The 138466-nt window shown below is 41.3% G+C and overlaps 4 protein-coding genes across 5 annotated transcripts; 1 reads left to right on the forward strand and 3 right to left on the reverse strand.

Annotated features, from left to right (window-relative positions):
* Window positions 1-11777: 11777 nt before the first annotated feature.
* stim2b (stromal interaction molecule 2b) lies at window positions 11778-46821 on the reverse strand. 2 transcript variants are annotated; one of them, XM_020095681.2, is made up of 12 exons: window positions 46693-46821; window positions 29579-29709; window positions 21186-21297; window positions 20081-20192; window positions 18195-18310; window positions 17917-18094; window positions 17647-17824; window positions 17159-17320; window positions 16092-16192; window positions 15250-15488; window positions 14971-15160; window positions 11778-14457 (listed from the first exon to the last, which is right to left on the reverse strand). In XM_020095681.2, the coding sequence occupies exons 1-12, from the start codon at window positions 46802-46804 to the stop codon at window positions 13833-13835; spliced, it is 2256 nt and encodes a 751-aa protein (XP_019951240.2). In that variant the 5' UTR covers window positions 46805-46821; the 3' UTR covers window positions 11778-13832. The 2 variants fall into 2 exon arrangements, with proteins under 2 accessions (XP_019951240.2, XP_069374733.1); XM_069518632.1 differs by having other exon boundaries at window positions 14917-15160.
* A 3595-nt stretch (window positions 46822-50416) lies between these two features.
* Window positions 50417-66083, reverse strand: tbc1d19 (TBC1 domain family, member 19). Its single transcript, XM_020095682.2, has 21 exons — window positions 65846-66083; window positions 65657-65729; window positions 65488-65533; window positions 63537-63612; window positions 63288-63362; window positions 62294-62357; window positions 60708-60754; window positions 60480-60590; window positions 60252-60324; window positions 59851-59889; window positions 58225-58337; window positions 57144-57218; window positions 56850-56912; window positions 54861-54945; window positions 54382-54426; window positions 53986-54018; window positions 53748-53857; window positions 53550-53641; window positions 52714-52829; window positions 52375-52445; window positions 50417-51382 (listed from the first exon to the last, which is right to left on the reverse strand). The coding sequence occupies exons 1-21, from the start codon at window positions 65939-65941 to the stop codon at window positions 51308-51310; spliced, it is 1578 nt and encodes a 525-aa protein (XP_019951241.1). The 5' UTR covers window positions 65942-66083; the 3' UTR covers window positions 50417-51307.
* A 1815-nt stretch (window positions 66084-67898) lies between these two features.
* On the forward strand, window positions 67899-73808 carry cckar (cholecystokinin A receptor). The gene is made up of 5 exons (XM_020095405.2): window positions 67899-68210; window positions 69156-69407; window positions 71999-72260; window positions 72467-72594; window positions 72809-73808. The coding sequence occupies exons 1-5, from the start codon at window positions 68084-68086 to the stop codon at window positions 73402-73404; spliced, it is 1365 nt and encodes a 454-aa protein (XP_019950964.1). The 5' UTR covers window positions 67899-68083; the 3' UTR covers window positions 73405-73808.
* Window positions 73809-77199: 3391 nt separating this feature from the next.
* rbpjb (recombination signal binding protein for immunoglobulin kappa J region b) lies at window positions 77200-118067 on the reverse strand. Its single transcript, XM_020095795.2, has 11 exons — window positions 117826-118067; window positions 94449-94487; window positions 87396-87491; window positions 83333-83498; window positions 82732-82906; window positions 82053-82190; window positions 81670-81782; window positions 81374-81514; window positions 80833-80988; window positions 80634-80737; window positions 77200-79803 (listed from the first exon to the last, which is right to left on the reverse strand). Exons 1-11 carry the CDS (start codon window positions 117843-117845, stop codon window positions 79479-79481), a joined length of 1473 nt encoding a protein of 490 aa, XP_019951354.1. The 5' UTR covers window positions 117846-118067; the 3' UTR covers window positions 77200-79478.
* Between the last annotated feature and the right edge of the window lie 20399 nt (window positions 118068-138466).

The following is a 138466-nucleotide window of genomic DNA, read 5'->3' on the forward strand; positions in this document are numbered from 1 at the left end:
GTATGTCGTTTAAAATCTGATAAAAAAGTCATAGGTTAGTATGTCGTTTAAAATCTGATCAAAAAGTCATAGGTTAGTATGTCGTTTTTAATTCAATAAAAAAGTCATAGGTTAGCATGTCGTTTAAAATCTGATAAAAAAGTCATAGGTTAGCATGTCGTTCAAAATCTGATAAAAAAGTCATAGGTTAGTATATCGTTTAAAATCTGATAAAAAAGTCATAGGTTAGTATGTCGTTTAAAATCTGATAAAAAAGTCATAGGTTAGTATGTCGTTTAAAATCTGATAAAAAAGTCATAGGTTAGTATGTCGTTTAGAATCTGATAAAAAAGTCATAGGTTAGCATGTCGTTCAAAATCTGATAAAAAAGTCATAGGTTAGTATGTCGTTTAAAATCTGATAAAAAAGTCATAGGTTAGTATGTCGTTTAAAATCTGATAAAAAAGTCATAGGTTAGTATGTCGTTCAAAATCTGATAAAAAAGTCATAGGTTAGTATGTCGTTTAAAATCTGATAAAAAAGTCATAGGTTAGTATGTCGTTTTTAATTCAATAAAAAAGTCATAGGTTAGCATGTCGTTTAAAATCTGATAAAAAAGTCATAGGTTAGTATGTCGTTTAAAATCTGATAAAAAAGTCATAGGTTAGTATGTCGTTTAAAATCTGATAAAAAAGTCATAGGTTAGTATGTCGTTTTTAATTCAATAAAAAAGTCATAGGTTAGTATGTCGTTTTTAATTCAATAAAAAAGTCATAGGTTAGCATGTCGTTTAAAATCTGATAAAAAAGTCATAGGTTAGTATGTCGTTTAAAATCTGATAAAAAAGTCATAGGTTAGTATGTCGTTTAAAATCTGATAAAAAAGTCATAGGTTAGTATGTCGTTTAAAATCTGATAAAAAAGTCATAGGTTAGTATGTCGTTTTTAATTCAATAAAAAAGTCATAGGTTAGTATGTCGTTTTTAATTCAATAAAAAAGTCATAGGTTAGCATGTCGTTTAAAATCTGATAAAAAAGTCATAGGTTAGCATGTCGTTCAAAATCTGATAAAAAAGTCATAGGTTAGTATGTCTTTTAAAATCTGATAAAAAAGTCATAGGTTAGCATGTCGTTCAAAATCTGATAAAAAAGTCATAGGTTAGTATGTCGTTTAAAATCTGATAAAAAAGTCATAGGTTAGTATGTCGTTTAAAATCTGATAAAAAAGTCATAGGTTAGTATGTCGTTTTTAATTCAATAAAAAAGTCATAGGTTAGTATGTCGTTTAAAATCTGATAAAAAAGTCATAGGTTAGTATGTCGTTTAGAATCTGATAAAAAAGTCATAGGTTAGCATGTCGCTCAAAATCTGATAAAAAAGTCATAGGTTAGTATGTCGTTTAAAATCTGATAAAAAAGTCATAGGTTAGTATGTCGTTTAAAATCTGATCAAAAAGTCATAGGTTAGTATGTCGTTTTTAATTCAATAAAAAAGTCATAGGTTAGCATGTCGTTTAAAATCTGATAAAAAAGTCATAGGTTAGCATGTCGTTCAAAATCTGATAAAAAAGTCATAGGTTAGTATATCGTTTAAAATCTGATAAAAAAGTCATAGGTTAGTATGTCGTTTAAAATCTGATAAAAAAGTCATAGGTTAGTATGTCGTTTAAAATCTGATAAAAAAGTCATAGGTTAGTATGTCGTTTAGAATCTGATAAAAAAGTCATAGGTTAGCATGTCGTTCAAAATCTGATAAAAAAGTCATAGGTTAGTATGTCGTTTAAAATCTGATAAAAAAGTCATAGGTTAGTATGTCGTTTAAAATCTGATAAAAAAGTCATAGGTTAGTATGTCGTTTTTAATTCAATAAAAAAGTCATAGGTTAGCATGTCGTTTAAAATCTGATAAAAAAGTCATAGGTTAGCATGTCGTTTAAAATCTGATAAAAAAGTCATAGGTTAGTATGTCGTTTAAAATCTGATAAAAAAGTCATAGGTTAGTATGTCGTTCAAAATCTGATAAAAAAGTCATAGGTTAGCATGTCGTTTAAAATCTGATAAAAAAGTCATAGGTTAGTATGTCGTTTAAAATCTGATAAAAAAGTCATAGGTTAGTATGTCGTTTAAAATCTGATAAAAAAGTCATAGGTTAGTATGTCGTTTAAAATCTGATAAAAAAGTCATAGGTTAGTATGTCGTTTAGAATCTGATAAAAAAGTCATAGGTTAGCATGTCGTTTAAAATCTGATAAAAAAGTCATAGGTTAGTATGTCGTTTAGAATCTGATAAAAAAGTCATAGGTTAGCATGTCGTTTAAAATCTGATAAAAAAGTCATAGGTTAGCATGTCGTTCAAAATCTGATAAAAAAGTCATAGGTTAGCATGTCGTTTAAAATCTGATAAAAAAGTCATAGGTTAGTATGTCGTTTAGAATCTGATAAAAAAGTCATAGGTTAGCATGTCGTTTAAAATCTGATAAAAAAGTCATAGGTTAGCATGTCGTTTAAAATCTGATAAAAAAGTCATAGGTTAGCATGTCGTTCAAAATCTGATAAAAAAGTCATAGGTTAGTATGTCGTTTAAAATCTGATAAAAAAGTCATAGGTTAGCATGTCGTTTTTAATTCAATAAAAAAGTCATAGGTTAGTATGTCGTTTAGAATCTGATAAAAAAGTCATAGGTTAGCATGTCGTTTAAAATCTGATAAAAAAGTCATAGGTTAGTATGTCGTTTAGAATCTGATAAAAAAGTCATAGGTTAGCATGTCGTTTAAAATCTGATAAAAAAGTCATAGGTTAGCATGTCGTTCAAAATCTGATAAAAAAGTAATAGGTTAGTATGTCGTTTAAAATCTGATAAAAAAGTCATAGGTTAGTATGTCGTTTTTAATTCAATAAAAAAGTCATAGGGTAGTATGTCGTTTAGAATCTGATAAAAAAGTCATAGGTTAGCATGTCGTTTAAAATCTGATAAAAAAGTCATAGGTTAGTATGTCGTTCAAAATCTGATGAAAAAGTCATAGGTTAGTATGTCGTTTTTAATTCAATAAAAAAGTCATAGGTTAGTATGTCGTTCAAAATCTGATAAAAAAGTCATAGGTTAGCATGTCGTTTAAAATCTGATAAAAAAGTCATAGGTTAGCATGTCGTTCAAAATCTGATAAAAAAGTCATAGGTTAGTATGTCGTTTAAAATCTGATAAAAAAGTCATAGGTTAGTATGTCGTTTAGAATCTGATAAAAAAGTCATAGGTTAGCATGTCGTTTAAAATCTGATAAAAAAGTCATAGGTTAGTATGTCGTTCAAAATCTGATAAAAAAGTCATAGGTTAGTATGTCGTTTAAAATCTGATAAAAAAGTCATAGGTTAGTATGTCGTTTTTAATTCAATAAAAAAGTCATAGGTTAGCATGTCGTTTAAAATCTGATAAAAAAGTCATAGGTTAGCATGTCGTTCAAAATCTGATAAAAAAGTCATAGGTTAGTATGTCGTTTAAAATCTGATAAAAAAGTCATAGGTTAGCATGTCGTTCAAAATCTGATAAAAAAGTCATAGGTTAGTATGTCGTTTAAAATCTGATAAAAAAGTCATAGGTTAGTATGTCGTTCAAAATCTGATAAAAAAGTCATAGGTTAGTATGTCGTTTAAAATCTGATAAAAAAGTCATAGGTTAGTATGTCGTTTTTAATTCAATAAAAAAGTCATAGGTTAGTATGTCGTTTTTAATTCAATAAAAAAGTCATAGGTTAGCATGTCGTTTAAAATCTGATAAAAAAGTCATAGGTTAGTATGTCGTTTTTAATTCAATAAAAAAGTCATAGGTTAGTATGTCGTTCAAAGTCATAGGTTAGTATGTCGTTTTTAATTCAATAAAAAAGTCATAGGTTAGCATGTCGTTTAAAATCTGATAAAAAAGTCATAGGTTAGTATGTCGTTTTTAATTCAATAAAAAAGTCATAGGTTAGCATGTCGTTTAAAATCTGATAAAAAAGTCATAGGTTAGCATGTCGTTTTTAATTCAATAAAAAAGTCATAGGTTAGCATGTCGTTTAAAATCTGATAAAAAAGTCATAGGTTAGCATGTCGTTCAAAATCTGATAAAAAAGTCATAGGTTAGTATGTCGTTTAGAATCTGATAAAAAAGTCATAGGTTAGCATGTCGTTCAAAATCTGATAAAAAAGTCATAGGTTAGTATGTCGTTCAAAATCTGATAAAAAAGTCATAGGTTAGCATGTCGTTCAAAATCTGATAAAAAAGTCATAGGTTAGTATGTCGTTTTTAATTCAATAAAAAAGTCATAGGTTAGTATGTCGTTTAAAATCTGATAAAAAAGTCATAGGTTAGCATGTCGTTCAAAATCTGATAAAAAAGTCATAGGTTAGTATGTCGTTTTTAATTCAATAAAAAAGTCATAGGTTAGCATGTCGTTTAAAATCTGATAAAAAAGTCATAGGTTAGTATGTCGTTTTTAATTCAATAAAAAAGTCATAGGTTAGTATGTCGTTCAAAATCTGATAAAAAAGTCATAGGTTAGTATGTCGTTTAGAATCTGATAAAAAAGTCATAGGTTAGTATGTCGTTTAAAATCTGATAAAAAAGTCATAGGTTAGTATGTCGTTTAAAATCTGATAAAAAAGTCATAGGTTAGCATGTCGTTTAAAATCTGATAAAAAAGTCATAGGTTAGTATGTCGTTTAGAATCTGATAAAAAAGTCATAGGTTAGCATGTCGTTTAAAATCTGATAAAAAAGTCATAGGTTAGTATGTCGTTCAAAATCTGATAAAAAAGTCATAGGTTAGTATGTCGTTCAAAATCTGATGAAAAAGTCATAGGTTAGTATGTCGTTTTTAATTCAATAAAAAAGTCATAGGTTAGTATGTCGTTCAAAATCTGATAAAAAAGTCATAGGTTAGTATGTCGTTTTTAATTCAATAAAAAAGTCATAGGTTAGTATGTCGTTTAAAATCTGATAAAAAAGTCATAGGTTAGCATGTCGTTTAAAATCTGATAAAAAAGTCATAGGTTAGCATGTCGTTCAAAATCTGATAAAAAAGTCATAGGTTAGTATGTCGTTCAAAATCTGATAAAAAAGTCATAGGTTAGTATGTCGTTTTTAATTCAATAAAAAAGTCATAGGTTAGTATGTCGTTTAAAATCTGATAAAAAAGTCATAGGTTAGCATGTCGTTCAAAATCTGATAAAAAAGTCATAGGTTAGTATGTCGTTTTTAATTCAATAAAAAAGTCATAGGTTAGCATGTCGTTTAAAATCTGATAAAAAAGTCATAGGTTAGTATGTCGTTTAGAATCTGATAAAAAAGTCATAGGTTAGCATGTCGTTCAAAATCTGATAAAAAAGTCATAGGTTAGTATGTCGTTCAAAATCTGATAAAAAAGTCATAGGTTAGTATGTCGTTTAAAATCTGATAAAAAAGTCATAGGTTAGTATGTCGTTTTTAATTCAATAAAAAAGTCATAGGTTAGCATGTCGTTTAAAATCTGATAAAAAAGTCATAGGTTAGCATGTCGTTCAAAATCTGATAAAAAAGTCATAGGTTAGTATGTCGTTTAAAATCTGATAAAAAAGTCATAGGTTAGCATGTCGTTCAAAATCTGATAAAAAAGTCATAGGTTAGTATGTCGTTTAAAATCTGATAAAAAAGTCATAGGTTAGTATGTCGTTCAAAATCTGATAAAAAAGTCATAGGTTAGTATGTCGTTTAAAATCTGATAAAAAAGTCATAGGTTAGTATGTCGTTTTTAATTCAATAAAAAAGTCATAGGTTAGTATGTCGTTTTTAATTCAATAAAAAAGTCATAGGTTAGCATGTCGTTTAAAATCTGATAAAAAAGTCATAGGTTAGTATGTCGTTTAAAATCTGATAAAAAAGTCATAGGTTAGTATGTCGTTTAGAATCTGATAAAAAAGTCATAGGTTAGTATGTCGTTTAGAATCTGATAAAAAAGTCATAGGTTAGCATGTCGTTTAAAATCTGATAAAAAAGTCATAGGTTAGCATGTCGTTTAGAATCTGATAAAAAAGTCATAGGTTAGCATGTCGTTTAAAATCTGATAAAAAAGTCATAGGTTAGTATGTCGTTCAAAATCTGATAAAAAAGTCATAGGTTAGTATGTCGTTTAGAATCTGATAAAAAAGTCATAGGTTAGTATGTCGTTTTTAATTCAATAAAAAAGTCATAGGTTAGTATGTCGTTTTTAATTCAATAAAAAAGTCATAGGTTAGCATGTCGTTTAAAATCTGATAAAAAAGTCATAGGTTAGCATGTCGTTCAAAATCTGATAAAAAAGTCATAGGTTAGTATGTCGTTTAAAATCTGATAAAAAAGTCATAGGTTAGCATGTCGTTCAAAATCTGATAAAAAAGTCATAGGTTAGTATGTCGTTTAAAATCTGATAAAAAAGTCATAGGTTAGCATGTCGTTTAAAATCTGATAAAAAAGTCATAGGTTAGCGTGTCGTTCAAAATCTGATAAAAAAGTCATAGGTTAGTATGTCGTTTTTAATTCAATAAAAAAGTCATAGGTTAGTATGTCGTTTAAAATCTGATAAAAAAGTCATAGGTTAGCATGTCGTTCAAAATCTGATAAAAAAGTCATAGGTTAGTATGTCGTTTTTAATTCAATAAAAAAGTCATAGGTTAGCATGTCGTTTAAAATCTGATAAAAAAGTCATAGGTTAGTATGTCGTTTTTAATTCAATAAAAAAGTCATAGGTTAGTATGTCGTTTTTAATTCAATAAAAAAGTCATAGGTTAGCATGTCGTTCAAAATCTGATAAAAAAGTCATAGGTTAGTATGTCGTTCAAAATCTGATAAAAAAGTCATAGGTTAGTATGTCGTTTAAAATCTGATAAAAAAGTCATAGGTTAGTATGTCGTTTAAAATCTGATAAAAAAGTCATAGGTTAGTATGTCGTTTTTAATTCAATAAAAAAGTCATAGGTTAGTATGTCGTTTTTAATTCAATAAAAAAGTCATAGGTTAGCATGTCGTTTAAAATCTGATAAAAAAGTCATAGGTTAGCATGTCGTTCAAAATCTGATAAAAAAGTCATAGGTTAGTATGTCGTTTTTAATTCAATAAAAAAGTCATAGGTTAGTATGTCGTTTTTAATTCAATAAAAAAGTCATAGGTTAGTATGTCGTTTTTAATTCAATAAAAAAGTCATAGGTTAGTATGTCGTTTAAAGTCTGATAAAAAGATATAGGTTAGTATGTCGTTTTTAATTCAATAAAAAAGTCATAGGTTAGCATGTCGTTTAAAATCTGATAAAAAAGTCATAGGTTAGTATGTCGTTTAAAATCTGATAAAAAAGTCATAGGTTAGCATGTCGTTCAAAATCTGATAAAAAAGTCATAGGTTAGTATGTCGTTCAAAATCTGATAAAAAAGTCATAGGTTAGTATGTCGTTTAAAATCTGATAAAAATGTCATAGGTTAGTATGTCGTTTAAAATCTGATAAAAAAGTCATAGGTTAGTATGTCGTTTTTAATTCAATAAAAAAGTCATAGGTTAGTATGTCGTTAAAAATCTGATAAAAAAGTCATAGGTTAGTATGTCGTTTAAAATCTGATGAAAAAGTCATAGGTTAGTATGTCGTTTAAAATCTGATGAAAAAGTCATAGGTTAGTATGTCGTTTTTAATTCAATAAAAAAGTCATAGGTTAGTATGTCGTTTTTAATTCAATAAAAAAGTCATAGGTTAGCATGTCGTTTAAAATCTGATAAAAAAGTCATAGGTTAGCATGTCGTTCAAAATCTGATAAAAAAGTCATAGGTTAGTATGTCGTTTAAAATCTGATAAAAAAGTCATAGGTTAGTATGTCGTTTAAAATCTGATAAAAAAGTCATAGGTTAGCATGTCGTTTAGAATCTGATAAAAAAGTCATAGGTTAGCATGTCGTTTAAAATCTGATAAAAAAGTCATAGGTTAGCATGTCGTTTAGAATCTGATAAAAAAGTCATAGGTTAGCATGTCGTTTAAAATCTGATAAAAAAGTCATAGGTTAGTATGTCGTTCAAAATCTGATAAAAAAGTCATAGGTTAGTATGTCGTTTAAAATCTGATAAAAAAGTCATAGGTTAGTATGTCGTTTTTAATTCAATAAAAAAGTCAAAGGTTAGCATGTCGTTTAAAATCTGATAAAAAAGTCATAGGTTAGTATGTCGTTTAAAATCTGATAAAAAAGTCATAGGTTAGCATGTCGTTCAAAATCTGATAAAAAAGTCATAGGTTAGTATGTCGTTTAAAATCTGATAAAAAAGTCATAGGTTAGTATGTCGTTTAAAATCTGATAAAAAAGTCATAGGTTAGTATGTCGTTTAGAATCTGATAAAAAAGTCATAGGTTAGTATGTCGTTTAAAATCTGATAAAAAAGTCATAGGTTAGTATGTCGTTTTTAATTCAATAAAAAAGTCATAGGTTAGTATGTCGTTTAAAATCTGATAAAAAAGTCATAGGTTAGTATGTCGTTTAAAATCTGATAAAAAAGTCATAGGTTAGTATGTCGTTTTTAATTCAATAAAAAAGTCATAGGTTAGTATGTCGTTTTTAATTCAATAAAAAAGTCATAGGTTAGCATGTCGTTCAAAATCTGATAAAAAAGTCATAGGTTAGCATGTCGTTCAAAATCTGATAAAAAAGTCATAGGTTAGTATGTCGTTTAGAATCTGATAAAAAAGTCATAGGTTAGCATGTCGTTTAAAATCTGATAAAAAAGTCATAGGTTAGTATGTCGTTTAAAATCTGATAAAAAAGTCATAGGTTAGCATGTCGTTCAAAATCTGATAAAAAAGTCATAGGTTAGTATGTCGTTTTTAATTCAATAAAAAAGTCATAGGTTAGTATGTCGTTTTTAATTCAATAAAAAAGTCATAGGTTAGCATGTCGTTTAAAATCTGATAAAAAAGTCATAGGTTAGCATGTCGTTCAAAATCTGATAAAAAAGTCATAGGTTAGTATGTCGTTTAAAATCTGATAAAAAAGTCATAGGTTAGTATGTCGTTTAAAATCTGATAAAAAAGTCATAGGTTAGTATGTCGTTTTTAATTCAATAAAAAAGTCATAGGTTAGTATGTCGTTCAAAATCTGATAAAAAAGTCATAGGTTAGCATGTCGTTTAAAATCTGATAAAAAAGTCATAGGTTAGTATGTCGTTTTTAATTCAATAAAAAAGTCATAGGTTAGCATGTCGTTCAAAATCTGATAAAAAAGTCATAGGTTAGTATGTCGTTTAAAATCTGATAAAAAAGTCATAGGTTAGCATGTCGTTTAAAATCTGATAAAAAGTCATAGGTTAGTATGTCGTTCAAAATCTGATAAAAAAGTCATAGGTTAGTATGTCGTTTAAAATCTGATAAAAAAGTCATAGGTTAGTATGTCGTTTTTAATTCAATAAAAAAGTCATAGGTTAGTATGTCGTTTTTAATTCAATAAAAAAGTCATAGGTTAGTATGTCGTTCAAAATCTGATAAAAAAGTCATAGGTTAGTATGTCGTTTAAAATCGGATAAAAAAGTCATAGGTTAGTATGTCGTTTAGAATCTGATAAAAAAGTCATAGGTTAGTATGTCGTTCAAAATCTGATAAAAAAGTCATAGGTTAGTATGTCGTTTAAAATCTGATAAAAAAGTCATAGGTTAGCATGTCGTTCAAAATCTGATAAAAAAGTCATAGGTTAGTATGTCGTTTAAAATCTGATAAAAAAGTCATAGGTTAGTATGTCGTTTAAAATCTGATAAAAAAGTCATAGGTTAGCATGTCGTTCAAAATCTGATAAAAAAGTCATAGGTTAGTATGTCGTTCAAAATCTGATAAAAAAGTCATAGGTTAGTATGTCGTTTAAAATCTGATAAAAAAGTCATAGGTTAGTATGTCGTTTAAAATCTGATAAAAAAGTCATAGGTTAGTATGTCGTTTTTAATTCAATAAAAAAGTCATAGGTTAGTATGTCGTTAAAAATCTGATAAAAAAGTCATAGGTAAGTATGTCGTTTAAAATCTGATGAAAAAGTCATAGGTTAGTATGTCGTTTAAAATCTGATGAAAAAGTCATAGGTTAGTATGTCGTTTAAAATCTGATAAAAAAGTCATAGGTTAGTATGTCGTTTTTAATTCAATAAAAAAGTCATAGGTTAGTATGTCGTTTAAAATCTGATAAAAAAGTCATAGGTTAGTATGTCGTTTTTAATTCAATAAAAAAGTCATAGGTTAGTATGTCGTTTAAAATCGGATAAAAAAAGTCATAGGTTAGCATGTCGTTTAAAATCTGATAAAAAAGTCATAGGTTAGTATGTCGTTCAAAATCTGATGAAAAAGTCATAGGTTAGTATGTCGTTTTTAATTCAATAAAAAAGTCATAGGTTAGTATGTCGTTTAAAATCTGATGAAAAAGTCATAGGTTAGTATGTCGTTTAAAATCTGATAAAAAAGTCATAGGTTAGCATGTCGTTTTTAATTCAATAAAAAAGTCATAGGTTAGTATGTCGTTTAAAATCTGATAAAAAAGTCATAGGTTAGTATGTCGTTTAAAATCTGATAAAAAAAAATTCATAAAAGAAGAAAATAAGACATTTGTAAACTAGCTTTGTGTTTTAAGTGTGCTGTTCTGTAACATTGGGGAATAATCCATAGTTACCTCATTGCATTCAATATCTTTAAAGTTTAGTGCAAATCTGACGAAACAAAACAGAAAGAAAAGAAACAAACCAAGGAAACCATAACCTAACCATTATAAATATATCAAAAATAGTCATTAGAGAGCTATCTGCATTACAAAAAAGGTACAAAACTTTTGTCCTGTTAAAATTCAATAAAAAAGTCATTAAAAAAAGTGATACCATAAATTCATAATATATTAAAACATCAACATTTCAGATATTATAATTACAGTAAATTATATCGATCTCTAAATTTGTCACAGTATTTTAAGACAATGAGAGAAACTGTTACTCTGAACCTGAGCCTGGTTTCAGACACAATCATTGATAGAAGTAGAAACTAAAACACGAGTGTGATCAAACTTACAGTGACGCTGAAGGTTTTCCGGTCAGGCAGCTGTTGGTCTCCCATGATGCTCTGCTGAACCCTTGTGGCCGTCACTGCTACTGCATCCATGAAGCATCAGTGAGGATGGTGTGAGGGTGGAATTTGTCTCTGTGCCCAACAGTTCATCCATCACCAGCTCGTCTCCTTGTGAAGCATCTCCACAAGTTTCGTCACGTGCACATTATATTGCCAAAGCAATCATGCATGCTTTTCTTCTGTGTCCTGGTTTCCACACTCTCAGGACAGATGCTGTGTCAGGACGATCTGTTCCCACACACACTGCTCAAAGGACCTGGCTGTTTGCAGGGGGAAAACAAGTAAGACCTGAAATGCAAATATTAATTTGTTAATCACGTTAAACTTTAAGATGTAAGTGAAAAATTCCACCAGTTTCGAGTCCGAAGATATTGAGTTTTCTGGGATTTTTACTTTAAAATATGAATTAAATCAAAATCCAAAAACTGAGTTTTCAAGCAATCGCAGCAGCAGATGTTTTTGGAACGGATCATGTCTAAAAGACACAGGATCCTAGATTTCCCATGATGCAACATGACAAACCAATTTTTGGCCATAAAGTATGATGATCCTGATAATTTAAAGATTTTGGTCGATTGGTTCCATGCAGGGGAAAAAAAGTACGCAAATGTCCATGTTTAAAAACGCTTTGTGTCCACGTCCTCAGTAACAATCACAATTAACAGGATTTAGAAGCAAAATATCAAAAGCGGAAAACTTCTCCAATGCCTCCATTTTTTATTAATTTTTCTACTGTATACAAATATTCACACACAAAATGTTCTCAAAAAAAGCCCCTATTGTCTCGTAAACATTCGTTTGCCCCTCATCTTTCGGCTCTGTCTTTTGTGTCCTTCATTGTGTGCTGCGTTGTCCACGACCTTCTTAATATATGTTTTTTCTTCTTCTTAAAAACAGAGGCCACCGGATCCTCGTCTCCCAGACACGCCTCATGCACGGCATTACCCCCCATTACCGACCTTTCGTCACGGTCTCTGCCGGCGTCCGTCATGTGACCCGGTCCGGGATGAAGGGAGGAAGGCAGAAATCACAGTGTGAAGCTGGACGTGTTGACATCAGTGCGCTCGGTGCGGGCCCAGAGGTGAGGAGCGGGGCCATATTGCGTGGGTCGGCTTCGAGCTTAGTGGGAGGGGGGCGGGGTTTAGGGGCAAGCCTCGATGTTTCGATCAGATGTGGATGAAAAAAAACGTCCTTTTGCTTGAACAGATAATCCTTTAGTGTTTGTCCTTAAAAAGCCTGCGAACACATGGCAGAGGCCACATCATCACAGTCGAGACAGTGTCAATTACACAAACTATTTTTTAAATATTACATCGTCTCACCTCCCTCCCTCAAACACGACACGACTATGGCACTCGAACAGAATGAATCGCACACAAACATCTGGTCGCGACATCAAGCGTTTAGATTTGAAGAGATTTAAGACAAAACATGGAAATGGTCTGTTGTTTGGCTACAGAATGCAGTTTGTCAAGTAATGAGGGAGAGCTAGATTACAGGGAACAGGACTGGTGCGAGTTAAATCTGCATATTCGTTCAACCTTCTTCAGTTCATAGGGACCCCCACCAATCTAAACCTAGTAATGCGAAAACAAAGTATACGTATATATATAGAGAGAGAGAGAGATTTTTTAATATATTTAAGAGGATAATGGACGGTGACATTGAAGTTGCATCAGATAATTGTGGCTCTGGCATTACAAGCTGCATTTTCACTGCCGCCGCCCATGTGTTCCTCTCATCTCTGTAACTTTATTCAATATGTACTCCGCCAGCAGTGGCTCTTTCCCAAAATACCAGGAAAGCTGTAGTGCAATAAACTTTTTAGCAGGATTTTCTTTTTAAAAGGAAAATTCATCAAGTACGGAGTTTAGCACTTGAACACTTTTTAAGATGCAATTCATAATTTGAACAGGGGGGTGGGTTAGTACGACTGAGTATTAGGGCCATGTTAAAGAAAATAAGCATTAGAGATAAAAGCAATATATAAAATGTTATAATTTCTGTTTCTCGGGAAACTACAATTTCCCTTTGAATAGATCAAAGTATTAACCGAGAACTTTGTTCGACCAAGTTTTCCTGGTAAGTTGAGATGAATTCTTTTGTTATTTATGAAACGTACGGCAAAGTTTAATTTAACAAGATGTTCCTCATTTTAACGCAGGTGACAGACTGGTCCTCTGAGGACCATGTTTAAAAAAACACAGTCTAAAATTGACTTTTTTCTCGTTATCCCCTTTAAGTGGCCGTAATACTCCATCGTTAAATTAGGACATTGGAGAAAGGACTAAACATTATTCCAGATTTTACGATCTGACCTTTTTTCTGGGTGTTATTCACGTGTTGCTGTCGCTATTCAAAGTGAGATTTAAACAGCAGATATGTTTCTCTACAAGACATCAACAGTGAAACTACGTTTTATACGATACCGTTACTCAGAGTGGCTTTTTTGGTTCAAAAGCAAAGTAACATTAAGAGAAGACAGCGAACAGGTCGTGCGCGTCGTCTGATTGACCTTTCCGTGACCTTAGCAGGTTTCCCTGTGAGGCTGAGTGAACTAAATAAAAAGGCGTTATTGAAAAATAAGGCGACCAGTCTGGAGTGTTTGAAGGCGTCCAGCCTGAGCTACATTCCATCTTTGATAACAAAATAACTTAGGAGAGAAAATTAAATGTTTTAGCTTATAGTGATGTCCTTTTTATTAGTATTCAGGCTAAAACAACTTATCTTATTTCTCTCTTTCACTCATTCAGTTTTATTTTTTCTTCTTAAATAGGCTTTTGATTTTAGATGAGGAGCGCTTGATTCTCTCTCCATTGTCGCTGGAGTCCTGGGAGGAGGTGCTCTGGAGCTTGTGCTCCCTCCCCATGCTCCGGCCCTCCGAGTCCAGGGAGGTCAGAGATGGGTAGCGCCCCACGTTGGGCAGCATGCTCGCAGGCAGCTGCCCGTAGCTGTAGGACTTCTCCAGGATGCCGTTGTACACGCCCTTTCCCGTGGGCGAGGTGATGCTCCCCTGCGTGAAGGTTACGCTCTGAGACTCGGGCAGGATGTGGGTGAGGTCGGGCGAGCCTCTGTGTGCAAACGGGTGGTGCTCCAAGGCCGGGGAGGGTGAGGTGGACGGCGGCCCTGAGGGGGTGGTGGCCGAGGTCTGGGGAAGAGGGGGTGGCGTGGAGTCCCTGAGACTGCTGCTGCTGCTGCTGCTGCTGGTGTGGGTGGTGCATGCTGGGAGCTCTGGACTTTGGCTGTACAGCAGCAGCTCCTCGCGGGAGATCTTGCGGTATGGGGTCTCCGATCCGGGCGTGCAGGGGTTGTGCGGCTGCTTCCGGCCCATGGACGAGTTGAGGGAGTCTGTGTCGGAGCTGCCCTCCTGAGCCTGTTCCCTGAGAGAGGAGAGCGGACACGACATCGTCACAACTTGTAGAGACTCGCAAAAAGAAAAAATTTTAACAGGAGATTGAAAAAGGAGGAAATGTTTGTGGCAGACGTTAGTGTTGTGAGTATAAGTCTTCTGTTGACATATTTTGTCCTGGCAGTTGTTTAACTCCTCAAACGTGTTTCTACAGGTTGTGTTTTTCTTTGGATTAAGTTACTGAGCCAATACTCATCATTGCTACATGACTGTGGCCACGTTTTGAGTTTTCTCGGGGTCTAGTGTAAAAACCAGGAGTTAAAGATCCTGCTGACTAACAGTGTCAGACATTCACTGGTTGTGTTGTGTAATGTGCAGATTGTGTTGGAGGTGATTCATGCATCCTCCACGGTCTAAGTGACACCCAGAGAGACAAGTTACCATTCAACCCCAAGCTCATAGCATCAGCGTGAATGTCTGGATAAAACACCTGTAAGTCCAAACTTTAAAACCATTCCGCGGCGTTCCGGCCACCGCTACATACCCCCTCCTATCCGAGCTGAACATGATATGTTCGTCGTCGGCCTCGGGGTGATAGGAGAGGGACGAGCTGGCCATGGACAGCAGGTCAGGGTCCGGCGACATCAGCGAGGACTGGGGGGAGCTCATCAGGCTACGGCGGGAGCGACACAGGCTGCTGTTGCGTGTCAGTGAAGGCCGGATCAACGTAGTTGCTGGAGAAAAGATATAAACGGTGAATTTAAAACACCAAGAGAAAAAAAACACACAGTTAAAATTTCTACGTCAAAACTCTCTAACTTACTCGTAAACTGCGGAAGGATGGGGGGCGTATCCTCGTCCAGGTCATCCACTCCTCCCGCGATGGGGTAGGGAGGCACCGAAACTCGCGGCATGACCACCCAGCTGTGGTCTGAGTAGAGGCTGGCCGTCAGGTTCGGCAGCCCCGAGTTACTGACGACAGGGAAGCCGCAGAGCTTCTCGATCTGCTGCCAGCGGTGCAGCCGCTCCCTCAGGCACGCCGTCACCTCCGACAGGGCTTTCCTGAGGAACGCAGATGAATGAGATGGCAGCACGATACAGTGACTGTGTGTGTGATCTCATTGCTGATGGTGATTGAAATCCTTGAGGCCGTCTGTGCTTTGATTCGTCAGTTTTGGGGCCTGAGCTGGTTTGATGCTGTTCTAGCACAGAAGATTTAACTTTCATCTTTTTTGGATTCAAACACAAAGGAGTTGTTCTTGTCAGTGGCAGAACAGGGATTATAGAGGTTTGATTAATTAATTACATTGAATATAAAACTTTAACGATGTTGAGAACTTAATTGAACTTAACGCTTCTATCACATGATCTGGTTTTTAATGACAATTATATGTTCTTATAATATCCCCCACCTCTAGTCACATAAACAGTATGTTATTGCACACACACATATTTACACCTGCTTGTTTATTTGTTTTTCTGCAGGATGACACAAAAAACTACTGAGCTGATTCCTGCTGGAAGGATGTGACGAGGACAGAAGACTGGATTGAATTCAAGACGACTGAACCTCGATGGAGGTATGCACCTAATCTAATTTAACGTGTACTCGTAGCTACTGTTGAGTCACATCAATTGTGTGCGTGTCAGAGTTCGAGTTCTTACTTTGCCTCTAGTATCTTGTGGTCCACCTCATCCAGTGATGAACTGTGGGCTACGTGAAGAGTTCCAAACACAGAACTTCTCTTCTTTTTGATTTTCTCTGCCTGAAATTGATGAAAAAATGTAGATGTTAGTTTGCATCAATCTTAATCGTTTCTACACAGAGAGTACGTTGGTTTGTAAGTTTAAACGAAATCTCTATATGAGCAGGGAAACCCCTTGAAAGAAAACATCAAACAATATCATAAAAAGACAATTGACTATTAAATAACTATTAAGTTAATTGGTTGAGATCTTATTACAGTTCACTACAGAGATAAGTACCAGAATAAAACTTTATTATCCCTGTGCAGAGTTGTAATTAAATCCTGTGGCTTTTATTTTGTAGTAATGGTCACTTTAAATTTGACTTCCTGGAGTGCTGCCACTTCCTGCCATTCACACAAGTCATCAGTTCACCGGCCAAAATATCCCACTAGTGGTAATGTGAGTGATATTTTATAATATTACTCCCACGGCCACAGAGCTGCCAGACAACACACCGATTTTATACGACATGAATTAAAACAAATGGATGTTGACACGAGAGCAAATTGATATTTCATGATGGATTTGAGCCAATCACAGCTTCACATCCTGTATCATGTGGTTAGAGGTGAATGTTGGGGCAGGTTTGTATCCGGTCGTCTCCTGCCAGTCAACACATTCCACCTTTAACACACAGTTTAAAGTGAGATATCCTCTGTTGTATTTACTGTAAAATTACTTACTTACTTAATTAACTTGTTGCACATATTTTAATAAATAAAGTATCTAGTAGAGGAGCTGTGTGTCTGGAAGTTAAATTCAAAGTAAGAAAACGTGACACTGACATTTACTAAAACAGAAACTAATCAGTGCTTCAATATGAGCGAGATACATGTTAAATGTACGCAGTTTAAATACTGTTAGTACTCTCCTCACAACATGTGATGTATTAAATTGACCCTAACACATCATGGGCACGGTGGCTTAGTGCTGCTGCTCCCCACGTCACATGTTTTCAGTCCTAACTCAAAAGATAAAGTTACCTCGTCTTTGGCGACGCACAGCTGGAACTCTGCGTTCTGTTTCTTGATGTTGTAGTATTGAACCTCCACCTCGTGCGTGAGCTGCAGCCACTTCTGAAGAGCTTCTGGCACCGAGCGCTCCGACTGCATCTCCTTCTCCGCTCTCTTCAGGGCCTTCCGCACCTTCAGGGGGGAACACAGAGCACGTCGGGGTGCAGAGGTTTGAGTCAGGTTCTGTGTTGAATATTTAAAAACCTTTTCCCATGAGATTATTAATCATAAACAGCAACAGAGAGGGATTAGTAACTCTGTGAATCTAAAGTCTTGTGAATGTCCAATAATCTATTTTGTGAAAGAAATAAAAATTTACATGAAAAAATCTGAAATCAGTGTCTGAAGATCACTGATGAATATATTAACAGTAATGATGTTAGTACTGGCTACTTCAGTAGAATATAAACGTCTCTGTGCATTTGAATAGTAATTCATCTGTGGGTGAGGGTCAGTACCTGTACGAGCTCCTCCTCAGCGTATTTGAGGCGGCTCAGCTCACACTCGGCTCCCTCTCGCAGCTCTCGGAGCCTGTGAGCCTCCTTTTTGGCCCCGTTAATCTCATCCCTCATTTTCTGCTCGAGGTTCTGCTTCTCCACCGCCACCGTGCGGTTCTCTTCCTGAGCTTTCTCCAGTCTAAGAGGAAACAGAAATACGTTTAAACAATTTCTACTTCCTGTTTTGCCCAAGAGAGTTGAAGGTGAAGATGACTCTGCGTTTCCACGTACCGGCTCTGCAGGTCTAAGAGGCTTTGCTCAGCGTGCTGCAGGCTGTCCAGATCCTTCATCATCTGAGAGATGTGCACTTTGCTGGACTTGTTTTGCACGTAGGCAAACCAGCAGCCCCCAACACCGATCACTATGGAAACCATCAGGATGAAGTCTTTCATCCAGTTGTGTTGTGGACCTGAAGAGAAGGAAGACTTGGTTACAGAATTAACACTTTTCTGAAGCTGGGGTTTGGATTTAATGAGTAGCGATGGTTGTATAATAATGTGTGTACTCACGGAGCGGAGGACCAAACAGCACTGCGTCCAGTGCCTTCAGGTTTAGTTTTTGTTTATGCCGCTGGTCTAATATCTTCAGCTGCATCGACATAAACGACGGTTCATTTGCTGCTATTCTGAAATATGAAGAGAAAACACGAATCAGCACTGAATACTGAGCATTTAGTTTCACTGGATTTACTTCTCTACACTGAGACGTTATCACTGTCTGTGTGCAAAATTACAGTTCTGACTGTCGGACATTTAAAATGTTATATAACCAACAAGAGAACAAATCCTTGTTTTCTACTGCTGCATGTACAAGGTAAAGAAAGAACAGTGAAAAGCAGAGGAGCTTGTTCTTGTTATTTAACTTCTATATAATGACATTATATAGTGTGCATTAGGGCCAGTGTTAAAACATTAATAGTGTATAAAGGGATGTCCTCCAAGTTGTGGGGGGACCGATAGATCACATTTTATTGGACAATAAGTATAATGTGGGATCAAAGTACCTGGACTTTTACAGTTACAGATTTATGAGGCTAAATGCGAATTTCCATTATTGGCACAACATTTTGCACAACTGCAATTCTTTAGTGTGGATATTTTATTTATGTTAACTCCAGATGTGAATAAGCACAGCTGCAATTCGTGTGATTTTCAAAAGACAGTTGTTAACATGATGTAGTATACAAGCGCTTTAGAAACTAGGACTGTAACTTTATTAAATAAAGACCTGTTGTGGAAACTGAATTGACTTTTTTTTTACTGTAAATACAACGTATGAGTAATAACATACATAATAAATATTACCAGCTGCTTCACTGGATCTAATCCCTTAAATAAATATTCAGGCAGTAAATAAGCAGCTGTAACGCTGCAGCTACTAAACACATCTCAGCCTGTTTATGTTGTCTGAGCTGGAACTTAACAATGAACTATATTTTCCTTGTTGTTTGTTTACGACACATTTATCAGTTTAGTGATTAAAGAGGTCCTGAAAATATCCCCCTGAGAACATCGTGACAATTTGAACGCTGCTCCACAAACGTCACAACTGACAGAAATTCAATAATAAGGAAACAGGATGAATGATTGAATTTTTCCAGCTAAAAATATCAGTACTGGTCTTAAGAGCCTCATATCACTCAAGTCCCACTGAGAACTACACACGTGATTGTGTGTCTGCGGGAAAGACGCACACACAGACACACAACGTGCACTCTGCCTGGTTCGACCCTGTGACACCGCTGTCACAAGGCCGGTGTCTGCATGCCACCACCATCTTGTACAGCTGAGACAACATGGCAGCCAGTAGAAACTGTACCCCTCTGCTGTGACATCACTTCATGAGTCAGCGCCCACCGGCCCTGTGGCGGAATACGAAACCCCTCCGCTCTACTCATGCCGTACATGCAGTTTGCGGCGAGTCACATTCCACAAGTGTCCCAGCAGCGTCTGACTTTCTGTAACTTCAACTCTCAGATTACTTAAGTTAACAATTTCATCTTCATGGTGCCGCACGAAGGAATTGTGGGAATATATTGAGTTACGACTTTACAACAAGATTGTAAACTGATCTTGGCTCCACTAAAACATCTCAGACACGGTTTCTAATACAACTCAAAACACCAAAGTGAAGAATCTACCTGCTTCAGAAAAGGCCTTTTTTCCCCTTGTGCTGTCACTTATCACCAGCAGTGGGCAGCATTGAACCAACAACGATCAGAATATTACCACTGATCATAATCACTCTTTCCCAGAGCATCTTCATTTGAGGATAATTATTTGCATGAAGCATTTTTAATATTGGCCTTTAAGGTTTAGAACGTTTTATTTTCAAATGTATTTTTCAAATGTTCTGCGCAGGTTGTGTCGCTGTGTTTCAGACGAGCTGTACTCACCGAGGTAAGGTGTTCCCCGAGACCCGGAAGTCCCGGAAGTTCTTCTCATACTGCGGCAGCTCCACCGACTCCTTCAGCCACTGCACCGTGTCCTCCATCGTCCAGTTGTGGACTGAGAGACAGAGGGGGACATGGTGATGATGTCAGTACTTCATTAAAGCATTTAACATTCACAGAATAATCAAGGATGAGAATAAACAGGTGGAGGTGAGACGTGTTTCTCAGCCTCAGGACAAGACCAAATATAGGATGTTCATTTTCTGTGGTGTGTGTTTATTTCAAATACTGAGCGAACACGAGTTCATGTTTAACACTCAAACTTCCAGAGTGGTGAATAAACACTGGTGCACACGCAGGTTGAGAATGACAGATGGTGTTTGAAGTCAAAACACAGATGTGTTATAATGAGGAGTTGTTTTCAAATTTTGTCCCAATTTGAAATTCAAATAGGAGAAGAGGCGGAAGAGATAAAATTCAATATTATCTTAACAAACACTGAGTCACTTAGAGGGAAAGTCTATTATCAACAGCAGTAAAACAGTCAATACCACTAACTACGAATATACACTGTTAAGAACTGTAAATTAAGAATTGCTCCTACTTTTATTTTATAATAATAATCTGCAGAGAAAATAAAAAGCCACACTTCACTCTGGATAAATGTCCTCAGTCGTTGTTTAGTCTCGTTCTGGCCTTGACGCCTCAAATTAAACTCTAGAATTGAGAGACGTCTGAAGTAATTTGAGGTGCTAGGAATGCTGGAACTGAAACTGTTGAACAAAAGTGCTGTAGAATAGAATAAGATAAAAAAGATCTCCAAACTCTGTTTCTTATATTTTACACCATTTTGTGTTGCTGCTTTGCTGCGGAGCACTTTGTGGGTTTATAAAGGTTGTAAAATGATTTATGTTGGTGAGTATTGCACCAAGTGAATGTCTAAATGTTCATGGTCTAAGAAAAAAACACATTTAGTAGAATAAAGTCATCATTTCAACAAACAGGATGAAATGATTCTCCTCTGTCACCACAGGAGTGCGTCTCCCTCCTCTACACACAGTACAGACGCGTGTGATTGTCTGGACGCAGAGGCACTTCTTTAATTTACCTTCAGACGTCTTCCAGCCCTTCCACAGCTCCTCCACTGTGATGTGCTGGTCTTCATGGTGCAGGTTGCTGTGCTTGTTGGTTTGCTGCTGCTTCATGTCTTCTATTATAAACTGGGGGAATAAATGAGACAGAATTAAGTCCTTATACTTTTACTTTTATTGGTTTGTAACATTTTAGAATTGGAGTCTGGGGCAGACACAGCTTGTCTGTGTATGTCCATGTGTGGTTTTGAGAGAAGGAGGTGTAGAAAGTTGGCTTTGACTAAAAGTCTGGCTTTCGATCTCTCTCTCTCTCTCTCTCTCTCTCTCTCTCTCTCTCTCTCTCTCTCTCTCTCTCTCTCTCTCTCTCTCTCTCTCTCTCTCACACACACACACACACACTTTCTTTTCACTCTCTTTTCTTCCTTTTAGGGACTTTAGAAGAAAGGCACCATTTCCACCTGCATGTGTGTGTGTGTGTTTTCAGTTTCCGGCTCTACTCTGGTAGCTCAGAACTAAATGTCCCTGCAAGAGTCGGCCACAGCAAACTTAACAAATTGCCAGGACACCGGTAGTGTTACCAAGAAGCATGGCTGACTACCCGACGATTCATCCGTTCACAACTCAAACCATCTGTTAACTTATTAGCTCTTGATACCACAGCAGTGAGGTGCTAATCTGCATAAATCAGATGTGTGCAAAGTTAATGTGCAGTGGGTGTTTTTCAGATGCAAATCTCAAATAATTTGAATTTATTGAGATTAAACAGTAGATTTGAGTTGAGTTGTTGAGATTATAGCTTCCAGTGAACAGGACTCAGCAATATTAAAATGTTCTTGTGCTTTCCTCCCACTTTTCAAACTGTTAATGAGCAGTTATGAAAATGTTTGAATGTAGAGCTTATGTTGAGGATTTATCATATTGTGACGTACCATGGAACTAAATTATTATTATGGTGGTGTCTTTTCAAATGACCACCACGGCTTGAACAAAAGCACATATCACAAGTTCATATTCACGCTGGAGAAGAAATGAGCTTGGCCTAAAGACAAAGCGTGGAAGAAGCTGTGACTTCTTGTAAAGTTGCAGGTTATTAACATTCATGGTGCAGCTACAAACTCTCGGAGCCTCTTTACACAGAGCTACCGTTAGAGACGGTGACCCACAACGATGTTTTTGAATCACAGAAGTGAACGTTGCAGCTGCAGCCGGAGGTGTTTTGACTGTTTTGACATGTCACCCTGCGATGAATCATAGACACAGATCACTGAGTTTCACATCTGACTTGACGAGACTAAAACAGCACGCTAAGATTCCAGCACAGCAGGAGCACAGAAGTCGTCATCACTGCTCCACTGCTCCGCACTCCCTTAAAATGCTCCTGAAAGCCTTTAAAGTTACACCTCAAACAACTGCACTTATCAAGACGTGCACACAGACGTGGAACTGGCAGTTTTAAAGTACATCAGTCCTTTCACGCATGTCCACTGTGCACAGTGACGGACACAACGCTGGGATTCTGTCATTGAATACACAATAGCAGTGTGGTGTTGAGCTGCTGCCTGACACAAACGTCTCCAGCACTGAACACTTTTCTCCTGCCACTGAAAAAAAAACTCTCTGATCGAGAAACTGTCTCCAGCGACTTTCACCTCGTGAATATGCATTAATTAAAATGTTCATTTATTCTAAGGACACATTTAAAGCAACACTGCTGAGCGGCAGCGCCCTCTGCAACCACACGTGGTGACTAATTCTGTCTTCTCCATGTCCTGACAATAAAGTGTTTTGAAGCATAACTGAATAAATTACCCATGATCCCCAGCTTCCTGAACCAGAACAGCTGCCGCTGTCACAAAACCACCAAACTGTTTAGAATTCTTGGCATTTTAAAAGTTTCCTGCTGAAAATTAGAGGTACACGCTGGTTTTTATTGACCTGAAAGTCTTTTTAAACTCATCTTCAGTTCTGCTTCACTCTTGAACTCGCTGGTTTCAGTTTATTAAAAGTACAGAATCACAGCTTATCTAATCCAAAACCTTTCAAATCTCAACTGAAATATTTCTTTAAGTGGGAGAAAGTTTCTTATTCAAAATAAAATCCTGTCTGCCAATCCATCCTATTATTCTTGAGATATTTTAGTTTGGATCAAAGTCGTGGACCAATTGATGCCCAAAAAAATATAAAGATAAAAGATTTCCTAAAGGATTTATTACCCTCACATCAATGGATCCAGGATTCCACAGAGAATCTAACCTGATTACAGTATTTGATCTCGTTATAAAAGGGTTGTAGAAACCACAGATTCAGACTGAATCTAGTTGCACCCTCATGGTTTTCTAATAGTCTCCTTTTGAGTCTGAAAAGCTCTTTCACCACATCAGCGATGGACAAAATACTCAAAGTGGCCTTCAAAGTTTGCACAGAGCTTTTTTTTCCTTCTCATTCTTCTTTCGCAATAAAGATGCAAATGAGTTCTCACTGACGTAAAGCCAGGAACAGACTAAAGGAACCCAACTCTCTGCTGAGTCACTGGAGGGACAACATGTCCAAACAAACGTCTCTAACGCTCGCTGAACTTTATCAGGAATGAAATCCTGCAGACGGAGATGCAGCCTATCCATTGGTCAGTTACATTGTTAGGTGGATTTACGCAAAATCTGCAGAATGGGTTTTCAGAAGACTTAAGACAAATTACATTTTGGAGAGGATCTGGACAAACACATGGATCCAGGAATTTTTCATCCCCAAGTTCCCAATAAATAATTCATGGAAAAAATCTTGCATATTATATATTTAGGGGACTGATATCTAGGATTTGATTTGGTTTTCTATCAAAGCATCATTCTTCCACGATAGACATTAAATGATTTCATGATCGGCACTGATCGACATTAAGTGGACAGTGGGGCCTTGGCGGAGGTACGTGTTCTACTGAGTGACATTCTTGGGATCCAGCATCTGATCACTTTAAATTAGGGCTTAATTACAATAAGACAGCTCACATAGGATCAGAGTAAGTTTACAGGATTAGAAGTGTGATCAGGAAACGTCTTGCGGGCCGACTAGTGAAGCAGCTTTATGCGTATGGTCAACGACGGCTTTGTGACGCTTGAGTCATATAAAATATGTGGCGAGCTGCTCACAGAGATCGGTCTTTGTGTGGTTGACTTTACAGCTTCTGTGGTTAAGAGTTTAGATTGTGAGATAGTTCAGACGATTAGAGGCCACGAAACCCCTGCCAGAGAAACGAATGAAATGTTAATGTGAACGTAAACATGGTAAAGGCGACGGGATGGCGAGCGTTAACTCTGCCTGTCAGCTAAACAACAATACGTGCACGCACACACACACACACACACACACACATACACACACACACACACACACACACAGAGAGGCAGACAAAGACATATTTGTTCACATCAGATTCCAGGTTTGGAGGGGGGGTATTTGGCTGAGTCTGAGACCCACACTTCCCATGAGCCTCTGCTCTCTCTAGCTGGGACTCCTTTCTCCCCTGATATCTACTGTATCAGTCTAACTGTCCACATCTACTCGTCTAATTCACTTCACGTTGTTACATCTGTTGCCCATCGACCATCTTTTGCTCCAAATTATTTTTTCACTCGATGATATACCTCCATTAATCAAACCCAGGAGTTATGTGAATCAGAATTAATTAACTGTGATAAATGTGAGTGCTGAGTCTGGGACAAAAAGCACGATAACATGTGCTGTTAATAAAAGGAAATTACTTTAATTACTTCTATCGTGTTATTCTCAGAGCAGCACAGCTCTATTACATTGAAGGCAAAATAATACAAATCTAAAAATGACTATAATGAAAAAAAACAACTATTTGAGTTATGCCACTTTAGGGTATGCATCATCCGTGTATTAAGAACAAGAAATCCCTGAGAAAACAAAGTATAATTTAGTAATTTGGCTGAACCAACACTTTATGGAACAAGTTCTTAAGCAGGATGTTAAAAATAAAATCTCTCTCTTGAACATTCCCAGACAAGACAACAAACACCCTCAAGAAGCTTGTGAGATTCTTCCTTTCTATAGATACATCAAAACACTCCACGAGCCTCCTCAAATTTCCTCTGATCTACCAACTTATACGCACAACATACACTTCATATACACACTGCTTGAACAAATGCAGAGCTCGCATGCAAGCCCAAGATGTTCTGCACCGAGCATCTCCTTGGCAGACGGGCAGCTCAGCGCCCCGAGGACTGGACGTGCACCTGCCGTCCCCAGTGGACTGTGCTCAGCAACAGACCCCCCGAATGTCATTCAAAACCTCCAGCCATGCCCAGACCCACACGGTAATCAGAGACAGGATTATGTCTAACAGGATTACAGATGGATTTGTTTCAGCAGTGGTCAAATTACAGATGTGTTTGGAAGACGTTTAAAATAAGTGATTACTTTTGGTTTTGAGACTATAAATACACATCAAGACGTCCACTATTCCTGTTTGTATTTATTTAGGCTGCTGTAGACGGAGAGACTGTTTGATCTGAGACCAGCTTCAGGGGGAGAAAACTCTTTCATACAATTGCAACTAGCGCATAATCATGATAGTATATGTAAAACTATATTGTGCAACTCACAAACTGTCAAAATCTACCTTTTGCCCTCATCACGCCAATAGATTCTGACTAAAGATCTATCGGGCTGCTTCCCCCAGAGGGATGTTTGTGTTCTGCACCGACTCTCCGCTCCAAATATTGACTTCAAACGCAGCCAACGTCTGTCATGTTCAGAGTGAAAACTTTGTGATGTGACACGTCAGTGAGTATTGTAGTCGTACAGGAACCGAAACTTCTTGGCCTGAACACCCCCATTGCTCTCGCTGCCTCTCCAATCATAGTAAGTTTCAATGTTTAAGTACACATGCAAGAAGGTCTATTTTCGAGCACATCCTTTTTGAAACTAATGAGAACTACTAAACTTAAACTAATTCAAATTAAGGACAGGTTACATGTCACAGAAAGCATCATGTTGTTTGTGTCATATGAACATAATAACATGAGGTGGAGTCATCTTCAGGGCCCTGGATCATTTTACTGTGGCCACTCATCTCATTGACTCAGTAAGCTGTAAAGGATCCGTGTGAGGTGATACGACCGGTCAAACATGGGTTGGTTAATTTCCCTGTAACTAAGCAACACTGTTTGTTGTCAAGTTACAGAGGAACTTTAAGGATAAAACGAATTTTTCATTTCAACAGTGCCAGGTAACTCACAAGTGACCGTGAACGATAAGAAAGTGATCATGGTGGATATAATAAACTTTAACTAAAACATCTTCTAGTTAAGACATTGACTAGGATGCTGCAACACAGCAATGGATCATTTATGCATTTCTTGAAAACTGATATTATAAATTACCTGCAATCAAAATACCATAAAGAAGTCTGAAACTACTTAGTACACAGCTACAGTTCCTGGGTAAGCTGAAGAGCTTTAAAATGTCACTAGAGAAAGGTCACACAACAAAGCAGAAAGACAGCATCACCATCTGAGCCAAGAAAATACCAGAAATACTTCTTCTCCATTCCTCATATTTACACAAATGTACATGAGGTTTCGGTCCTTGAGTTCCTGAACATCTCATGCTGCCTTAATTATTGCTTCAAGCTATCTGAAGGTTCTTATGTTACTTTTACAGTTCTCATGCTTTTTCTATTTTGCATGAAGCAAGTTGAATTACCTTGTTTAAATGTGCGATGCAAATAAACGTGTTCTCAAATAAGAATCACAAACATCACATTATTTATTATTGACACTTAATCTGCGCTTCTTCTTGATGACTGCATAAAATATTAATATCATATATTATTTTCAGGTTTCCAGAGCACTTATACCACATTTCTATGAAAAAGCCGCCACAGTAGTATTTTGCGTTTTTGCTTTTATAGAATTTGTAAATATAGAGTTTATATAGTTTTCTTATTTGTGTCAAGACACACAATGCAAGACCACCATGCCGTCAAACACACAAAAAAAGAGACCATCAAATCAGCCTTTAAACATGGATTTCCATATATTTTCTGCAGAGTATTCACAAACCATTTCCGTTACCACTCAACATACTCTGCTGCCCAAACAGGCAAACATTCACCAAAAGCCTCTGTAGTGAAGACCTCGTTTCATCCTCACCACCGGCTGAAGAATCCCTGACATCCTCACCACAGCGCTATCATTACAAATAGGATCATCCGCTCACGTTAGTCATCCTCTTAAATTTTAGTTATAGCGCGACAAGAACTAGAGAAGGAAATACAGTAAGTGTCATGGGGAATTTTGTTAGCGGAGGGTAAGGTTTCAGCCAAGTGGCAAAAGGGTGAACGTGCGTTGACGATCTTGGCCCCAAAGGCCACATGACGCTTAACGTGTACCCGAAGACACCTTATCCCGTCCTACACATTCTCCACAACTGTGCCTTTGACTCACCACTGCCAGGAAAAAGTGTAATAGGTCAAATTTGATTTAACTTTGTGTTTGATTGTATTCTTTTCAATGGCCAAGCCAATGAAATGAATTCTTCAATCTTAAAACGGCTGCACATTTTGTTTGTTTTCCTTAAACAGGGTTTCTGCCTGTTTCAACAAGTTAGATTCAAGGCTTTTTTAAAGACCCATGACAGATATGAAGGAATATCAGAGCCCCACATTTACTTAAACTTGACCTAAGGTGAAGTAGAAAAGGAGACAACCATCGAAATGTATGTGGGTCAGTTCAACGTTGGCCTTGTAGATTTTCATTACAGTGTGTTATCTGTATTGTTGACAAAGAACTACAACACATAGACACACATTACAAACCACACATGCAAATATATTTTTCTGAAAAAAACCATTAAAGCACCAAGGAAGTAGCATGAAATGAACAATACTTAAACTATGGAGCTACATAAGTGTAATTAAGAGCTTTAAGACTATATAAGGCCAAAACTCATGTCTAACTTTAGGCCGTCTTTTTCCGACCCAGTGAAAATCTAGTTAAACCAACAGACTTAATTGTTTAAACGTGCTCCCCTCCGGATCAGATCACAATGTCCATTGTCTCAGTAAAACTAACCGATAGCCCTCCACTAATTTGGTGAAAGGAGAATCCATCATGTTACGAAACCCTGCTCTGTCTGCCAGCGGAGCCCAAAGAAGAAGCTTGGAAATCCTCAGTAATGAGCGGCGGCCAAAAACAACTCAGGGTTTTCTGCAGGAAAGACAGACGCAAGTAATTTCCCTTATAAAGACAAAGATTAGGAAGGAGGCTCTATGTAAGAGTCCAACACAGTGAGCCTCAGTGCACAGACAGTAACACGTCTCCTCGAAGTGGGCCGGGGGCCAGGTCTAACACTGGAGATCTCTTGGGTCGTTAGGGTCCGGCTCTTTACTGAGGCACAACCACAAGGCCGCAGGGTGTAACTGTTTCTCACACCAGCACTTCTCAGTCAGTTAAAAATGGTTCATGCCAACACACACACACACACACACACACACACACAGAAAATGTGACCGGGGTCCCAAGTGGTTTCTTTTGAACGCAAGAGGTAGTTGATTACCAAGAGACGCACAGGGCACGGCAGGTCAGCGTGCTCTCAGATGTCAGTCCGAGCCCTCTAGTCACTCATAGAAACCTGTCCCTTCTCTCACCAACACCCCCCCCCCCATCCATCCATCCATACACACAGAGAAACACAAACTTCTATGTCTAATTATATTTGTAAGGATCTGTCAGTGACTCAGTGTATTCCCTAAAACTTAAACCTAGCTCTAAAACCTAATTAACCCTCAAACAGCCGGGGGCCAGGACTTACACATACGTGGTCTCTTGGGTTTTGGACACGTAAATATTCTTGTGTCAATACCTCAAGCATTTACAAGTAGCTAACTTTGCTCATTGAGAAACTTTGCGGAGTTGGTAACATGACAAAACCCATAATAGATACAATATGGGAATTAGAGCCTTTGCAAAAATCAAGCATTTTAAATTTGACAGTCATTACGTTCTTGCTCTGTTTGTCTCCTTGTCTAAAAAGATAAAGAACCACATATTAACATATTAAGGTTTGGTCCTTGATGAGAGTGATCACCATTTATTTGCTTGGGACCCCTTGAAAGATCTCATGATGTTGCCCTAGTAAGGACATTAATTGTGAGTAGTTCTTCTAAAGAGTATATTTTCCTACCTCAAGTATTTTAAATCATTTAATCATGATGTGACCACCTCAGATTCACTATGGGAAACATCCAGGACGTCCTGACCCCAGGTTGGAAACTACGACTTAAACCTAAAGGTCACACACTTTTCTTGAGGTGTGGTTGGCAGGAGTCCTGCACCTGAGCATCACTTAACGCACCAAATCATAGATGTACATTTATGAAGCTCACCTCCACACTCTCGTTGACCTCTATTCCCCCGTCGTTGTCGTCGTCCAGCTGTTTGTGGATGTGCCGCAGCGCCTCCAGACTGAAGCGGTCGGCCTCGCCCATGCATGGCGGCATTACAATAAGACAGGGATCTGTAGAGGACAAAACAATTCAGGTCAGTGATGAAAAACACTTGATACCTTCACAACAAGCACAAAGATTAAAATACATGTTTCAGTGCCACATATAAATAATAACAATACATTTCCTGAAACTAATGTTAACACAATGTATTCCCCCACAATCCCCAGATCCATGGAGAAACGTTATGCAATTCATTAAAAAGGAATGATTTTGGATTGGTGTAGATCGCTGTGTGTGATCCATATGTTGTGTTTTGATCCTGAACCCGAGACACAGTCGGTGCATCCAGGATTAATGGATTTTCACACCTCAAAAATATATAAACTACAGCACAATTATCAGACAATAAAAACAGAAAAGCAGCATAAAGGCATAAACCTAGACCAAAGAACAAATGCAATTTGCAAAGTATTCAGGATTTGTAAATATTTGACTCAAATGCACGACTTTAACTCGAAACTCAAAGTTTAGGACTTCTGAGTCACCGATGCATAAGAGCATACAGAAAGTGTTTGATTCCTCACGTTTATGTCACTTTCAGTTACAAAGCTGCACAGCCATTACACACAGTGTGTGGATGTTGTGCTAACAAATATTTGCTTCCTGAGAACTAAAGACTAATTATCCACATAACTGCACCACTTACAGGCAAGTATGTGCTAACAGGGATCCACCTTCAGGGGCCTGACCACACCTGCACTCCAGGTATTTAGTATAATCCACTGCATGTCCTTTTACGAGTGGGAAGAAGGAGACGTTGTCAAATATCTCTGGATCTTGTAGCTTAGTTCATTTGAAAAGACGAGAAAATGAACGATTCTTTAATATAAACCCTTATCCGTGGCTCCACCCTTCCTCAGCAGCACACGGACCACTCAGTGTCGTGTGTTGTTGTTATCCCAGCAGCGTCCCCCAGGCACCCTCCCCCTTGTTTTTAATGCAGCCCCCTCTGTCCCACGGGGGGAAGTGAACCCATTACTTCCAGCCTCCCGAGCGATGGACGGTTTGAGGTGGCCAGTTGCCAAACTGTCTCAGAGGAGCCACAAAACACACACAGACACTGATTATGACAACCACAGAAACAGTAACTCATACACTCACACGAGCTCCAAACCACTCGCATAAACGAGACACACGACAGAACACTTTAAAACCGTCACATAAGGATGCTCCCTGTTTGACTAGTGTCAGATCAGATGACAGACACAACACATGCCAAACAAAGGGTTTTAATGGCTGTTTGCGAGGAGAGTAAATATTTAGACAATAAAAACGCCACCAGAAAACTAAAAGAATGTGAACAAGTGATGTTATCAAACTACTAAAGTTGGACAATAGCGGAAATATTCTTCTTTTGTCAAGTTTAAGTCCGAAAATTGTCCATCCTTTGGGAATTTCACTACACATAAGGCTTTTATGTAGATAAACAACAGAAGAGTTTTTCCCCAGAGCTAATTAACACACTTCTTTGGGCTCCATACATTTTCTGACTGCTTTAAAAAATTAAACAAAGATTGGAAATCAAACAAATAATTTCATTTCGTTAAATCAAAAGTCAAAAAGTTTCAAACATATTTCAGGAAATACAATTTTTTGATAAGATTAGAACAATGATATCTCATTTCAATGATTTGTAGTTTAAAAATATGTTGTGGGTTGTTTTGTTACTTTCAAACAGGACTTATTTCCTGTCTTGTTTCATTTTTTATTTGAAAAGTGTATTTACACTTAACATTCTCAAATAATACAAAAGAAGGCTAAGCTGTAGCTATTTTGGATGGAACTTAAACAAGCTAACCCACGAGCATGTATAGCATAAAGGTGACATTATCTGTGGGGTTTTATTCTGTTTACCTAAACAAGACTTAACGAGTTAGCTATAGAGGAGCCACTTGGCAATCTACAGTAGAAGCAAAAGGAGCTATTTGATTGGACGGGTGCCTGGGCTAAGTTTGGATTGGAGGACACTGGGGAGGATGTCTGGGTCAAATGAAGACACCAGCGTTGGCTAACAGCTCTGACTGGACCGAGCTCCACGATTATCGAGTTGCAAAATTGATTATTTGTTCCTGGGTAAACAGATACCGTGGGTTGGGGAGAGCGTAACTACTGTGGCTGCAAAAACCAAACTGTTAACATGATGCTGTGGCAGCACTGAACAAAACATCTGAGTTGTGCGGAGCGTGACTGAATTATAGGCTGGCTGATAATTATTGGCCAATAAGGGCCAATAAACTTTTATTTTACAGAATAAAAATGGGAACAAACCAACCATATACAAACAAAGACACAATCTTTCAGCCTCCCTGCTGTAAAGAAAAAGAGAGACCCAGAAGAGTATCTATTAATAACAGGAAGTATCGTCAACATAAGCAAGATAAGCCTCACTTCAGCAGTGTCCATCTGCCTCCTGTCAAAAAGTTACATAATGCATTTGCCTAGCTAACCAGGGCAGTTTACATAGCCTGCTGTTTGCATAGCATGCATATCTATTTGTCTGCCTGGTTGTTTAAACAGGCAGAAAACTCTTTCTCTTTACTTGTGTTTTAACTAAACACACAGACAGCAGCACATCCTACTGAATGACCCACTTTAACTTTTTTCTTTTACAGAACTCACAGCTGACTTTCACAAACATCTTGCACTGATGTTGATAAGATCGTATTATCAGATCTTTCTTAGTTAGTGGCCTAATTCTGTTCTACGTGTGTGCAGAACCCTTCATAAACCGACGGATCTTCTGAAGCTCGCAGAGAAAAAGATAATTTCGGAGATAAAACAAAACCAGGAAAAAAAAAAAACTAGCTGTCATTCAGTGACAGGATTTGGGATGGCCCACCTGGTGTGCAATTCAGAAACGTGACAGCAAAAGCCTTTCCTTCCCTGGTGTCCTATTTTTGAGCACATCTGAGTACGTTAAGGGACAGCACTACAATGAGGAACCATGTGACAGGAAGTGGCTGCTGGTGACCCTCAGCATTCCGGGGGGACGCACACAAAATCAAAACAGCCGGGAGAAGCGGTCCCAAAAGATGACAAAATTGGAAAGCACTGGGTTATTTTTAACCCATCAGGCTTCCAGTTGTCAGGATGTAAAAGCTCAACAATGGCAGAGGTCTCCCTCGCTCTAACACACATGCAGATGTTAAGTACACTGTCGCAGCAGGAAGACACGAGCAGGGAAGCAGTCGTACAGTAATTCACTTTGCTATAACTCACGAATGCATGCGAGCTGTCACAGAGTGTGGCAGGTTTGGTTCAAAAGAATCTCATAACAAAAGCAAACAGCTGTCAGCTGCTTCCTTTAAAGTGAAATCCACCACTTCAAAATAGTATTTTTGCACAATATATGCATTTCATTAAGCTGGTTCTGTCTTAAGTTTCACAAAAAGCTGTTAGGGAGGTGACAGGAGGAGTGTGTGGTGTCTGATGTGTCTTTTAGGGGACTTCCTTGAACCAGGTCCCTTGAGATATGGAGATAAGTTTATGCAGTTGAACAGACGCAGCAGACGTCCTAAACTAAAGTCTGTGTGGGGTCTATATAAATGATATAAAAACTAAAAAGTCAAATTAAACTAACTAATGTAAATACTGACAGACAATGTGATTTTCTAACAAAGCTACTGCCCAGTCAATTACAATGGCCGGGATATTCACGAAACACTGGCGGATTTTCAGGCACTGTTTTACCCAATGATCCTCTAAGAAAATCTAAAAGCACGACTTAATTAATACAAATAAAATTTTACTTTTAAACAAAAAAAGAATCAGCAACAAGAAAAATCTAAATTACATAAAATATTCCACAAACAGGATCAACTAAAGCCTTTAAGGACAAAGCCCTGAAGGTGTTTGGTAACACAAAGGAGGACAAAACTTTTGTTAGCAGGGACTTTAGCAGTGGCATTGACGCATCTTGTCAGCGCCTGAAACCCCCCCGGGGGCAAACTTTCTACCTTGGGAGGAGGAGGAGGCCGAGTCTCTCCCCTCCCTCCTCCCCCCGTCTTGGATGAGGAGCCACATTAAGTGTAACAGTATCTGGGCTTTGGGGACGGTGTGGGCAGAGCCGACGTGAAATTAAGATATAGCAGGATATGATGGGTTTGACATGAGACTCGGGGGAGTCAGGGAGACTTAAGAGGCCTCTTCTTACTTCACAAACTGCAAAAAGACATCTTAGTTTTCACAGTTACTGTCACTCTCTCAAGCACGGACATTGAAGATATATATATATATATATATATATATATATCTACAGTCAAACAATGTTAAAATCTTTGGTGGAAACCTAACTGTCTTAAACAAATACAAAGTTCAGATGATCTCAGGAAAATATCTGCATCGTCTATAAACTTCATCTAGTCAACGCTGTATCGTCAAATCCAAACTTAAAACTGGGATTACTATATAATTCTCTATATTTACTCAGTGCTGTTTCAGAATTCTCAATGTAAAATGTACTGTACTACAGTAATGTCCACGACACGTACAAGTCTATTAATCTGGTAATCTACTCACTCACACAATGTTAAGAATCCAAAAATGAGTGTTAAGTAATAAGCAAATAAGTAATTTCAACCTTGTCACCAAATTTGCATGATGCTGAAAAAGATTTGTCATCGACAGTGAAACTCAATTTCAACAAAAAACTGATTAAGTGAAGCCAAGAACCATTTTCAGCCTGAATTTTAAATCAACATATTAACATAGATTCAAAAGGTAAAATAAGCGGCTGAAAAAAATATACTGTCATTAAATAATCGTCTGGATGAAATTGACAGGCCCGTCATCAGGTTTGCTGTGTGACAGTTTTGACAGCTTGAAAACTATGAGTTTGATCCACATCGGGTCCCCGACACACGACACACCACCTTTACAGTAATCCCCAGAAGGATGGCTGGTGTTGTGTTCCAAGAAACGAGGCAATGTGCCAATAAAAGCAAGGAAGATTGATTTCGTTACTTTAAAACAATGTCTTTGCAAGGAAATGTATTCAACATGTTTGGCCTCAGGGAAACACAAAATGCATATTTCTGAGAAACACTGAATGTAAAAATAACTTTTGTTGTTTGTTTGCATGAAAACTCCAGAGGGGGGGGGGGGGATTTCAGGGCAGATGTTCTGTCTGGTGTCAATGTGCTGTCAACAAAAACACATGATTCGCACATTGGATTTTATACATCATGTGCAGGTCATCAGCTCCACTGGCTATTATCAGCAATGTATGCATTTGCCATGTGGATGATAAATTTCATGGTGAGTATACTAGTAGACAATTCTGTTTTTAATTGATTCTCCCGAGCAGCCACGGGTTACAACTGCAGCTCCAGGAGGCCCTTCACATGTTTGACCCTCAGCACTTATATGTCTGTGTGTCTAATGGATACAGCAACAAAATAGTAATTACAGTCACCGATCAGATGTTTGAAATCATGAGGGGAGGAGGAGGAATGTGATGGAAGTGTGTACCAGACTTGTCCCTGTAGCCGGTGTCCATATGGAGGTGTCAAAAGTCAAGCTGACGGGTCAGTATTAAAGGCAAGTAAATAAAGCTTCTGGACAGTCTACCATTTCAGCTCATCAGCAGCCATTAATAAGACACAAATATCATTAGCCGCCTACAAATGCCACCAGCTTGTGCACAGAGGGAGTCAAAGAGAGGGGGGGTTAGTTAGATTGAAGAGGGAGAAACACGATGCAGAAAATGTTTTTATAATACTCTGAGTTTGCAAAAGCTGTTAAAGTGGACAAAGTCACAAGAGCATATTTTCTTAGTTTATGTTAAGGAGGCTTTAAAGGGTACAACTGAGTATCAGGGCCATAGTGAAGAAGAAAAAAAAAAAAAAAACGATTGAGATTTTGATAATAAACAAAAAAATATGTTTTAAGTAAAACGCAGCAAGGACAACCCCTGTTCACCGACGTTCCACTCCTGCGACCGAACCCTCTTTGCATTAGTAAAAGTTTTCTCCAGGTCCTTATTCTTTCTTCGGAATAGAATCTTGCGCCATCTTTTCAAAGCCCTGATACCGAAAACAAGTATTTAGTTATTTTAGAAACTTGTACTTAAAGTATAATTTAACAAGATGCTCCACATTCCTCGTTTTAACCGGTTTTTAACTCAAAAATTACAAAAATGTTCTTGTACAACTAGGACCATATTCGCGATATTTCCAAATTTCTTACCCTTTAAGAGGATCAACATTGTACATGAGGCAAATAATCTCAGAGCCAGGAGGAGTATCTGACCGAGTGTCAATCACTGCTCATGCAAATAAGTTGTTCCTCTAGCTTGATGGCTTTGAAAAATAAAAGCATCATGTCCTTTGCCATGCTTTGACATTTTTCGAACACTTGAGCTGCTGCTATGCTGACAGGTGACATTTCTAACTACACAGGGCACGGAGGAAGAATGAGAATCAAACGCAACAGCGCAGTGCCACACACAGTTATATAATTACCTCATTAGCCTAAGCCTTTTTAAATCTCTATGAACATGATTCAGAGTCAACAATTGAAAGACTAAGTCCTGCAGAGCCACAAACACATTGAGCCACATGGGTCCAGATTCCACACATGTCTCAACTAAACCTGATCTGCCCAGAACTGGATTACCTTTGTTGCAATTTCCTGAATCTAATAAGCCACGAGAACAACAGATTATGCAAACAATACAGGTGGAAGGTGCAGCTGGATCAGATGAAGCAACTCAAGTGAGGGAAGGGAACTGATGTGAATTTTCACTGTGTGAGAAGGATTGTAGAAACTGGAGTTTTCGACCTCTAGAGCAGATTTAACACTGAGAATGTAAACAAAACGTTTAGTTTATTTGCAAGAAACTTCTGGAGGGAACATTTAAGTTTATTCTGCAGGGAAACAGTTCAAACACAGGTCAGATAAAGCTACTATGCTGTCTGGAATTCAATAGAATAGAGGGACGTGCAGCCGTTTGTCTATGACCTGCTGAATCCATTCATTTCAACTGAAACACCTTAATGGGCATCAGAAATCCTCTGCTTAGCCCACAGGCAAAAGGGCTAATACAGGGGGTGGGGGACAAGTAGAGCAAGACCCACTGAGTCTGACATAAAAACTTCCAGAAAAGGAGACGCTCCTTGCGCCCGAGCGTCCATGGAATGTTTCAATAACAGCCCCGAACACGAGCTGTGGTGATGTACGTGGCCCCGACCGGGGTGAAGAGAAAAGAGAGAATGAAGAGACAAGAAAAGGCCGAGCACTCGTTTAATTAGCTGGCTCGGCCTCTGACATGCTCTTCTGGATATAAGGTTAATGGATATTATGTCTATAGACACGGAGACTGAGGTCTGAGGTCGGGATGGCTGGAGTGAGAGCGAGATCACATGCCAGGCTTTAACAGTTAACAGTGAACAATGAAGGATGTGATGAGAAGTCATTAACCACGTCCCATAATGGGATCAGAGATACTTGCAATTTGAACAGCAGTGACACAAAGCAGAATAAATCATTTGAATCCATTGATGCACAATATGTGTACAGGAGATACACATTGAACTGGGATTAAGTGTTCCTGCCTGCGACATGGCCTCGGGGAAGGAAAGCCAAGGGTTAAGAGTTTCCCACCAGACTTCTGAGCTCTTTGTTTGAGAATATTACCCAGTGTTCTCTGAGCTTGTTGCGAATTGGCTAAAGATTAAAAAAGAAATGGTAAACAAAAAAAAAACAGAAACCAGATGTTTATAGAAACAAATATAGTAACTTGAATCTAACAAGACACAATGTTAAACTAACTAAATACTGAAAGTGGACATTTTCATACTACATATTTTAATTGCATTTACACAATTAAAAAAAAAAATTCAATTTAAAGTATGTAATTATTTTCTCAAAACATTATTTCCTCAAAAGACTATATGGATTCTTCTCCTCAATATATGTTAGGCTGTTTGTATTTAAGTCCTCGAACATGTTCCAATATAGAATTTCAGAGGCTGTATTTCTTTTCTGCAAACTCTAGTAGAATGTTAATGTGTGCAGTATTAAAATACATTTTTTTAGATATTGAAATGTTTCACTTTTGCATCAGACTTAGAGAACTGCAAAAAAAACCTACCTATAATTAGTTTTCTATGAGTAACCTGCTTTAAAAGGAATTCAGACTATAAATATTCAACTAAATGGTTTTCAATGACATTTCATAAATGTCAGTGGTATTTAAAGTAAAAGTATTTCAGGTACATTGTTATAAAACAAGCCTGTGCTCATTAGCATGAAAACCTTGAATGGAAAGTATGAAAACCTTTAAAATACGTAGGTGCAGAGCAGTTTAGTACATCCTGTGCATGTTTACATCCTGTTATATTGAAATCTCAAGGCACTACTGAAAATTTGTTTGACTTGTAAATATCCAGACTGTCAAAAATCCACAGCTCAGGACTCTGCATGGCCTTGGAATAGAAAGGTAAAATAAATTAAAAAATACTTTTCTGTGAATGAAAGGAAGTCTGAGTTGTTAGAACTTGTTTTTCTTCCTTTAAACCGACATGGTTTTGTCACAACAAGCTGATTTCTGTCTGCTCAGTGGGCAAAGACACGCATTTTCAGTTTCGTTTTTAAGAGTAGCATTAGAACAAGTAATTAAATGCTCCTGGACACTTCTGTCACTTCCTTTAAATTTATGCATGGGAAAGTCTCGCTGGGATGTTTTGTTGCTGTCAGCGGTTTCGGCTCTCTGCCAGCTTCACATCTCGTTCATTCCTGCTCGACAGGATTCTGCACCTAAATATGGACGTCGGTGTGAAGGCTAAGGTTTAACACTTCAGACAATAACAAAGTATTTGAAGACACATATCAGTCTGAAAAATGGAAACAGCCGAGTTTCCCCACAAGTCAATAAGCATGCTGAAGACAGAGAGCAGGCACGGTCATGGACAGGTCTCTGACTCGGAACACGGCAGAAAAATGTCCGGAGAGAAAACCTTCAAAGTTCACATCTGATGCTTTTCCAGTTCCTCTTTCTTAGTATGTGTTACATATGTTTTGTGTAAGTTCTGCAAAGTTAAAAACCCCAAACAAACACTATGAAAAGCAAAACGAGTCTCCTTGAAAAGAAGAAGAAGAAAGCAAACGAAAGTCATTCTATTATCAGGCCCTTTGAAGTGTGTAATACAAACTGGGTCCATTTTGGACGAGACAAAGTCAAGGCCAAGTGGCTCCTGAGATCCCACCTGTTTACCACCCAGTCAACACACATCCACTTATATTTTCCAATGTGAACCGAAAGATATCAATAACTGCAGCTTTAAGTTAAGTCCAGAGTCGTCACCACGGGCTTCAAGAGTGTCAGAGGAAAAGGACCTCGGCCTGCACCCCCCACGCTACTTTACACATTTTCTCCATTAAATCACATTTGTGTCCGGGTCTCTGTTATTCTTGGTGCCCGCTTGAATTAGTTGTAAATTACTTTTAAACTAGTTTGTTACGAGCACGGGTCAGAGCACGAGAGAGGGTGGAGACAGACTTGAGAGGGGACAGCATACCGGAGAAATCCACACCGCTCCTTGCCCCTCTCGCCCAGGCCACCACATCACGTGACCAACGCCAAGGGAAAGTCCCTGAAATAAGAAGGGTCTGCTGCTGCCTACGTCCAGTATCTAGCTCCAGTATCTAGCTTTGAAAAAATATATATAGACACATTTGCTTAAATTTGAACACAGAATCAGCTGCACACATAACAACACTTGGCTAATTGCTCAGTGCATAAAAATGGGAAATCTGTTTACTTAAACATTAATTGAACTCAAATGTAACAGACTTCCACAGGTGGAATTAACCTCTTTAACCTCACAACAAATCAAACTGAACATTTCACTTGCAGCACAGAGAAAACTAATGCTCCAGTGGGTATGTTTGATTGGGCAGGCAACGACAGGCGATACGAGGAGGCCATGGTGACAGTTTTAGGCTGCTATGAAGGGCATGGCATTGCCTTCTTCCTGTGTTAAGGTGACGAGTATTATCACAGCAGGATGCCACCCTCATAAAAGGACTTAAACTGTGAACCCCATCAACCTTTTATTCTGAAGGGTGTTAAGTAGAAACAGAGGATTTCTTTTTGTGTTTTGGGGACAAACTAAAAGTCATTTTTGCAATTAAATCATTTCATCCAGAGGTTGATAAGATGTCAGAAAACAATGACTAATAACATTTTTCCTGGAAGCACAACTGATCTTTAAACTGCCCGTCTTATCCAGACAACAGGATAATTATATTTACACCAGACAAAAGCAGCAGATTCTCACAATTGGAAATGATTATCGATAGATAAAAAAGGTTGCAGATTAATTTTCTATCAGCCAATTAACAAACTGACAATTTCACAATGTTAATAACCAAGTATGTTTAACTTACAGCTTAAGATGCAGGAAGTGAGATTTAAAGAAGGAACCTAGACTTTTTTCTTTTTTTTTCTCAAACGTGTTTGTTTATGTAAATCTTTGTATATTTTGTGTTCTTTTCTGCCTATAGCAGCCATGTAGTGCGGCTTATGTGTCACGCAGGGCTCGTCAAGCCAACGGCCCCGTGCGCTGCCAGCTGGGGAGGATCAACACCTTAAAGTGTGGAGGAGCGGGACAACAATAGCCCCCCCCCGGGCAGGGTAAGGGCAGACAGTTCTGCTACCGTAGGCCACTCGCAGCAGGAAACACTGTACAGCTGAGTACAGTGACCTACATCTCCTACTCAGGAGATTTCTGCATGAATGATGCAGCTTACACTTGCTAGTGTTGCCCGCCTGTCACTGGTCTGTATCTGTTGCGAATGCAAGAACGTAAAAATGAAGATTTGTTTCAGTACGTTATTGATTTTTGAGGGAAAATAGAGCGATTTTCCTCAGGGGGAAGAGTAAGATATAATAAAGGAGACATATTCACACATGGTGCAATAACTTATTCACTCACACAGTTTAAGTTGTTACCACATTTACAATGAATATAAAACTGCACCTTGAATGTTTAGAGTAAGCTCTTTTACCTCGCTTTATTTTAATTTAATTATTGCAATGCCGAGTAACATCTTTCCTGTGTTAAAATACACAAGAGGAAAAAAAAACCCGCTTGATAACCTGACAAATCCTAAGGACCAGTCTCAACCGCTGTGTCAATGTCAGTGTCGGGTACCACAACAGGGACTATGATGGAAAATGTACATGGAAAATATCACCAGCAGCTTTATAAATACACTGGAGGGGTCGGTGCGTTTGGTGACGGATCTCATTAGTCTGGATCACAGTCCTAAAGCCCCTGACTTGAGATGGGCAGCAGCTGAGCGGCGTCAGCGCGGCGATGAGACAGCAGCTTTTCATTTAAGGTCATTACCTCAGCCATGAAGGTTATGTTTTTACCATGTCAGTTTGTTTGTCAGCAGGATCACACAAACACTACTGAACGGATTTCAAAAGGTTGGAATATGGGCCAAGAAAGCAACCATTACATTTTGGCTTGGATCGGGATGAAGAGGCAGATCCGGTCATTTTATTTATCACATTCTATCACAAATTGCAAGATCCTCCAGGGAATAATTCATGAAAACAGGCACTTATAGGGAACAGATATCTATGAGTGTGCGTAATTGGGTGTAGCTTGATTGAATTTAAGAAGACTGTTGGGACTTGGCGGAGGTACGTGCTCTCCTCAGTGCCAAGAGTAACTTCTTCTTGGATGCTCGAGGGCACACACGCACTGACACATCAACCATTCTGAGTAAAATCATCATTTGTGTTGTGTTTCTAGCCAGGTCTAAGATTCACTCTCTCTATTCGCTCTGTTTTGTTCTCCACCAGCTCCTGAGGGAAATAAGCGGCTCTATAGCTACAAAACGCTGCACCGTGTTCCCCGGCTATGTCGCTAACATCGACTCGTGCCGCTTGGTGCTGGACACATGGCGTTGGTTAGCTGAAAAATAGCCGCCTGCTTCAGATAAAAATGGGTGGAAGGAAGTGAGAGTGAGCGACAACATAAGTCAAAGTCAAACCAAAACAATGAGTTGAAAGATGCACCAGTAACAGAGCATTTCATCACATATCTCTCTGTGGGTTCATCACTACAAGCAGCCTCTTTCAAATAGGACCTTGTTAATATCCAAATATCTATTTGTGCAGCTTTAAGTAATAAAACGGTCCACGCTCGCAGAGTGAAGTGGTTGGTTTGACGTCTGAAGCACAAAGTCGTGACATTATTTCATTATTTATTTGGCTCATGAGGAACCGTTCAGAACAGGCTGTTCTCGTCAGAGAAAGCAAATGACTGCCTGTTGAGCTGTGTCCCACACAACCAGGACACTCTGACTCGCTCCACGTTCACAATGACACTCAGACACTATTCGTGAATCTAACACTGGCTCTGAGGCTCCAGCAACACGGTAAATAAAATAAGTCTGTCTTCCCTCAAAAGTGTGTGTGTGTGTCTGTTAGTTGGACTGAGCAGGGCCAGCATGGAGGTTACACAAAATGCAAATTCCTGTGCTTGAAGCATTACTTAAGCAAGCACTGGAGAGAGAGATAGGGAAATGTTCAACCTCCTTTCCAAACAAATTCCTTTAATAATTCATCACTCTGCCTCAGATATCCATAGCCACCTCTGATTTGACTGTATAAACACAGTGACATTCAGAAAAGACCAACAGAGTTGTAGGTCATGTACGAGAAAAGTAGGATGAGACAAATCTTATCATGTTTTCCTTACGACTATTGAGTCTGTGATTTCGGCTACAGTGGCTGAGTGTGTGCATCTATGAGTTAAATTAAGCGTTCTAAGCTAAATGAGGGGGCCGCTCTGTATCTGAGACAACTATCATCCAGCAGAGAACTGGATGTTCCTTGCAGATAGAGGGAAGGGCTTTGTTTGTTGTAATGCCAAACAATTTAAATACACAACACAATTAAAACAGGGGAAGACCACGTTCACGTTGCCACTCAACCGACGACCCTCACAAACACCTCGTTCCCTCTTTTATTTATTCTTTGCAGGTTGTGCTGATCTGCCCATTGCCACACTGAAAGTGTATAGAGATGATTTATACTTCCTGTTGTTTATACTCTGAATGATTTATGACTTGTCACATTCAAGTGGAGTTGCATTAAACAAGGAACTCAGCTCAGATGAAAAGGCCGACAATGAGGAACCAGTGTTTGTTAATGTGGAGAGAAACCTGAGAGACTTGTTATTTTAATTCACTGCAAAATAAATTTAAATGCCAACACTAAAACAACTCCATACCAAATCCTGTAGTGATGTTTATCTGTAGCACCATCATCAATTAGATCCTGATTCAGGTTTGTCTTTCTCCACAAATGGAGGAAGATAAAAATCTGTAATTATCAGCTGGCTGCGGACGAACTTACATGACAAAATGAACCATATAATCATAGTGCTGTTGAAGTTTAACAGTGTAGATCCAAAGCTAGTAGGAAACTGACACGACTCATCTCTTGTCACCATCCCAGCTCCTCTTTCACTCAGACACGCTCTTTTGAAGCCCCTGAATCACAAAGAACACCATCTGACCCACCAAATGTTAAACCTCACCCCCTCCAGTCTCACCCCCTGACCACACACAGCATGCTCAAGTGCCCACAGCTTTGAACCCTCAACCGTTTCAACAGCAGCAGCCTGGACAGCAGCTTATAATCCTTTCTTGCTGCTCAATGTACGAGGCAATTCCAGTCACGGACTAAGCTATTTGCGAGAGTGCATATGCAAATATACCTGATAATAATAATAAATATAACACAGTTGGAGCAATTGGATCAGAAAACTGATCCCGGCAGGAAAATTGCTTGCACAGCGCAATTAGGAAAGAGGGAGTAAATAAATAAGTCAGGGGGGTTATGATGACGATAAACAGTGATAACAATTCACATTTAAGTGAAAAGAAAATTGCTCTTATGCAAATTTACAAAAAGGTAATGAGCGAGGTAGAATCGGTCTTTTTCTCCTCGGGTGGTTCAGTCCACAAAGTGAAAGTAAGGAGAGTTTTGTCCGGCTCAGGTCCACCGAGATCATGAACAGACGAGTGGATTTAAACAACAACCGAGAAGACTTGTGAGAACCCTGGAAAAGTGTGAACGTAGCCTCAAGGCTAACCGTTCAGTGTCTGGGCAGCAGAAGACTTAATAACTCAGGGAACCTCTGACTCCGCTGCTGGCTCGTCCATCTTATTGTCCAGTGATCTCCTGTTGCCCATGGTGACGGAAGAGAGATAACACTCGCCTCCATCAGTCTCTGTTGTGTGGAACCGGCCCTCTTTCCTCATCACTACATGTGCCGTCACCGCACAGGCCGGCTGGCTTCAGCAAGAACAAAGCTTTCTCTATTGAGAGGGTGCAGCTCAAACAAGTTACTAGTAAAAAAAATTAATTTACAAGAATGAAGAAATAAATGATTGCATATAAATACAAGTTTTGGTCCGAGCTTGAGTCTTGCATTAGGGCCAATGTGAACCACATCGGAACTTTACAATCAAGATTAGAGACATAAAATGCTTCGTAGGAACACAAATAAAATTCATGAGTCACTCAATCAGTGGATAATCTCTAAAGGAAACACTGCATCTACTGGAGCTACATGAACACACGCACACAGACACACAGTGTTTTCCTCGCCTGATACTGTGCCAGGGAAAAGGCAGCTGACCTTTCCAGGGAGCTGGCAGGGAAATGGGTAATGCTGCGGTCATGTTTACTGACACTGTATTAAGTCACCACTATCTCTGTGTGCACTGCCCTTCATTGTTCCTTAGGCGGAGAGGGCCGACATCGTCCCTTGGACCATTTTATACTGATGCTGCTGCCGCTGTTGTGGAAAAGGGCAAGTGTGCTTTTGCCTAATTAATCAATACACCGTTTCAACCGCGGTTTATTTTCAGGAGCTGCTTAACACTTGTTAGCAGACAGTCATGAATGCTTAACTGCTGTCTGGGAAGAGCGTTTATTACTTCCTCCAGCGACAGTGCATGTGTTAGATGAATATAAATATATAGATGAGACTACAGGCGTCCATTTACGAGGCGTTTTTATGTGTCCTCAGCTGCAGCACCGTGTGTTCTGTCACAAAACAGCTTGTTTAGAATTTGTACCCAAACTGCTTAAATTAGCTTTTTAATTTAGCTTCAGGGGATTTTACTTTAAAATTGGTGCAGAGACATGAATGATAATATTTGGAGCTGAATCACCTTGTTTCATTCATCCTTGATAATTTGCCTGTAGGTTGAAGGATAACTGCTACAGGTATGTTTTAGCAACAGGCCTGCAAATGTCAGATGCATTTGGATTCCAGGAAATTTCAGCCACATTTCATGGCTCTTTTTCATCAGCAGGTGGAGTTTGCTCCGTTGTCAGGGAGGTCTGTAGCTAAAAGCTTTTTATAATGTGGTAACAGATGATTATATACATTGGGCAGGGTCAAATCCCCCGTCTCTGTTCAGGTCTACTCAACCTTCTACAGGACGATTGAGCCAATTTCCTCCTCCTCTGATGAAGACCATGAAATGCAGCAGAAAGCTATAGACTGGATTGAGTTTTAATCATATTTTAAGTATTTGCCCAGAGTTAGATGATGACTAAAACAGAGATACGGCCGACAAGACTCTGAAGGTAACAAAACCTGCCTAACAACATGACCCTAACCCTAACAAACACATCACACTTCATTGCTACACAAAACACTAAAAACAACAATTCTCTGTTGTACAAGACAACAAATATAATATAGAATATTCCTTTAAATCCTCGGTTCACAGAGAGAGCAAACGCATAACAACTTGTCAGGTACTTGAAACGGAAAAAAGGGATTAAAGCATGAAAATAAACAACTCTACGCAAGGTTGTCAAGATACTCCAGCCAGAATGTCATTGGGAAAATATTTATACAAAGGTCCTCTCCAGTTACACATCCGCCATTTATTACAAATGCTTTAAGTATTGTTTGACATTATCCAGCCGTGTGTGGGGACTTTGCATAACACAGTCTGTGTCAGTGACGGGGGAGCAAAGTATTCTGGGAGAGGATGAAGGCAACTCAAATGAAAATGAATGAAAACTGGAGGAAACTTTGATATTTCTGAAAATATCTGACTCAGTCTTGGAGGTTAAAGCAGCTGTTTAGCCAAACATATGACATCAGATACATCATCAGAAATAAAAGGTTTTAAATACTATTTTAGAACAAACACTAACTAAGGTTTATTATCGTGTAAATTTAGACGTTAAATATAAAAACATCTTGCAAATTACCTCCGGCTACTGTTACTTCCACTGTCTTTAACTCTAACATCCCTGTTAAAAACAACCAAACAAATTAAATTCAAGAGTGTTTCCCAGTTTCACATCCTTCACACATGGGCCTTTATTGAATCGATCAGTTAAGCTAACTGCAATGTACAGGAGCATGTAAAGCAGATCGAGAGATCGATGCCTGCTGGTTAAAAACCAGATGGATATCCTGGTCTCATTAGGTTATGTCAATAGAGCAATTTCAGAGAGGGTGACCTGTGGCCTTCTGACTTTGATCAGCATGAGTCCTAACACCCAGCCAAGGCAAACACAGATGCATCAAGGGACGTGTAGTGCAGAAATGTGATGTTGCATGTGCAAGGATGCAGGAATCCTGCAAACACCAAGGAGCACGTCCAATCTGTGTTGGCGTCTGAGCACCGTGACAGGAAAATGCCTTCTGCATTCCTGTCATGTCATGCATTCCCCCGGCAATGTACAGAGGTGAGGCGGGAGGGAGGGAGGGAGGGAGAGAATTAAAAAAACAAAAACAAGGGGGGGACTGACGACGTTAAAATGCATCACTTTCTATGACCCCCCCCCCTCCCTGCCTCCAGTGTGCATGGGGGTTTTCCTCGGCTTTCCCCGAGAAAACCTCCGGGGAGGGGAAAGGAGTGCATGCGTAGAAATAAAAAAAAATTAAAAAATGAATGGATTGCAGCCACTTGTATCCGGAGCAGCTTACCTGCTACGGCTGCAGCATCGGGCAGATCGCTGGAGGAAGTGCAGCCGAGTACCGCATAGATGACGAGTCCACGTAGCAACACATCCAGCAGCGCCGAGAGGATGCAACTCATGGTGACAGGTCTGGAGCGGTGTCCTGTATCCGTGAGTGTGGAGGTTCAAAAAAAAATTTTTTTTTAAAGGCTGAATAGTGAATTTAAAAAAAAAAAAAAAAAAAGATGAGTCAGTTTTAAGTGGTGTCACAAGCAAAAAGAGAGACACCGGGTAAATGCACCACAAGTCCCCCCACCACCCCCTGCAGACGCACCGGCTAGCGGCTGAACCCCGGGCAGCCGGCGCGGACACGGAACCTGACGGGAGCGTGGAAGAAGGAATAAATCATGGTGAGAGCTCCATGAACGAGTGAGGACTCTTACTTTAGAGAAAAAAGAAAATAACCCCGTCTCTTTTTTTAAAAAAAAAAAGAAGAAGAAGAAGAGAGCGGGGGGGAACACGACTGTGAAGGCGGCGAGAGAGCGACGCACATGCAGCCCTGCTCGTCTGGAGGAACCCCCCCCCTCCCCCCTCCCCGGTCCAAAACAAACAGACGCGGAACTGAAGGAGAATCGGTGAAGAGCGAGCAGCGGAGGAGGAGGGGGGGGGGACCCAGATGTTGATGGGTTAAATCCGTAACGTGGGCCCGTGGGTCGGAGGCGAAGAGTCCTTGTACTTCCACGTACAGTACACAAACACCGGGGACAGCCTCAGCATAGTGGAGTGACCGAGCCTCCTGGGTCCGCCTCTTCACACGAAACTAGCAAATCCCGTCGCATCAAGTAAAAACGTCCGCGGCTTCTTCTTCTTCCTCCTCCGTCTCCCGGGATCCTCGTTTATCCGCCCTCCGGGGGGTGACGCGTGTGATTGTTGTTTGAATTATTATTATTTTATTTAAATCTTCTTTTTTTTTTCCCCCACTGCGTGTGAAAGCCGAGCCCCTCTCCTGACACATCAGCTGCTCCGCCGGCTGATGCAGAGGGAGCCGGGGGAAGGAAAGCAGAGCGGGGCCGGAAGTCGGTGCCCGGGTTGGTGTTGACATCACACCGGGAGGAAGTGGATGAGGAGGAGGAGGAGGAGAGGGGGGGGGGGGGGGGGGGGGGGGGGGGGGTGCTTCAATCATAACAGCACCCAGTTATTAATATTATTATCATTATTGTTATTTACAGTGTGTACTTCCTGTGGTGCAGATTTCCACACAGCGGCTGTATTTTTTTTATTTTTTTTTTATTTTTTTTTAATCAGGCCCTAAACTCCTCCTGAGCGGATGAATCCTCCAGAGGAGCTTCATCGAGTTTCTTCGTGTGTTTTTTCTGCCTGATGGTTCTGACACCAGCTCCATTGTCTCCACTTCCTCACTCCGGCCCATTTTAAGTTTTTCCCTCCAGGTCGAGCGCCCCCATTGGCTGGACTGTCCCAACATGGCAGAGCCTGATTGGCTGCTTCAGACGGCACCGGTCGCTTTTCAAGAAGCTCAGCGCGGGAAATAAAGTGACTAGAGTACTACTGCCTTCATCATTCTTATTATTGTTATCAATCATTATTATCATTTAAACAACTCTTCTGTTCAACAGAGAAGAAGACACGTCCTGACGAGAACTGTAATACATTATATCATATAAATACTACAGTGAACAATGATCATTTTCATTTCACTTGCAAAAATGTACTGCGGGATTATATGGAAAAACACTTCCTATTACTTCACTGTGCAAGCACATGCAACCTTTCAAAATAACACATCTGTCTTTACTTTGTTTGCTTTCATTTGGGAAAAACGTCAATTTAGGATGAAGGTTTAAATTGGACAAGTTATTAGAAGGAAAGAAAAGAGTGATTTCTAATTGCTGACATTTGAGCCCATGATTTTCATTCTTCTAAAAAAAAAACATGCAATGACAAATTTATTGTATATCTCAATGTCAAAGAGGAACTTATAAAAAAAAAAAAAACTACATGAGCTAGTGAACTGACCAAGAGATCAGAGACTTGGCACCTCACTGCTACCAGAATTAAAAATGACCTTCAAAACCAGGGTTTCCCCTGATGCGTGTACTCGACTGTCAGGGCCATCCTGTGCAAATTGAGTTTGGTTTAATTTTAATATTAGACTATTTGTGTCCTTGTGTCAAAAACAATGGGAGTTTTCATGTCAAGGCTCCAACACAAACAAATGAGCACAGACGGCAGGATTGTTACAATTCTGGTCTCATTATGCATTTGCTGCTGTAATAAATTCATACAGATATTTTGAAGGAAATTAGATTTGATTGCAAATGTTTACTAAGTCTAGAGGTGATTCTAGTCGTTACGGTGCAGACAGCGGGGAGCCTGAAGCATCTGAACACACAATCTGAACCACACCTAAAATGACATTTTCAAAATCAACATTCAGTTTGCTAAGACATCCTTAAATCCTCAAGCTTCATAAATATTAACTCAATTGTTGAAAGTGTCATAAGACAGGTTGGATAAGAACAATATTTCTACAAGAAAACCCGTCTTCACAGAGTGTGTTGACCTCAGCATTGACAAACACAGCTAATGTGTTCCAAGAGAACGCCCAGGTAAAAAAATAGAAAAGTTGATCTTATTCCAGTTTCGATGGACAGCACACGTACGTCTTATTGCACATTAAACTCTCCTGCTTTAACCTTTAAGTCTGTAACATTTTCACTGTTCACACCGTTAGTGAACGTAAGGGGTCGACTGCATGCCACTCGGACATAATACTGCACATTGAAGGAGCTTATTAGGTTATTTATGATTAATATCTAGAATAATGTTTCTGATAAATATTTCTGATGTATTTTTCATTTTGAAGTGTTCTTTGTTAGAACATGACAACAGACATTTCTTAGGCATAAACAAGCAACACCGAAAACTCTTAACTTCAATTGTATGTAATTGTAATCGAGCCAACAAACTTTGGCTTGTCTCAATATACTCAATTTGATAAGGTTTGAAAACCGAAACTCATACACGTAGTGAGTCATTCTGTATAATCAGTAATGAGAGCACACAACCACAACATCAAACATCTTATTCAGGTCAGGCCTTAAGGAGAAATCGTTCAGCGACAGCCAGACTCGAAGTGTTGATGGACACAATGTCCTCTGTCTTGCAATGCAGCACGTCAGCCACCAGGAGGGACTGCTGAGTGAGCGATCTATGCAGCAGGTACTAGTTTGTTTAAGGAAGAACAGACATTTGAAGGGGGCCAAAGGAGGTGCATGCCTGATAAAAGAGTCGGCCGTGGGAGTCCTAGTAAACAGGTGGCAGATGTAGCAGCAACCGGGAGACGGCGAGAGAGACGAAAGAGAAGAACAGCATAATTCGATACGAGCCCTCAAAGGGGGCAGAGGGAAGGAAGGCAGCCAACGAAAGAGGGAGGAATAGAGCAGATGCTACATGTGGGAGGAGGACTGTGGGAAGGGGGACAGACGGCGAGTCCAGAAAAAAAAAATTCTGCTATCTGTCATTTACGGATTCCACTTTTACTGAAAATGTCTGCGCTGAACTTAAGAACAGTACACCTTGTACAAATATTTACCCTGTCACAGAAACACAAAAATACTGAGCGGTGGAGCAGGAAAGATCAGGCAGCGTCTACCAAGGCCAAACTTTGAAAAAGCTGTCACACATTTCAAAGTCTAAGTCACTCAACGTTTTGTAGAATAAAGTGGAGGAAGTGATTCAACAACATTTTATTTGTTTAAATAAAATATGTGTTCATGAGGTTGAACATTAAAATGTGTTGGATGGAAGACATCGGCATTACTTGACTAAAAAAATGAAAAAAATGGAGGTGACGCACACATTATCTTTAAACAGGACATATAGGTGAAGACATTCAAGCATTAAATGCAAAATCTTAAACAGTAAAACAACCATAAAAAAGAATAAATAGTGGCACTGAAGGTAATAAATGCCCCCGGAGAGGGCAGTAATATCAAATGAATTAATAAATATAATACATTATGTGAACAAAGCAGCTGCTTATCATAGTTTTATTAGGTTTGTGTCCGTTTCTCCCAACATGCTGTCACGGACTTGACGCTTCATTAGTGACAGCGTTATCGAATGGTATTATAACAATCGGGAGCAAAGGAGCAGAATAAATTGCAAAGAGCTAATTAACACTTCATTAACCGAGCATGGAGACATTACTGTTGTTCTGTCTCGCACGCTGCAATCGTAACAGTTCGTGCTTCTCCTAATGAGCTGCTCAGCAGATCCCAGCGCGACTGCTTGTATCAACTTTCCTGCAGGGCATATGGCTTATGGAGGTTAGCTGCACCTTAATAGTCTGTAGGCTTTACTTATATATATGCTGTATAAGATCTAATAACACGATACAGAGTATTCATTATATTTGCTGCATACATGCTAAAGAGGACTTGAAAGATTTGACTTGAAGCACTGCAAGATGAGGTGTGTGATGCCAGTGTAGGTTATTACTTCACAGTGGAGTCGGGCGTTTCTTGACAGACGATTATATCCATATTGTGGCTATGGCATAGTAGAGCGGCAATTTTTTTTATTGTCTCTTTAACGTACGTACCACGACTCGTCGGCACTCCTCAGATGGCGGTGGCGAACAGAGAGATCTGGATGAGAGGCATAACCTTCAGGGTTGAAAGGTCAGCGAGGACAGCCTGCAGTGTGTGTGTCAAACAAAACACAAATGAGTCAATTTCAAATTCCCCCACCCCTCCTGACCGCAGCAAATTAGCATATGGAGACGGGGCAATAATGAGCAACCTTTCCAAGACACATGTTTTAGCATTTAAAAAAAGAACCCACACAGATCTACACACATGATGAAGCAGGATCATTGGGAAGCGACAATCCATGCTTAAAGTGTCCACCGCTCCCCACCTTGTCCTTTTCGGATGGGTGGGAGATTAAATTTAGGGACCCTATCGTGTTTAGAGAGAGGGTCTAATATTACAACGCTGGGCCTGAGGGTCTAAATATACGGTAAGGAGCAGTATGTTATGATATCTTCTCTATCTGAGGGCAGGTGGTAAATGAGCAAGCAAATAGTGCCGGCCAGCATCTTAGAACAGCAGATAGGCCGCTGCCACATGTGGCACATTGTAGTTTAACCCCCTCACTCTCGGGGATGAGGGAGGCGAGGGAGGCAAGTCATAATATGGGTTACTCATGGTGTCATATGATAGTGGGAGCACAGTATGGGTGCAGTATACAGTGCACAAGAATTACATTACTGTAAATCTTGCAACATGAGTTCCTGCAGAAAAAATCTGAGATGGAGGTTTTTGGATGTGTGTTCGCCAAAGTTGCATGAAAGAATTCAGCATTTTTTTAACACGACTCTGCACAGAAACATGGCCGTCGCTCCTAATCGTGGCTGGTCTGAGACAGAATGGACATCATGACAAGCCTGTTGCTAAAAGGAGGCAGAAGACTAAGGTTGTGTTGGCTGGCCAGTGAGAAGGTGAGAGTTCTTAACTGTCCAGTTTTTTCAGATGTGCACGCAGGAGACTGGGTTACTGGAACTGGCTTGTCATCAATGGCTATTTACAGCCTTTCAAGAGTATGTGGGAGGTGCAGAGAGAGGGGTGGAATCAGGGGTTTCAACACACACACACACACACGGAAGTCCAATGTGAAACAGCCATACCTCAGCTGAGGCCAGTGACGTCACCTCCATCAGGTTTTCGGCGCGGAAGGCGAACACAGCAGCTGCGAGGACTGGAGGACGTGTGAGTAAGGGGAGTAATTCAGGGAGGAAAGAGAAGAGGAGGACAGGACATTGAGGAGTGATATAAGAGAGGATGGGGGAAGAGAGGGGTAGGGCAAACAAAGGAAGGAGGTTGAGAAACATTAGGATAGGAGAAACAAGATATGTGAAAGAGAAGGGAGTGCATGAGAAAACTGGTCATCAGTCAAATTATTGTACATTAATGACAAATTAAAGAGTTTTGCGAGTATATATATATATATATATATATATGCCTACCTGCAACGACCTCTAGCGAGTCGTATCCCAGGATCCGATCCCAGAGAAGAAGCAGCTGGTCAGTAGACAGATATCCAGAAAAGGCCCTCACCATCCACTTAAAGGCGATACGCAGCCTGGATGACAACACAACAACAACAAAAATTGAAAAATTACACACAACCTTTGAAAGTCTCATGTTTAAATTCAATATACAGATCACCTGTAAGCATGTAAATGTTAAACAAGTGATGATAAGGGCTCTTTTACTATTTTTAAAATTGTAATTTAAGCAAAGCGCCACATGGTGGCAGCAGCTCATAACGGCAGGACTCAAAAGTATCCGTGTGCAAGTTAAATATGACTCATACACCGAACACACAACAGGTGAACATGTAAACATCATGAAGTCTCAATGTACCAGAGAGATTACAATATAAAAAAGAGCGTGCATCTTTTAATCTCATTCACTCGAGGTGCTCAGTAAAAGATACAAGATAAAAAAAAATACACACTTTTCTTTATTACTAACTTTTTAAGACTTGAAGAATTTACTGCTTCAGACATGTGCACGTGGAGGACGTATTACAGATGTCAAGTGTCTACGGCAATAAAAGTTGTTAAGACAAAAAGTCCCGCACATGTAACTGGAAACAAAAACATTTTAATGTTCATGGCAGGAAATAAAAAAAGTGCCCAAATAGGTTTCCTACATTTAACTTCATGTTTGACACATCTCTTGGAGTTTAAGTGAATTTATCCCAATCAACCAAAAACGAAAAGATTTGTTTCTCTGTCACTTGTGTTGTTGTTCGATACATTTTTTCTGTGAGGTACATCATTCAGTTACTACTCACGGCTGTGCACCAATCTGTCGCAGGTGGTAGAAGAGCTGGGGCAGGTGGGTCTGGAGCAGCCGCTCAAACTGCAGGCACAAAGACACTATACCCTGCAGGAGCACGTGTGTGACCGGGTTAGGTGCGATGCATTGTGCAAACTGTGCTGTATAATTTGTGCCTGACATTTAACAGCCAGAAAAAAATCCAGGATCTTACCGAGGGAAAGGAGGAGATGGAGTGTAATCTGAAGAAGAAGCGGGTGTACATCTCCCTGAATACACTGTAGAGCTTGGACGGCTCGTTGTACAAGAAACACAAAGGGGCCACTGTGGGAGAAAGATGCACACACACACACACACACACAGTTCACAGTTACATCCTGCTCACTCGGTGCTCTTTCTGGAAAAGCAGCGTCAGCTCAGTGCATCGACAGGTTAATACAAAACGTACTCACCGTACATTGAAAAGCCATGGAACGGGATTACACCTGTTTAAATGAGAATTTCAAGTCAGTGCAATCAAAGACATTTATTATTTTAACAATGCAATTAAGCAGAAAATGTATCAGGCAACAAGTATATGTGCGACGACTGAAGGTTTCTGTACGAGTGGTTCTAAAAACAAAACTTTTCACTTTGCCATCACTCAGACACAAGTGGAGCGGAGAGGGGACGCAACTCGGCTCAGGTACCAAGGAAAAGCAGTGTCTGAACTAACATGGATGAAACCGGACTAACACAGGCCCAACAATCCGACTGACTCTGAACAGGCACTGCACGAGTTTCATTCATTTTGATTTCAGTGTAAGTAGATAAAGCTAAATAATGTTGATGTCAAAATGCAGGCTGACCGTTGGGAGGATAAACAACAGCACACTCCTCTTCTCCCACTTTCCCTGTAAGACAGAGGAGAGGAAACAGCATGTTGGTGGTTTAATTCAATTTCACTTCAATTATTGATCAAGAAGGACGACACACATTAATCAATATTTCTGTTTATGTGCCTGTGTAAGTTAGTTAGCTGGCTTGTTTTCAACTGCAGTCCTGAGGAAAGTGTTTTGATACCAGGTAAGTCTGAGTTTGATCCATTTGAATGATTCAAATAAAGACAAAAAACATGAAAGAGAGAACTGGAGCAATAATAAGAGAGAGCTGACACACCTCAGAGGTAGATGACAAGAAATATCATCAAAAATCTAATTATAAGAGAAGTTAAAAATGTTCAAGTCTGACTGCTGGGAATCCAGATGCTGTTCTGTCTATGTGTTGATGATGATGGTGGGGGGTGTGTGTGTGTGTGTGTGTTCTTGGTGAAGGGCACCTCTCTCACCCTGGATGTAGGATTTGGGAGGGGTGGCACTGTTGTATTTGAAGTGCTCCAGCACAGCGGTGTCCCGGGAGAAACACAGCAGCACCTGGGAACACGCAGGGATTGAACAGCAGCTCACACACACACACTTGAAATCTAACGACCACTGGAATGAAACAGCAGATGTGACATTGCCCTTCTCCTCTTCTACTCTCCGAATCACAAACCCTGGCTTTTGATAAGAACCGATCTAAATCCTTCGACATCAAAAACAAGTTCTGCAGATCAAACCTGAATGAGCAGAATTTTAGTTCAAGTAGATTGTGTTGATTCACAACTTGAATGAAGATGTGATCATGATTTAAGACAAATTCAAAACTGAACGCAGATGATTCTTGTCATTGCACATGGGTTGGAGGCTCAGCAGGTACTGTTGTCGTGGTCCGACGTCAGGGGACAGAGGTAAGAGTAGTTAATAGACTTATTTTTTCTGTGATGTCTTCAGGAGCCGTGGTTCCTCTTGGGTAAGAATCCCATTAAAGCAGCGCACCTGGAGCCGGCATCTCAGGATGTTCACAGGCAGATGGTAACCGAGCCTCAAGTGGCCGCTCATTTCACAAAATGACCATGTAAGTGGTCGCTCTTTCCATTACAGCCCAATTCCGGTGCCTTTTTGAGAACAGGTTTCATTTCCACTGACCACTTAAGATGAATTACAGTGAGAGGAGGAAGAATCTGTCTGGGCAATAATGACGCAGGCAGCCTATGAGGAGGATAGCATGCGTCTTGACCATCTCGACGTTGGATTTTTTTTCTTTGGTTAGGAATCTGGAGGGTTGACGTTCGTACCAGATGTGTTTTGTCCGATTGCATAGATCAAACACTGTCACTCATTCTATGAGTGAATGTAAATAGGCTCCTTTACATTGATGACACTGCTCAGAATGTGTTTTCTTTCTACTTCACGTACAATTTCTGGGTGTAAACTGCTTTCTTATGAGACAAGGACATATTCATCGTGTATTTCCTGCACTGAAAGGTATTAAGTACTTCCGTAGAGCAGCTCATGTTTTCACTCCTCTCTGTCTGCAAAAACCACTGAACAGATTTCCACGAAATTAGCAGGAAAGATAGGACATGAGCCAAGAAAAACCTGAATCAACTTCGGGGGCAGATCTAGGATTGTTTTTTTTCCACATTCTGTAACTTTCTCAGAAAAGAAATCGGGCATATTTGAAGAATGTGTCTGTGGGTTCTCTCTTAAGTAACCTTCAGGTTTTTCATTTATTTAATAAACCTATATAAACTCACGTGAGGGGGATTTCTCTCCAGAACTTCCTTTACTTTTCTCTAAATTCTCAACAGCACCCGTGTGAATTCACGCTCTCCCAACAATAAACAGATTCTTTCACTGCCTAGTGAGTAACATCGGTCAATATTGACAGGGATACTGACGCTTTGTACTTGCTACACCTGTGTGTTCATTGGTCAACCGCCAAGGAGCATGACTTGTTGACAGCTGCTGAATAAACTGGTTGCCAGAGTTTATATATATGTGTTTATCAGTTGAGCGGTGAAGGCAAACAGAGCGGTGACGACCAGAGAAGCAAACAATAAGTCATATCCTTGCCTGAGCTGAATATGCACCAGTAGATAAAGAGGAATGCTGTCATACATTAACTGACCTTACGTGACAGTGAACTGACACAAAGTCAGATGTTCAGGGCAGAGAAATAAATCTTTATTGATGATTGAGATTTTCATCGAGTGGAAGGAGACGACAGAGCAGTGATGGTGGTTTCATTTGGTATTTAGGAGCAGTGGGACCCAATGAGGAGAACAGTTAGCAATTTCTGTGAAGCATGGCCCAAGGAAGAATCTATTAAAGTTTGGAGTAGATCCAAATAACAGTGACTGAAAAACCTGACATTTAATATTTGCGAGCAAATTGAACGGACTTCAAGCAAAAGTGCTGCTGAAAAGCTACACTGGGCAAATAAAAGGGCTCACCTGATAGAGGAAGTCTTCAAACACAAAGTAGTAGTCGTCGTTACTGGCGGTGAGCTTCACATCCTGGGGGGGCAGGACATTGGTAATTTAATTCCATTTCATTAAGACAAGCACATTTTTACAACTAAACACAGAACATGTATACACAGACACCGTGTGAAGCTTCTATGAAAATACTTTGCTATCAATGTTTATCTTACGCAGAATAAATGTTTGAATGACAGGACCAAAAATATTCAAGCTTTAAATATAATGTCGCTTAAACAAACATGTGCAGTTATATACAAGCAGTACCTTATAGATAAGGTTGTCCACCAGCAGGTCGTGTTGAATGACTCCAGCCTTCAGCTGCTCATAATGCATCACATCCTGAAAAAAAGGCAAAGATCATGTTTTACCCTCATTCATTCCACAAAAAAACCCATCACCCTCTTTAAATCACTTTCACATCAACATCATGTACTTTCCCTGACAGGTCACGACAGCAGGATTAAACCGAGCTGAAAGGATGGGTATTGTGTTTCCGACCATTTGCTTGAACTCTAACGTGTCTCCGGTTCTGGACAGGTTATTGTTAATGATTTGAAAAATAAAAGACAACAGGGTGGATGAAGAGATTTCAAAAACAGAGCTGTGAAGCAGCTTGGCAACGATTAGCGCTGCGGATGTGGAGAACAGGAACAGAGGTGGTCATTTTGACAGCTGAGTAACGACACTGAAACCACTTATCTGGAAAGAAGTAAAAATAAATTTTGATAAAGCATTTGAAGTTTATAAATATATATCTCTGCTACTTACAGCAGTTCACTTTGGATATATTTATAGAGAATAAAAGGCACAAAAATAGAAGTTAGAAGATCAATATAAGATTGATAAATATGAGGGGTTCTGTGATAGTCAGTTATTTTTTGTTTACGTCAACAGGAGTCCTTCACCTGCAGAAGTAATTGTAATTAAAATGAGACCAAGCATACTGTCCAGCTCTGAGTGTTTAATGTGTTTGCCCTTGTGTCGCCCAAAGCCCCGCAGATACTCTCCAGACCCGTGTCAGGTCTCCCTCAGAAATCAATCTCCCCATCGAAAGTATTGTTTTATTGACTTGGCCTCGACGGTCGACTCTGGACTCCAGCGTTTACACAGCACTTTGCCACACAGGCAGGCGGCTGCTTTGTTTGGGCTAACTGTGCTAAATTGCCAGCATTTGATTATCTTAGCAACTGGAGCTGCAGCTGAAAACTTCGGCGTGTAGTAAACACGAAGTTTGGGAATCGATGCAGCTGTGTGTGTGTGTGTGTGGCTGCTCTATAACAAACACTGACAGCTGCCACCGGGTTGCAGCTCAGCCGTGTGGTGTTTGTCCGTTTGTTGAAAGTACCGGAGGCTGGTTGGTGGAGTTCAGGATGAGGGCCCACAGGTCCGCCCGGAGCCCAGTGGGGCAGCCCTGCCTGCTGTACTGCTGCGCTGCTGCACTGTCCTGATCCAGAACCACTACACAACACAGAGACACAAAGTGAGACACGACAGAGAAAGACAAACAGGAAGAGGTCACGACTTTATGCATAAACAAATTCACATTCCTGCTTCCAGTTAGATGAGTTCTTAACCTGAGTGGAATGTTTACCTGGATAGAGTCAGGCTCACTTTGTCCCTATTCCAGTCATTATGCTAAGCTAAGCAGCTGCTCACGCCATAAACTACACAATATCCTGTACTATATATACTACATATATATGAAATACTGTACTATACACAAAATACTGTAGGATCTATATATGCTTTATACAATATACTGTACTATATTTACTACATATAAACAAATACTGTATGATATATATATATTCTAAATATCATACTGTAACTGTGCTATATATTCTATATATGCAAAGAATACTGTATTATTTATACTTTAAAATACACTATACTATGTATACTACATATACTATAAATACCATACACCATATTGTAATATGTGCACAAAATACTGTACTATGTATACACTATATATACTATGAACATACTGGACTATATACACACGATAAGACTTGTACAATATATAATATAGAACAGAATCGATCAAACGTTTCATGACTGAGTCAGAATTGTTTTCTTCAAGGGAACTTGAAAAAGAAAAGATGCATCCAATAGAACAGAAACACAAATAAATGAAATAAATGAAGAACCATACAAAATCATGGAAAACACATCTGACAGTAAAAACTCCCGGTGGGTACTAATGTGAAAATGTTGGCTTGTGCTGTGCCAGCGTAACATCTGTGTGTTGTAAACAAGGATTCACAATTTAATTCAGTCCCTGTGAAAATGAATAAACATTAATAAATATCATAACACAGACGTTCCCATAAGGGCAATTATTATATAACTTTCCAAAAACCACTCAGACATGAGCTGGAAACAAAATCTTCAGCATCTCCACTCAACCCTAAATCTCTGCTGTGACAGTAGCTAGAAACACTTTGACCGGAGGTGCTGGTCAGTCATAACATAAACTAACACACTCCGCGCCTCTTAAATTTTCTATCTGAGCGCACTTAACACTTGGCCTGGACAACAGCTCCACGTTTGGGAGCCAACCAAGGCTGAAATATCAGGCAGGGATCTCGTGGCTGTGTATATAAAGGAAAGTCTGTATTTTTATAATTGTGTGGATTGATGTCTGATCGGTGTCTGTACTAAGGTCGGTGTTTACGCTGGGTTCACAGCAGCACAAAGAGCTAAAAGTTCAAACCACTACAGCACCTGAGCTGATTTTCTGAGCTTATTATACGTGATGGTCAAACACATCAAGCTCTGTCCTTTACAAATGTTTTTATATGTACGTCTGTTGTAGAGTGAGAATGTTGCAGGACATTCAAATATAAATAATAAATATAAAAATCACAAATGAGCTGCTGATGACTTCAGATGACGTCATGATAGAACCCACTGTTTAAATACCACAATTTATTATCATGAACATAAAACTATTAACATAAACACTTACCCTTTTTCCCGATTTGAACATAGTCATTTTCAAACAAGTCTGCATGGGGTTAAAGAAGAAAAGGAAGAAAAGTGAATGCTCGGTTATTCTAATGTTATCTCTTTGTTTTCAAAAACGCACACAAAGTGTAGATACGATTTTATTTAAAACCCCAAAAACCAGAATGTAAGAAAGTCAATATCTGAAGTTGACAGATAAAATGTCTGAGGAATCATAGGCAGACATGTGAAACAAGAGTACACGCTGATATGAGGCCAGTGAGGTTTATACAATGTTAAATCCAGTCATTGTTAGGTAAACAGATTTATTTCTGATCATTCACAGGCAGCAGAAGAAAAGGTTGTGTTCAGGTTTGATATTAAGAAGCTGCTTCAGCTCGTGTTTGCACTTTGTGAGAATACCTGGAGGAACATGTGCATGGTCGTCAATCCCCAGCTGCCCTGTGGTCAGGTTAAGCTCTGAGTAGGCCTGTCTCTGTTAGAACAGAAAAAGATTTGCAGGTTTCACATCCATTGTGCACTTAATGTGCTGAGGTCACCCTGAGGTCACTAATGCACGAAACACATGGGGAAAAAAAGAGACAATAAACAAGCAGTAAAGTTTAACCAGACATCCACATGGGGCCCTACCAGCTGTGGGACGTCCCTGACATTGAGGGGGACCTGGATGAGGCCCCAGTGGCTCCTGGCACCGACGTCCTCGCTGCTGTTGTGGTTGGGGTTCCGCAGGCTGATTAACACCTGTGTAAAAAAGCATCAGTGAAGCATAGAACCGTTCATTTCTCTAATTTAAACTTCAATCTTCAAAACAAAAAGAAACTGCTGATGAATGTTCTGAGCAGCAAAGGATCTTGTTACCTCCAGAAAGTCTTTGGGGGCATAGACGGGCCTGAAGCGGCTTAAATCTGCAGAGAGACACAAACACTTAAATACAGTGGATCTCAAAGTGTTTCTGGTATTTTAGAAAACAAAGCATAGAGGAAGCAACTGATACAAATGGATCAAAGCTTAATCTCAGTGAAATAAAGGTCAGGAAAATGACTTTGTCAAACTTTTTCACTCGCCTGGTCATCCTACACCCCCCACCCCCCTCCAGTAGCAGCTCTTTTAATAAACAGTTGATATTAAAACTTAAAGGACAATTCTCCAGTTGACAAATGTACACACTGTTTATATATGAAATTTCAGAACCGGTGAAGCGGCTATAAAGAACCTAGACTACACAAATGTATCCAGATGTGAAGTTCGTATCATCAACTTGAAAATGCTTTTTGCACCCAGAGTTGGCAGCTTCTACAAAAGTCAGAGCTGAGGAAAATTCAACCGGCTCTGAGTGGAACTTCCATCTGCTGTCGTTGTCGCGCTGCAGTAAAATCAAGTACCGTGTCGTCCCCAGAACGAGGGCGGCGTTACGGCTTTGGATGGAAGATGTTAGTCCTGCTCGTTATTGCGGCTCCATCCAAGGAGTCTGGACAGCTTCTATATTCACAGTCCAAAGTGTTTACAGCCGGGGGACAGCACACAGTCCTAAATGTTATTATACGCCGCTGTCCTGTGATAGCATTGCTATTGACACAAGATTACCAAGTCCTTTTGAAGTGCAAGACACTGGTTCACTGAGAGACAATGACTGAGGAAACCAAGACAGAACGTACTGCACAAGCTCCACTTAAAGTGTACTTTTAAAACACACTCGAGGGCAGTCACATTAACCACTGACGCAGCTCGCTTTTCTGGAGGGGCTGTACGTGAAAACACAATGAGCATGTTTTTAAACACGCAACTGATGTGAAACTGGAAGATTACAAATGTCTCACAATGAAAAAGAGGTGTCATAAATGTGGAGGACACAGACTAAAAGGGTACATTTACACTCAACTGTAGATATGAAAACAGAAAGAGCCTTCTGCTCATTCTCCGCACTCCTTTCGTCCATTTTCATGCATGACTTCTGAGAGCTTACAGATACAGAACAACGAAATAGCCAAAATGGAGCAGTACCCCCAGAAGTAAATAAATATATGACCCTGACAATCTCCTGCTGTGTTCATCATATATGAAAGGAAAACTCCAGAAAATGTCCGGCCACAAATTTTCGCCGTGTATTTTTCTCACTCTCGCTTTTATTGCTGCCTAAATGGTATAATTTGAACCTTTATATGAACAACTGTCAGTGAAGACGAAAAACAGTAGGAAGCAGCTGAAAACTCCTGTATCTACATTACAGATGTCACTGAGTTGATCATCTTTAAGAAAAACCTCCCTGGATAAATACAGGCTTCAAAAGCAAACATTAAGTGGTAGATCTCCTGCAGAGATGTGTTAAGCCGATGTTAAATACACCAGCGTCTGAGTGATGCAGCAGTTTACAGACACATCAACAATAATCTTTTATAAAAGCCAGATCGCTCGGGGGCCAAAGCCCCTGGGTAATGTCTCCAGACCTGGTTCATCTGTGCCCATCTCGTTCCATTTGTTAGTGAGATCCTTCTGCTCCACTGCAGGCCTCTGGAGTGGGCGGAAAGAGACGATTTCAACAAACAAAATACCACAAAAACAGAACAAATGCTGAAAATGTCACATCGTTAATTCTTTGGTCATAACATGTGCACAGAACCAAATAGCAATAACGATATAATGAATTAAGCTGGGCTCAGACTACAAGGGTTTGAAAATCCTGACCGAGTTTGAAAGGTCGCATTACGCACGAGAGGAGAATCTTTGCAGAAATTCTTCTCTCTAATCTCAAACAAACACATACACACACATACACACACACTGCAAGAATTGAAAATAAAGGCACAACATACACAACATTATTCAGATAATCCAGAGGCAGCGACCCACCACCCCCACGTCAGCTCTTTGACATGATCTCATGAAGAAAACAAACACAGCGGAAACTGGTGCAGCACAACAACTTGCTGGATCCGTAATAATGATTTGCGGTGATATAAAATGAAAGCAGAGGAAATGGTTGAGGGGACCAGATCAACACGGCTCGAGGTGGATTTTAATTGTGTCAACACATAACAAGGCTTTCCTCCACCTCAGCTGTCCACCACACTCGTACAGTAACATGTTTGAAAACTAACAGATCATCTGGGCCGAACATCGGTACTGACCAAGGTCCCAAACCAGATTTCTCTTCCAAGTGTCAGGAGTCCGAATCGGGTTTAATCAGCCTGAAATTGCTGTATTCTGAGCCCAGCTTATTATCAGTCTGAATCTAATTCATTATTTCTAACTCATGACTCTCAAAGTGAGCCTCAGTTCAGAGCTCAGTCACTGTGCAAATGTGATGCTATAACAATAGAATGTGACAAAAACGTAATGTTACGATGGTCTGTGCCGTAATAAAAATGTCATCAGAGACGGTTCATTAAGAACTTGTGTAATAACGCCATGACAAACATAAGTGACAAGTGTCTTAGCTACCATGCGGGCCAGAGGCACCCCCAGCTCGGTGCTCATGCTGTTCAGGCTTTTGAGGACACGCTTCTCCCAGCTGGCCTGTGTGAGACAGCAAACACACACATTTAGCCTCAGATACTGTTACAAATGGCTAAGTTATTTTTAAAAAGGCAGGCCAAGTCTCTGAGTTCAGCAGCTAAAATGATTCAAGGAATCAAGGAAGTAGAAGAGGAAGAGATGAGAAGTGACGGAGATGAGATGAGACAGACTGACCTGTGCCTTGCGCATGTAGGCCAGCGGCTCTTTGAGATGCTCAGGAGGAGCCGTGGGATGACTCGGGGGCAGCTGGCTGAAATAAGCAAACACAAGAGCAGGGTAAGAGGTTGAGGAGCATCACAGTACACTTTGTAGGAGAAAACACATAAAAATGCCACTGTGTTTTCACCAGGCGACTGACAGATGTGAAGGACTGAGGCCAATAAAGACACAAACAAGTCATTTTGAAAACAGATAAGTGCACAAAAGAAGTGAGTTGTCAAACTAAGCATAAATAAAATGTGTGGATTCTTCTCTGCCAAACCTTCTGCCCTGCGGCCATCGTCTCATGTCTTCTCACAAAGAATGTTCAGCGCATATTGAATGACTCAAGGTCTCAGCATGTTAAACAACGCTCAACCCTAATCTAAACACCTATAAGAGCACATAGGGCCGACTAAAAAGAGGGAGCCATTAGTCAGTGTTATATGTTGTCATTTCACAGCAAAGCAATATTAACCTGTGGTTCAGTCTGAGCCTACAGAGAGAAACAAGGGTACGTCGCCCTTAAAGGAAATGATCCATGTTTCAATTTAACCAACAGGTAAAAGTCTCTTGATGAGCTCAGTTCCAGTGTTTTTTATTTTGTCAAAACTCAGAACACAGTAATAACAAGAATGGCACTCAGAGCACCAACAGTCCCCTTAAATTCAATCAAGCTTTACCAAACTGCACACAGTCACAGACATCAGTCCCCTGAATGTGCCTAATTGTTTTCATCGAGATCAATGAATTTCTCTGGGGAAATCACTGGCAGTGTCCAAGAACACAGTTAACTGGAAATGTTAAAGGAAGTGATGGAAAAAATGTCCTGGATTTGTCCCAAAATAAAATGGATTCTTTCTTCAACAATGTCTTCTACTGAGTTTTGTGGGAAACTGTTCAGTGGTTTTGCAGAATCCTGCTGACTCCAAAACACAGGGGTGAAAACAAATCCCTTGGTGAAGACCACAAGGGGTAAAGATGATTAATAATATACATAAGGTCAGCTGAAGGACACTCGACTGTTGCAGGAGCAGAGCAACAAGTGGGACCTGTTCTGCTGTCACTCACTCTCTCGGTTCAGAAGCATGCTTTGAATATCTGAGACACAAATATTATTTTACAGACACTGAGTGACTTTTACAGAGTAGAATTCTGCCTGATGTGCAGCTACATAGACCGAGATCAAGAGCACTCACACCTCATGATAAAGAGATGCAACTAAATCAGGCCTGAGACAAAGATACATCAAATTTATCATCATAATGAATATGTATCGACTGTATTTTAGTAGTTTAAACAACCAACATTTGACCTCATTGCTCTTGATATGAGTGCAAACATATATGGATGTGAATGCTGAGATCATCTCCGCACCACTGCGCTCGTGAGGTTGACAAACAGTTTACAGACATTTGAGTCAACGTTTTTAAACAGAGGTAAGATTGATTACTTATAAATAAAAAGAGCAGATCCACTCAAGCAAACAGACAATGCACAGGTTATGTTCAGGTGAATAAAACATTACTGTTAAATAAATATTAATTTAAGTTCAGCAATCTAGTGTCTCATTTGTTAACAGAAGCAAAAAATAAGAACAACACAACCTCAAATTAAGATATCACCCATAAACCACTGCATGAATTTGGACATTGTACAAACAAACTATGGGTCGACCACTAAAATGTATGAATATACACATTTGTCAGTCCGATCAAGAAGATGCACTTTGATTTGCTCGGTGGTGTTTGAAGGTGTTTCCTTTCATTGTAACGGAATAAGATCGAGGAACATGCAGAAATATCTACAGAGCCTTCAGCCCGTTCAAAGTTAAAAACTGCATCGATGTCATGCATCACTTGTTATATTCACTAACACGACGAGCTGCTTCATTCAAACACTTTGTCATGGGTTGTATATAACTTACACGTGCAGCTCCCTGTACACAGCATTCTGCAGCTTCCTTTCCCAGCCTGTGAGAGGACGACACACGTCACACAATCATCACACACACACAACAACAATAACACGCAACAACAACAACAACACAAAAGGCAAACAGCTGATAAAATGTGATTTTTTTAGAAATGACTGACCTGATGTTTTGAGGAAACTGCGGACGTCTTCTTTGAGAGACTCGAGCTTTACTTCAGGCTGATGTAAACACTCCTGGTACACAGAGGCAAAGCACAGGCGGACATTTTAAACATCTTAAACGCGTGTGGCTGCTGCGTTAAGCTAGCAGCTAGCTGGGGTTTGGCGTTAGCCACATGCTAAGCACTCACTTTGGCTTGTCTCTCTATCTGGGAGTGCAGGTGACTTCCTTTGAGCCGCTGCACGATGTGAGCGATGGTCACAGACAACTCGCTGCCTTCGTCCATCGTCTTCGTCCAAAAAGCACTCGGAGTTTTTTTTTCTCTGGGTTTGTTTTCCTCTTAAAGCTGCACAGGTGTTTTATTATTGTTGCTGTTCACCAGCAGCCGGAAGCAGCTTCCTCGTCCACCACCAATCACAGTCCTCCCTGCAGAGGTTACCTAGCAACTGGGGACGTTCGTGGATCGAGCGGGAGGGGGGAAACAAACACCCGGGAGTTTTTTGGTTCCGGGCCTGAAAAAGGGTTTAATTTAAAAATCCTGTTCAACATCTAATCATGTTATAGATACACAATCATATTATATATACACTCCCCATACATGACACTGTACATAACACTTCCCTTGTATTTGTTCTTATTACTTTTAATATTTGTTTAACGCACTACATTTCCCCATGGTGGAGTTAATAGAGGATTATCTTAGCTTATCTGATGTGAGCTTTGCTTACTTTAGCTTTGTGTGACTTGGCTTTTCTTAGCTTAGCTTGGTCCAAAGTGATTTAGTGAAAATACACACATTCCTCTCATAATAAGCTCTTTAAATACAGTCTATGATAATAACACGTTTCACACGTGACCAAAGTTTATTTGTTCGTTTCAAGAAGTCACGACAAAAGCAGGACAACACAACAGAAAGCAGCTTTAAAACACGAACCAGGAAATAAATGAGACATAAACACACGTTGCTTTGGGTTTAAAATGTGGTTTATTGCGACATTTCGACACAGTTTACGGGTTTTTCTTAGTGATTCTTCCGCTTTACCTTGCCCTCCGTCTCACGACCGCTTCCTGGTTGGTCAAATGGCGGGAAACAGGGTGCGGCGTGTTTAAATACAGGCCCGTAAATGGACCATACCAAGTGCTGCATCAGCGGAGGGGGGTTTCTATAGAGTGCGGATTCAGTTGCCGATTGATTAGCCAGTACATATATATATATAAATGTAAAGTCACAGGTATGATAGGGAGAGTTTAAAGTTTCTTTTTTGTTTGTTTGGTGAGATCAGTTGTTTGAGTTAAGATTTGTATATTCAGTATTGTAATTAAAACCAAACTTACCCGGAACATGAACACTTGAACATCCTGTGTGATAATAACTATCTCTATAATAACCTGATCTTTGAGGAACATTTATTTCACTTAAACTTGTATTTGTACTTTTTGTTTGTTTAGGAGGAGGTGGTATTACGAGCCACTCTCCGGGGGGCGTCCCTCTTTACACACAGTCTATGGTCAGATAAGGTGTGTGTTGTGTTTTCAGGATTCTTCGATGTGGTTTCTCTCTGACTCCCATCTGTGCTTGATCAAGTTTATTTGCAATGTTGCATCATCGGGCCGCTTATCTGTTTCATTCATCTATCACATGACTCAATGGATCATTGAAACGTTCCAACATGTCTGAGGCTTCCTCCATCTAAAGACAATAATTAAAGGCCGACACTGTATTGGCTCTTGCAGGGAGCGGCACTGTCGTCAGAACATAGGAATCTTTTGAAAACAGGCCACAGGAGTTGTTTGTGTGCAGGTGAAAATCCAGGACTTGACTCCACAGGCCACAGCTTCTAGAATGTTGCAGTCATGACCACATGAAATGCCACAGCAGGGAACATCATGTTCTGAATTGAGTAGCATGGACACACTGTGGGTCCCCAGCAGATGATTCATTCTACATTATGTTGATTCCAGCCATGCACCATGGTGTATTTGTCTTTCAGTATCTCCTGGGAATCAGATGTGTGCCACTTTGTGAAATGAACAGTCTGAAGAATCAAGAAAAATATCAAATACGTTGTCCAGTGAGAGCTGTGAGTATCAATCAGTGCAATGATTTACAACCGGGTGTTTCTATATTTAGAAAAAGTGAGATGCTAACTTTCTCAGACAAGTGAGGGTGGAGCACAGAATGTGACCCGTCCACATGTTGTCAGGAGCTGGATATGCTGAGCACTGCTGGAGCGCAGCGCACCAGAGCGCACGGGACCTCAGGAGGCAACACACTCCTCTCATGAGGTCCATCTCGATCATCAGCAAATAGATTACAACTCCTTGTTTAGTTAGTTTGGATATGATTTGTCCTCTGGAGCATTTTTCTTCTGGCACGTGCATCACGAACGCTGCGTCTATGACCTGAGGCTGCAGGAGAGCGCGCGACATGGAGACGTTCACGATACAAGACGTTCTCATGAACTCCACCGACCTCAACAAGATTCTGTGCAATTTCGGGATCAAGAATATTTCGGATTGCGAAGAGGAGCGCGAGCCATCGCCCGAACCCCAAGGTACAGTTGTCATTGGTGTTACTGTTATGGAATATGATGCAACAATCACGCATCAGAAAGAAAAATGAACACGTTTGTTTAGATATTTGCAATTTAATTTTTTATTACAAATTTACGCATTTGTGCCATAAGACTGAGTCATTTTGGGGCTTTTCTTTGTTCTGCTCCAGTGCGCATTACGCATGTGGCTCATCTCCTCCACACAGCTCATTTGTCACTATACATTATAATTGTGTCCATGTCAAATGAACAAAACTTATATTATATCCAATATGACCACAATATAAAAACTTTATAATTGCACAAGCTTTATTTTTTAGAATAAAATCCAAGGAGAAGGACAAAACACCCTCAGAAATTCAAACCATGCACAGTGACATTTGGAAATTACGCCTTCACATGTCAACTAAAACGTCCAACTTTGCTCCATTCTTCACTTTATTATTATCAAATGTGTTACAGATCATGTCCAGATGTTGTGATGTAGATTTCCAGATGATTAGATTTGCAACTGCATGATTTCATAGAGGAAATTCACACAAATATAGATCTTTAATTTATGTTGTGTTCCATCCTCATTTCCTCTGACCCAGCGACATGATGTTTACGCCTCTGTGGAAATCTCACCAGTGTTACCTTCATAGAGATACAAAGATTACTCTTATAGACCCTGTTCTTGCAGATATATACACTATTCATGTTGTAATTGTCGAGCAGGGGCTTGAGAAAAGGCCAGATTTTAGGAGGTTAGCGTAAAAAACATCATTCTGCAAATACTGAGCATCAAATGTCGTATGCGACTTGAGGTATGAAGTGATCGTGCTGATAAATGAGGATGGAGGGAGTGTGAGAGAAAGCAAGAGGGAAAGGATGAGTCAGATAGTATTTAGGTCACGTTTTAAGAATGACCCTGTGCCTCCTCCTCGCTCCTCTCCTCTCTCACAGATATCAACCAGACCGTGCGGATCTTCCTCTACAGCCTCATCTTCCTCCTCAGCGTCCTGGGCAACAGCCTCATCCTCGTCGTGCTGGTGAGGAACCGCCGCATGAGGACCGTCACCAACCTCTTCCTGTTGTCCCTGTCCATCAGCGACCTGATGGTGTCCCTGGTCTGCATCCCCTTCACCCTCATCCCCAACCTCATGAGGGACTTCATCTTCGGAGCCGGCATATGCAAGCTGGTCATGTACTTCATGGGTGAGAGGATTCAGGATATTACACCTCACACTGTGTTACTGCAGGTCGGAGATTGAAGTGCGTCCTCAGTCTTTTCTTTTCAGGTCTGAAATCCTCAGCCGCACTTAAATGTGAATTTCATCACAGTTCATCATATTTCGTAAGGCGTCAATCTGTAACACAAAATTAAACGATACAACTCAAAAGGAAGAATAGAATTTAAGTTAAGTCTCATATAAAATATTGTCTGAGGGGTTGGATAAAGTCAAAGCACCTCAACCACACACTGATAGATGTATAAGTTATTATAATGTTCATGATTCTGACAATAAAACCTTCACTGGGGTTCCGTGTCTCGCCCAAGGACACTTCAGTATGCAGACTATAGAGGAGGCAGGGATCAAACTCTCTGGATAATGGACGACCAGCTCTGCCCCCTGAGCCACAGCCCATTCTAGACTATAAATAGTTAAATTACGTAGATGAACCGATCTATCCTAAATACATCCAAGATTTAGAAAAAGCAAATCACACATGAAAGCCATACATACAAGTATAAATTATAAGATAAGAGATAAAATAAGATAAGATAAGATAAGATAAGATAAAATAAGATAATCCTTTATTCGTCCCACAAAGGGGAAATTTGTTTTGTGATAGACACCAACCAGTTTCTCAAAATCTCCCCAGCTATAAAATATAACAGTTTAACACTGACTCCTTCAAAGCCTGAATGCAAAATGGCTCAACTCTCTATGAGCTGAATTATTATTATTATTTTGTGTTTTGTTACTGCTTCACCAATAGATTCATTTTTCAGGTGATTTAATGAGATGAGCCACGAGCTGAGAGAAAACAGCCGTGTTCATGATCCCGTTGCCGGATAATGAGCATGAAATGCTGAGATACCTGAGGTCATATTTGCAGAATTGGTTCGTTTTTCCCTGTTGTTACATTTAGGGCTTAAAAAAAATATGCAATCAAGGCTGAAGTGTCCTCTGGGTCAAAGTCTGTTATTAAACAACCACAGCACATTTAAGCTGAGTCGTGAAATAATGTCACAACCAAATTTATATTTTGGGAGTCAGTCGTGATCCAATATGGAACAGACCCTGGGTCTTTCATTTTTAACGCTGTAATAAATGATCAAAGTGTTAAATGCTGGTTGTTAGTGTTTTATCACTTTTATTAGAGACAAATATTTAGATGTTTTTACTGACAACCAGCTTCCTGCCTCACTGACTCTGATTTTAGAATCCTTGGTCAAATAAGAATCAGTGCAAATAAACACGGTGTCCTGTTCTTCTTCAGGTTTATTAGATTTTTTTCTTGGGGAGGTTTTCCTCAGTCGAAGGGTCAAAGGTGAAAGGATAGAGTCTCCAGACTCTAAAGGCAAACTGTGCTCTGTGATATTGAGATATAGATCAAATAAATTGCAGGTGAGTTCATCTTTGTGGCTGTGGACAATATTTTTTTATTGGTACAACATTTAGAAAGAAAAATATGGATTTTTATTTGTTTTTACAAAATTTTAAAACCTGTTATTTTTGGAGCCGTCAATATCAGGGGGTGTATGGAAGATTTAAAATGCCTGCATAAAAATAAAATCAAACAAAGAAATGATTCTAATTTGAATAAATGGGCCAAAATAAAAAGTTATTTAAGAGGAGTTGATTTAATCAGATTAAGGATGTGTCACTTCTGCATCCAGCTTCATTTTTCTTGTGATTCTGAAAAATGATTACTCTGCACTCCCAGAGAGCTTCTGCTGTGAGTCTTGTAATAAAGTGCAGTCATTACCCACAGTGCACCTTTGCTAATATTTCATTTTCATCCAATTACAACTCCGCCAGATAATAGGATTTTCACCTCACCCCCTCACTTCCTGTCTCTCCATTTGGCCGTTGAGTGAGATCAGAGCGCTGTCCTGCAGGATTATTACCTCATTTGTCCATGTGTCTATCTGTTTACGCGTCGCTGCTCCTGGATCGTGCACGGCGATAATGTGCATGTATTTATAGTGGGTCTTGTTATTGTTACTGAGTGTGTAAACGGCGTTCTGGTGACAGGCGGTGCAGGATGCACCCTGTCACCGCTCTGAAGTCAAATTTAACGTGACAAAACATGAAGGGGCCGCGTTCCAGCGAACACGATGACATTTCGGGGATGTTGATGATTCTGAGTCATGTCACTGAGCCACATTGTTGATGGAACAGCTTTGGTGTATTAGTAGGATATATTAAATCTGCAGCCGGATGCTAGCCTATAGCTCAAGAGAAACACCCTGAAGCTCACTACTTAACACATTACATGTTATTACATATTACGTTTGTTCGGTTTGAACAAGAACTATGGTGATTAAGTAACGCTAAGCTAACAAGCTGCTGGCTATAGCTTCATCCTCCGTAAATTGACCTATAGGCCAACAGGGGTTATGCAACAAAATCCATGAAATGTCGTTACATCCCCGCTTCGAGATTATGTGGAAATCCGTTTTGTGGCTTTTGCTTAATCCTGCTGACAAACAAAAAAATAAAGGCACGGGGATGAAAACACAACGTAGCGTAAAAGTAAAAAATAAAACGTCTGCTCTTTCATTTTCTGACGTGCAGGTGTCTCAGTCAGCGTTTCCACCTTCAACCTGGTGGCCATCTCCCTGGAGCGCTACAGCGCCATTTGCAACCCGCTGACCTCCAGGTCGTGGCAGACCAAATCCCACGCCGCCAAGGTCATCACCGCCACCTGGGTGGTGTCCTTCATCCTGATGCTGCCCTACCCCATCTCCAGCACCCTCAAGCCTTTTACCCGCCTCAACAACAGCACGGGGCACATGTGCCGCCTGGTGTGGCCCAACGACACCATCCAGCAGTCCTGGTGAGTCACTGTCCCACCAGGGGGCCGTCACACTGGGATGCACTGTCGGCCACTTCATCGGTTTTCCAGGTGTTTCTGGGAGGAGTCGACCCCTCAGGGAAATCTTCTGGCTCAAAATAAAAGCACACAATGTTAAAAAATGCTCATCTGCTCTGATAGAAAATTAACGTTTGCTTTCACTTACTCCCCAAATGTGACTCTCGCAGGTACGTGTCTCTGTTGCTGTTGCTCTTCCTGATCCCCGGCATCGTCATGATGACAGCGTACGGACTCATCTCCATGGAGCTCTACAGAGGCATCAAGTTTGAGCTGTCCAATAGGAAATCCAGCAGAGGTACACGTGTAAATACAGGAAATGTAACAGGGATGTCCTTCTCCATGTCTGGATATTTACTGACTAAATATATAACCAATATAAGAAACCCATTCATTTTCTTTCTAAATCTTCAGTGACAACTTCGTCACTGGGGTTTTGCTACTTCACGTTTTACGCCGCTGATGAAATCTCCCTTTAACTCTCCGCTCTTTTCTTCTTCGTCTCCTGACAGACAGGCAGTGCAGCACTGGCAGCATCAAACCCGGTGACAGTGACGGCTGCTACATGCTGCCGTCTAAGAAGAGGAGCCTCACGCTGTGCAGCAGCAGCTCTTCCCACTCCAGCACAAAGCACATGGCGGTGGGTCGTGTGTGCAGCAGCAGCAGCAGCTCCACAGCCAACCTGATGGCCAAGAAGCGCGTGGTCCGCATGCTGCTGGTCATCGTCTTTCTCTTTTTCCTCTGCTGGACCCCCGTGTTCGTGGTCAACGCGTGGCAGGCGTTCGACCGGCGCTCGGCCTACCGCCTGACCGGTGCGCCCATCTCCTTCATCCACCTGCTGTCCTACACCTCGGCCTGCGTCAACCCCATCATCTACTGTTTCATGAACAAGCGTTTCCGCCAGGGCATGCTGGCCACCTTCGGCTGCTGCAGCCGCTTCAGGAGGAGCGACTCGAGGGGGTCAGCCGGAAGCGCCAAAGGGGACGTGGGACGAACGAGACCGGCGCCAAGGACCGTCGAGCAGAACGGCCACACCCCGACGAGCGGGGCCACCACACGCCTCACCTACACTGGCATCCGAGCTTCAGCCTGGAGTGAGCTGACCTAGAGTGGACTGAGAGAGGAGCAGCCCGAGTTAAGACACTTGTAGAGAGTCTGTGTTGTTGTACTGACAGGACCAGTTTACGAGCAGCCATGTTGCTTTAGCTTGACGTGTGACACGTGAGCACTAGAGTTAAAGAGCTCGAAGCAGCAGTGGTGCACATCCAGAGCTCTCTCTCTCTATCTCTCTCACTCTCTCTCTCACTGCAGAACATACGGCCACATGTTTCTGGAAAACCCTGAAGGACCACAAGATGAAGCAGAACACGCAGATTAATGTAGTCGACATGTGCTCTTTAAACTAATTGTAGCTCTGCCACAGCCACAAAACCGTCTCTCCTCTCTGTGCCAGATCGGTGCCGGAAGTTTCAGTCTCCGCAAACAATAAAAAAATAAAGAATAAAAACAAAGTTTCTCAAAAGGCAAAGATACACAAAAGATAAAACGTTTTTGTGGCTTTATTTCTTTACCGTTTGGATTTTAGTTGAACTGAACCTTAAGATGTTAGGACACAAGTATATCTGTCAAAGAAGGTGAGACAAACTTTAAATAAGTTCTTTACTCTGAAAAGGGAACGAACCCACCTACAGGGGCATTAGTAGATTTTCTGCATGTCACATGATCTTATGATTTGTAGCCACCAGGTGGAAGTCGAGAAGATTTGGGAGAGCTGTCATGACATCCATCTTTGGAATACAGTCTATGGTCTGGAAGTATCGCACAGAACAAAACAAACTCCTAAAAACTTTGCTACAAATGCTATTTAGTCAATAAACCACAGATTTTAGCTTTAATGGTTTGATCATCATCAGCTTAATTCTCAAAAACGTCAACATATCCCTTTAAAACTCACTGTGATGGATTACGCAACTGAAATATTTGACTTTCTGTATTCCGGTGTTGAGTCATGAGTAACAGAAACTCCTCACGATTTGTGGTTAATTGGCTTCGACGTGACGAACACTGATGTGGTCCTTCAACTTGTTTTTAGGCGCTTGAGGCTGCGAATCAAAGGCCTTTAACCGAACAGGCGTTCATTAGTCATTTTCAGCAGCAGCTGCCTGCCGCAGTACGCAGCACTTTCAAAACATCCCCCCCACCCCCACCCGGCACACAAACTGTCTCATCCTTGACCTCGCTGTGAGTGTGTGAGCTGGAGCGGCCTTATCGTTTCTGTGGGACCTGAAACACCTGGTTCACCCACTTTTTTCTTCAAAGACATCTTGCCGACTTTGTTTTTAAAAAATAAACAGCGTTAATGTAGCAACTTATATCTTTTTATTTCCTCATGTCACTGTGTTGTCATTATTGTTGTTATTGTTTTGGGTCTGATATGAAACGCTGAGAGTTGTGGTATCTTGTTTGACCGTATGATAACGTGCCTATAGCCTGTGGCTACGCGACTGAATGTAAAAACATAATCCCAGTGATTTCAGTGGTTGTGCGTCTGAAAGCAGTTCCGGGGACGACATTGTGCTCTCTTACAAACCTATGAATAACCAACGCGTGGTTGACCATATAAAGACCTTGAATGGCCACTGTGCAACTGCGTCTGCGAAGACTTGGGGCAGAGCAACTCAGAGCTTTTAACGGCTTTAATAAAAGTGGATCTAAAGGACAGAGGGGCATTAGGGCCCAGACAAGTGGCGGAAAGAAAAGGGGGGAATCTGCTGGGACTTCTTCCCGGGGATAAGAGCTCCATTTGGGTTTGGTAGATGCCCAAAGCCCCACCCGCCGTCACCCTGCAGCCACTGAGCAATGTTTACCTGTCGAGGGAGGGAGAAAAGACGGAAATGTTCCTTCACACAAAAGGAGACACAAGCCAGTTATTCATTTGTACTCTTCTCAGCTTAAACCAGAGTTATTTGGAAGTTACAAAAATAAAAACGTACATGCACCAAGTGTGATTTTGTATCACTTTTTTTATTTCTCATTTTTATGCCAATATTGCAAGTTTTTTTTTTTCCACGTTTTTTTCTCTTCTTTTAATGACATACAGATTTGAGCATGATCTGGAGCTGCAATATGTACAAAAACAAAACTAACGCATGTTATCAAAAAACCGTCCCCGTTTTGACGTTATTGCTAAAATGTTACAAACGGCACAGGTTTCTACCATCAGCAACCCTTTGAGCACTGAGTATACTACCACAATGACACCTCTGCTTACCATTTACTAGAATAATACACAGATACAGTGAGAGTGAAAGATAGTGGAAGGACGTGAAGGAAGGGAAGAGAAGAAGAAGAAGAAGAAGAGGGGAGATGACAACAGAAAAAAAGTGATCCGACTGTAGCAAAGCTAAGCACGACAGGCTGCATGATGAAACAAAAAAAATAAAGAGGGGAGGGGGGGGTGAGAAAACTCCAAATGTACAAACAAAAAACATGAGCGATAAAAGAGTGAGGATGAAATGTGTGAGAGAAAAAGAAAGGTTAGCGCTCTGTAGTGCAAACAGCCAAATAGTCTTAAGGAGAAGTAAGGCTGAGTGCGACAGAGAAGGGCTCCACACTCCTTTTTTTTTAAATTTGTTTAAAGCTGCCTCTCACTCTGCCCTGTTTTGTTTAGCAGTGCATGAAAACTACATTATAAAAGACATTTGGCATATTAGAGGATACATACATTGTTCAGAGCTCATTATAAAAAAAAAAAACCAAGAACAGCTGCTTTTGGAAGAGTAAAACAATTATGACCAGACACAGAGAAGAAACCGGTTAAGATATTTTGTAAAAAAAAAAAAAAAAAATGTAAATGCTAATGAGATGGTTTTTTCCCTCTCTCTCTCTGAAAGCTTTGTCGCTGGGTTAAAACTGCGTGTGTTCAAGAAGCCACGTAACATTTGTTTGACCCCTTTTTGACAGCTCGTCCCCGTCATGACTGAGGGAAGGGGGGGCTTTCATCAAGTTATTCAGTAACCTCCCAAATCTCTTAAAAACTTCCGGATGTTTTAAGAGGAAAACAAACTGTAAACCAGCTCGGATTGTCAAGGCGACACATTAAAAAAAAAAAAAAAAAAAAAAAAAGCATGCATCACCCCCTTTATTAGCATGAGCAAATGTGACAAAGCTGCTCCGTTCAGACTCGCATGAGGAGATGAAGAGGAGCTGCAGGGTGGAGGGGAAGATCGGCCTAAAGGAGGCGTAAACAAAAAACCCCAGATATCCAAGCTTCGAGGTGGGTGGGGCGTGTGTGTGTGAGACGCTAATGCAGAGGCTATGTAAAAAAAAAAAAGATGCTTTCTAGTAGAAAAAACACTCGAGTTGAAAAGTCTACAGTTGAGATTTCGTGACCTCCATCCTGCAGAGTAAAGGGTTCGGGGACGTCGTTTCGATGCTACACTACCGCTGCAGCACCAACTCCTCCACATTTCCATGACAGACAGGAAGTGGCCTTTTCTATTTTTAAAAACAACAAAAAAACAAAACAAAATACACACCCAGGCCAACCTAGGCAGCATGGGCAATAATGCACTTTTCTTTTTTTTTTTCTTTTTGACATAAGACAAAGGGAGACTTTGTACCAATAATTTAAAAAATATCAATATTACAATATAAAATATTTAACATTAATGACGGACAGGTGGACAGGGGTGGTGGAACTGGGGCATAACTTAATTTTTCTTTTTCTTTACATTGAAGGGGGGGTACAAGAAAATCCTTTTTTGTTCCTATTTCAAGGTTTTGTTTTGTAAGAAAAATTCGGAAATACTTCATTAAGCAGACATTCAAGTTACAGTATCGTTCTTTTGTTGTTTTCCCAGGAAGTGTGTACAGTTGTACTGTAAAAACTAAAGATCACAAGTATTGCCTTTGAATGTTTAATAATCCACAATCACCAGACATTTGGATTCAGGTGGAAGACAGAGAAAAATCATGAATCTCAAGTTTGGTTTTTTTTTTTTTGGAGAGCAGTTTTGAAATGGAGCGAGTCTGACTCAATATTCCATTACAGCGACTACATGTGACAATCACGCACTCACCCTCACTCACACACACATACACACACACACTCGGACACACACTCGGACACACGCACACACAGATATATTTGCTGGCTGGTGAAGTTAGTGCTCAGGCGGACAAACATGATGAAATGACCTGTACAATATTGCTGTTCTGTTTGGAAATGCACATCTTCAATAATACACATTTAGAAGGCCTTTACGCGGTCACCATGAACACGAGATGAGTGCAACTACTCGGACAGTGAGTTCATCATGTACATGCGCTTGTTTCTGCTAGACGAGAATAAACCACAGGAGATTTCTTTCTTTTTTTCAAAAAGGGAAGGCTGGAAGGACGGAGCTTACAGCGCTCTTTGTGAGACATTGTACCAAAAGTGAGAAGGTGCTGTGCACCGCAGGGGAATAAAAAACGGGATTATTGTACTTGTACACCACAAAAGAAAAACACACAAAAAAAAGACGTGAAGGCTGAGAGATCCTTCAGAAGGCTGCTTTGCTTTGCACGACGAAAGGTGGCTCTGGAGCGGCAGGCTCCAGGGACGAGAAGCCAGGCATTAGCTTGTTTTGTGCTATGCACGGGTTCTTCCAAGGTGAGTAAACAGCAGATAAGAAACAGGTGAAGTGTTTTTTAGTAATCAGTAAGGCCACATCAAATTGAAAAGTGTCTGTTTTTCTTGAAAGAAGAAAAGAAAACAAACAGTGGAGTTAAATGCCACCAGAACTACAGCACAAACAGGAACGCACCTCGCTCGGTGCAGATTTCAGAGACAAAGTTTCACGACATTTTCTGATACGTTAACAGAGACAGAGCGACAGGTACAGGATATTAGATATGTGACTGGTTTGACTGTGTGCACAGTAAGAATATACAGTACTAAGGCTATCCTTTAAGTCAGTGACTACGCTTATTACATTAGTTTGTAAATGACAAACCGACTTGTTTCCGTAACTGTGGAAGTCTAGTTTTCTTTTTTTTTTTTTTGACGTATTCTGCAAACGTTGCTATGGCTCCATGTGAGATGTACTGATGAGTATATTTTCCAAAAGGAGACATAGCGCACATAGAGTATTGCAGGCAAGGCAGAGGCGTTGCTTAAAGCTTTTCTTTTTAAAGACTTCATAAAAACCAATGATAAAAAATAGGCCCTCTGAGGTTATTCCCCAAAATTTAAAAAACAAACAAACAAACAAACAGACAAAAACAACAACCTTCGCTTATGTAAATAAACAACCAAGACTTCAGGTTTTTTTTCCCAACAGAAGAAGTGAGAGTATCAAAAACAAGAGTTCGATCCAAAGAGTGGAAATGCAGGCGTTTCGTAGTTAAGGTTGCAATAACATACAAGTTGGGATTTTGGACCTCAAAGGGGGAAAACAAAGCCCAAGCTCAGGGGAAGAATAGAAACTATTTGGTAACAAAAGTGTACTATATGTTTAATACAAAAAAGGTATGGAGAAAAATGTACCTTTACTAAAGCTTATACAAGATCCTTGGTCCATAAAAACTATGTTATCGTCACGATTCATGTGTGTCCCTCTGCATCCTCGCACTCCCTCCAACAACAATACATCCAGCCCCCGCTAGGAAACCACAAATGAACGCAGAGTAAAACAAAAAGGAATAATTATAAAACCAGTGGTGGGAGGAGATGGGGGGGGCGAGGGAGGAGGAGGGGGAGCAAGGCGGCGCAAAAATATACTTTCCTTTCAACACGACTTTTTTTTGTTTTGTACACGGTGGATGTATTGTTGTTGTGGTTTCTATTCTCACAGCCGTAGAAAGGTGCTGGTGCTCTGAGCCGGCAGGAACTTCACTGATTCCAACACCAGGACTGAACAGGCAGGTCCTTAAAGTAACCACAGGAGAGGAGGCGTGTCAAGAAGCATGTTCGCTTGTTTCCGTGAGCTGACAACGTTGTGATGTTACTCCTTCTTCAGATTCCCCGTGTTCGCTCCTTTTGTCCCACCAATTTTTTCCATTTCAGCTTCTTTGTATCCAAAAATTAATACACAGCACTTTAGAGTGAGTCAGTTTTTATTATTTCCCATAGTCTGTATATACTCTCTGGTATATTTGCTCTCAAGGCATATTGTATTCAGCGGCCCCCTGTGTGCGTTAGGAGACCACAGCTGCGGCGGTGGAGGATGAGGATGTGACTCCTGCGTTGGAGGTGCTGTTGGGGCCGTAGACACCTGAGCCGGCCTCTTGGCCGCCGCTGCTCAGCAGGCTGGAGTTTCCGGTCCGCAAGATGGCGCCGGCGGCGCTGCAGTGTGGCCGTGGCCCAGGCTCTGGCGTATAGGTGAAGGTCAGTGTGGTGGAGTAGATGATGCCGTCATTCCTCACCAGCGTGACGGGCACCTGGACGGGCTGTCGCACCCAGCGCCAGCCCTCTCGGAAGGCAGAGATGTCGGGCACCACGCACAGCATGCTCTCTGCACACCTGGAGAGAAAGAAGGCAAGGAGCGACATCAGAGTTTGATACTTTATCAAAAAGAGGAATTTGTTTGATAAAACTTCTTTCACATACATTATGTGGGACATTTCTACATGAGGCATCAGTGGCTCTGTGATGTTGCACTGAAGCAGGTCTCACTGTTTCACTGACAGGAGTCATTGTTCCATGATCTCACGCCACGTCTACGACTTTACGTTTGACCTGACATAAAACCTGATCCATCTATAAATCTCAACACGACAGAGGAAAAACCACGTTGAAGGTTTTTTACGAGTGTCGTGGCTCTGTCAAAGATTTTAGCTCGCTGTAAAAAATACATTGGTTTAAAGGTGAATGAGGATGAAACAGTTTGATTCAGCAGCAGCTGCATCACTACAGCTCAGATGAGTATTTATTATTGCATTAGGCGACTGTGCCATGAGGCATTCACAGTGTCTGCAGCAATAAGTCTGACTGAGAGCTTTTATCTATTTTGATCAGACTACTAATCGGTTATTTCCATTTTTTTTTTCTATTCCTTAAAGCCTGTAAGATCTAATATATCCTGGAATTAGATTTAATTGATAAAAAAAAGGCAAACTCGTCACAATGGATCTTATTTTGTGGAAGAAATGGAACAGAGCACTTCAAGTAGCCAGGTTAATTATAATGTTCAACTGGATCAGGCTCCAGGGATTCGTGAAAACATTTGATGGGTTCTTCTCCGACCACTGCTGAACCCGTTCATAGTTTCCCTGGTGATCTGTGTGGCAGTTTTTGTGATGTGATGTGTGCAGATACCCTGGAGGGAAAATGAAACCAGAGCAAATGCACACCTGTACATGGTCTCGGCCTCAACGTCGCCAAACCACACCCGAAGATTCGGAGTGAAGTTCTGTCCCGTCAGCTCCAACATGGCGACGTCTCCACCACCGTTTAGCTGCGGATAGAGAATTATATAATGTGAACTCACACACACACACACACACTGGACCACAAAAGTACAACAAAGCTGAAATCTTTTTTTTTTTGGACCTGTAAGCTCTCGACCACAGGCACGGGGGTGACAGGCGAATGGACGGGGCCCATGCCCTCGTAGAAAGTGTATTCGGCCTTGTCTGTGCTGATGATTGTCCAGGAGGCGCCGTCATTGATCATCTCCTTGTTTGGTTCCTTTGGGCATGGAGTGGCCTGTCAGGAGGGAAGAGATATAACCACCCAATCAAGACCTCTTTCCTCAGAACTGCGATCAAACGTCTCTCTCGTACTTGACAATCATCTAAAACATGACAAATCTTGGTGGTGAGTGGAACGCACTCTGATCTTCAAAGAGAAAATGGCCCCATTACAGAAATATAAAGACAAAAGAATAGATCAAGCTGCATTTCACTTTTAGTTCTGCTCAATCAAAGGTACAGAGACGGCTGTGTGGTTCAGAGAGGTGAAGCAATCATCCTCGATCATGTGTGAAGGACACGATTGACTTGATCAGAGGAAGAAACGACCTCGACCGTGAATTGAGTCTGAAAAGTGAAGAGCTGGAAGATGTTCGGAGGGTTTGAGGTGAAACACTGACTTGAAACTGGATGATCCTTTCTTGGGAAAGGCACAGGTACATGCGCTCGGTGTCCTTCAGGTAGAAGGCACACTTGTGGAGCTGGGAGACGGGGTCGTCAGCGTCCAGCAACGCTGTCTGCTTGTCCACCTTACGGATGATCTGGAGGGGGGGAGAGAAAGAGATGGATTAGGTGAAGGGAAGTATGGGGGAAAAATAGGAGGGGAAAATGGTTTCAATGACTTTATCTCCCCCTCTGGGATCATTAAAGTTTCTCTGTCAGATCTGTGTAATGTCAGATGATGTGTATTTTTTACCAGTCTGGGCAGCGCCATGCCGGTGACAGAGCAAACCAGCTTGACCGTCTGGCCGTAGTGGATGTAACCGTCTCTCACAGTGAACTCTTCTCCTTCTGACTCCTCATCATCCACTGAAAACACAGAAGAGAAGAAATCAATGGTGCGACAATCCTCCGACAAACAGTGTAAATACTCTCACACCCACATTCAGTCAGTCAATCATTTTCTTAGTGAGGAATCTGCCGTGTGATGAACAACGTTACACTTTCGTTTGTGACAAGATGTCATCAGAGTGTTCTCACCTCTGTTTGATTTGTGGTTTTTTTAAAGGTCAGTGGTGATGATTACAGTGTTTGTGTTACCTGACACAACTCTGTGAACTCAGGCTGGATGAAACTTACACAGGTGGATGTAGAAGGCGCCCCACTGCTGGGAGCTGGCGTGAAAGTTGCCCCCCTCCACGTGTAGATAGCGCGTGCTGACCGTTTGGGACCGCAGCCGGTTGAAAAGCGCCACCTTGGTCCCTGAAGCGATGCACACTGTGGACAAACAAACATGCAGGTTACACAACCGGCCCAAACATGACATGTCGCTCTCAGGTCAGCTGTGTTAGCAGAGCGATTAGAGGTGAGGAGAGAGAGGTGACGTGTGCAGGTGAGCTACGTGCAGCTGGGATAACGTTCAAATTAACATACGATGCCCTCTAGTGGTTAGAAATAATAACAACATTGATGATAATAACATTAAAAACTACATTTTACAGTGGAAAAAATAAATAATCGAGATTAAAACAAATTAAAATATCTCAAATACACAAGGGAAAAGTAGAATAGATTAAAGTATATTACTTAAATCTATTCAAACTAGAGAAATGACAGAATCTAATACATGTGATTGAAGTAATCGTATGTGAAGTATGCGACTAAATCAATCAAAAAACTTTGGTTTAACAGGGTTTAATCATAACACACACCACAGATCCCAGCTATCTTCACCCTTAGTGTCCAGACCACACTACACAATTTACATTCCTGAAATTTTACAGAGCAGCAGAAAAAAAAGTGTGAACAACAAACTCACAGTCAGCGTTTTTGAGGGACTGCTTCTTTTTGGAGGGCTTGGAGATGACTTTGATCCTCTTGCTGAGGAAGACACCAATGTCAGCGCTGTTGCCGTAGAACATCTTGACAGACAACATGAAGTGCTTTCTCTTGTCGGAGTCGGATATGTACAAGGTTTTAGCTGTGCAATAATTCTGAAAAGACGACAGCAAACAGGGGAAATCTGATTAGAAGGTTTCGTCTGTTTACACTTGCCGGCAGCTTTGCCCGACGTGTTAACAAAGACAGAGACAAAGTGAACACAAACGCACACAACTAACATTTCTATCTAATCAGTGGCTTCTCAGATGTTGTATTTGTGTTTTATTTTTATTTAAACTTAAACTATCAAACTATCAGACACCTTTGGAACCATCAGTATCACAAATGTTTTGCTCCTGAATACTGGTATCAACATTGGAACTCAAAATGCATATCAATCAGGCTTTAAACATTATTTATTATACTTTACATTCTTGTCCCCTCTGTTAAAATCAAACTGTTGGATTTATTAAGCTAGAAAAACACTGCAGTCTCATGAGAGGCTCCCTGTATCATTAGCACGTCAATGGTGGTCGCACCTTTCCCTCTAAGTTGAGCTGTTGCATTTCCTGGTCGCTGTTGCCGATGCCAATGAAGGCACAGGGCTGCGACTCCTGCTCGGAGCAGCCGTCTCGCTCCATCTGCTCCTTCTTTTTCTTCCAGCCACTGCCCATCAGGTACACGCACGGGGGAGGGCAGAAGAACCTGCACACAGGGAAACATGTTCACGACTCTGTGGGCTTAAACGCTTCAGAGACACATTCTCTTTGACTTCAGTAACGATTACGTGAGCAGTTTTATGTAGACGTTTCCAGACATACCAAATGTTGAATGCCTCATTTGCTCCTGCAAGTAATATTTAAGCTATCGATGTAAATATGATCATTTCTAATCCACTTGCCTTGTTAGCAAAGAAAAATATTAACACATGCACCGATTCGTTTGTGACTATAAAATGACATTATTTTATAAATCAAAATAAATGGCGGAGAGAGGGAAAAAAAACAATTCAAAAAAATAACTAAGTTTGGATTAAAGGGAATATATCTCTTTAAAAAAAAGTATAAAATGTGCATCTCTTGTTTTCCACCAGAAGAGGGCAGCACTGCACCAAGCTTCGACAAGACCCAAACTTTTATCAACATACTGTTATATACAATTTAACTAAACCCTCTTTTGTCACGCTGTCAAACCTAATTCCACAGCTGTTACTGAGATCAGTCCAACATGTAAATGATATGTTGTGAAATATCAACAAGGATTTCAGATGAAAAGTCACATTTTCCATTTTGAAATCACCCTCTTTGCCTCTTATGTCAAGAAAGAGAAACCTCATGGAGGAAAATGCCAACTCCAGTCCTGTTAAATGTGTAAAATCAACTCATCAGCTTCAAACAAATGTATGTGCGTCAGTGTGGGACTGGAAAGTGACCTATTTCGCAACACCCCGCGTCTGTCTGTGTGGGTGTTTGTCTGCTTTCACCTCCTATAAAAAGCACAGACAGAACGAGTCAGAAAGAAAAGGAGGGAGACGGCACATTTGCATTCTCCCTGCGCCCACTTTCTCTGTTATCAGAAGTGCAAGACAGACCCACACACACACAACACAAATGTTGTGGGGGGTTTTCAGGCCAAGGGAGGTTGAAACTTTAGTCTGTGCTCAGATGTAGAAACCCATCTGTATATGTGACTGGAAATCCCTTCAGGACCGTGTCTACTGGTTACAGATACACTGGTTTTAAGTTAACACCTAAACCGAAGCCCTGCACTGACATGTCATTGAGCAACTCACAAAGCAGCAGCACTGATAGCTGATCCTTTACAAGCAGATGTGACAGGAGTGTTTCTCTCTGCCATTTGTCTCCCCGGTGTCACTTTAACTGGAAAAGACGGCCTCAAAAATTTATCGGAGGAATTCATCTCCTTGCTCCTCTTCTGCTCCGAACTCTCCGAGGTGTCTCCACTGGCTCGCAAACGTCTGATTATTACCAAGAGCCTGATGAGATCGCAAGCAGCGCCGCGGCCACAGCCAAGAAAAGGAAGAAGAAGAAGAAAAAAAAAAAACAGGCCGAGATGATGGAGAGATGAAGAGAGTTGCAAAATGAGCAAAACCTGTAGAGGGGGAGGAAGGGGGAGAAAGCTATAAAAGCTTTTGAGAGTGAGAGGTGGAAAGGTGAGAGCAGAGTTACAGGAAGAGATTGAGGAAGAAGAGATGAGTGACAGAGTTCAAGAGAGTGAGGAGAAAAAGGAGAAGGGTTTGCGAAAGCTGCACTCATCTTTGAACTGTGCGGTAACTACAACAAAGCCTGACAGAAAAAATAAAGTGAAGTTGCCTTGCGACCCTCTGACCCTTAATTCTCGTTGCCCCTGGTGTCTTTTTATCTCCCCGACTCCCATCGCCCCTGTTTCTCTTTCCTTCCGTCTCCCTGCGGCCTTCACCTGAGCGCGCCCTCGTGCAGAGGTGGGGGTCGCCGCTCATTTCCTCTTCTAACCTCTGGTGATATGGGAGGTCAGAAGGGTCAAGACACACACACACACACACACACACACAGTGGAATATGTGTTTTCTGTCTGATCTCACCGAGCAACCTGGTCATAAAACCACACAACGTGGAGAAGGATTAGACGACAAGGCCAAGTGGTTTGTTTAGAAGTTCAGGGTAGAGCTATTAAACTACAGGTCGGTGTGTAAAAGGGATTAATAGACATCACACGGATAAAAGGTTTCAACAAGTTAAACTTAAAGACTTTTTAAGACCATAATGAATAAATTTAACAATGATATCAAGTACGACAGATAGGAAGGAATCATATCACTTCCTCATAATTGAGGATAAAGTGAAGCAGCCTCCGAATCCTTGAAACGCCAGTTTAAAGTGTTTGTTGATGATCAGTTATCAGTTTCATGTTGGATTTATTTCTAGTTTTCCAACAGCGTGGTAATATCTAATATTTAATATACGTCGGATTTTAACGTATTAAACAACTTTTAAGGTGTTTAAGACTTTTTTTAAGGCCCTAAACTTCGTATTAATGACTTTTTTTTACCTTTACTACCTTGGTTAAAACACAATGGACAAATGCAGATGTTAAAAAGTAAGAGAGTTCAACCATTTTGCGAGTTAGGTGAGAACAATACCACTCATATCTGTCTAGTCAGTAGTGGAGACGTACTCGAGTGAAATGTTTGAGTACAAACAATAGACAAAAGTGTACTTGAGTAAAAGTACCACATTAACTTTTCTACTTTAGTAAAAGTAAGTGCTTGTTTTTAATTTAAGCACTAAAAGTAAAAGTACTTGCTGAGCGTAGTGTAAGTGTAGTGCACTGTTCATTATGACTGAGTCTCTGCAGTGTTTCTTCACCAGTGATGTTCCTCTTTTTCTTATTGTTTTGAAAATCATCAGTTTGTTAAAAGTATAAGTACTTTGTTACATCCCACCACTGTGTCTAGTAAACTTTAATTTAGTCTGTAAGGGCCCATACACGGTAAAACATTGAGCATAAATGTAGCTGAGATAACTCCGAGTTAACATTACACACTGTGAGAGAACTGCACTAAACAAACGAGAAACAGAACACAAAGCTACACACAGAAGCACTCACACACCCACAAATGTCAATATAAGGCCACAGCCGGCATCTGCTCAGCTTAGCTTAGCATTAAGACTGGAGACAGGTGGAAACCACTAGCCTGCTCCATGCCAAGAAAAAGTCAGAGGCACAACGGCCCGTGAAACCACAACTTGTTGTTTTTACACTTTGTGCAAATTAAACAAATGAGAGACAATGTGTTGGATTATGTTGCATTTGGACAGAGCCTGGATGGCTGGTTTCCTCTCTTTGCAGTCTGCTGGGCTCCAGGGATGAGAGCGATATCGCTCTTTTAATCTCAGCAGGAAAGCAAATATTTTCCAAAACGATGAACTATTCCTTTAGCTCCCAAAATAATAAATTCAGTCTTGCTGATTAACAGTGCGCTGTTGATCCGAGATGAGAGAGGGTGCATTTTCCATCTATCTACCTCTAATGATTGAATGGCTTCTGCAGGTTTCAACAAGTTGGATTCAAGATATTTTAAGACCCTAATAAATTAAATTTAGGACCAGATATGAAGGAATATCAGAGTCCTCGACTTACGCTGAAAATATATTCTTTAAAAAGGCACGAGGAGGACACGTTAATAAGTAGAAGGACTTTGTTTTTCGTGGCTTCACGTGGAGTCTAACTTTGACCTGCGATGTTCACTTGGCATTTGCGTAGGTGTGACTATGCTCTAACGCTGCAGTGAAAAAATGCCGGTCTGGAAAAAAAAAAAAAAAAACACGCGACTGATTAAAACTGAAACGAGTCCTGTCAACTTGTGGGTGGGGTTCAGTAGCTGGAAAAAGGCTCCTCGGCTGCAGGTGAGCAGTGAGAGGAGAGTGAGGGGGGTGTGGAGCAAGGGCGGGGCCATATTAGCAAATTCAGGGGTCCCAGTTATGGTGGTGGTGGGACGACAGAATTTTAAGACCCCATGGAAACCCTGGATTATCAAGGTCTGAGGAAACCTTGATAAACAGATGTGAACAGCAAAGAAGCTGCTGCTTATGCTCAACTCACCTTTTCTCATTGCCGTAAGATTTCTGTGCAACTTTTGCGTGCAGGATCATGACGGTTTGGTCGCCTCGCTCCTTCAGGTAGTTCCTCATCGCTTCTCTGCAAGATGAAAAAAAAACAAAACAGAGAAAGAGAAAAGGAAGTTCATGAACAGTCATTATGTGAGCAAGCAGGTGAGGTGAGGTGACAGTGGGTGTGTTGAAACGTGTGGGGGAAGGGTTCAGTGTAGACAGATTGGGAAAAAAAAAAAAGGTGTGAAGTATAGAATGTTAAAAAAACACTTGTGCAGATACAATTCACTTGGTTGCAGTGACCTCTGCAAAGCCTCGGAGCCTGCACGGCCTGCTGGCCAAAAAGATATGTTCTCCCCCAGCTGCGTCCATGTGAGGCGGGGGGAGGGCTGAACTGTTCATGACTGGCTCAGAGGGACAGTGAGGGGCAAGAGAAGGGGAGAGACGCAGAGAAGGGGGAGGCAAAAAAAAAAAAAAAAAGGCAGAGAAAAAGAGAACTGGGGGAGGGAGGTAACGAGAGAGAAGGGAAAACAGAAAACACCAGAACTGAAAAACAAAAAAAAAAAAAACAACAGAGCTGAGCTCACCAGCAAAGATTCCTCATCTTGTGTCAAAATGTTGCAACGTCCGAGCTCCAATTACTTCTGTCAACTCCGCCAAACCCTCCCACCTCCCCTACAAGCGCTTCACACAAAACAGCCGAGGAGCGTTTTAATATTCAGTGGAGCGGCGGAGTTTACGCAGAGGTGAAAAGCACAGGGGGGGGGTCAAAGATCACGGTTTGGATGCTGAATTAAGACGCATTGTCGACATTAACACAAAATCCGGCCAATGTCCACACACACACACAAAGACACACACATGCACAGATGTCAGTGACACCTGACACGCGAGGGGCTCAGAGGGCGTCCCACTCAGACACACACACAGGTTTCCACTCTGCCACGAAATACTGCGCAGCACACTTGCTTTAGACAGGGCCTTTTGTTATGAAAAGCAAGGGGCCTCCTCGCTGTGTGCGTGTGTGTGGGAGGGGGGGGGTTACAGAGGAGGAGGAAAGCAGAGACGGACTGTAGGTGAGACAATTATATTTCTGAATATTTCAGTCTCACTGCGGCACCACATTATGCTGCTGTTCATTCACCGATTTCTGTATTACTGATCGCCAGCAGCTGTAGGTGAGCGTGACGGAGCGACGTACCCGAGATTCCAAACATTTGAGGCCATTTAACAGGTCCGATGCAATCTGAAACCAGCTCACTAGCACATGGGGAAGATTAAAGCAACGACACAGTGAAAAAGATGCGCACGACTTCTGCCAAACACGTTCAACGGGAGCGGTTTGATTAAAACGTTCTCATGAATGTGCTGAAGTTAAAAATCAAGTGACATAACCTTCCTCTGGGGTTTGAGTGAATGAAACACTCACCAGTGTCATCCTCAAGCACTCGCTCACTGAAGCCCAGGGAGACGTCCTGAGCTCATTGCTCTGATTAATTGTGGAGAGAACACAGACACACACACAGACACACACAGACACAGAGACACACACAGAGATACACACAGTCTAGATCTGCTGATGTGAGGCCTGCAGGGCACCTCTGACAATGACCTGGTCTTACAGGAAGGCTGATATCACAGATAAAGCAACAAACGCGCACATACATACACAAGCTTTGTATTCAGGACTCACGGTCAATATATTCACATTAGCAAAGGTATCACAAAAATATTTAGATGATAGTTTATGTCATTTTTCCTACATTTCTGCCTCATTAGATAGTTAGGATACAGATGTAGACAGAGGTCTGACAAGCAACAAGGCCAACCAGCAACAATCAGCCACAAGATATCGAGGCCAGAAAGTGTGAATCTGACAGGAGACATATTCTGCTCATATTCAGGTTATAATGCTGTTAGGGGCGTGTCAGACTAGCCGCTATCGTCCAGACTACAGACGAGGTGTTTTCCTTAACTCTGCAAATAACACACCAGAAGAAAGAAAAACTGAAGAAGCATCATATGTCTCCTTTAACCAACCGGACACCTTGATGCAGTTTCTGTGCAGTTGTACAAAAATTCCACAATGTTCCCAAACTGCTGCTGATTCCCTGTTACAAGGATTTGATGAATTTACCCGCATAAAAGCTGAATCAGCCTCATGCCTCTGACTTCATTATCAATGTCATTTTACATTCATGTCAAGATTCTGGTTCCGTAATCGAATACGTTGCCACATACAATAGTTTCTTTGCGACACCAGGATCTCACAGTGGTGTTGGTGAGGTTTTGTGCGACAGCCCTGGCTTGTGGTTATCAGTTTCAACCACTCCACTGCTGCCGAGTGTAAGAAAAGACCATTCTCTGTCAGGACACGCAGGGGTAAGCTTCTATATATTGTCATCTGCAATATCCTCTGATGCATTGATAGTCACGTCATGGTTCAATAAAGAATAACCTCTGTATTGATAACCAAGCTGGTGCCCACATATGTTAATAATCAAACGTCGCAGCATGGCCTGCGATCCAGTGAATCACATAAACCCAGTGGTGGGTCCATCTTTAAAATTCTTTGTTGTTGTGTTGTGTAGCCAAGCATTGTTCAAACCCACACGATTTCATATTAAATTCTGGTGGGTAACACAAGGTTTACAAAAATAATAAATGTGTCAGGCTGAATTTTCAGCAAATGTGAATAAAATGATTGGGTTTGAGTACTGAACTCACCGAAACAAAATGTACATTCAGACTGTTGACATGGACACACGTAATCTGACGATTGACCTTATTCTGAATTTCTGTTTCTGTTTGGATGTTGCAGATCATAGTCTGATTATAACTCATGTTTACATTACAATACGACACCCGACTTTACTTGGGAGTGTCTTGTTAATATCAATAAATCGAGTTAATATCAGAATATTGGTGTCCATGTAAACATTGTCACTGTTGTAGTGAGGGTTTTTTAAGTTGTAGAAAATAGAGATAAAATCAGGGCAATCAAAATTTTAAGAGGAGAACAAAGAAGAGAACGACAATTACTGAAACAGGACTTAATGACAACGACACAGCCAATGACATCGGAAACTCATGATAAAGGCAGGGATCAGTGACACCGAAGGGTAGAACAGGGACGTCTGACTAATCACCCATCTCCTACACACTGAAACACAGACACACGCACACACTCAGACAGAGATTAGGTCTCTTCCTGAAAACTGAAGACAGGAAGGAGAAGTGAGAGAGACAGTGACCAGCACAAGGCCTAACTTCCTCTGCCTGCAGACACACAAGCTGACATAACTTCAGACACATATAAGCATGTACATAAAAAAGAATATAAAAAGATGCATATAACATCATATAAAGGGCTGCATAAATTAAAAATGTTAATATATCCAGAGAGAAATTGACTTAATAGTAAAAACTGGAAAATCAACACATCATTTCATCAAAGACAGAGGGTCACGGTAATCTGAACTGAGACAGACACACATGTAACATTAAAACCTGCACCGCAGCAAAACAAAGACACCAGAGGTTTAGTGGCCACTGCACTCAAACAGTTAACTCGCATTCACACATATTCAGGCCATATATGCCAACACGCTGGCAATAAGCGAGAAAGGGAACTGAATCAGTACATACGAGAGGCAAACAACCACAACCACACAGACAAAGTCCCAGACAACTATCAAATAATATAAGAACTTCATAAGTGGCAGGTTCAGTTTTCTTCAGATTTATTTAGACAAAGAGAAATAAAACTAATGAGCATGAGGGAAGAAAAAAAAGAAGGGATTGCAGAGGTATGGGCTGAAGGAGAGAAGAGAGGTAGAGTGAGATATAAATATAAAAAAAAACGGAAATGATTGAGAAGTGAGACAAAAATGTGCCAGACAGATTTACAAAGAGAGACGTATTCAACAGCCGGTACTACGGGGGTCGGGTGTGTGTGTGTGTGTGTGTGTGTGAGTGAGAGAGGAGGGGCTGGGTTAAGCTAGGCTACAGATGCAGTGGAGCAGATGGGCATCTGTCCTGTACATCTGCCACAGCGTCTACAGCAGAGAGGGACCCTCACAAGACCCCCCGTGAACACACACCCTCACGCACACACACGCACACAGCGGCGAGGCATGCTAATACACACGTGTAGGCTGAAATAGCTCAATTAAGATGATCAGACTGCAATTAGCGTGCGCCTCTATGCATCACAAAAGGTAGATTACACAGATCCGTGGTGTCGGGCCTGCGCTAAGACGCTCACAATCAGTCCCTTCAAGCTGCCCAGCTTCCCTCAGAAGTGACGAACAGACGAGTGCATGTTAAACGTTTGACCTCTAGAAGTCCCCTGTGAGCCTCATAAACAAAATAAGGCTCTAAACAACAGCGTCTTGCAGCAATGTGTGCAAGGGCTCTGATATCTTAATACTGAAAAACAGTACAAACACAAAGGGTAGTTCTGTCACAGTGGTTAAAGTGTGTGATAGCCTAAAGCTGTAACAGTGAGTGAGGAGGGAAAACACACATGTTTTTAATACGGTGAAAGATGAATGGCAGATTAAGCTGATTTTGAGATCGAATGTTAATTATAATCAATAAGATCAGAGGGAAAAGACACAAAGAAAATCATTTAAGTTTAATCATTAAATTAAATGCACACATGCGATTTCAGACCGAACAATAGCCCGAGCCAATCCATTTGTCACTGGGGTTTTATCTCAGTGTGAATTTAAGAGTTTTTGACAAAGAAGCAGATAAGTTAAAAAAACGGTTCTTATTGAGCATTTCCATGTGATTCTGCAGAGCTGGCCCGTCCTCCGTTGTTTGGGAGAATGAGCCCTTGAAGGGGCGTCTCCCCTCACAGAGGAGGCAGCTTATCCAGGCTGCATGTTCATGTGTTGTGTGGGTTTGTGTATCTGTCTGAATCAGGGATGTGTGTACGTGAGTGCACCAGTGTATGTGTGTCACGTATTGTATTTCCAGTCGAGTAGCCTTCCTGACAGGGCGGCCCTGCAGGACCCGGAGCTTTAGCTGCCTTAAAAAGCCCCTGCAGGACAGTGCACTATTTTAGCTGCCTTTGCTGCTGCCTGACAGAAAACCACGGGGCTGTTATTACTGCAGGAAGGGGGACAAAGTGGGTGTGAGAACATGCAGACATGAGGACACTGTGGTGGATTTATATAGACAAGGAAACAAAAACCAAACAGTACAAAGACACACACTGGTGGAGCTGTGTCTTTGGCTCCTGGGTAAAGAGATGTTTTGTATCTGTCATATTTCTGGCCATCGAAACCATCAGACAAACGAAGGGACCGGTGCTAGCCAGCGAACTGGCAGCACATGAATGAAGAGGGGGACACATCAAAAGGTGCTGGGGCCCCTTTTTCCAAAACCAAGCTTGGCTATTCCAGAAAGTATGCAACCCCTCATTTTCCCCGCTGAGTGACACAGGCAAAAGTCGAGCATATGCACACTCACAAGTGCATGTACCCTTTTAACGACAACACACACATACACAACCCTCCAGCAGCAAGCCACAACATCCATCCACATTCTGTTCCCCCCAACTTTGCTGCAAATGACTTGGAACAAACATAAGAGCAACAAAATAATCAAAAACGTACAGCCCGGCTAATCTGAGCTACGCTGAACGCAACACACAGCACAGTGCATACAGAGTGCAGGTTTAGACAATGAATCCTTGGATAGGGTGAATTATTGCCTTTCTGGCTGGATTCTCTACAAACAACTGCAAGACATTGGGGTTTATTTAACATATTAAAGCACGCCTCAGAGGACTGTGGAGTGAAAAACTACAGGGATCTAACTAATAAACAAACAACAGCAAAACAAACACATGTAATAGGTCAGGGCTCAATAGATAGCAGCAGTCCAGTGGTATAAGAAAGGATGACCAGGCCAACATTACAGAGGAAATACACATGCAATGCTGTTGCAATAAAATGCAAACAATCAAAGCTTATCTGGCCCAACTAGAATGGCACTGAGTGAGGTGCATACCTCCGTCAAGCCCCAACAGTGTACTTAAATTCAATCAAGCAAATAGTTAAGCCAACAGAACAATGCAGATCATGAAAACATAATCTCCACTGCAGAAGATGAAACCACATTTAAATCCGATAGATCCACATCGCACGTTCTCATTGATGTCAGTTCCCTAAATTTGGCAGATTTTTTCATGAAGATCCGTAAATGATTCTCTGGAAAATCAGTGAAAATGTCCACAAAAACAACCTCTCAAAATTAAATAAAGTGTTAAAAAAATATTGCCAGATTCGTCCCTTTGTCTGGATCCCTGTGTCACATCAAGTTCTGTGGAAATCCATTAAGTTCATTTGGATAATCCTGCTTACAAACAGACAGGGGCAGAATCATAACTCCTTGGAGGACGTCATAATCTGCATCATAGTTTTTGGAAGAAAGAAATGATGGCTGCCATGTTCCAACATTGGCCTCGAGTGATCCTCTGTGTATGTTGATGTACTGACCGACCCATCACCTTGAAAACATCCATCCAACATTTTTACCACCCACTTGTGCTAAGACTCCCTTATTCTGTTAATGGACTCTATCTTCACTTTATAACTACAGCTTCAGGCAAAGTAGTGATAACAAGTATTTGACAAATGGAGATATTTGTATTTGGATGGTAGCACTGATACACAAAAACGAAGTAGGATTTATGTCACTGCAAAATTAAACACATACAGTGGGACTGGTGGATAATTGATGTGATAGTTATGCAGGCATTTCAACATCAACATGAGCAAATTAAATAACACCAATGTGTTATTAATATAAACAACATATTTTAAATCATACAGGAGTTAATCCTTTGTAACCTGATGTATTCAACTGCTTTCGAAGAGAGCTCTTCACACTCAACTTATTTATTTAGTAGGCTGATGTGTTCCTCTTGAATTACTGTATCCACATCTACATTACACAGGTTCACATACAAACACCACTATGACAACACACAAGGTCTTAAGGGAGGCTTATGTTGTGTGCATACACTCACCTTGTTAGGCGCTGTGGCTGAGGGCGCTCCCCGAACTTCCTGCCAAAGACACAGAGTGAGAAGAAAACATGAGTGGGCTAGTTATCAACCACAAACACACACAAAGTAAACACTGCCTTACTCAATGCTTGCACACACACAAACAAGCGTATACCCACACTGTGGCCTTGATAGTGTGTAGTGACAGAGTGTGCACCGACAGAGGCAAGTGACAGGATGTGTATTTTCTTGTTTTCATGGCCGCAGGCAGGTTAAAGCAGGAGCACAGATGCTGAACTTTATTCAAATTAATTCCTATCAATGGCGTGTCAAAACAAGTTGTGCATGAAAAGAAAAATATTCTCTTGTTTCAAATTTCAAACAAAAGAGTCAGTATTACTATTAGATTTCAGGCAGAACACATGAATCACGTGAACCTGACTATGAGGCATGGACGTGTGGGGAACACAGTGATTCACCAGCGTGCTCAGCAGATTACTAAACAATTATCTTTGTTATCTAGGTTTTTACAAACGCTTCTGTATTCTCAGATGTGAGGCAGTACACTCATCACATCATTAGGCACTACACCATCACATCAATAGGCACTACACCATCACATCAAAAGGTGATGAGAACCTTAGGTAACAAGAAAACTAGTTTAAGTGTGTAGGGACAATTAAAATATCTAGAATCTATCGAGAGGGGAACTTTGGAGAGTGCAAACCTCCGCCCAGTCTAGCACCCTACCTCGCCGTGTCAAAGAAAAAGAAAACAATCAGATCGAGGGTTCATCCTCGGGTCGTGCCTCAGCCCTACACACAATTTCATGGAAATCAGTGAAGCAGTTTTTGCGTAATCCTGACGACAAACAGACAAGCAAACATACGGCAATGAAAACACAACCTCGTGGGGGGAATGGAAATGTTTGAAAATGATTGAGGGCAGAGTCTTGGCAGTCTGATGACACGACAGAACTTTCTTCCTGATTTCAGTTTGTCTAAGACGAAGAACAAAAACAAGGGATTGCAGAATTTCTGACAACACACAATTCTGTCAAATTAACTTCTATAATTTCTTGTTTAAAATAAACAGACCAGACGTTAACAAGATTTTTCTTCTGTCCATAATTGAACCAGGAGATTTTGCACATTAATGATTCAACTCTTTACTTAACCGCTGTTGCTCATCCCCGGTGTAAACAACAAACACGACACAAACAGGAAATGCAGTTCATGTTCTAAGTGTTTGCAATTCTGCCGGATGCAGAGCTGCTTTGAAACACTATATGGGTTTTGAAATTAAAAACCATGGGGCGGATTTTTGTCATGTATCTGTAATTTGGATGATTTGCTCATTCGTCTTTTCAAGATCTAACGTAGTTTCAGTTCAAATCTGCTGGTTTATGAGCGTGCAAGTCACACTTCTAATTTCATATGTCAGTCGAACCTTTCTCTGAATTCCACTGTTCATACTGCTGCTGATAAATTGTGTGACGCACCGTCCCTGACTTCTTTCGTTTTTATCAAGACGAGTTAGTTTCGCAGCCAGTGATGTTTCATTTCAAAAAGTAATGCATTAAAAACACAAGTCAATGGTTTGTTGAAACTTTCACGTCTGACACCAGAGTGGGAGCTGGAAGACCGTGCCAGTTAATTTCTTTATCAATCTGAATTGAGAATCGATTATGAATCAAATCATGACAAAGAGAATCTAAGTAGAATTAAATTAAAGCTGCAACCATCGGTTATTTTCATGATTGTACTTTTTTCTCTATGAAAAGCAAATTGCGATAAAATTCTTCAAAACGTCAAAACTCAAAGTATGTAGTGACAACAATATTGATCTTTTTTCTTGTTAGACAACTAATCAAAGGAGGCTTCTGATGTGTTTTTATGTTTTCTTTCCTCTTGTGTGTTATTTAGATTTCAGTTTATGTTCTCTCAGTAGCTCGGCTGATACGTCCGCATCATTTACAACCTTAACATAGGTTTTATAGTTAAAACAAAACTTAAGACTCTTAACGTACAGCATTGTTCAAATATCTCAATAACAAAGTCCACCCTTAAACCACTTTGCATTTGGAAACATTTAATTTTTGTGCATCACTCCACTGCAGTAACACTCTGCACATGGCTGGTGTAATTAGTATGGACATGAATGCAGCACACAGGGGTGATTGTATAGGAGTGTGTGTGTGTGTTCAGGGAGGGCAGAGGTGAGTTAGTCACATTTTCTCCTTGTAAAGAATGTGGTAGCCACACACTGCAGATAAGTATGTCAATACATCTAACATGCAATCAATAAACAGTGTGTCACACAGGTGGTAAGGGGTTGTGGTCGGCACAACTAAAAAAAAAAAAGCAGCATGCAAACACAAAAGGAAGGATGAAAATGCTAAAAATAAAAAGGGAAGGGAAAGAAAGACGGAGAGAATGAAACATGACTGGCGCAAGAGCCATAAGGAGGGAGTGGAGGTGGAATAATTATAAAGGAGGGCAATCAATAAGGTTCCCACAGTGAAACACTGATGCCTCAACTGGCTAATGGATTCCAGACTGCTCTCTTCTTCCTTCTCCTTCTGAACCTCACCCCCCTTCACTGCAAACAAGGAGCGATCGAGGAAGGGATACTGCGGGGAAAGTGCAGGGTGAGCTTGAAGGCGAGGCGAGGAGAAATAGATGGTCTGTTGTGGAAAGAGGGAGGAAGGGATGCACACAGAGAAAAATGAATCAGCATTCACCAGCTGTTTTTAAACCAAAAAGAATCTAAGTAAATGCCACTCGGGTGCATACTGGTGCATGTTTGCAAAATTCAAAATGCATATGAGGTAGTGCAGCGGTGTTGAGAGAATTGGTGGTCTGGGGGTTCGAAGACGGTTTCTTTAAAAGTTCTGTGAAAAACCACAGTCCATGTGGCTCACTTTAAACACACTCCAGAATAACACACCTCCAGCGAGAGACCAAACAGAGGAAACCACAATAGGTAGCTGCAAAAGAAAGGCAAGCAGACTGTTGCATCAGCAGGTTTTTGGGGTAAAGCTAAAGTGAAGATCAATCTTTCACGGCCGAGTTCATGACTGTTAGAAGGTCAAGATTTTTCAGACTTTGGTTTATATTCACTTAAATAGGTGTGGTGTCAGTATTCGAATGATCAAATGACTGAAGGTTAACAAAAAACTAAGCTGTGGCCTATAAGAGGAAAAGATCACAGCAACTTATACCCACTCTATATACTGACTTAAAAATGTACGCAGGAACTAGGAACCTTTGCAGGAACACCATTGCAGGGACCAGGGACTAAATTAGGGGGGAAAAAAATTGCCCCAGAAAGTATTTGCTTGAGGGTCGTACTTTTAGAAAGTACAAGAACCTTTTGGGTGTGGCTCGGGGTGCTGAACACGCCTGATTGTTCAATTGTCTTGGATTTATTTTCAAAATATTGCTTATAGTTTTTAGACCTTTGTGGAAACACAGGTGAACACTGCATTACAGGAAACTTTGACTTTCTTGAAAGAACAGTTCCCGGGACTTTAAAGTGCTTTTGCCATTTTACGCCTTAAATATTTGCATGGCCTCTTTGTGTTAAAATATTTTGCCCTCAAAAAAAAAACTGAGTCTTATCTTCCCCCTTTGCCAATGATGCCCTGTGACGCGCTCCGCAGCGCTAAACAGACAACCGCATAACTAACTGCCTAAAACTGACCTCGTTTTGGCCTCTGGTGCACACAGACAGTCTCAGTGCAGGCCAGGGGTCAATGGAGGAAAAGGAAGCTCTGTGTGAAGCTCAAAAGTTGTGTCTGATTTGCTTTCCATCCGTTATGACTACTCTCCCTACTCTCCCTCCCTCCCTCCTTCCTTCCTTTTCCTCCTCCTCACCTCCCGCTTACTATCACTTATTCCGCCAGACACAATGAGGGTGAGAGACACTGCGGCCAAACAGCGGTGAGAAAACAAACAACATGGGACTCACTATAATAAGACAGATGACAAGAGGGGTTCCCAGTGCATTAACCTCTCGACATGGCTCACTTATCAATTTCAACAGGTGGAGCAGCACAGACAGACCATCGTTATGGTGTAGTTTTACTTTATATGTATTTCAATGCTGTTATGTACTAAATAAATAAATAAATAACAGCCAAAGAAATCAAATCCCTGACACCAAACTTGAGTGTGTTTAAAGTAAACCTGTAAAATATCAAACCTGACTTAAATTTCCATGCCATACATTTGATTTTAGGAATAACTGCTAATTATAAAAAAATATACATACTGGCATCTATAATGTTTTACTCCTTAAAATTTGTATCGACCCCTAAAAATATCAAGTATAATCAAGTATATTAGTCGGCCTCTATACTTCACTTCTTTTTCAGGCAACACATAATAAACAAGTAACATAATCTGACACAGCTGGAAATATAATCTGATATATGCATACAGCTGCACATTTTTCACGTTTCTCGTGTATCTCAATCTCATGATGCAAAACTGTTGAACAGACAGAATTTCGGCCTCTAAACCCATAAAAAGAGAACATGGAAGCAATATTTTCCATCGATGATTGTTTCTTATTACCTCTTTAAAATTCAGTACTTTCTAATGGTTAAGCCAGTTGTTTTATATAAACACAACTTGCATGCAGACACACATCATTTCTTCTCCTTCATCCTCATAAGAAGGATCATTTCTGGTTTTAAAAACCCAAACGCAGGGTCCTGAGTGAAATGACCACGTTTTGTTACAGAACATATAAATGCCATTAATACAGTGCAATTTCTGCTCCTCCAGAGAGCAGGAACACCTACTTCTGCACAAATCCAAACTTCTGTTGTGTGAACTTCTTAAACTAACTTCTCACACATCTCTCAAGTCTCTTTATGAACCTTGTAATGAGGCTTTTTTAACTTTGGCAATCACCTGCTAGGCCCATTAAACGGCTAAGCCAACTCGCTGTTAGATTACTACCCTGGCACGGTCACTGATGGTGTGTAACAATTAAAAGTGTGCCAAGGCCAGTGGACTAGTACAAGACGGGACAAACAGTTGTTTTATTTACATGTGAGCAGTGGAAGAGGATATCCTGACTGTGCTTTCACTGGGATGTGTGGTCGACGTCACTGTGTGTCTATAGAGGTGAGATGCAGCTGCTGTTGTGTAACCGATCTGTCAATAACGTATAATGAATCAAATGAGAAGATTTTTGATCCACTGAACTGTAAAGTTGGGGCAGTAGCACCGTACTGACACAGGACAGACACAGGACAGACACATTAAAGATTATTGCTTTTTGATTTGAGTTGATTATTAAGGATAAAAGCGTCACCAACACATCCACACTACTTCTCAAATACAGCTCTTTCGTGTACCTCATTCGATAGTTGGAAATTAAAGCTGTATTTTTCATCATGTGCTCAAAGCACAAAAGGGCATAAAGCAGAGCAGTAATTAAGTATCTGCAGAGTTAATATAACCAGACAAAAAGCTTTTAAACGGCAGCAGCCTGAAGTCAATATTTCTTTTCCATTTAATTGTACAGGCTGGCAGACGCATATTTCTTTGCATGGTCTATTAATTTGACCGACTCAGAGACCTGCAGAGTGTTAACTACTAGTTCAAAGTTTTTAAGTCGGAAAAGCTTCACCTGATTGCTTCCCTCAGTGCATATCAATCTGAGACGGTGACAGAAAGATTCTCCAGGTGTACGAAGATAAGAGCCTTTATATTTCCATTCTGATGCAACTTTGAGACTGTCAGCTTATTCTTTTACAAATGGCGGATTACGTTCACCAGTTGAATTGTTCTCACTGTGGTTTGGAACAAAACTGTAGCCTGAGAGCCATGGGAAAACTGATAAAACCTCCATCATCCTGCCAACAACAACATTCAGAGGGGAAAATAAAATGCTTGTAATGTTATTGTTAGAAAGTGAGCAGTAAATGTTATGACTGAGACGTATTGATTATTATTATAAAGAAGATGCGTATCGGAGGTACAGGTGTGGCCTCTCACACTATGCGCCAGTACGAAGTATGATTGGAATCATTATGAATCATTCCCATTATATTATTACGTTTAAATTAAACATTTGACATCCTTTATTCCTTGAAAACCCAATTTCAGTGCGGTAGTGTACAAACACTGCACAAACATGCACAGACTGACACTTCAATTTCTCAGAGGCTGAACACAACAGCAGCAACAGGGTGACAGGAAGATCACATATTTTCGTGGTAGCTAATTAAAACCTAACACCTTTAACCAATAGCAGATCTGAGTCGTAGGCAGTGAAACTCCACACCAAACCTCCCCTCGGGCCTTTTTCACAGAACACACACAACCGCAAACACTCATCGTGAGCATCTCCTGGAGAGAAAGAAGACTATTTGTCAAATCCAGACCAGAGCTGACTGACAGGGAGGTGCAGCACTCCTGTCGTTCAGAACGTGAAGAGGGCGAATAAGCTTTTTACCTTCACTCCATCAGGATCGATGAACATTTGGCTTTTCAGCACCATATTTAGGCCTTAATGTCTTTATTTGATCTAATCTGTTCTGTGTACTTTTAGCCAGCTGTTAGGTTCTCATGTTAGCCAGCCAGCAATGTGACAACGCTAATTAATGGATCGATAAAAATTCATAATGTGCCTGACTTGTGTTCCAAATATTTTGTTTCTATCTTTTCAGATAAAACGTTTTTTTGTCTTTATTGAATTTAAATCTGATTAATTCCCGATTTTTGACGGCTGTTTGGATTTTGACTAATTTGGACTAAATACAAAGAAATTTAAACAGGCTTGAAGACGAAACAAATCAACTTTCCAAAAAACAGATACAAAAGTATTTAGTCAGACTGTAAATGAAGATGGACGCCACAACAGCTCCCCTGACTGCAAATGTGCAAGATGGCAGCGTTCACATCAGAGATATTTTGCTATTTTTCTGGATAGTTAGAGGAAGTGGAGATGTGTCATCCATCATTATTAACAGTCCATAGTTGGCACATGTTCCAGAGCCATCTGAAACCAAACATCAAAACTGTGCCTCTAGTTTAATCTCACACAGCGGTCCCTGTGGCAGGCATCCAAATTATAATCACTTATACATTTCATCCAAGCTCCAGGAATGAATATTAATGGGACATTTAATGTGGCTCCACGCTATAGTTTCATTCACAGATCACTTCTCAGGTGCTTCATGGGTACATCAGTGTGATGCTACACAGGTTATTGAATAGATGTAACCTCTGGAGAGAGCGTGATGGGGAACAGATTGGTTCGTTCATAATTTTTTAATGCGTAGAATGACATATGACTGGTACAGGTGACGGAGGGAGGGCTGTCAGATGCTATGAATAGAGCATCGACCGCCCACCTCCACTTGCTAACACACTAACACATGTAAGGAACATCAACACATGCAAACGCGACGGTTGGGGGGAGGTTGATTGAGGGATCGTGAACCCAGCCTGCCGTTCTTACAGCGATGTGTTTGACAGCTGTGACTGACAGTCGAAACAGCGCTGAGGTACAAAAAAAAATAACACGCATCAACACGTAGACTCTGAGGACACTGAAATAGACACTCTGACATGTCTTCAGCGCTGTGTACCAGACTGAAAAGACACACGCTCTAATGCAAAATGCACAAACACATATTTGCGTCTTGCTCTGTTGCTCAGGAATATGAGTGACACTTCCTGAAACACATCAAACTATAGCAAAGTCCCCCTGAAACTTTGGCGTGCCATGCTAACTCAAGTATGGTACGGCTAAAACTAACAATTCCCAAAATACGTCATTCGATGTGTTTTGAAACAAAGTTTTCGAGTCTGGATTTTAAAAAACAGATGATTGGTTTTGTGCCCAGACTAATGTTTCCATTTTAAATTCTTATAATACAAATAATAATAATATATTTTAAATGTATTACTAACTTATTTCATCGGGAACAAAATGTAAACACAAAAATACTCCATCTAGTGACTTTTCATTGAACTGCAGTGTGTACTCTTCACATTGGGATGTGGTGGTATGGAAACGTTCTCACCGAATACTAAACTTGTTACGTCTGTGTTCCCGTTTACACCAGGGCGATTTACAAGAGAAGACGCGTTGGCTCCTTATCTGAAGAGTGTTTGCGTGAAACTTTAATGTTAGATTTTGCTGCAGGCAGCATCGCTCTTGCAAGGACGTGTTGCAGAAGTGTTTTCTGCAAGGGCTGCAGCCTACAGGCAAAGTTTACCGACTGCCTTGCAAATGTTATCAGGTTCCCTTCAGGCATTTGGGTCAAATATTGTCAAACGGGAGCTCTGGCGCCACATTCTCAGCCTCTTTCATGTGATAAAAAGGAAGCCGACTTACCTCTGGACTATATATTGATAACTAGCGTTTGTTTTGATGAATTTCAGTGCGACTTGCTGATGCACAAAAATTAACATAACAGGATTTATGTCTGTGTGGCACGGGGGTAGAGGAAGGAAATCTGGTAGAATTGATGACCCCCACCCTTTGGACGTTGAAGGATGAAACACTCCTTTACTTGCACAAATATGGTCACATTGATTATCAGATCAATACAGCAAACACGCCATAAACTACGTAAAACCTCCATCCTTGGTAGGAACTACTTGGGCATAGAGGTGGTGTACATTATCTAACCATGCAGGGCTATATTAAACCTGCCCACATATTAAACTTATGGAAAGTGATAACTGTGGAGAATTGCTTTGAAGGATTATAAAATTGAAATGTAACCTGTATAACTGAAAGGAAGATTAATGAGCCTTTCCTCACAACTTCCTGCATGCTTATGTCACCATCGATAAACAATACCTGCACCAGAAACAGAGAAAAACACAGCCAAGGTTTATCACATCATAAAGGAGGTACTGGGTAAATCTGAGAAAGGTGCAGAGCCTCTGAATGTTTGTACCACGATACCGCTCCATAGACAGTATAGTAAATACCAAACACTATATAAAACTACACACTGAGAGATGTTGTGCACGGCATGATTGGAGCCACTGAAAAATCACCAACAACTTTGCCATAAAAACTATAGGTCTTGCTGCCATTTTTTTTAAATTAAAGTTGAAAAAAACTAAAGCGATACGTTACCCCAGATCTAACTGTTATTATGAGAATTGTAAAAATATATATGGTTTATTACAAACCTCTAGTGGGACAACTTATCCTAGTCTAACCTAAATAATGGGAAACACTGGATAATAGCACCTCTACAATGTAATGTACTGTACTTTTCAATTATGTAAACATTTACCTAATGTCCTACCGTGTAAGGGAATGGTTGATATGTCTTTTTATTACACATGTTTCAATATAGGGGCCCTATAATGACTAAATGATGGAGAAAAAATAAAAGTTGGCTAAAGGGCCATTGAAAACAGACAAGAGGCCAGTAAAACTCTGACCCAGTGGGAAAATGTTGGATTGGATAATGCAGTTAACTGAGCTTTTCTGTGTTGCTCAAGAATATGGGACTTCTAATGCACACTGGGTGTCAGTAATCCCATAAACCTGTTTGCAAAATGCAATCTATATTAGATTACTGAATATGTGAGCAAACAGGAAATGCTTATGAGAGGTAGATGACAATCTGCTTACAAAAACAGAGTCGGCATTTTCACAGAGGTGTAAAACCAAAAAACGTAGAGCAACTTAAAATGTATTTCTATCATGGTCACTTAACAACACTTTCCTGTTTTGTCTAGATTGCAGATAGACAAACAGACATGCACACATGTATGTATCCATCTATTGTAGAGCTGGTGATTCCCAGGAGACCGAAACTCAACACACAGACGCCATCATTCATACGCTCAAGGTCAAGGGTTAGGGGGGGGTGACCTCCAGGGGTCAACTAGCAGGCAGTGTGTTAATGCACGAATGTGGCCAGAGACAGATTATACTCACGGACAAAAATGGGTCTTTCAAAGTAATGCAAAGATGGCACCAAAACTACTGCACCATGATTTACCTTCGATAACTCATTTATCATCTTAAGCAGATGCTCCACCTCTAATTCAAGAAATGACATTTATTTGGTGTTAAAAAAACAAAAGAAGAAAACTTCATTTTCATTATCATTCCTCATAAATACCATCCAAAGCAGATCTTTCTTTTACAGTGCACTTAAAATATGCTTGTAATAACCTCAAGAAGGCTGTAAAATTCAGTCTGCGCCTAATTAATCCATTTTTTACACATCTGTCACTCTGGGTGGGTCTTCTGCACTGTGAATATGAAACCACTGTATGTATGATTTGCATTTACACACACTAACAGCAGTGTGGGTGGAAAGAGAGGGGATGAGGGATTAGGCCTATAAAAAGGTGTCTGGTTTCCCGGCCTAAGGGCTGATAGCAGATATCACAACTCCTTGGAGCGGCTGTACACCTTATTATCAACACCGCGCTCCCTCCGCTGGCCTCCACAGCCACGGGCCATCTCGGTGACACCAAATATATGAGCCCTGAAAACAATGTGCTCATGCACGGGTCCAAAGGAAAACTTCATTTCAGAGGCAGGGTCATTTACTCTCTTAATCATCTGTTTGAGAGAGTGGAGAGTGAAAGTATACGATTTGTCTTCCAACTGTTCCAACAGTGGCTGTAACACCAAACTAATACAGCTAACCCAAAGTGGCTCATGATTAAATATTATATAAACAGAGTCAGAAAGTCTAGAGGACAATGGAAGAACAGTTTTTGTATACAAATGTTCCCTAATGTTTGACTGTGGTCCTGTAGGGAAAGTAACAACAAATTATGAATTTGACAAATGTTACGATGTGACTGACTGTTTTCTCTGCGTGCAGAGACGTAGTGACTGTTCTTTGACTTTTACACTGTTCAGTCAAATGATAACAGAGACAGAAAAAGAGAGAGAGTGGGGAGACAACTACTAATTTATAAATCACTTTGTATTGCAGATCAATGTCTTCGCTTTGCAAATATAACAAGGCTGTTTTTATTCCTTGATATCTGGGATATCTGTTCTAAAACAAAGCTTAATGACTGTATACTAACTATAAACTGAACAAATAACTACTCTAAGTACGCAAACCCTGAGTTTTCAAACTAAAAGGGGACACCTGAAGTAAACATGTGCATTTCAAAAACAAACATATGAGCACGGATGTAACCAAAGTACTGAGGAACTGTTGAATAAGATAAAAAGGTAATCAACAATTCAAATGATCCCAAGTTGCAGTTGCACCTTTCATAAGATAGAAATCTAGCATGTGCTGCATTCATGCATCAGGTTGAAGTGTGAATGGAAGAGGAAACTGAGAGCCATCTATATTGAATAACTATAAACTGACATCTGTCAACAAGCTTATTGATATTGTCCAGACACAATAAGTAAAGCCAAATTATAGTCTGTTGTTGCCAGACTAACCGGTTACAGGGCCTGTAAAAGAAGTTTGAGGAATACCAAAAAGCCTTTACACAGTGAAGCTCTGCCAAAAAATCGACACGAAATGAAAGACAGAAAACAGGCTCAGATTGGGACATTGTGCTGCTTCTTAGTTACCTCTGCATGACGTGTTTTCAAACACGTCAAGACCAGACAGGGAAAAATGGGTGGAAATAACAAGTCTCACCAAGCAAGTGAATGTGTTTGTGTGGAGCGGACTTCAGGCTAAGTGAGAGAAATTTGGAAATTTGAGCCCGCTGGCTACATTAGCACTGGCAGCTTATTGAAAAAATACCTGCATACTGATGTCACAGGCCCAAGATGCTCTGTTATACAGCTATAACACACACGGAGCACAAACATCAGCCTTTTCGTTTACGACACACTCGCTTCCTCGGCAGCGATGTGCCATGCTGTGTGTGGCCTGCAGCATGGGTGTTGCGCACACATCTCTCAAGCACATATTAAATCATTGAGTAAAAAAAAAAAAAGAACTGTTGCGGTGAAGGTGGCCAAGTTTGGGCACTAAACTCGTATCCCAAGTCAACCCCAGACGAGTGTTTCAAAGCGGGGGCGGTGGCGGCGAGGAGGACAACGAGAAAGACGTAAATAGGGGGAAAGAAATGCACATTAAATCTCTGAGGCAGCAAACGAGAAAACAGAGAGACGTGGCCAGAGTTGGAGGCTCGATCTGAGCTTGGCATCACTTCCTGGCATGTGCCACCGTGCATGCCGACAATCGCAGCTGCCAGTTGTGGTGAGGGCACAGTCACTACAAATATTCTCACAATCCTGTCTGTTAGCAAAGCTGCTGTGGACCATCCACAGCTGTCCACAAAGGGACAAAGGACGTGGATGCAAAGAAAATATTACTATGTGATGAAAACATGAATCGATTATGTTCTGTCTTTGCACCGATGCAGAATAGAGAAATTTCTCCACCTCTTGTCTTGACACACATTTTCTTGTTTCATGGAATTCGGGGAGCTCAGACACACACACACCCAATAAAAGCTTTTTCTCCATCGTGTATTCCGCATCTGGTTGGCAGCTTCGTGTCTTTTGGACACTCGTGCAAACGGTGCAGTGAAAACACGGGCTTATCGGAGCGCAGAGGTGCCATTGTCACATTCGGAAAGGGCCCGAAGGTATTCATGATAAATAGCGGTTTATTGTCCGTGTATTTTTCTTTCTTTTTTTTTTATCTTGGTTTCTGTTTTGCACAAGGAACTGTTTTACTGGTAGACTTGACCTTGCTCGACTCCTGCTGTGACATCACACCATCTCTGGAGGACAAGTCACAGCAAATTTGAGTTCCTGTACAAGTGTATTAAGAATGTCTTCCCCTAAATCTTCTTCCTACCATTTTCCTCACATTAATCCAGCCTGGCTGCCTGCCTAAAACTTTGACTGAGAGAAGGGCAAGATGAGACAAAATAATGGAGGGCGATGTGATCAGAATCACAAAGAGACAGAAAATGATCTTTTATTAGAAAAAGTTTTATGTCGGATGAGCGGATACAAGTGGGTGAGAGGGAGAACTGACTTACTGACTGCTGATGAGCTGTCTGACCCTCAAGGCTGACTGACTGCAGATGGCAGAGGTCTGGTAGCTGCCCTGAGACGCCCCGCTGGGGGCAGAATCAAGGGCAGGGCTCGATGGTGTGTGTGTGTGTGAGTGCAGAGTTGGGTGGATCACATAAGTCTGCACTTGCAAGTGACTGCGCGCACACACATACACACACTTCTACACCCATGGCACCAGCTCCATCTGTCTTTGACATGGGAGAGCTTAATGACAGAGGTAGAAAACCCAAAGAAAAAGGCCCTCTCTCTCTCTCTCTTTCTTTTCTTTCCCTCCATCTCTCCATCTCTCTTGACCACACTCTCCAACATCAATGCTCCATATGGAGCTCTCTCTGGACAGACTTTTTAAAACTCATCTTGGCTTGGCACATAATCAATTCGACATCCAGACGCACACGCACTTGCACACCAACAGTACATATTAACGGGTGTAATCTGGCGCAGGGACTGGAACACACTGAGTAAGAACATACTCCATTACTTGTGTGCATATAATATGTCCTGAACACGAAGTAATGAAATTTCCAATGTGTGCTGTAGAGCCATCCTGGACTCACTTGTGTGCACACACACACACACACACAAACACACGCTCCCTTGATGCTTGCTCTATCTTTAATGAAGTCTCCTTTGTGAATCCTGCAGCTCTGACTCTGTTTTCTCTGTACAGCCTGCCACCTGGCTCCATTCAGTCCTCAGATAACATGCGTCCTAAAGTGAGACAGTCTGACACCTCGCGACCAGTCGCAGTGGATCCACAATGTAGAGCCAGAATGTATGAGCCTTTCAAAAAAATCCACAGTTACTTCATTTAAATTTACTGACGTTTATTTTACATGATAAACAATGCAGTTAAGATTTGAACAAAATGATTCCTTTCGTGTCCTATGTATTTGATTATATTTGTGTTTTCTGTAAACTGATAAATACATTATTTTTTACTCCCTCCCCAATATCAGTATCAACACCTGTCCCCAAAAATCCACCTTTATCTGGCTTTTGCTCAAACAGATCATTAACAGCTGTGCCAGAGAGCGTCATATTAAACACAGGGTTAAATCTCTTATTCCAGGTCTGACAGAGCTTGAGCTGTGGATCTTAAATTAATTTGAAAATATAAAACTCGTAAAAGGATGAGCAGGCTTGGCGGAAACATTCATGAGTGGGCTTGCTGTTCTCTGTTCAGACTTAGAGGAAACTGCTCACAGTCATGCAGAGGCAGAATATCACACCTCTGGCAGGTTCGAGACAGACATCAAAATATCATATTCTCTAAAGGAGTCAGCAAATATAGATGACAACCCACTGTGCCATTGTGTGCATGACATTTTCCACCTGAACGTGTTTCCTAACCTGCAGCTTTAGCACGACACCAAACTCTTTCATTATCATATTCTAGATAGCGATTTAATTTATGCAAAACAAATTATTGGTGCTGTGCAGAAAACAGCAGCCCTGAACAAAGCTGGTGAATAAATTCGTCATGTTTTCAGTTTTCTAACGTGCGAGGGTGCAGTTAAAACGTGTCTGAGCACATTGAAATGGAAATGGTGAGTTTATATTGGATTGGACGAATATAATCAAGTCGCAATTCCATCACAACAACAGGAGACGTGCAGCAACGTGATCTCACAAAATTAGACACTGATGATTAAAAGAAAATACAATGCAGTGAAGTGACAAGTGTGACTGTAGCCAGAGACACACACACAGAATGGCTGGGGTTTGGGGTTGAGACAGGTCATGTGCTCGGGGGGGAAACTGTCAGGAAAGAGATGGAGAGGGGGACGAGAGGAGGGAGCCTTGAACCCTGAATGAACCACCCTCTCCAAGCTCCCTTCACCTCCTTCTCACTCTCTGCCGAGCTAATGACTCGACGCGAGGGGGAATCCGCGGGGATAGGGTTGTGAGGAGTCGAGAATCAAACCACTGCAACGTTACTGACGCCTGAGCTCAAGTGCAGAGAAGTGAGGAGGCAGCAGATAGTGGTTAGCGGTGCTGTGTTAGCCTGTGTGCAGACAATGCTGCTGAAACACAGTTTTGACCACAAGCCAAAGTGTCAACCGTCACCGTCCTGAAATTTGAAGAAAGATTTGTCTGATTCAACTCAGATGCTCTCGTGATCTCGTGTCTCTATCTTGCAGCTGCAGATTAATGTCGTGCATTTCCCCCCTCCCCCCAAACCAAATCGACAATTTGGCTGCTGGGCGTTAAGTTTCAACTTCTGGCATATGCAAAGTAGCATGATTTGGCTACAAAAAGGGGCAATTAAAATGAATATATTGCCATGGAAAATTGACCGGTTGACAGAAATCGAATCAGCAACTATTGTGATAATCAGTTTATCACACAAAAATACAAGAAAATCACAAGTTACAGCATCTGAAGCGTTGATATTTGCATTTTTTATCATCGTGGAATTAATGTCTTGACTTTTTTGAAAACTGTTGGCCTGACATCACCTCGGAATCAAGAGATTTGCGATCTATATTAAGGATAAGTCAAATTTGCACAGGTCCCCCTAATCAAGACACAATAAATTAAGGTTCTGCCAAACTTCATTAATATCTATGGCTGTGTGATGGTTTGTCATGTAATGACCTCAATGCAATAACAACGACCTAGTGTTCGTGTCCTTTCTTGTGAGATGGGACTGTCCAAACGTTAAGTCTCTCAGGACATCTGTCAGCTTTGGCAAACTAACCAGCGTCTTGTCCTGCCCTTGCCTCAAAATGCACTGCATCAAGAGAGAGAAAAAGATAGAATTCCTGGCAAACAGAGAGAGCGAGGGAGAGAGTGAGACGCGACCTTTTGCCCACATGCTGAGATATGATCCTCAACAAACCAAATGTAGAGACCGCGGCACGCTTGAGTGTGTATGTGTAGTCTGAGCAGTGACTTTGCCAACTCAAGATTGTCGTCTGGATTCAATGTTGGGGAGTTGCTGTTTCTGCTACTTGTTCCTCTTCCTAACATCCCATCTCTCCAAATTAATTCTGCTCTGTCCTCAAGAGATAATTTCCTAAACCTTAACAACACACACACACACAGACACTGATTTGCGATGAAAACAAAGCAAACAAACACACTGGAAGTTGAATGCTTGTAAATTAAAGCAAAGTGGGGTTCATTTTTCTACCAGACACTTAGACGAGTCGGGTTGAGGTTAAAATATCTGAGGTCTAATTCTAATCGGGTGATAAATAGAGAAACTTTGATGGTGACTTTTTTAGGATAAATCAGTGGACTTTAAAAGTTTCCTTCCATGAGCTCATGTGAAACCTCATGTACATTCTTCAGCAGTGTGTCCAAAATGATGGCAACTGCAGAGAACATCAAACTGCAGCCGCAAGTGCAAGATGATCAGCCACAACACGAAACAACCCTTTCTTCAAGAAACGGAGAAAAAAAAAAGGGCATTGTTTGCTCGACCACAATCAATAAGCTGTTCCACAAAATGACACACATCTATTACTTCATTGTTATTCCAAGCAAAGGCCAAAAACCTCCTGACGTCAACGGCCACAGGAATGCCACCAAGCAGATTCTTCAGTCTAACTCTCCCGGAGCCTTAGTTAAACAACCAGACAATGCGAGAAACATTTGGAGATAACAATTTGTCTTTCCTGGAATCCCAACTTCAATTAATGTTCTTTTCCTTGAATAGCGTCCTGACACTTGATAACTCCTTCTTGCTCTCTCCCTCCCTCCCTCCCTCCCTCCCTCTCTGTCTCTGGGGTTGGGGGGTAGCAGGGTGAAGGCTGCTAATGTCACCAGGGCCTCCATCACTTGCCTGGGCAAATACCAGCAAAGAAGTCCCTGGATGCTGGTTTGCAGTAATCATGAGCTGATATAAAGTGTTTGCATGAGTTTGTTTATCATATTGGCTGGTATGAGCTTTTCACAGATATATCGGGATCACCATTTATGTTTGACTACATAAAAACCTTAATTTTACAGAATAGACAATCCAGAAAACATGTTCAACATTTTGCAGTAACAAATTGTGTTTATTTTCCCAAATCAAGCTCTAAATATTTGGTTGTGTTTTCTTTATAGTATAATATAATACAATAGTGTTAATATATCAAGTCAAAATTGAATTTCTTTGTCATAAAAGGTTTGATAATCACATCCTAGGAATCAAGCCATTTTTTAAATACATATATCAGCCAATAAATCATCAGAATCTCTCAAATATCAGCACCTCTCTGCAAAAAAATCCATTATCAGGCCACCCGTGTAACCAGGTGAGTTAGCATCGCCACACTTACAGAAGCTGCAGCACCATCGCCAGCGGCTACAGATTCAATTGCAATCCCATCTTTTATTGCATGCCCCCCCCCCCTTCTCTCCTTGTTTCACACTTACTGTCAATTACAAAACATCTAAATCTGCTCCTAAACAAGCCAAATTACTTGCATGAAAAGACACATATATAACACAATCTGATAAAAACATGAATTTGACACGGTCGTATTCCGAAACCTCCAATGCTAATAAGCATGTTGCAATTCTAATAAATTAGTGCCATTAAAAAAAAACTTGCAGTGTTCTACGTATAGATAGAGGATGGGATTCAGACACAGCTCCGTGGCTATCTGTAGACTCTACACAATGGTCCCAAGGCTACAACAACATTTCTTTCAGGGACTGGTTACTACCTGCCACTCCCTCCTTATCTAATACAGTGATGGCAGTTGCTTACAGCCGTGGGAGGTGGTGTTGTTAGGGGTTTTCCCAACACGGGAGATCCTGTGTATATTTGCAACCTTCCTCTGAATGGATGAGCCGGCCCAGTATGCTTGCCGGAGAACAGACAGAAAGAGACACACTTGAACAATGCTTCCGAGCCCTCGCCACCACAGCTGAGAATAACAAAGGCAATTATCGGGGCCAACAGATATAAGAAGATAGAGCTTTTCTCATGCGCGTGTTTCTCTGGAGGATTCTCCAGAAAGCTCAGAGCAGCATATTCTGGTTTAATGCAGTCATGAGTCTGGTTTTTTAAAGAAGACAACTTCAAAAATACAGATCCCCCTCTGCCATCCCTGAGGAGAAAAGAATGAACAATCATTTTTGCCACGAAGAAAAACAAAGAGGAGTGTGGAACAAATGCACTAGTGTCAATAGAGCACTGTTCAACATTTTTTTTCTCCCTCTTGATTTAAGGAAGTAGGTGAGAGTTTGCTCACTGAAGTTGAATGAAAGCAAACAGGAGTCAGACAGGGGGAATCAGCTCATGTTTTCTGAATGAAACATCCTGAATGTGGAGGGACAGCGGGGGCAGAAACTGCTGACACAGAAGAAACCACCATTCCCTTGACGAAGCTGTAATCACAACAAAAAAGTAAAAAGGAACTGGGGGGGGGGGGGGGGGGTTAGGGTTAAAGGCAAACACAAGGTTGAGGAAATTCTCTTGGAAGAGTATGAGGGAATGTGAGAAAAGACAACCAGCTTGTCCAAAGCAAGAGTCAGCGGAGAGGTACGCACATCCACCGCCTGTCGCGTTCGCCCCGTGTTAGCTTTCGGTCTCTCCGCTGCGCTTGCCTGTCTTAGCTAAGCGGCGTGGCCTGGGCCAACATCAACACCGAGAGGACTTGGGCCTGTATCAAACATGACGCCAAGGCCGTTTTTTAAAACCACACTGGCTGCAGATTTACATCAGAATGTTCCGTCTCTGTGAGGCGAACAGCAGCTAATTTTTATGGAAGAGCCACAGATTAAAAGAGTACAGCCTCAGACTAATGCATTTCAAGCCTTGCACAAGTAAATAAATGGCCCCTTGTCATGGCTGGTGTATAAGACATCTAACCCCCTTATCTGGCCTCAGGCTGGGTGAATTTAGGTGATGCAACCCCCAACCCCTCCATGCTAGCATCTACATGAAAAAGGTCACTTAAATGCAGTATCAATAAAAAAAGAGTCGCCTGCTATGAATAAGTAGCAAAGCACAAGGATGTACTCTGTTGGGAAATCCATTTGTGCACACTCTAGAGACTAAACAACAAAAATAAGGAGTGCCAAGCTGGCGCCGGTCCAAGCCAAATTACGCAAAAATGTGCACTTCTATCCCCCTGGGTGTCTCCTGTGGTTGTTCCCTTGAGACACATAGACACAAAGAGGCTGAATAGGGAAACAAGAGAACGAAGACACAGAGTCAACGAGGGCGTGTGTTGCTTTAAGAGGCCCATCATCGCTCGACCAAACAAGTTGAATCTGAACCCTGAATGAAGCTATATGCTTCGGGGGATATTTCAATCATGTGAAGTAATGGGTATGCATGAACTCCCAAAACAATAGGCTACTGTACGAATGGGAGTAAATCCCCCTAAAGATGTCTGGCGGAGGCACATTCGCTGTGGGTGCTTTGCCTGTGACTTCTGTGCAGCCGCCCCCCCCCCCGCCCCGTCTTGCCTTGTAAACCCCCCAGCACGCCACACACTTTGAAGATTTTCACAGCTCTGGGTGGATATAGTGCGGCTTTGGAGGCTGGAAGGATCCTGAGGTGACACACACACACACTCAGAGATCAGGTAGCTTGTATCATCTCCATCATTAACCTATCCATCAGTGCCGCAGCTAAGGTAACAGACAGTGTGTGTGTGTGTGTGTGTGTGTGTGTGTGTGTGTGTGTGTGTGTGTGTGTGTGTGTGTGTGTGTGTGTGTGTGTGTGTGTGTGTGTGTGTGGACATGGGGCGGCTGCTTTGAGGGTTGGGGGGGGGGGCAATCCAGCGTGTCTTTTAACTCTAGCCTAAGCTTTTGCCACCATAAAGGTCAATGCCTCGACATCTGCTGCTCTCTCTGAACCTCTCCTTTCATAAAGGGAAGCAGGGAAGAGGAGAGGACCCTGGGGAATGGATGCACACACACATACACACACAGATCTACTTTTATGTCTACGTACACTTACTCTCCTCATCACACACACAAACACACTTGTTCGGCTGCAACAATGCCGTAGAGCTCAAACCACACGCTCAATGCTGACAAATACAAGAACACAAGGTTTGTCCCTTGAAAACAAAAGCTCAGTAGTATCATTACACCAGGCTTTTGGTCTGAAAGACTGCATGGTTCCTTTTTTTAATTTTTGGCAGAGGGATAGAGAGGGCTGAGCTAAATGGAAACCTGTCCCTCAGGGGCAAAGCAAAGGCAGAGCGGTGTTGAAATAAGTGATTCATGCTTTTATCATTCCAGGTGAACAGTGCTGCTCTTTGAGCTTTCACGATCAGTTTCTCTGGCAGCGAGGAGGAAAAATTACGAAAGCAATGTTGTCGTTTTTTTACCCCCTTTCACTTGTTTTTTTGGCCCCTCGCCTGCAATAGAGACGGCGATCTGGAGGTTTTTGCCAATTTGTGTTCACATGGAAATCTATACAGTTCTGAGAAAGCCACGCACAGAGAGATATTGGTATAATGTGGAAAATTAAAGGTTTGAATTGCACATTTTCAGATTGCATCCTCAAACAGGTGCACAGAAACAAGATGGTGTCACCCAGAGCTAGATCCATTTGGGAATTGGACTTTTATAAGCAAAATGCTGGATTGTGTTTGAATTTCGCTTAAATTTTAATATTTTCTGCTGTTGACTGTTTAATAAGATGCTAAATTGAATATCTCCAGGTTCTAGACAGAGTAAGGGATGAGTCAATTATTGAGGCAGATTGCGAGATTGTTCAAGTTTGTGTGATACTGTTTTGCATGTTAAGCTTAAAAAAGCACTCCCTCATATGACCTAATGTGACCTCATATACTTCACATGTTGCATAAAAATCACAAGTGAAGTCCATTTTATTATTGACCACATCCACCTCTGAAGGAGGAAACTCCCCCAAGCTACCTTTCACATCTCCAAGGAGTCAGTGTTTGATACTTGAGATGTACAGTAGTTTGTGGATTGTGTATCATAGCATTCATGTGTTTTATGGTCCATGCTGAAAAGCTCTGGCTCTCTGGAAACCAGAGTTTCCAACTGAATAAAACAATCTACATGCTAAAGTTTACCGTGAATGGTCAGATACATTTTTAACTACAAGCTGCAACCCTGCACTCCCTGTATCAAACAAATGTGAGGATGATATTCAATTGACAAACTGATAAACAGATTTCCAGCAGCAACCAAAATTGTTCAGGATGACAATTCAACAACACAAACTCAGAATACGGCTTACGACAAAATGAAAAGCTCTGAACGCAACATGAGTCAGGTCAAGAATAATTATACATTTCAATTCAAAGACAGTAGGGGTGGATGATAAAACAATAAAGATAATTAATGCAATATATTTTTATAAATAGCAATATAACAACTGTGAGTACAGTGAGGAGGATTACCTCATAATTGATTTAAGTCAGATTTGTAATATTTGATGCTGTTTATCAAGTGTTAAAACTGCAGCCTTCACTTAGTCTTTAGACTCACAGAAATATGAATGTGACATTGACGGATATCAACAGATACAAAAACTTTTATCCTGATGTCATGTTTGCTATACTGAGAGTCATGATAACATTAAGAAGCCTGCGGTTGCAGAGCCCCTCCCCGTGTAAAGCCAGAAGCATGGGGGCACGGGGCTGCGGTCAGCCTCTTGTGCCTCCAACCGTCATTGTGACCATGGCCAGCCCCTGGCTAAAGAAGAAGCCCCTTATGGCACTTTAATTTTCTGTTAAACCTCCCTTAGCTTCGCACGCACCCATCCCATCTTCCTCCCTCACGCTGACCCCCCGCTCTCTCTCTCCCCCTTCGCCCTCTTGCAAAACACACATGAATCTGGAGATATCATCTGGACAGGTGGCCAGCCACCCAGACCTGACCCGCCTGCCCTCTTGCTCCCTCCCTCTGCCTCCTCCCCCCTTGTACACCCTCCTCACCACCACCACCCCCAACTGAAATCAGTTCAGGTCTGCTGGAAAGCCCCAAATGAACATGCACAGTAAACCGCCCCCCAAATCCACCTCCCCTTCTTTTACCAACACACACACACAACTCCAACAAGCCCTGAAAAAGTCTGTCACCCACTGAGCTGTCTGTGGGGATTATTGCCTGGACAGTGCAGAAGAAATACGTCTGTTTCTAGCTTGTGTGGAGGCAAATAAATCTGACCACGGTTTAAAGCACAGCATCGCCAAAGCTGGAGAGGGGAATGGGCTCACTTGAGCACAACACTGGGTGCAGGGTCAACCTTGTTAATTGGTTAAATTACAGAAGATATGAGAAACAACAGAAAGCAAGACTTTAAAATTCTCAATCCAGACAGTCAACAAATACTTATTTCTCATTCAAAGCCTTTGCTGGGAGACACATGAATTATCTAGAGGCAATTCCCTTAAATGACCTCATTTAAACCGACTAAATGTGACAATCCCAGAGATAAAGCTTTTGATTTGACAAAGGGGGGGGGGGGGGGGGGGGGGGGGGTCCTGGTGTTTAAAGCAGCTGGTTATCAGATATTCATGAGCCATCAGGGGGACATCATTTCAACTTCTTCAGAGCAGCTTAAAGTCATAATCATTACGCTGGAGAATAATGAGAAACCGAATCAATGGCTCTGGCGAAGAGAAAGATCATGTGTCAGTGAGGCTGATGGTACAGTTTCGTCCTTAGGTGCACTCTTCATCCACGGTGTAGTGAGGATGGGATTTTCTTTATCTGTTTACACACCGTGCAGCTGCAGACGCCTGTTTGTGCAGTGACGACTTATTTACACCGCGGTGGGTTACGTTACTTGCGTGGCTGCTGGTATTCCAGTACACGCCACTCGCCCACGGAGTAGTATTTACAAACAAGCACGTTGTGCAGAAAAGCTTAAACTGCACACGAAAAAGCCACAACGTGTTTTATGCAGCTAGCCGGCACCTATTATCGGACAGCTAGCTGCGCTGAGTGGCGACTCCGGCTCGCGAGGAGGCTAACGAGTGGCGAGCACGTTTCGAAAACAAGCGCAGGACCATTGAGGGTTTTCACTGGGCTCAGATGCTAAATTGTGAGCCTTCGTGGTTGTGTGTGTGTGTGTGTGGCTTGCATGGCTAGCCTGCTAGCTCACAGCTAACCGTTCTCTAAGAAGAGGGGGGGGGGGGAGGAAAAAAAAAAGGAGAGAGAGACCACCGAGGGTGAAGTATCGCTTAGCCGGGGCTAGCTCACAAAACACCGCAGCAACAGTCCGCAAGTAACCGGGCACAGAAAACACACACGGGCACACACACACACAGACAAAGACGCCGCTCCAGGAGAGCACACAGGCGGGTCAGACTCCCCGGTTAGCCCGGGCTACAGCACATGGACGCGAATGGAGCTAATTCGTGGCGATAACTTGTGTTCACGGCAACTCCGCTCCCCCAGCAGCAGACCCCCCGAATCTCAGACTCACCCTGTCACAACAGGCGCCATCTTCCACAAACTCCCACCAAAACTCCAGTACTCGCGATATCCTTTTTTTTTTTTCTTTCTCTCTCTCTTTTTTTTTTTTTTTGTATCCCTCCTCTCCCCGAGCAGCGCGACAATCCGCCGAGACAACAGAAGCAGACTGGAGGCGCAGGGACGAGGGAGACGGAGAGAGAAAGGGGGTGGGTGAGGAAGACGGAGAGAGAGAGAGGGAGAGAGAGAGAGAGGAGGGGGGGGGAGGAGGGGGGGGGAGGCGGCGGGTAGCAGCAACTCACACATACATGGAGGGAGGGAGGGGGGAGAGAGAGTGAGCGAAAAGGGCAGACGCCACAACAACAGGCGTGGGAAACTTCCGAGATCCCGCGAGACTTGGAAAACTCTCACAATAGGCGAGCGCAGAGGGAGCGTCACCTCTCGCGAGACTTGCGTCAGACTGAGTGCTTGTTTATCCTGTGGCGCTGGAACAGTGTTCCCACGTGTTTACCAGGTAATAAATTACAGAGGAGGAGGGGGGGGGGGGGGCGGCTGGTGTGGCGAGTGAAGCCTCGGGTTTTTTTTCCCACAGTCACACACACACACACACTTACATTGACATACATTGAGATCCACTCTAACCTTCACCTTAGTTACTACCTAACCCTGACTTTAACCTAAACCTAGCTGAACACAATCTTAACCTAAAACACGTCTTTGACTTAAATGTTAATGACTTTTGTCCCCATAATGTGACTGTTTTAACACATTTAGGTCCCCACAACATGAGTAATACCTGGGCTACACACACACATGCATATAGTATGCATCCTGTTTCCTCACCGCGTCCCTGCAGAATTCAACGGCAGCAGTTAAAGCCAAAATATCCTTTTTATTTTGAAGATGTTTCCCAAAAGTGTTCAGAATAACAAGAGCAGAGTAGAAGCGAGGCGGATTTTAAATCAGACGTGGAATTAAGGAGGGAGGGTTTCTGCACCCCCAAAATTTACAATTCCCTTGGGTAGCATCGCAGTTCCTGTTTAGAATGTGGAAACAATGGTGTGACCACATGTGAATGGGCCATACAGGGCAGATTAGTGCATTGCCATCACATTGGGGAGTCCCATGACTGCCCTCCTCACAGTCCAAACCTCAGTCAAAGTACAAGGGAGGCTATTATTTAGAATGATCATGCTTCCAAATGTGGCATAGACTTAATCAGCCGTTCTGCGCCGGCCTTCCCCAGCTCCTCCCCCGGCTAGATTGCATCTCCAGAAAGTTTGCGTCGAATCCTCACGTATACAAACAGGTCAGGTTGCTCTTGTTTATCTGGGAGGGAGGAAAGGAGCAGGGGTGTCACAGAGTCATAAACTTTCATGTAGGTCTCCATGCCCTTGTGTGTTGTTGTCTTCTGTAACAGCCCTCATTTAAATCTGTTTGGCATCTTTGTTCACCTCACAACTGACTTCTAGTGGCTGGGGACTTTTTTCTTGCTTCAAAGAAAAAGTGAGGACCTCTGAGACGACATTCATGGCAAATCAGTGCTCCTCATTACGTGAGTCTGTGTGTGTGTCTGCTAATGGCTGTTTTCTATGGGAAAAGTGTCTGAATTTAAAAACTACCAAACAAATAGTTGGCAATCTTGTCTCATTTTCCTGCAGATTGTTATTTCATTTTATTTAAGTTTCATATTTTCATGACATATAGTTAAATATTTTTGGTAAATATGCCTTTTCTGTCTACATTTTCTCATATTGCATTATATATCACAAAAAAATAAATTCACAATGTGATTCTCCGGACAATATCCTACTGCATTCTCACATGGGCTCACTGGGACATTCTCCAGAGCTTTTACCAGGGGGCAGACAGGAAGAACTGACTTTTGAGTCCTCACATAGAGCCCCTGCTTCAGGATATCATAAGGAGTTCAGCTCATGTCTGAAAGCAGCTCTTGAAATATGAATCAAGAACGAATGAAGACATTCAAATGCTTGAAATAACATTTTCCTCCCATCTTTTTTCCATAACAGATGTGCTCATCAGTGTGAGTGCATAACTACACCAAATGGTGTCTTTGCTGAAAGTAGCAGAAGATGTCTCCCTGCGTGTACACTGTGCTAATCTACACGTTTAACATTTTTCAGATGCATAATTCATTTTTATGAAGCTTCTCTGTTCTACCAGAAGAGGAAAGAAAAAAAAAAAAAGAAAAGAAGGGAGAGTTGCAGGGATGAGGTTTTGCATGAGAGTGTGCCTGGCCCTCGTCCCGCGCTATGAAGACACAGAGACGAGGACCTCATCCTGCCCTCAACCATTTTTCCTTTCCCTCTCTCTTTTTTTTAGAGTCAGCGGAGAACCTCTAGTTACACTCAGAGTTGAATGGGGAAGCATAAAGTTTCCTCAAATGTTTTACAGCTGAACACAGGAAAAAAAAAAAAAGGAGACGACACAAGTGCAAGTACTTTTCCGGAGAAAATGGAAATTAGATAATATTCGTTTTTGAGGATATGCAAACTTTTAAATATCTTTGAGGTGCACAATGGCAAGATTTGAACTTTGACCTTTTTGGGGCATTGTAACACAGATGTCCTTGAAGCTCTCGCTTCTGATTTTTTCTGAATCTTCCCCCCATGTTGCTCCCTCTCGTGAGGAGGAAAAGCCATTTATTCTAATAGAGACAGAGCCAATTCAAGCAATCAGGACTAAGCCATAAGCCTCAGGTCTATAAATCCACTCACTTGACTGCTTAAGCTTGTGGCTCGGAAGAAAAGGAAGATTGGGATATTGAAAGAAAGATCCTTGTCCCCAAGTGGAAACACCCCATCTGTGTTATCTCTATAGATTTGACCTACATACTGTTAACTACATGCATGTCCATCGGTTTTAATGTATTAACTGTCATTTATTGTTGCTGAGATCGAAAGCAAATTCTCATAATCACCATCTTTTGAGCTGACATTGTGAAATTAACAAGTTTTGTTCTGTGGTCCAGGCAGTTTTCACATCTATTACAGAAACCCCACTAGCACTAATTATAAAAAATAAAGGGAAGGGGGGAAATTATTTTTATCTTTCGATATTAGGAGTGAAAACAAAACGAGGGAGAAAGTGAGCCAATTAAGGAAGTGCAGCTTGAGTTTCCCGATTAGTGGCTCTTTGACATTAAGTCATCTGATATGACGAGCGTGATGAAACTCCCCCCGAAACGAGCAGAAGCACCGTGGCACAGTCAGAGTGATAAACCAGAGACAGACGGACAGGGACGGGTGGCTCAAGAGACGCTGGGTCAAATGTTAGACTGTTGAGGAGACAGACAAGCTGGGGACATGAAAAATAGAATGAGGGCCAAATGGATGCAGGAAATAAGAAGTTTTTTAACTTTTCAAGCTAAACAGAAATTAGAGCCACTTGATAATAGCTGTTTCAGGGGGGCATAGAGGGGTGGGACCAGGGGGGCACTGACCCCAGCTGAGATCTGATTGGCCCCTGAAATGCTCTTGTCCTGTCAGTAGTCTTTTTACTATACAATTCTATCGATAAACATGATAATTTGCTGAAAATATTTAGAATATTTCGAAGCTGTTAAAAAAAAATCAGGACACTTGCATGGCTGTTGGACATATAATTGTCCGCTCTGTGAAATTTGTGACCCCTTTAAGGCCCCTGATTTACAAAAATTCTAGATCCGCCACTGTTTGCTTTCCCTCAGTCAACATCACAAGACAAAAAGTCAGGAATTAATCAACTCTGGCCCGTGTGAGTCTGAGTTCACAGCAGAGGGAAGGGCGTCCCCGTGTGTCCTTACATCCTTTGTGTCCGTCTGTCTTGTTGTCCAACCACATGGGAAAACCCAGGGGTGGACGAGGGCAGACAGTCTGACAAATGAAAAGGACGATGAGTCCTGGAGGGGCACACCTTTACTCTCCTCTTGCACTCTCTTCAAAGCCGCCCACTCTTATCACATGACTGCCATTACAGTTCAGCTCCAAATACATCACAGAGCTTTGACTAAAACAGAAGGAGAAGGAAAAATGAAAGGGTGATAAGTTTGCAGACTGTCAGGGGAAATAAAGCGTCTGTTTTCCAAGCGGGGTCTTTTGAAACAGAGGCGAATCAGAGGCACGAGGAAAGAGACGTTTCCCCTTTCCTCATCGCGTTCAGTTCACAGTGAGTTCAAGCTGCCAAAACGTATGTGGGGTGAGAACTGCACAGGCACGCTATTTGGCAGCTTTGACGCAGCCTGTGCATGACATTGGAAAATAAGCAATATGATATGATTGACTTGTACCACAGTGGCTTTGGGCTTCCACCTTCAGACAAACAAAACCCGACAGTTTATGGTTTCGTGTAAGCCTTTATGATCCGCTCAGTTTGTCTGATAACTGATAACAATGTCTAATAACGAGCAATCAATCCACAGCATGTATTTCCTCACAGCCCTTTTTATGGTTGAAATAGAGCTAGATTATGGGCTTTCACCAGCATGACACCATCATAAGGACCTGTAAATCCATTACTGTGATGATTATCAGCAGAATAAACAAGCACAGATAGATACAAAAATAAAAAACCAGCATGTTTCCTCAGTTACCAGAGGAGAAGTCTCAGCTCTGCGACCACAGCACTTTTGAAATCACTTTGCAGAGGGTTGCTTCCATTCCCCTTTTCACTAGAGGGAAGCCTTTTCATAAAAAGTTATACGAGTCCCCATCTGAGTGGACCTGGCTCCGTTTCTTGTTGCCATCTTTTTAAATCAGCGTTTGCCTCAGGGTATTTAACTTTGATTAAAAAAGCAGAGTTGATCATGAGCTCTGGAAATATGTCGAATGCATTATGTATTGAAGAGTATAAAAGCAGCCAAGCGGCCTAATGCCTGTATTTATGCTTGGAAATTGTCCCCTGAAAAACATGTGACATTGTCTGAGGGGAATTCTTGGAGCTGAAATATGTCAGTGGTCTTAAATGAAGTGAAATTCCACATTTGAAGGCATCCGACCATATATTTTGGTTACAATATGTGAAACACATTGTGTAATAGCTTTTTACAGATGAGGCATAATGTCTACAGAGGTTAACTGAAGCCCTCAGGACTCTTTGGCTTCATCATGTAAGTGATCGGTTTCTAATTCCATAAAAACAAAGACATTGAAAGTCAATAAACTTAAATAATGTTTCCAGTCTTTATGCTAAGCTAAGCTAAATGGAATAATGTTGCACCACTGGTATCTTTAGAGCCTTGAGATGAACCAAACAAGATGCAACATATGAATCTATGAGCTTTAATATTATATTTGGTAAAGTGCTAAGCATATTTTCTTTTTTTTTTTTTACATAAGACAAGGTATGCTAGCTGTTTCCTCCTTCTCCCTGTCTTTATGCTAAGCTAACCATAACACCCAGACATGAGAGTGATTTTGATCCGCTCGTGTGATTCTCTAAAGCCAACGAAACATGCTCCACTTTCTTGAAACAATGTCCTTAAAAAACACGGTCAGGCCCAATGATTTAGTTTCTCTTTGAGGAATTATAAAACATTATGATCCTACAAGAACAAAACAGGTTTATTGACGGTTGCTGGTTCCAATTCTCAGTCCAGATGGGAGAACATGATAGTGAGGAAAGAAAATGTGCAATCCTACCTATCAACAACTAAGACTCCCTGAAGCAGTGTATTGAGTAAATCCCTGTTTCTCGTGTGTTGAATAAAGAGGAGACAGCAACACACAGCAAAAACCTGTTCTTTATTCTGACACAAGGTTATAAGACATGAACACTCATCAAACTCCACCTGGATGAGAATCGCTGGAAAGCTTAACTAATCCAAATCCATTGTTTTATGATATCATTTTGCAAGGTTTAATAACATGAGACAAATGAGGGCAATAAAACAAAGAGGCAAGTTAATCACAGAACATGCGAAGGGGGAAATCTTGTTTAGTGACTGAGCTGTGATGCATTCAGTCACTTTCACTCCTGGATCGCTTTGCTGGATGCGTTAACCGTGAGTGACATCTATGTTCCACTTCGGAAAATCTGAGTCGATGCATGCAGTCCCAAAACAAAAAAAAGTCTCCTTTTGACCCCTTTTGTATGTGTGTGAATCAAAAGCATGATTTATGGAAGCTGCACAAGAGTATAGGCTGCAAGAATCCTCTCCCCTCTAACACAAGTTATTTTGTTTGTTGTCAGGATGTGGTTGAAACATCATCTTCTGAGCCCAGAGATTCGGTATCGTGGTCGGCTCGGCCGGGAGCCAGTGTATTCAGAGAGATTTAGGCTCAGAATTTTTTTTTAAAAAAAGGAGAAGAAGAAGAAGCAAATACTCCTCCAAACTTAAAACCCTTAAGAGACTAATCAGGAACAGGGTCAAAAAATGTCATAACAATGGAACCTTCCAACAAAAGTAAAGCTCTCCACTTTGTGTAAACCCTCCTGGGATATTCACATCCAGTAAACTAAGAGCATAACTCGTTTGGCTTGGCCTGCCGCCCTTATCAGTTAAGACTTTTGAAGCCAAAGCCTGATTCGGGCTTAAAGCAGAAGCAGCCTGATAATGTTACAATGCACATTGTTAATGTTTTGTTAACAAGAGCGAGTGACAGCCTTTATTATACCTTGACAAAAAAGATTGATGGACACTTATTAGTGGGCACAAAGTTCTGTGGTCAGCTCGGTCCAAACCCAAAGAATCTAATTTTTGACATCTGACGACATTGAATTGTTTCAGGAAAAAAAGTAGAAGCTGCTCCTGCGACGATTGAACTAATATTGCTGTTAGTTTGCTCTCTTCTCCTGCACCTCCTGCTCTTTTGAACTCGTAAAACATGATACGTCGTATATTTGTACGACTTTTTCTTTCTTTCATTCTTGGCTGCTGTTGCAATTGTTTATGAGATGATGTTTAGAATAGACAGTTTCACTTTGTTAACCACAGCATATTTGGCTGGTGGGGGTTTGGAGGGAACAAGCCTCAGCCAAGTGAACCTCTCAAACCTTGACCTTTGCCTCTTTAACGCCCACACGCTCCTGCTCTCTCATGTCTGCACACGCACACACACACACGCACACACACACGCACACACACACTCCAGAAACATTTTTGCAGCGCCTCTGACACACAGATAAAGAGGAAGAGGTGGTACAAAAACACACATGGCAACACATGGAGTGCACACACACAAAGTTACACTTACACGCACGCTCTCTGGCCAAGTGACTGCACTGCTGAGGCCGTGACCTTCTGCGCCTCCCCCCTCCACACACTCTCCTCCTCCACCATCTCCCAGGCTGTCTGTCTGGGGGCCTGATAGAGGCGAAGGAGGCAGGGGTCAGCGAGGGGCGTATGGGGCAGGAAGAGGACTGGTGATGTGGAGGAGGAGGAGCGGAGGTACGGTGGGGTTGGGGGTGGGGGTGAACAGATCCCTGACCCTCTTTCCCATTCCTGGCAGCCACACTGCAGCTCCAGGGGAGGGAAAGAAAAAGGGAGAGAGGGAGGCCCCGCGAATATTTGTGATGGATCCACACCCACAGACAAGATAGTGGAAACCCAAACTCACACACTGGGACTTGAGGAGCTTTGGTTGAAGGGATGGCAGTGTCCACCTGTACGTCCATCTGTCAGTCCATCACTCAGTCAGTCCACTATAGTCCACACTGAAATATCTCAACAAGTATAGGATAGAATGGAAAAGGACATTTATTTCAATTCAGACACATTTCATAGAAATGGATGGATTGCTGTGCACCATTTTCACTTTGTGCATGCTAGCACGCTAATAGAAGCATCTGGGTCAAAGTACTGTTGTGCCTAAGTATCTATTTTTAAACAACTGCAGATAAGTCTGCTCAATACTACATGTCAGAATCTGTGATTTGCATATTTTACATTGAAATTGAAAATCACATTTTTGGCCACATGACTTCAACCTGCATCTGCACGTTTGTGCCATGTGGCTTTTCATCAATTCTGAGGAAATTCTCTCACAGCGTTTTCACCAGAAAGACAAGATTCTCAAAAATGCATGCCCACCACAAATTCCCCTTTTTTTGAAAAACTTTTTTCTCAGTAATCTTCTTTCAGGAGAATTTTTGAAAAGCTCAGTTCTCTGTGGTTTTAAATGGAGGAAAGAAGGAGACAATTTAAGATCTATCTGCATTTATGAGGCTTGAGTGATCAGGCTGATCCAGAAGCTCTGAAACACGGCCGGATACGAGGACAAGTGAACAAGTGGACAGTGGTGGTATAGTGTGAACAGACGGGTGAGGAAACGGGGTGGCAGGCATTCAGCGGGGGAGCTTTGGAAACGCAGGTGCCTTAATTGTCCTCCTATAAAGCCTCGGCGAGTGGGCAAACCTGTGAATGAGTGTCTGTTAAAGAGGGGAGATGAATGAGGCGCACGTGAATAAATGAAGGAGTGAATGAGTGAGCACACGAGGGCCTGGAAGAGCAAGCACTCGGTGTGGATGCTGGGGGGCCTGTGAGGGTGGGGGGGATATGAAGAGACAAGTGATGTGATGTATGGGAGGTAAAGAAGGCCCAGAAGGAGAAGAAGAGAGGCCGAGAGGGGAGGACAGGAAGAAAAAGAGGGGAGGTAGCAGATAGAGATGGTGAAGAAGCTAGGGAGAGTGTGGGTAAGTGAGAGAAGGATGGAGGAAGGGGAGGGGGTGAGGGGGTTGCAGAAATCAGCATAGAAGTGGGGGTGAGGGGGGTGGGGGAGTTTTAGTCAGGGCCGTCTCAGACAATATGACATGGCACACGCTATTAATTCTGGCTCAGCGGAGAGACCCTGCCTCGCCATCTGCTCAGGGTCAGGGGCGTTCGCTGGGGTCGGCGTCACATCCACTAGCCCCCCCCCCCAGCCAACCACACACACACACACACACACACACACACACACACACACACACACACACACACACACACACACACACACAGAATCCCCCTCCTTCCCCTCCCCTCCGTCCTCGCCTGGCAGACACCCGGCCAGGCCCGCGTGCATTTCCATAAAACAATTGCAAGCCAACCTGCTCCCGTGCCGGGTGGGTGGGGTTAAGAGGGGAGTGGAACGCTGGCTAGCCCACACCCCCCAACAATGGCCTGTCAGATGAAAAGGCCCTTGGTGAACTTGATATACATTACAAAAGAGCCACACCACGGCAGGCCCCGGGCCCAGCCTTGCCGACCTGCGGTTGAATTTGAGCTTGGCGTTCGTCCGTTTGTTTGCAGTTTGCACCCACCCCTAACCCCACCTCCTTCCTCTTGCAGACACACACACACACACACACGTGCACGTGGCAGGCTGGTGTTAGATAGAGGTGGAGGTAGTGATGCGTTTTGTGTTCAAGAAGCTAAAAGAAGTAATTTTTCAAAGCTGAAACAATCAGTTAATTAAACAATCCCAAGGGAGAAAATAATAAAATGATTATTTGTTTTTAAATTCAAAAATATATAAGAGTATTTGTTTTCAATTGTAAAAGAAGTATCTATATCATTTAAATGAATAAAGATACAAATATTGTTGAATATAAAAATATTTTAGTTTAAATTTTGTTTAAAAGTATTACAAAAGTAAAGGATCTCTTTTAGCAGAATGCACATTTTCAGTATATATTTTATATATGTATATACAGATAACTGTAGTAGAGGAAAAAATACTTCAATATACATTTCTATTAAATATAAATACCCCCAAAATTACTTGTACATAAAAAAACTGTTCTATTTGGTTTCACATATAAAAAAAGAACCTAAAAACAAAATATATCACATCATAATAAACACAATGATTTATTCTACAGGCATAATGAGAGCTACAATCTTGGAAATGGTGGCGCTCCTGTTCCCTGCCATCGCGTGCAAGAGGCGGCAAAGCTACGAAATAGCGGTTCCCTAATTCTGTTGCTTAAGAACAGGATTAGCACTAAAACAAGAGAAGATCAGACGGCTGGAAGTGGTATCACTGTGACAACACATGACTTCCTGTCTGCGTTTCCTCTCTTCCACCATCATTTTGTCTCCACTCATGCATTCACCGATTCATCCTTCGCTGCCTTTGCTTCTTAAACAAGAAAACAATCTTGATTTCTTTGACCTCTTTGGCGTCTGTGCGCACGTTCGTCAACCAGCCATGTAGATGGGCGAGGAGTTTAAGTCCCTCATGTGCCCCTCTTCCACCCCCCCGAGCTAAATCCCTTAATCTGCTCTCGGACACGTCTGGAGGGCAAAACAAACAAATAGGATCCCCCCACCTCCGCACTTGTCCTCCTCCTCCTTTCTACCACCAGCTTCACACACACAGGCATGCAGATCCCCCCCCTGAGACGCCCCCCAGCCCCTTCACCGAACATGACATCACCGAGAGGAGAGGGTGACATTCACCCCCTCAAGGTTAATGAAGTGAGGTTGTGACCACAGAGCCGGCGATTCAAGTCACGACAGCGGATGTCTGGAAAAATCCTCCCAAGTCTGCAACAGGAACAAATATTTCCACATTCTTCTTTCCACAACAACGAAGGACAATGTGATTTACCCAGGAGCTGCTGAGATAAAAGTTAAGGACAAATCACTGTCGAGGGTTAAATGACATAATTGACATAATTTTGGCTAAAAGCAGTCCGGCCTTATGAATTTTCTGATGCCAAAAAAAGAAAATCAATATTTTTACTGCCAAAACTAACAACGAAATATGAAGTCGCAACATTTCTGAACAATCAGAAGGAAGAATTCTAAAACCATCACAAATCCCAGTCTGACTTATGCTAACACTACATCAACACAGGGAAACAATTGTGGTTAACTGTCAGTTGGAAACAAGAAGCAAACAAAAGCCACTTGCTGAAACAACTGATCCTATCAATCTTCTTTGAGGACAGTCTTGTATTTGTTGATAATGTCTGGTTTTTCTAAGGCATTCCTCAGGGTTCAGTTCTAGAGCCTCTGCAGTTCTTTCTATAAACACTACACTACAATTTCATCTCAAAGATTCTAAATATCATTTTTATTCAGACGATACAATTATCGATATACAATAACTTCATCTTATAGCAATATCAAATAGGAGCCAGGATTTACAAATGCCTCATAGGTTTAAATCGGATTGTCTTCAGAGAGGTTCAAACTTTACCTGCTGTTTCCAACATAAACATATATCTTAGTTTGCACATCAGCTCACGAGGGTCAGAAATCCAGAGTTTGATAAAAAGGCCTTTCAATGTTTTGCTACTCTCTTCTTCAGATTTTTACTTTCAGATTTTACATTAGCAAGTCTTAATATCCAAGGCCTGCTCTTAATGTCTTTTGTAAGCCAATTCAAAAAAGCGAACTGCTCTCAATGAGCCGCCCTCTGGTTCAATGAGATGTAAGTTAAGGTTGAATAAATGAATGTGTGAACGAGAGGAGGCTTGTTTGACATCTTCTCTTGTGTGCAGACGTGTGTCCTCCTACGTGTGCATCAGGTGGTCTAAATGAGGTTTATTGGCCATTAAATCAAACGTGTGCTTCTTTATCGGGGGGGGGGTGTTCCTGCAGAAGGTCAAAGGTGAAAGGTCGGGAGATGAGTGTGATGGGCAGTGTCATGAACGGCAGCTGGTTCCTCAGTTGATGACCTCCGGGGAAAAAGGAAGAGGGGGGGGGGGAGATGAAACTTCGCTGATCTACAAATAAAACCACTCAAAAAGTAACGTTGCAGACGCAGGCAGGGAGCGAGTCAAAATATCAATAGAGGCCAAAAGAAAAATGTGTATCCATTTAAATGCATCTCTGTTGTCAGTCCTCAGTCCAGCCTCACCCTCTCCTCCCCCTTTTCCTGCCTATAAACCAACCTTATTACCTTTACATAAAAATAATTTCCCCATCTTCCCCCTTTTTTCTCTTATTCTTTCCGTTCAATTTTAGCCTCTTCCTCCCTCCGCTGCGGGTTACCTCCGTTTTCCTGACTGGGTGGGAGCTGCGATGGGCCACAAACGATGATGTCACGGCTGTTATTTTCAAAAAGGGGTGAGCTCATTGGCTGAAACCACAGAGGAGCTGGCATCCAAGTGTCAGGGAACAAGCGGCCCGAGGTTGCTAGCGGCCTGGCCCTGGACTTATTCGTTTGTGTTACATCTGGGGAACGGATCTGGGACAAGTTGTCTTTTCTATTAATCTATTGCTCCTCTTTCTATCACTCAGGAGATATAAAGTCATTAAAAGACGGGGGTGCAAGGATAAATCACATCACATCAGGCGGCGGGAATAAATAACGCTGCTTTTCAAATTTGAGAGTCGGGCTTAAAGTCCTCAAGGAGCAGATATGGGAGTGTGGAGACCAGCAGCCACACGCTAGTTGACCATGACATGGAAAGAGTGACACGACCGTGCAAGATGCGCCAGAGGACTGATAAAACATCAGCCGCTCCTCCCATGAGCCCAGTTTGAACTCACTGTTCCTGTTGACTTTTATACAGATGACGAAGGAAAAATCAACTCACGCATAATTCAAAGTTGTCAAAACATTTGAATTATCGGAACATTTGTTGGTGGTTCAGTGCAGTAAATATTCTTCATCAACAGATAACGTCAGCGCACACTGCGTCACCTCACATCACAATATCGCTGGTTCACTTCAAATGAAGTTTGATGGAAAAAGTTTTCTCAATTAAACTTTACTGGCAAAATCTTAGAAATAAGACCCTCTGCAGGATTCATAATATTTCCTTTCTACAATTCACAAGAGTATTCTTTATGGACAACAAATCAAAATGGTGACTAATAAAGCCATTTTATGAATTGATATATAAAACACAGCTCTGTTTCTGGTATGGTCCTGTTATGTGTCTTCTGTATATGGCAGTAAACACATTTATGATGCTCACAAAAAGCATTTACTGCACATGGCAGAGATGAAATCAAATACTTGTCAGAGGGGACAGACCTCAGGAAGTGTACTGCATTCACTTGAGTCAAAATATCAGCTTAACTTTATCTTTTCACTATAACAAAAAAATCCTGCTCTTTCTCTGAATCAGCTCAAAATCTTTGTACTTTCTGTCTGATCAATCCAGAAGTCCTGTGGTGCTTCTAAAATAACTAAAAACAATATCATCTATATCTTCTATAAATAAAACTGGACCAAACTACACAGACTGGACACGTTTGCTTCAATGCTATCAAAGTATAAACAGGAGCTTTTCTCAATGTTAGCTTTTCATACAAATAGTGGAAATCAGTTATCGATTAAAGCAATGTGATAACTGAGCACTTGATCAGAACATAGCAGCTGGAAACCACTGAGCTCCACAGATGTTTGTTATTTATTGTCGGGGAGAACAGCTTTGTGTTGTTGGGATTTAATCTAATGCAAACATCCCAAATTGAATGATATACACATCAATTTGTAGAATGGGAATTAGTGGAAGTCAGGCCCATTGTGTGTGACATGCATATACACAATGCGGCTGCCAAAAACACACTGTAGACACTGTGTGTGTGTGTGTGTGTGTGTGTGTGTGTGTGTGTGTGTGTGTGTGTGTGTGTGTGTGTGTGTGTCACAACACATCTAAATGCACTGAGAGTACACAGAGGCCAACAGACAGAAATACGGAGGAGGTGATTTTCTGCTTTCTGGCTTTTCAATAAACTTATCTGTGCCTCACATCTGTGTGCCATGCAGCCAGGCTGTTTGTGAATGTGTTTGCATGCCTGTGTGTGTTTGTGTGTGTGTGTGTGTTCGCATGCCTGTGTGTACGTGTGCATGTGTGTGTAAGGGTCAGTCTGGGCAGCAACTATGAAGAAAAGAAGTGAGTTTCATCATAGGAGGTGGGTCTGGGCACCTTGCCAACCAGCCTGACACACACACACACACACAGAGCCCGAGGCAGTGGCCCTGTGCTGTTGATGCCTGCAGGCAGGCCTGACCACTCGCTGCCCCCACAGACACGCCGAGGACACGGAAAGAGCTGGAAAAGAGAGAGATCGAGAAAGATGAGAGGAGAGGAGAGAGAAGAGCTGCGGGGGTGAGGGTGGTGGGGTGAGGAGGCAGAGAAGTGAGCGGACAAGCTGATAAGGTGGAGTAGGAAACAGAGGCTGATAATGATAGATGGAGGAAAACAAGAGAGAGAGAGAATGAGGTGTCAGGAGAGGAGGGAAAAACGATGGGGGAGGGAAAAAAAAGATGGCTAAAACAAATGGAAAAAGGGGAAATGGGATGATTGGGGTTGGTTATAAGTTGGTGTGTTTGTTGTGGGAGGTGCAGCGAGGGGTCCAGAGTTGTGGAAAGAGGGGGGAGATGGAGAGAATAGGGAGAAGAGGAATGGAAAAACAGTGGAAAATATTTTTAAAAAGGAACAGGGGGTGACACAGACAGACAAGGGCTGTATGGATAGTGGAAAAGGGATAAGACAAAGGTTTTAGGCAGGGGGAGTGTGTGTGTGTGCGTGCCTCAGAGGCAGAAAGAGGAGACGAGTGGGTGAGAAAAAGAGTGACATACATAACATACAAAGCTCCCTTTAACTGAACTGATGGAGAGATGAGAGAATTGCCACAGAGAGAGAAAGAGATGAGGCAGGAAATTAGAGAAAAAAAGAAGATGGGACATTAAGACCCTGAAACAAAGACGAAAAAGATAAAACACATTAAAAAAGCAAGAGACATTTCTTTATCACACAGACATTCTGTAAAAATCCCAATTGAGTTCTTTATCAAGTTACGAGCAACGAGCTTTTTTAAACTTGAACCAAAAGTATGATTTAACCATGTTGCCTGTCTCTGCTGGTCTCTTTACAGGACACAATTTCAGAAGGACGACACAGGTTATTTCGGGAATTAATCAAGTATATCATGTGACTTGAGGACAAAATTTACCAAAGTAAACATTTTGATTCTTTACTGGAAAAGGAAGGCCGTTAAAAGGACATCTTACGTCACTAGATAAGTCAGGAATTGTCACTCCTTGGTGGAAGTAATAATTAGTCACAGGAGTGTATTCATTTCTGTGTTTAATCCTACGTTTGTGATTCATCTCAATGGAGGACTAGCAAAGTAAGAATTTCATGGTATAGTACAAAGTCCATTTTTACTGTACATATAACAATAAAGTCTTGAATCTCTTGAATTTAGGTGGATGGTTGATCAAGAACTGAGTATTAGTCAACAGTACTGGTGGCCGCACCCCAAATCAAACTCTGCCAGGGCCCCTTAACGGCTTGGTCCGGCCCTGCGTGAGAGATACAGCAAGACAGGCGAGCTGAGAAGAGAGAGACAGAGAGAAAGAGTGAGACAGAGGAAGAGAAAGAAAGAACGCCTGTGTTGGTGCCAGAGTGGAGTGTAGGGTTTCCTGAGACTTGTTTTCCTGACTTAGCCGTTCTGTAAGCCCTCCATCTACTTCCCCTGAATATCCTATGTTACACACAAACACACACACACACACAGGGACCCATGCACACACACACACACCTCACCTCTCCTCACTACATATCGCGGCAGATAAAGGTTTTTGGGAAAACTGAGCCCAGTTCCTTTGGGCTAAACCCGCGCTCCGGTTTCACCACCACGTTCCAGAGCACAATTCCACAGAGCTGGGCTGAGTTTACTTAGGCAATTCCTCTCTCCTCAACATGCTGCACAATCACCCCCACAGCACTTATCTCTGTTATTGGAACTCTGCTTCTATCAATCCCCTTCCATCTAAATATTATTGGAGGCAGAGATAATAAAAAGTTGCAATAAATATGCGAAACAACATTGGGAGTTCACAGCAGGACCACTTCCTTAGCAGTTTACATTTGAAATGAATGTGTTAATATGCGAAGCGTGCATCTGCAAACCACCGGCTGGAAGGAAGCGCTTATAAAAGTAAAGTTCTTCACTCAAAATTCACTGTGAAATGTCGAATGCAGTATTTTGGATGTGACTGACATTTAAAAGTAGAGGGAAAGGTTCCTGTGCTCCGGAGCAAGGAGGCGTTTTATCTCAAAGCCATTAAAGATCCATCGACTTATCCGTCATGTTAATTCGTCTGTGGTCCATTTATGGTTGATCTGATCGCTAGCTCTGAAAGTGGATGGCTGCGAGTCAAGAGATTCATCATCTTTATGCAGCAGTCGCGTGGATTTCACTGCAAAGGCATCTTGTAACTGCAGGAGCAATAATATTTTGTGTAGACGCAAAAAAACATACTGCAACACATCATTATATAATAAACCTCAACATATTTCTATGTATTTGTATGTGTGTGTTGCTCTTAGTGAGTTAGCACAGCCGTGCTAGACTGACTGTAGCCCATAGAATGTTTAAAGGGTGTAGCTGCAGTGTGACAGGTTTAAACACCGTGGTGGACAGGTGTCAGGTGTTCCGACTGTGTTCTTTAGCTCTGAAAGACATCATGATGCCGAAAAGGACAAAATAAATCGGGACTACACTTGGGTGATGGGTGCAAGATGGATGACGTGTCTCCACTTCCTCCTGTTGTAGGAAAATGAAATCAAACTTAATACTAAGATAATTCCTGTGTGACGTCTGAATTTCCAGATTTCACTTAACCCGACAAGTGGTTTTCATCAATGCGGAAATAAAAACCTAAATCGCAGTAATTTGAACTGATCCTTTAAGATAAAGTACAACACGTGGACGGATCGGAGCAGAAATACTTTGGATAATCAGTTTCAGTCTGTTTGTGGAGTCTGTTCCACACTGTAGGTAGCAGGGAGGCATCCAGACATCACTGCAGTAGTGAGCATTAGGAATCCAGAAGCCACAAGTACAAGTTGGTTTTCCTTCCTTCCCTCCCCCCCACTCCACTCCCACCCCCAAGCCAAACCACTCTTTCTGATACCTCGGCCTGCGTCCCAATGATTCATTCAACCATCCACCCACTAAAGCAACACTGAAACAAAGAGTGAACGCAACATAAAACAGCCTATACTTTTCCGACCACATGCCTTCGCACACAGACAAGCAACACCCCCCCCTCGTCTCCCCACACACACATATGGTGTAAGTTTCGTGCACCCACATGCATGCCCACAGTATAAAACAAAACAAAAAGAGTCATCCAGAAATTACACACAATTCTGTTCATCATATTCCACATCGCTCCATCTCTGTCTGTCTTTTTCTGCGCCGAAGCCCAAAGGCAACGCCACAGGTCCCCGCCCACATCCAGAGCCGACCTGAGATGACATCACTCCTCTCCTCTCTCTCCCCCATCGCTCTCTCTCCCCCCTCTGCACCCATCCTTCTCCAACAAAGGGCCGGGTTCCAACGCAAATCATCCAACCCTGTCCTTAATGACAGGGTAGAGCTAAGTGATGCCAGGGGGCAGGAGAGCTGGAGGTACTCTGGTCTGGGATGCTGCCCGTTCATTCCATTCCTCCCCGAAACATGTGGTTTGTACTCGCTCTGTGGATGGTGCAGGAACGGAGGGATGGATGGATGGATGAGGAGAGCAGGGAAAAGGGAGAGACCACAAAGTAAGCTCACTGCCCAAAGGGAGAGATCATTTGTAGCTCAGGTGGGATACGACTCTGCTTTCATCTAAAGGTGGCTTTCTTCTGCGGATGGCATTAAATAGCAGACACATACCCTTTAGACAGAATATGAGGATGAGGTTAACTCGTGCAATTCAATCGTTTCTGCAAATTTCCAACTGACATCAGTGCATATGGCTGCTATTTAATCCTGCGGTTAGGTTTAGGGTTATGCACATGACATGACCACGGTTTATTTTTGACCCTCCATCGCACACAGCCGAGGCGAACAAATGTAGGAAATAATGAAGTTCTTGAGCAGCCGTGGAAAGAAAATCCTTTCCAGGGCTGCGAGGCTTTTGAAAAGGAAACAATATCACCCTTTCCACCATCTTAATTTGAAATTCATTGTGGCTAAGATATCGTGAAAACCTGACAAGCAGTTTTCAAGGCTTTTGACGGCGAGTTCAACCAAAGTCTTGTGTCATTAAGAACAAGTACAAGTCAGGTCACGGGTCTTGTGATGGAAAATCTCATGTTAAGTCTCTAATAAAGTTTATTGTCATTTTGCCACACGTCTCTGTACAAGACAGAATGCAAAGACATATTCCAGGGACTAAGATTCAAAATATAAAACAAGGGACTCTACATGCAAATCCTCAGAACAAGCTGAAGTCAAATTTCAAGTCCAAATTAAGTCGCCGGTGAATTGCTGGGTGAAAGTCTTGATTTTTAAAGTAACACCAAGAATTTTTTTCCCCTTAAAATAGCAATTTCGAAACTTGTCTGATGATTCAGTGACTGTGAATATGGAGAATGTTTCCTCTTTCATTTCCACTCCTCACCCTGAACTTCTCGATGTTACGTTGGTGAGTGGGTTCAATCTCCAGCGTCAGTTGTCAGAGTCAGGTCCAGCAAGTTGAAATGTTGATCATTCAAAAACCAGCGTCTATCTCCGACCGGGAAACTTTTAAAATATGAAGAATTCTAAACAGAGTTTGGCGGATTCGTTACAGCTGCAGCTCTTCTGGTGCAGGAAGCCGGGGATTAGGTGACTAAGTTTACACAGACACAATTATTCTGATATTAATAAGAATAATGTCAGAATGACGTCCGACATAATGATGAAACGGACGTAATGATGTGAGTCACAATCAGACTTTGCTCTCAAACAAGTCAACAGGGATATGAATGGAATATTCTATTACAACTAATCGGTACATTGGAAGCCATATAAATGCAGTCAGTGATTGTCAGTGATAGGTTTTGTTTTCTCTCTACAGCAAAACCACTTAATAGCTTTGACATGTTACATAGTGCTGGTTGAATAGTGAGTATGTGCAGATCACGTAACAAGTCGTTAAAGAAAATACTTTTACAACAAGTAAACTTGACCTTCTGGGATTTTACCTCAAAACCTGAGACTCAAATGTTTTTACTTCTAAGTCTTAAAGGAGTCAAGCAGTTAGTCCTTACTTCTGTGAGCAATAATTCGAAACACATCAGTAGGTTTTGTTATGAGATATTCTGAAGACGTTACTGAAACAACTCTGCATGTTACTCATCAGCAAAAAATCTTAAGAGGCAGTTGTTCCAGAGTACAAGAGGATAAGTGATTCCTCATGAGTTTCGTCTTCGCCTTCAGGGTTTTTTTTTTACTATATGAGGTAAATGCAGTGAACAGATACAGTAGATTCATCGCCGTTATCAAGACCATCACACTGAGTCATATCTGCTGCAGTGCTCAGAGATCCAGGTCCCTGTTTGACATCAACCACCCATGAGCCCGCCTGCCTGCATGGTGCGGAGCTGTAAACCTGTCATTGTTCTGGGTCACCTCCCTGAGGATGTCCTTAAGGCCCAACACCCCCCCCCCACACACACACAGGGACACACACACACACACTGCAACAGGGTTTCTCCTCCTGCTCATTGGGGAACGGGCCAAAAGTGGACAGCCTGTGTTCCATCAGAGCGTCCAAAATTCCATGACTTTCCCAGAATTCCCACCCCGAGCCAAGTCATATATTTTGTTGTCATCTGCAAGGCCCCAAATGAAAACCCACGAGGAATACAGAGGGAGATTGTGTCGTCTTACCCACACGTCGTTTACACCAAAACGAGAATAAGTGCTGAATATGACGAAGCGTGGGCCGCTGTGGATGGATGCTGAATATCTACTGAAACTATTCAGCTGCTGGTGTGCCATCATACACAGGTCTGACTTGCTGAATTCATTTTCTCTGTGTGCAAACCACTAATAACAGGATACAGTTCATCTCGCGGCACTAAAATAGCGGGGTATTGTGTGCATTTTCAACACCGTGAATCATTCGGTCCACTTGCACGTCGGGGTCCAACTACAACAAGACTCTGTGTGTCACATTAGATCATAATATTACGTGTGTTTTATCTGTCTTTATTGCATTACACACTGTTAAAACAGCTCTGTGAAATTGCATACCTTCTGTATTGTTCACGACAATAAAACGTTTTAAACGCCGTCTCTGGATTAAACTGTTTATTTAGATGGAATCCCTCAGCTGGAGGGGGGGAAGCGAAGCGGCGTGCCAGGAAATATGAATGAAAACTGACCCTGGACAGTGTTATAAAAGAGCTTTCCATGGGTTTTTAATGTAAGCACTGGCTTTGATCGGCCACAGGCTTATTTTCACGAATGAACGTGTCAAGTATTAAGGTGCCTTATAAATCACTCTCCCTCTTTTCTCAGCGTTTCGGAGGAGCAGCATGAGATTGCCTACAGCCTTGGCCCTCTTTGTTAGTAGCCCTGCCTAAATCAACAGTCCCCCTGCTGTTTTAGTGCATACGAAATTTTTAAGATTATAATGGGACTTTAAAAACGGAAACCTGCTATATAACGTGATTGACGGAGGAGGCTTGCACTGGCTCAGACAGCGGTGCTGTAACGGTGTGTGTTTAGGATGCGTGACAGTAATATTTCAGCCAGCGTGTGTGTGGTTGTCTGTTAATCAGCTCTGAGTTTAAAGCAATTGTGGTTCTCGACCTTTTTTTGGTTCCTCGGAATCGATGGAACCGTCGTGGTCTGCACGATGAGGTCGGTCCATAACAAGGATTTTCCTTTCTGTTGGGAGAAAAAAAAAAATGATGGAGGAAATAATAACTTTTTTCCAACCTTAAACTCCAACTAATTGCTGAACATTTCCTCCACAGATCCACACGCACGATCC

This window comes from Paralichthys olivaceus, chromosome 22 (assembly GCF_024713975.1).
Source record: "Paralichthys olivaceus isolate ysfri-2021 chromosome 22, ASM2471397v2, whole genome shotgun sequence".
NCBI lineage: Eukaryota > Metazoa > Chordata > Actinopteri > Pleuronectiformes > Paralichthyidae > Paralichthys > Paralichthys olivaceus.

Bases quoted from the DNA above. Each gene is read 5' to 3' on its own strand.
- cckar (XM_020095405.2), top strand. From the start codon at position 68,084: ATGGAGACGTTCACGATACAAGACGTTCTCATGAACTCCACCGACCTC. The intron at 68,211-69,155 runs GTACAGTTGTCA...CCTCTCTCACAG, and splicing joins GCCATCGCCCGAACCCCAAG to ATATCAACCAGACCGTGCGG. The intron at 72,595-72,808 runs GTACACGTGTAA...GTCTCCTGACAG, and splicing joins CAATAGGAAATCCAGCAGAG to ACAGGCAGTGCAGCACTGGC.
- tbc1d19 (XM_020095682.2), bottom strand. From the start codon at position 65,941: ATGGACGAAGGCAGCGAGTTGTCTGTGACCATCGCTCACATCGTGCAG. The intron at 65,534-65,656 runs GTCAGTCATTTC...GTCCTCTCACAG, and splicing joins CAGTTTCCTCAAAACATCAG to GCTGGGAAAGGAAGCTGCAG. The intron at 54,946-56,849 runs GTGAGCCCTTTT...GCGTGTTCCCAG, and splicing joins TTGAAGACTTCCTCTATCAG to GTGCTGCTGTGTTTCTCCCG.
- stim2b (XM_069518632.1), bottom strand. From the start codon at position 46,804: ATGAGTTGCATCCTCTCGGCGCTGCTGGATGTGTTGCTACGTGGACTC. The intron at 20,193-21,185 runs GTAAATTAAAGA...TCTGTCTCTCAG, and splicing joins GGGCTGGAAGACGTCTGAAG to TCCACAACTGGACGATGGAG. The intron at 17,321-17,646 runs GTACTGACCCTC...TCCCCCCTGAAG, and splicing joins CTGAGGAGGAGCTCGTACAG to GTGCGGAAGGCCCTGAAGAG.
- rbpjb (XM_020095795.2), bottom strand. From the start codon at position 117,845: ATGGCGCCTGTTGTGACAGG. The intron at 82,907-83,332 runs GTGCGACCACCA...TCGTCTTTTCAG, and splicing joins AGCTCAACTTAGAGGGAAAG to AATTATTGCACAGCTAAAAC. The intron at 80,989-81,373 runs GTCAGTGTTTCA...CCCTCCTGACAG, and splicing joins AAAGGATCATCCAGTTTCAA to GCCACTCCATGCCCAAAGGA.